Below are 142,541 nucleotides of genomic sequence, written 5' to 3'. Positions count from 1 at the left end.
GACCATAGAACTCTTTGAGATTCCCTAAATATTAACCAAAGGCAAAGGACAGGGTTGAAAAAATGTGAGATACACACATACATACACACACCCATACACACATATTTATATATCCCTGAAATCCCATTGGACATTATAATAATAATAATAATATTATAATTACTATTATGTTTTGAAAATGGAAGTCTCATGAAGAATTTAGATGTTCTTCTGACTATCCTTATTATATTCTGAATTCCCATCCTCTTCTTGAAAGCCTTCAATGGATCTGGTTTCTTTATTATGAAACATTTCTCACTGAAGACGATAGGCACTTTGAGGATTGGGACTTAACCCATCTTAATTCTTACTCTATCTCCAGGGGGGGAAATACTGTACATTCAATAAGTATTTCTTAAGTGAGTGAGCACATATGAAACAAATGTTTCCTGAATTAAAAACAAAATTTTTAAATTATTCTTTATAAAAGTAGCTGATTTTCTACAATTTCTTCTCCTTGCAACAAAATAAATACATGTAATGGAGAGAAATGTTACTCAAAGTATTTTAAATGATCGAATTACTGCTCTTTGATTCCTACATGTGACAAATCACCATCTAAATCTTCTGAGACAAACTAATTTTTATGTAATTCTATTTAATATTATCTCCAGATAAAGATAACTACATAATTATCTTTCAAAATAAAGATAAAAACATACAAAAATATAATTTCATGCAATACATTTTAAGTATTCCCATTTAAATTCATAAAGAAAAAAATATTTTGTTTGACAATGATTTTTGCTCAAAATATGACCCTCATAATTTAATTAAACAGGCACTTGTTCTTAATTTTAGGACCTAACAAGAACTGTAACACTACCAGCTATGCAACAAAATTAATTGAATACAACTCTTCTAACAGCACTGGAAGGCAATGAAGAAAGCTCAGAGAGAAGTTCAAATGCTAGTAAGTGGTAGAGCAGGATGAAAACCTGGTTCTTCTAAGTTGGAGTCTAGCATCCTCCCATTCTCCTAGTATTCATTTAAAACATGTAAAGCATACAAGAGCATATTTATTACCTTATGCACCAATATCCAAGAAATGTGTGTTAAATATAGATATCAAATAAAAGGTGGTCACAGAAACATCTGCCAAAATAAAATTTTTTTAAAAAAAGCTTTATTTTTATGGCATGTGAAAGGATGAAACCAGGAGATCACAACTAACAGAAGATAACAATTATGGTTTTGTTACACATCATAAAGTGAAATGCACATCTACCTTTCAGACACCATAAAAGAAAACTGAGAACTTATCACATGAAAAAGAGGAAGGGGGAAGCCTGAATGAGAAACCTGAAGGTACTCATGGAGTATATGTTCTTGCACATTAAACACCTCTTTACGGAGTTTGATGAGGTTCAATCTCAACCAATTTATCTTTAAATTTTTCTTTGAAAGAAATGTTTGTTGACCTGTATACAAAAGACCTTTCCAATAAAAAGAGGAATATTTATAAGATAAAATTAAGATCTATTTCCATTTCTTCAACAAAAAAATGAATGCCTAAACTTGAGTTTAGCAATCAAGTCACAAGCCCAATCTTATTATTTACAAGGAGATCAGTAAGGACCCCTGATAACTGCATTTGACCATCTTTCATTAATTTTAATAATCTGAAGTAATATTAAATTGTAGAAAGATAATTTAAGATGGTGGAGCATGAAGAAAAGCAAACAAGATATAGTCACCCAGCTTCAAGAATCAAGTAACCTGAAGTACAATGATGTTATTACCTGAAACTCAAGGTAAACGTTAATGATTCAAACATAGGGGGTGGGTCTCAGATTAATAAAATTGTGCTTCTGCCAAAAGGGAGTAAAGGTTATCACAGCTTCTCTAAACAAATTCTAAAGCCCACGCATGGTAACCTTTGAAATTTAACAGAGCATCACCAGAGTTGCCCTGATTGGATTACCTTACATGCCACTGGTCACAGAACTTTGAACAGATCATTTTTGTGTGGAAATTGGTAGATATTGTATCTCTTTAAGTTAAACAAGACCTTGGACATACACACATGCTGCTTAAGAGGTGTTGTCCCCTGAAATAGTACATTTCACGAGTTAGGAATATAGTGGAAAAGTACAGACTAAAACTTCTAATTCTCATGTTGAAAAAGTACTCAGATTTCCCATCTTTTCTGTCACCTACATTTCATATGAAAAGACACCTCTGCCTTGCTGATTTATTCTTCTTTTTATTTCATAAGTCTACATCTTGACATGTAAAACCCACTTATGTTCAACCAACAGAAAGATATGACCTTGCTATGAGGGCATTTATCACCACTCATTATCAACAAGCAATCAAGCATAGCACTTGTCAGATCACAATGAGACACATCAGGATGCTTCTCTATAAGCTAAGAGGAAAAAGGTTTCAAGAATTTGCCAATGAACACAGTATGCTAGTTTTAAGGGCTACATCCAGAATACTGGGCATGAGGTGCTAATATTCTGGAGGCAGGCTTCAACACTGGGGTGTCCTTAATTTATTCATTTAACATATATAGATACTCACTATACTTTTTCTTTATACATCATCTCAGACACTGTCCTGGGGAGCACAGGCACACAAAAAGATGAATGATACCTGTTCCTAACCTAAAGGCACTGACAGCCTAGCGGGAGATAGACATATAATTAGAATATAAGGTAGTGAAGTGAGATCATAATGTATATATGATGCATACAGGTAAGATAATAAAATTGCATACAAAGAAAATCAACTCTGCTGGGTGGTTATAAGAAGGCTTTGCAGAATAGAAACCACTAAACAATATGTTTATGAAGAATGAAAAAAAAAACACCTTCCTCAAAATAAATGGAGGAGAAAAGAACCTTATTTTGTAAGAAATGTGTCTATCAGCTCAACTGCTCTTAAAGCAAATGGGTCCATGTTTAAGTGACAGCACTTAAATTTAATATTCCACATCCTCTGCAAATAAAATCGGTGCTACCCAAATAGCCAACAAATACTCAGCTAAAATAAAATAAAATAAAATTCATGGAGAATGCTATGATTTGACTGTGATTTCTCACCTCCAAAATTCATATTGAAATTTTATTAACAATGTAATGATACGGAGAAGGGATGGATTCTTTAAGAGGTGTTTAGGTCATAGGGACTGTCCTCATAAATGGATTAATGCTGTTCTCTGGCACTGGATTATTTACCACAAGTGTGGGCTGCTAAGACCATCCCTCCTGCTTTGTCTCTTCTCACGTTCATCTGCCCATAATGTTATAACACAGAACAAAGCCCACACCAGATGCAGATGTCCAATTTTGGATTTTCAGTCTCTAGAACTATGAGCCAAAATAAACCTCCATCATTTCTGTTTTATTTGTTCTAATTAGTTATACATGGCAGTAGAATGCATTTTGATTCATTGTACACAAATGGAGCACAAATTTTCATTTCTTTGGTGATGTAGAGTCACACCACTCATGCAATCATACATGTACCTAGGGTAATGATGACCTTCTCATTTCACCATCTCTCCTAACCATACCTCCTGTGCTTCCCTCACTCCCCTTTGCCCAATCCAAAGTTCCTCCATTCTTTCCCTACCCACCCCCACAATGGATCAGCATCTTCTTATCAGAGAAAACATTTGGCCATGGGTTTTTTTGGATTGAATTATTTCACTTAGCATGATGTTCTCCAACTCCATCCATTTACCTGAAAATGCCATAATTTTATTCTCTTTTAATGCTAAGTAATATTCCATTGTGTATATATACCACAGTTTCTTTATCCATTTATCCATTGAAGGGCACCTATGTTGGCTCTACAGTTTAGTTATTGTGAATTGTGTTGCTATAAACATTGATGTGGCTGTGTCACTATAGTATGCTGATTTTAAGTCCTTTGATTATAGCCCGAGGAGTGAGATAGCTGGGTCAAATGGTGACTTTAATCCTAGTTTTCTAAGAAATCCCCACACTGCTTTCCAGATTGGTTGCACCAAACAGCAGTCCCACCAACAATGTTTAAGTGTGCCTTTTTCCCCACATCCTCGCCATCACTTATTGTTGCTTGTATTCTTGATAACTGCCATTTTGACTAGAATGAGGTGAACTCTTAGAATAGTTTTGATTTGCTTATCTCTAACTAGAGGTGTTGAACATTTTTTCATATATTTGTTGATAGATTCTTCTGAGAAGTTTCTGTTCATTTCCTTAGCCAATTTATTGATTGAATTATTTGTTTGGGGGGTGTTAAGCTTTTTGAGTTCTTTATATATCCTGGAGATTAGTGTTTGCAATGGTTAATTTGAATTGTCAACTTGATTGGATTAAGAGATGCCAAGGATTACAACACTTATGGGTATGTCAATGAGGGTGTGTCTAGGAATGATTGTCATGTATGATAGCCAACTGAAGTGGAGACCCTCCCTAATTGTGGGAAGCACTGTCCAATAGGATGATGGCTTGGATGGAATAAAAATTGGAAGAATAAGAAAGCAGTAGCAAATACCAGCCTGATTCTTCTTGAACAGGTTCTTGATTCCTGCTGTAATCATCTGAGGATATTGGACTCTCCCTTCTTCATTATTCCAAATCAGACTCTGCCAGTGATTCCCCAGAAGCCTTCCTCAGACTAGAGTAGCACTGTTGATTCCTCTTGTTCTGGCTTCAGCTTCTTGGACTGTGCAGCTACTGTTTCTTCCAGCTCTCCAGCCTGCAGATGGCCATTGTAGACTATCCAACTTCTGGTTGCATAAGTCAACTTAATAAATCCCCTTTATATAATTATATTTCCTGTTGATTCTTTTCCTGTAGAGAACTCTGACAAATAAAGTGCTCCATCTGATGTGCATGTGGTAAAGATTTTCTCCCACTCTATAGGATCTTTATTCGCATTATTGATTATTTTCTTTGCTGAGAAGAAGCTTTTTAATTGGAATCCATCCCATTCATTGATTCTTGTTTTTACTTCTTACACTTTAGGAGTCTTGTTAAGTAGCTTAGCACCTAATCCATCCAACATGATGCAAATTTAGGCCTACTCTTTCTTCTATTAGGTGCAAAGTCTCTAATTCCTAGGTCCTTTATCTACTTGGAGTTGAGTTTTGTGCATGGTGAGAGATAGGAGTTTAGTTTCATTTTGCTGCACATGCATTTCCAGTTCTCCCAGCACCATTTGTTGAACAGGCTATTTTTTCTCCATTGTATGTTTTTGGTGCCTTTGTCTAGTATGAGATAACTATATTTATGTGGGATGGTCTCTGTGTCTTCTATTCTGTACCATTGGTCTACCTTTCTATTTTGGTGCCAATACCATGCCATTTTTGTTACTGTAGCTCTATAGCATAGTTTAAGTTCTGGTATTGTGATGCCTCCTGCTTCACTCTTCCTGCTAAGAATTGTTTCAGCTCTTCTTGGTCTCTTATTTTTCCAAATGAATTTCGTGATTGCTTTTTCTACTTCTAAGGGGAATGTTGCTGGGATTTTAATTGGAATTGCATTAAATCTATATAGTGCTTTTGGTAGTATGGCCATTTTGATAACATTAATTCTTCCTATCCAAGAATATGAAAGACTTTTTTCATCTTCTAAACTCTTCTTCAGTTTATTTCTTAAGCACTATGTAGTTTTTCATTGTAGAGGTCTTTCATCTCTTATGTTAAATTGATTCACAAGTATTTTATTTTTTAGGGAGGCTACTGTGTACTGGGTAGTTTTCCTAATTTCTCTTTCAGAGGATTAATCACTGATGTATAGAGATTCGTTTGATTTATAGTTGTTGATTATATATCCTGCTATTTTGCTAAATTTGTTTATTAGTTCTCAACGTTTTCTGGAGGAATTTTTTGAATCCTCTAAATATAGAGTCATGTCTTTGGCAAATAGTGATAGTTTGAGTTCTTCTTTTCTCCTTGCCACAATAGAAAAGTATCAGATTACATATAGGGGAAAACAATTCAGATCTCAACAGATTATTCAACCCAAACCCTCAAAGTTAGGAGATTGTGGAACAACATATACCAAGCTCTGAAAGAAAATGGATGCCAACCAAGAAAAAACTGAGCTTTAGATTTGATGTCGAGATAAAAACCTTCCATGATAAACAAAGGTTAAAAGAATTTACAATGAGAAACCTGCATGACAGACATTCTTGGCAAAATATTTCATGAGGAGAAAATGAAAATCAGCAAAATGGGAGTTCATAACCCACTTGAATCAAAGTGTGAAATATGATATATCAAGAACTATGTAATGTTTTGAACAACCGACAATAAAAATTAAAAAAAAAATTAGCAAAGGGAGAAACTATGCTAAAGGAAAAGCCAATCAAAGGAGAAATCATGTCAAGTTAAAAAATAAAAATAAACCAAAATAACCAAGAATACAAACCATAATGGCCCAAATTCATCAATCAAAAGACATAGGCAGATTGGATTTTTAAAAAGACCCAAAAATATGCTTCCTTTAAGAGACTCATCTCATAGGAAAAGATATCCATAGACTGAAGGTAAAAGAATGGGGAAAAAAAATAAAACTATCACATGAACAGTATAAACTAGCAGGGGTTTTCAGCCTCATATCAGATAAAGTGGACTCCAAGGCAGAGTTAGTCAGAAGGGATAAAGAAGGACATTTCATACTGCTTAAGGGAATCATACATCAAGAAGACATACCAATCATAAATATTTATGCCCCAAACAATGGAGCATCTATGTATATCAAACAAACCCTTCTCAATTTCAAGAATCAAATAGACCGAAACACAATAATACTGGGTGACTTTAACATACATCTATCACTATTGGATAGATCTTCCAAACAAAAACTAAACAAAGAAATTATAGAACTCAATAATACAATCAGTAATTTAGACTTAGCAGACATATGGAGAATATTTCATCCATCAATGAGCAAATACCTTTTTTCTCAGCAATACATGAATCTTTCTCTAAAATAGACCACATGGTATGCCACAAAGAGAGATAGAAATATTACCCTGTAATCTATCAGACCACCATGAAATGAAATTAGAAATCAATGATAAAATAAAAAAATAAATAGAAGTTACTCCAACACCTGGAGACTAAATAGTATGCTATTGATGATGCATGAATAACAAAAGATATCAGGGAGGAGTTAAAAAAAATTCTTAAAGGTAAATGAGAACAGCAATACAACATCAAAATTTCTGGGACACTATAAAGTGCTAAGAGGAAAGTTCATTGCATTAAACTCACTCATTAAAAGAATAAAAATTCAACAAATAAATGACCTGATATTACATCTCAAAACCCTAGAAAAAGAAGAAAAAGTCAACACCAAAAGTAGTAGAAGACAGGAAATAATTAAAATCACAGCCGAAATCAAGGAAATTGAAACAAAAGAAACAATTGAAAAAAATTGACAAAACAAGAAGCTGGTTCTTTGAAAAAAATAAATAAAATTGATAAACCTTAGCTACCCTACAAAAAGGAGAGAGAAAACTCAAATTACTAAAATTCGTGATGAAACAGAAAATATCATGACAAACACAATTAAAATAAAAATGTAATTAGAAACTATTTTGAAAATTTATACTCCAATAAAATAAAAAAATCTTGAAGACACTGACATATTTCTAAAGATATATGATTCATCCAAAGTGAATCAGGAGGACATACACAACTTAAACAGATCAATTTCAAACAATGAAATAGAATATGCCATCAAAAGCGTATCAACCAAGAAAAGCCTGGGACCAGAGAGATTCTCAGCCAATTTCTACAAGACCTTCAAAGAAGAATTAATACCAATACTCCTCCAATTATTCCATGAAATAGAAAAGCTGCTTTCTCTTCAAGAGAATGAACCTATATGATCTTGAGTTACAGATACTTAAAAATAATGCTAAAATATCTTATTATGATATCATAAAATCTATTTGCTTTGCTTTATCATATTCTGCATTGAAATGAAGATGTTCTTAAACTTCTGATTGTGTAATTATGTTCTATTGGATTTTCTTAAAACATCATAGGCTTATTTTTATTGGAAAAAAAATGCAACCTCTTGTTTAATTAAAGCCACACAATTATATTTCAAAGGCAATTTTAATCATTTAATTAAACAAATGAAATCAATTGCCTATAAATAGTGACAATATTGTTCATAATATTAGTAATATTACTGGGCTATAGATCACTATTATTTGTTTTGGAGTGAAAATACTAAAGGGAAAATTAACAGCCATGATGAATTCTAAGAAAACCCATTTATCCCCTCCTTACTAAAAATTTTAACACATTTGTGTTTAACATTTTTGTTCCAGGTTGTTCTTCAACTAAGCTAAAAGTAGGGGGAGTCCAGAGTAAATATAAATATTAACACTACATAAATTGCCTTATTCCAAGCACAGGGATAACTCCATAGCCAGCAATAGTGACAATTCAAGTGAGTCACCATTATCACTGTTTCATTTCCTAAACTTCCTACTCAATAAAAAGCAAAGATATGATATAAAATCTGAGGTCTGAGGTCTAACTTAAACATACATTTGGTAGAGGTCAGGTTGTATGACCACTCCATGATGTAAGAGGTCCTTCCCTCTACACCTCAATCTTAACACATTTGCAGAGATATTCCAGTTTTTTACTGTGATGAAAAATGTTTTAAAAGCATTTTAAACTGCATGTCATTAGGTAGATCATGGATCATCCAGTTCCCTACAGAACCTCACTCCCATCAGTCCTACCCAGTCCTAACTCACACATTCCTGTCTCACCACTTCCCATCATTTCTCTGAAACTGCATTCAAGTCACTATTCAATCCCAATGAGAAAGAATTTGCTATGTATTCCATGCATATAAAAGGACATAGTCAATAACATTTGATTAGCTTATTTCATGTTGATCTCAGTGAAATCATGGTTTTTTTCCATGTTTTTTATTGGTGCATCATAGTTGGACTTAATGGTGGATTTATTCTTACATATTCATAAATGAACACAATAAAGCAATGTAATTTGGCCAATATTCTCCAATATTGAAATCATACTATTTTTGTTCCCCATATTCTTGGTGAAAAAAAATTGTTCACTTTTTTATTTTCTTACAACTGTTTATATCTTTTATCTTTTTGATTCTTTCAATCTCTTGTACTTATTCTCTCTCTCTCTCTCTCAGTTCTATTTCCTTGTAGTAATATATTAAGGAATAGATCTACTTCAAACACAAGCTATCCTTCACATTATTCCCACACACACTTTTCTCAAATATGATATGTGTTTGTTATCTTTCACTCACAAACTCATAATGACTCCTGACAGCTTTCTTTACAGCAGGTGTTCATGGAAGAGACAATACCCAACACCTGAATCAGAGAGGTGTCTGCAGGTGAGCTGGACAGCACCTGTGCTCTCAAACCACAGGACTCAGAGACATTGCAAAGTGGACAGAGTCCCATGGGGAGTTCCATTGATTTTATTTGACCAGAGATACCAGTTAAAGACTCAAATAGACCACAACACAATAATACTAGGTGACTTTAACATACCTCTATCACCATTGGATAGATCTTCCAAACAAAAACTACCTCTTCAAGAAAACAGGCTCTGGCTCCTGCACTTTGCAACGTTTCTCCACCATATTAGAGAAATTTGTAAACAAAGACTGCAGCCCCTCATAGGTGACTCCAAGCTTGAGCTTTACCAAGTAGACAAGAAACCTCTGGCCCAAAGAAATCAAATAGAATTAATTAACAATTTCTTCCTGACACTCCTCTTTTCCGGAATGCTTGTTGGAGAATTCATGTCTTGGCCATATCAATTCTTGAGTAAATGTAATGAGCTAAAATATTCCATTTTTGAAAAGATCTTCTGAAACTTTCCCATTAAAATTATACTATAGACTCTTTGGAGGGTCATGGAATTATAAGCAAAATAGTATAAAAAATGAACAGAGCTATAAAATAAATGACTACACTTGATTTTTCTTTTCTGGGATATGATATGCATTTGTTAACTTCCTTCCACTCAAAAATTTATAATGGCTCTCCATTGCCTATAAAATAAAATCCTAACTGCAAATAATGTGATTGACTCTGTGTTTAGTATAGAAAGAGAACTAAAGTAGAAATGAGAGTCTTTTATAATCTGAATCATTCAGCTAACATAAGTGACAAATACTTGTTCTTTTAAAGAAGTGAAAGGCCAACAAATTGGTAAAATATAAGGTGCCAAAGAAGGTTGTATAACATTGATGTTTAATATTTATCAATGAGAAGAGTAATCAAAATCAAGGCAAGGAGGTACAGAGAAGAGATATGAAATAGGCTTGGTATACAAAAGCTGGAGATGCAACCATGTTAATGGACCAAAGCAGGTAAACTTAAGGAAAAGAGACAGCATGAACTAGATGAAGGTAAAGAATCAACATCCACAGAGATTGGGTGAAGATACAGTGATCTGCAAGGATATCTTTCTAAAGGGAGGGAGAAGAGAACTTTTGAATGAGAGAATACAATTATTTCTGAAACAAATGTGGGGTGTTAAATCTAATTTACTAAAACCAGGAAGAAGAAGGAAGAGGAAAATAAATATATGTAGACATGAAAATACATATTTACAGAGGATAATTTTTGAAATAGTTTTCATTTTTACCTCCTTATATATTATCTTCTATGTATTCAATGCTTTGGGGAAAATTAAAATGTTATAGCAGGAATGAAAAGAGAAAGAAATGCTACTATCCATCTGCCATTATAGAGTTTTCAGGATGCAAAAATCTTGAGACCTTTTTTTTGATAGAAGAGAAATATTTTACACTTTAATCTTGTTCATCTACATATCAAAAGCAAAAGCTGAATGGTCTCAATCTTTTTTTTTTAATGTCATTTTATAGGCTGTGGCCAGAACTCTGAATGTAAATAAGGGACATTCCATTCTACCTAAAAATAAAATGGAGAGACTTTCCAGAGGAAGAATAAGGAAAGCAAAAGAGACATTCAAAAAGAATGACAACAGAAAGAATATTTCACTCTGAGACCTATTATCCCTTAAAAGGGAAGTAAAATGAGGGAAATTTAGATAGATTTAGGAGAAAGCCAAAAGCAACTTTGCACCACTTCTCTTCTTATTTGGAAATTTTAGAACAATTCTCTCACAAAATAACTGCCTGGGCCAACCCAGGTAGGCTCTTAGAGAGTGGATATAAATATAATTACATAGTGACAAGAGGGTTCTTAAAAGATCTTTATCACTGTGCCTTGACGAGTTATAATCACATGCCCTGTGAATGGATGAGAAGCATATGCACTAAGATCATACGCCAGCTCATGGGTCTGAAGTTGGGGTAGGACAGCCCTATTTGGTGAATTTATCTGCCATGCTTTGTGAGGACAGCCAAATACAGTCCTCACCAAAGCTTCATCTTAGGTAAAGTTGAATCCTGGCATATTTCAGCTACAAAGAGTTTGAAATATCTACACAAGATAGTTCACTGTGTGGATAGTACACTATAGAATCCTGTGCAATAAGAGAATTAGATTTAAACATAGTGGAGAAAAGATGAAAAGTACTCTATAGTAGTAAAACATAGAACCATATATACTTGGCAGTATGGGAAGTTAAATCTTAATCATCCCTTTAGGTGAGCCCCAAATTAGAAAGGAAATAAAGTCCTGAAAAAATGACCATCATTCTGGTATCAGGCTGTCCTTGTGATAACACTATCTTTGGACAAGAACATGGTGTTCTGGAAAGGTCTCAGGCAGACTAGCCTATGTCATTAGATGGCAACAGTCTCTTTGGCAGCAGTTTATCACTAGGTCGAATGTCACATGGAAAAAACATCTAGAACATTCACATTGTGTCTTCTCCCAGAAAATCCCCCCACACATGTTTGTCTACTCTGTTCTCTCCTATAAAACTTTACCAAATCCTAATGAGAACTTATTGGCTCTGGACATAAAATAATAACCACAGGAGTTAGAGGTCACATATCACCTATTGCAGGTAACATTCACGGGTAACTGAGGTTCACTCCACAGGAGTTGCTGCAGTCACTGGAGCAAGAGGAAGTAGGGGCACCCCTACCCCCACTCCTTCCCTTCCACTCCCTCATGTGCTCTCAACTAGGGCTACTGGATGGCTCAGGAAGGTGAGACTGCCACCTCTGCCAGGCTTTCCTTTCTCATATCCTTCCTGCTCTCCTTCCTTTTAAGCAGATCAGGATTTCCTTTGTAGGTCACCTTGACTCTGTTTATTATGATGAGAGATTCCAAACAGGTGAGTAAGGATCAGTGGTATAACTCAAGGGCATTATCACCGTTCCATTTACATAGGATAAACTGAAATTCAGTTTGAATGACATAACCAAAGCTGCAGGGATTAGAACCTTGGCTTTCCTGACACCATGTGCTCATGGAGGAGACAGTTCCCAATACCTGAATCAGAGAGGTGCCTGCAGGTGAGCTAGACAGCACCTGTGCTCTCAAACACAGGTCTCAGAGACATTGCACAGAGGAGGCAGAGTCCCATGGGGAGTTCTATTTGACCAGAGATACCAGTTAAATCTTAGTGGAAAAGAAATAGAACTACCTCTTCCAGAAAACAGGCTTCTGGCTCCTGCACTTTGCAGCATTTCTCTGCCATATCAGAGAAGTTTGTTAACAAAGTCTGCAGCTCCTCCTGGGTGAGTCTGAAGGATTAGGGAAATAAACATCCCCCAAGACTGCCCCAGGGAAAACAGGAGGGCAGTGTAGCCCAGAGGAGGGAGAAAAAGTAATGCAAACATTAACCCTTCCCAATAACAAAGAATCCGGAAGGGACTGAGCCTGAGGCCATGGACTTTCACCCTTTTCCATAGCCAGTGAGTCCTTCTTGGAGAAAAGCAAACAGTGAAGCTCCAGCTAACAATGGATCCCAGAGGAGGAAGATAAACAGTAAACACCTGCTGGGTTCTGAGCTTTTGGCTCTTCCCAGTAACAAGAAGTTTCAGATGTTTCACAACTTTTTTCCTGATTGGCCAAACCAACAATCTCCAATGATTAATTCACCCTCATTGTAACCTATAAAACTCAGAGCCCCTCTGTAACCATAGGCCATTTTCCACCCAGAAAATGAGCCCCTCCAATGCCTGACTGTGTTTACAGAATCCAGGCTTAAGCTTCACCAAATTAACAAGAAACCTATGACCTAAAGAAATCAAACAGAAATAATTCACAATTTCTTCCTGACACTCCTCTTTGCCAAAATGCTTGTTGGAAAATCACATGTCTTGGCCATCTCAATACTTGAGGAAATGTAAAGAGCTAAAATATTCTATTTTTGAAAATTTTCCACTAAATTTCTAGGATGGACTCTTTGGAGGGTAGTGGAACTACAAGCAAAATGGTATAAAAAATGAACAGAGCTATAAAATAAATGATTTTTTAACAGTGGTCCACTTGATGCTTTGAATATACCCTTTGCTGCTCGCTCACTGCAACTTATTTTTAAAATGGACATGTTTCTTTCTCTTGCTGTCTCCCTGCTCCTCCCTAATTTCTCCCCCTCCCAAATCTCAGGGGAAACAGGATGACCTTTCTTCCCCATCCTAGGCACAGTAATCTGTCCCTGAGTACACACATACCCAAGGAACAAAGTAATCCAGACTTTGTGGATGGATGACATCTGAAGATCTCAGAAATGACTAGCTCCCAAATTAACAAGTGAATTACAACTGCAGACAGAGAACACATGGAATGTAGCCTTTGAGTCACCTCTTTAAAAGCCCTGTGTTCCTGCTGATGGGCAGAATCACAGTCTTTGGGACAAGAGTCCCCTGGGTTTCTCCTTTGCTAGCAAAGCAATAAACCATCTTTGTCTTTTTCTCAAAAACCATGTCCTTGTTATTGCATTGGCATGGGGGACAATAGCAAGCTTTTGGCAACAAGGACACTTGATTTTTCCAGAAAATTTATCTCCAAAACGACTCCAATCTCCCTTCTTCAGTAAAGATATAATTTCCACTATTTTTGATAAAGATATTATGTAAATAAATTTTAAAATGGGTTTATTTCTTAGCATTTAAAATATCATTTTAAAGAATGAGAGTAAAGGGGCTGGGATTGTGGCTCAGTGGTAGAGCGCTCGCCCAGCACATGCGAGGCCCTGAGTTCGATCCCCAGCACCACATAAAAATAAAATAAAGATATTGTGTACAACTACAACTAAAAAATATTAAAAAAAATAATGAGAGTAAAATTCTTTTGGACCCCTTCTTTTTTCAATCATTAAGTGAAATACTCAAGATGAATATTCTTGTCATTCTCTTAAGAAAATCCAATTCATTGAGAACCTGTCCATGAGCGTTTTACTAGTTGCCCTACCTCACGTTTCCAAATCACTGTCTGCTAAGCACTCCAAGTGTCTAGCAGAGGAAAAGACAAAACGGGATTTTGTTATAAACAGTGGTAATAAATACGCACTGGTGTTTTTCTGAACAGGAGAGAGTAGACAATTTGGTAGAAGGAACACCAAAAGCACATAACTTATTACAGTAAACCTCTCCTGGTTGCATAGGGTGCCCCCTGGCTGAAAAGAACAGGCATAGAAGAACACCTCTGAAAGTCCTCATTCTGAGCCTGACACCAGTCCATACCAGAGGTAAAGAAACCTTGAGAGGAGGGCAACACACACATTTCATCAGCTTTCAAATACTTGCAGCAGAGCCTTCTGAAGGCAAAGTTTGCTTTACACAATGGTCCACAGCAGGGTTGATGGTTCAATTTTCATTTATTCCATATAATTCTCCAAGATCTAAATCTGCCTGGACCAATGAGAATTGGAACTCAGATGTGATTTTAAATATTAAATGGAGTTTTGAAAAGTATGATTAGATGAATAGTTATAAGCTTCATGATCACTGTGAACTTCACTCAGAAGACACAGGATCTCAAAACACTGTATTATGCCAAAAGGAAGGTGAAGCTTGGGGTCCTAAGTGACATTATGACAAATATTCAAAAGATAGCAATTGGAATGCATACAGATCAATTTCTTGGTAACATACACACAAACTTTTAGTTGTAAGCAGAGAACTGCAGTCAACAAGCAGAAAGTAGTGAGCAAACACTGTGTTTCTTGGGTATGTTTCCCTGCTGGGTATTTTCCTCCCCAGGCTTAAAAGGATTGGGCTGGAAGTAGCACATGTCTTTCTGAACTCTTCCTCTTAGAGCAAAAGGAAGAATTTGTATTGGTACTTAAAATTATAAGGTTTCCTGCGTCATTATAAAAAAATATTGTAATTCCTAGGACATTTACCATAACAAATCATTTCTCATATAAATAAGAAATAAGCAAGATAATTTAGATAATCTTTGAAAAATATTTAAGTCATTCTCTTTTGCTTCTTAGGGTCTTCACACAGTAAGCCAAAAGAAGGACTTGACATTACTTGCTCAACAATGTTGAAAACAAGGAAGAGAAGAAAGTAGATAGAGTGGAAATACTTTTTTGGTTTTTTGAATCTCTTTTATTTATTTATTTTTTGTTAGAGCTTTATGATTCTACACAATAGTTGATTTCATCCTGATAAATTCATAAGTGCCCCTGGGTTTAATCCCTGATACCAAAAAAAATAAATAAATAAATAAATAAATAAAAAGAAAGAAAGAAAAAAATTTTATTCATTTATTTTCATTCGAGCTTTATGATTCTACACAGTAGTTGAATTCATCCTGATAAACTCATACATGCACAGGAATCAATTTCAGATGTTCGGGCCATGCTCACCAAATTATCAACACAGACAAACTCCTTACTTAGTGTACGGCAGGTAGTCAAAGCTGTCACCATTTCCTTGCCAAGAGAGATCAGTTCTTCAGTGGAGAGCTGGGGGGCTATCTTTGTAAACTTGATAAGGGAGCTGAGAGAACATTCATTTGGTTCTGAACATAAGTAGGTTCCTATCGACCGTGGAATAGCTATTGAAACCCAGACCCTTCAAGGTAAGTCAAAATAAGTACAATGTGCTCCCTGCTCTCAGAAAATGGTAGAGAAATGTCTCCTCACTCTCCATCTTCCTCAACCTTGCCTCCTATGTCTCTGCATTTTTGCTGCCTTTCTCATTTCATGGTTACCTCAGAAGCTCTTAGATTTGCCTGTCCTTTCTTCCCTGTGGAGCTCCTTGGCTTGAAAGTGAAAATCCTTCTACAAATCCTTTGTGTAGTTAGTAAGTGTTAAAGGGAGAAATTGATAGACACATGTTGGCAGTGAGATGAAGGAAAATAAGATCTTTAATGGTCTGGGTTTGAATTCTCAGCTAACAGCAAGATGGCAGAAAAAACTGTAAAGTCATATTTTTAAAACCATATTTTAACCTGATGTGGTGACACATGCCTGTAATCCCAGAGGTTCAGGAGGCTGAGACAGGAATATCATGAGTTCAAAGCCAGTCTCAGCAAAAGTGAGAAGCTAAGCAACTCAGTGAGACCCTAATAAAATACAAAATAAGGCTGAGGATGTGGCTTTTTGGTTGTGTGCCTCTGAGTTCAATCCCAGATACCAAATAAATAAATAGATATATAAATAAATAAAGATTAAACCATGTTTTGAAGATGTTCACTATCAACAAACACTGCACTACATGGTAACTAAGAAAATAGGAATTAACTGCATATTACTCATGAATGCTCACAAGAGCACTGAGAGAATAATTATTACACTATTAAGCAGTTCCAGAGTTATTTCTATAAATTCAGTTAAGAGAGGCTCAAATCCTGGGCAAACCATCTCTTTCTTAGGAAACAATAATGACCTTTAGTTTGCTCATCCTACTCCCAAACAAGGCAAAATTCAGGGATCCTGTTTTGGGAGTAGGAAAGCCAACTTCAAACAGAAATTCAAGCATCAGAGAACCAGTTTATCCATAATCCTGGATCTTTTCCCATTTCTAACCTCATTTCTGACATAAGATTTAATGTGACATTTTAATGTACATTGTTGGAATTTTTGTTTTTATTCTTTCCCAGAGTTTGTGAACTGCCTTAATTAAGGCTGACTTTTATTTTTTATGTCTGAGGAATTTTTTTTATTTTGCCTGGTCACTAATGTTAGCACACTTGTATAAGGAACTTACTGGTATTTGAAGTCATCCTCCCCCAAATTTTGCAACTGTTGCCTTCTTATTGGACAATTCTGAGGCTCTTCTCAATTGTCTCATTGTATTTGTCTTCCTTAAAATTAAGAACAATCACAGTTACAAACATTTTATCTAAGATTCAATCTTAAACTCTTTGTCAGCTTGACCAATAGCTTCTCTATTTATAGAACGTTTTCATACTCTCCTTATTATATGTTACTCACTAAATTGACAGCAATTTTTAAATGTGTGTAAGAATTTGAATTTTTCAATTATTGGTGTATTTTTTGCAAAAATTTGAAAGTCCAAAATTTTTATTATCTTCTACAGTTTTTGGAGCTTTAAGAGTTTTAAAGTGCAATTCAAATTTTATGTTGACAATGACTATATTCCATTTTCAATTCAAATGGCTACTGTAGTTGTTATCTGCATTTTTAAGTAAAGGAAACTGCCTTGTGAATTTAAGTGACTTACTTGGAATGACTCAACAAGTAAGTATTACTGCAGATCATTTAAATCGGTATTTCTCTTTATCTTTTTTTCATAATTTAGATTTGTAACTTAGGGACCTCCAATGGTCATCTTCAAATATTTTATGGACTCTATCTCACATGGCATAAAATTGGACATCTACCAAGTGAACACCAGAAGGAACTACATATCCATGTATGAATGCCATGGGACAAATTCTGTTTCCCTTTAAACAGAGAATTTTCTAGCACCATGCTTCATTAAGAATCAGGAGCACATTCTGAATGGAGAAAAATTGAAGGCATTCCCTCTAAAATCTGGAACAAGACAGGGATGCCCTCTCTCACCACTTCTGTTCAACATAGTTCTCAAAACACTGGCCAGAGCAATTAGACAGATGAAAGAAATTAAAGGCGTAAAAATAGGAAAAGAAGAACTTAAATTATTACTATTTGCAGCTGACATGATTCTATACCTAGCAGACCCAAAAGGGTCTACAAAGAAACTATTAGAGCTAATAAATGAATTCAGCAAAGTGGCAGGATATAAAATCAACACGCATAAATCAAAGGCATTCCTGTATATCAGTGACAAATCCTCTGAAATGGAAATGAGGACAACCACTCCATTCACAATATCCTCAAAAAAAAAATAAATAAAATACTTGGGAATCAACCTAACAAAAGAGGTGAAAGACTTATACAATGAAAACTACAGAACCCTAAAGAGAGAAATAGAAGAAGATCTTAGAAAATGGAAAAATATACCCTGTTCATGGATAGGCAGAACCAACATCATCAAAATGGCGATATTACCAAAAGTTCTCTATAGGTTTAATGCAATGCCAATCAAAATCCCAATGGCATTTCTTGTAGAAATAGATAAAGCAATCATGAAATTCATATGGAAAAATAAAAGACCCAGAATAGCAAAAACAACTCTAAGCAGGAAGTGTGAATCAGGCGGTATAGCGATACCAGACTTCAAACTATACTACAGAGCAATACTAACAAAAACAGCATGGTACTGGTACCAAAACAGGTGGTTGGACCAATGGTACAGAATAGAGGACACAGAAACCAATCCACAAAATTACAACTATCTTATATTTGATAAAGGGGCTAAAAGCATGCAATGGAGGAAGGATAGCATCTTCAACAAATGGTGCTGGGAAAACTGGAAATCCATATGCAACAAAATGAATCTGAATCCCTTTCTCTCGCCATGCACAAAAGTTAATTCAAAATGGATCAAGGAGCTTGATATCAAATCAGAGACACGGCATCTGATAGAAGAAAAAGTTGGCTATGATCTACATACTGTGGGGTCGGGCTCCAAATTCCTCAATAGGACACCCATAGCACAAGAGTTAATAACTAGAATCAACAAATGGGACTTACTCAAACTAAAAAGTTTTTTCTCAGCAAAAGAAACAATAAGACAGGTAAATAGGGAGCCTACATCCTGGGAACAAATCTTTACTCCTCACACTTCAGATAGAGCCCTAATATCCAGAGTATACAAAGAACTCAAAAAATTAAACAATAAGATAACAAATAACCCAATCAACAAATGGGCCAAGGACCTGAACAGACACTTCTCAGAGGAGGACATACAGTCAATCAACAAGTACATGAAAAAATGTTCACCATCTCTAGCAGTCAGAGAAATGTAAATCAAAACCACCCTAAGATACCATCTCACTCCAGTAAGATTGGCAGCCATTATGAAGTCAAACAACAACAAGTGCTGGCGAGGATGTAGGGAAAAGGGTACACCTGTACATTTCTGGTGGGACTGCAAATTGGTGCGGCCAATTTGGAAAGCAGTATGGAGATTTCTTGGAAAGCTGGGAATGGAACCACCATTTGACCCAGGTATTCCCCTTCTCGGTCTATTCCCTAAAGACCTAAAAAGAGCATACTACAGGGACACTGCTACATCGATGTCCATAGCAGCACAATTCACAATAGCAAGACTGTGGAACAAACCTAGATGCCCTTCAATAGATGAATGGATAAAAAAAAGTGTGGCATTTATACACAGTGGAGTATTACTCTGCATTAAAAAGTGACAAAATCATAGAATTTGCAGGGAAATGGATGCATTAGAGCAGATTATGCTAAGTGAAGCTAGCCAATCCCTAAAAAACAAATGCCAAATGTCTTCTTTGATATAAGGAGAGTAACTAAGAACAGAGTAGGGAGGAAGAGCATGAGAAGAAGATTAACATTAAACAGGGATGAGAGGTGGGAGGGAAAGGGAGAGAGAAGGGAAATTGCATGGAAATGGAAGGAGACCCTCAGGGTTATACAAAATTACATACAAGAGGAAGTGAGGGGAAAGGGAAAAAAAACAAGGGGGAGAAATGAATTACAGTAGATGGGGTAGAGAGAGAAGATGGGAGGGGAGGAGGGGAGGGGGGATAGTAGAGGATAGGAAAGGCAGCAGAATACAACAGACACTAGTGTGGCAATATGTAAATCAGTGGATGTATAACCGATGTGATTCTGCAAGCTGTATACAGGGTAAAAATGGGAGTTCAAAACCCACTTGAATCAAAGTGTGAAATATGATATGTCAAGAACTATGTAATGTTTTGAACAACCAACAATAAAAATTTAAAAAAAAAGAATCAGGAGCAGACTGTATTTATATATATATATATATATATATATTATAAATATATATATATATTTCCCTAACAAGGGAAATTGACAGGGCAGGAATTAAAAAACTCAAGTTTTCTTGCTTCTTTGCTCAAATTTGAGCCAGTAAACTAACAATTATAAGTAAAAGAAGAATTTTAAATAAAGCAAATGTGACACATATCTAAGGAATGAGAAATTTTAGAACATCAAATACTTAGTTTCTATAATATATAAGGATTACATTAGAGTTAATATGAAAAAAATCTAATTTCAGTAGCAAAATGCATAATAGACACAAATAAATTTTTCACAGGTTAATGAAATTTAAAACATCAAATAAATGTTTGCTTAAAACATAACCATTATTTTTTACATATAAATCTCTCTCAATTGTTTTTTTTTTTTTCCAGATGGGATCAAACTTAGGACCTAGGACATTTTATGCAAGAAAGTAACTTGGCAATTTGTGTCAAGTATTCTTTAAAAGTACATATATTATTTGGAGTCATTGAAATTTTTGTTAAATGATGCTTTAATATTATCCTATTATGGTCACAAATGTAGTAATTTAAAATGATAGAAATCTACTCTGTTTCAGGAGTATATTGGACATAGTATTTCCCCTCATAATCTATCCTAAGAAAATTCATAAAAAAATTAATAAAAATGAATGATATGAGATACTTATCTGTGAGTCACTTACAAAATCAAAGACAAAATCAAAACAAAAAATCAAAATAAAAAACAACCTAACTTCCACAATGACCAATACCAAATAGGAAAGCAGTTAAATTAACTAAATCATTATGATGGGAAACCATTATTTAAAATGATATTTATTTTGAAGCTGGTTTAATGACATGGAAAGTTGAAATGGGGACAGTCAAGGATCAGATTCTCCCTAGAGCCTCAGAGGGGACAAGGTCCTTCCAATACATTGATTTAGCCCTGTAAGACAATTTTAGACTCCTGGTCTCCTCAAACAGAGTAGATTTCTGTCATTTTAAGTCCCTACGTTTGTGACCATGATAGGACAATAATAAAGCATCATTTAACAAAAATTTCTATGACTCCAAATAAATTGCAGGACCAAATGTTTCCTAAAAAGAATTATTCCAATCTTGTTTTTAAAAACGCATGCACACACATGCATATGTGCGTACACACACACACACACACACACACACACAAATATGCCTATATGCACAGAAAAGATGAAAGTAAATGTTAATTATACCTATTTCTTGGTGATAGAATCAGAAAGTTTCTTTTTCTTTTTTTACTTTTTTCTTTCTAAATTTTACTACTTTCCTAGTCATCTATAATAATCATTTATTACTTTCAAAATTATACCAAAATCCAATAGGATTCAATAAAATAGAGCATGGAAATAGAAAATGTTAAATGGAAAGAGTTTTTTGGATTACTGCTGGATAGGTACTTCAAAACATTATGCATAAACCAAATTGATAATGTGGGTTTTGCCAGTGATCATCCTCACTGAATCTAAAATAGACTCAGGACAATCAATCACATTTTACAGGCCTAAAGTAGAGTAAAAATTAAATATCAGTTTTGAAGTGTTTTATTCATTTATTTGTTTATTGAAAATTTTCTAAACCTGTGACAATGGAACCTACCGCCTGAGGGTAACAGTTTGGAGGATTTTCTTTGTTGCAGCAATCTACGGGGAGATCCTCATAGTCTAGCAATTCTTAGAAGGTCTGATGCAGAGAGATCTGTGTGTCTCCTTGTGTATTCACGTAGAAATCTGAGATGTGTAAAATATTTTGTATATTAAAACTTACAGAAAAACATCTAGCCTCACTTTCTTTTAGGCTACTCACATCTAATCTTGAGTCCACTTTCAATTGCTAAGTTCCTCCTCTGGTTTCATAAATTCTCATCTATGTTAAGTTTTAGGCTTTTTTTTTTAACTTGAGTGGATAGAATTATTAGAGTTACTTAGAGTTAATTATTAGAATAATGCAACTCATCAAGTATCAGAAATAGTATATGATGCAACTAGTATTTTATCAGTTACAAACTGTTGGAAAATACATTCAGACTTCCAACTTGGGATGGGGGCAATGCGGCTTTCTTTTCACTCCCAGTGCAGCCTTCCTGAGAGAAGAGAAGCAGCCTCTCCCATTACTACCTGTTATTTGCCACACTACTAGCACCTAGTGCTATCAGAACTAAAAGAACATTTTTTGCACTATTTCAATTAAACATCTGTCTCTTCCCATCTCACACTCCCTGTAGATGAAACCGTCCTGGAGGAAGACACCTCATAGTCTTTAAATGATATTTCATTACTATTAACTTCATATGAATATTCTCATGTGAATGTTATATATGATGAAATTTGAAGCACAGAACATTTAATCTGTCCTACTGACTCAAACAGAATTCAATTTAGTCCATGCTAACCTTCCCCCTAACAGCTGGGTAACTTCTTAGGTCAGAACTCCTGGGGTCTAATCTTAAATCTGCCATTTGTAGGTGTGAATTTTAAGTCCCTTAACTTCTTTGTTAAGCTCATCTGAAAAATTGGGGGGAACTGTACTTATTTTAAGTGATGTGGTAAGATTAAAAAGGACAATCTGAACAAAATATTTAGTTCATTGCCTGGCACATATCAAGTACTCAATATATGTTAGCCATCATTATAATAAGACAACTAACTTATGTGAAAACTCTATAGTTTAAAGCTGTGATTTTTTTTTTGAAATTGCATATATCTAGTGAATTACAACTTTCCTTATCCTTTCACACAGATTATCCTACATAGAACAAATTTTATAAGGTTTCCTTCTGTTTGCCTTATAAATTTCAGTAGATAGTTATATTACTCAGCAAAACAGTTGTCTAGGTCAGTGTCTCTTTCTTGACAAACAATTTCATTGTCAGTAAATTTTGCTTCTCTTAGAGATAAATCCTGTGGTCTATCATCTTTACTTGAGTTAATTATGTATGCTTCACGCTCTGGCATTTTCTTTTCACAGCCTTCTTTGATCTTGCTGGAGATGGATTCTTGTTTTGAACAAAAATAACTTTATTCTCAAATTTTCAGGGCTGGGGTTTTCTTTATTTTCTTTCATTCTTTATTTTAGTTTTCGGCGGACACAACATCTTTGTTTGTATGTGGTGCTGAGGAGCGAACCCGGGCCGCACGCATGTCAGGCGAGCACGCTACCGCTTGAGCCACATCCCCAGCCCTGGGTTTTTCTTTATAATGGAATGATTGCATAGAAAATTAATCATAAACATGATATCTAGTATCATTTCATCAGCTAATTTTGTAGATGGAGTTCATTTAAATTTTCTATTCCTCTCATATATTAGCATCTTATATTCCAAATGTTGATGCTTTTCCTTGAGAGTACACCTGTGCTTTCAATGGTGGCCATCAAGGACATGTCAATGTAATGACTATTATCTTGGTTTCTCTTGTGGCCTGAAACTTCTTGGCAAAGTACATAACAAATTTCAATAAATATTTGATAAATGAATGAAAGAATAGAAAATAAATAAACCACTATACCAATTACCATGGTGAAAATTTCTCAGATATAAAAAGCTACCCTACTCATAGTATCATTTTCTCATCTCTACTATAAATTTGAAGTCATTCAAATTATCAAAAATGTACAAAATTTCATTACTTACTCTGTCTTCTATCCCTATCCTTCATCCCAATTCTGAAATCTATATAAAGTAGAGAGAGTTGGGGAGACAGTGAGGTTATTTTACTTGAACATTAGTTGGATAATCTAATGTAAAAATTCTCACTAAATATTTGAAAACTGAATTCAACAACACATTAAAATGTTGACATATGTCAAGTTGGTGTCATTCCATGGATGCAAAGATGGTTTAACAAATGCAAGTTAATAAATGTAATAAAACACATAAATAGAATTGAGAACAAAAATCAAATGATTCTCTGCCGCAGTCTGGCTGGGCACAAAATCATGAGCCACTCAAGCAGGAACAAACTTTATTTCTGAAACTCCCGCCAATGCCACACACGCTCCCGGGAAATATGCCGAACCACACATGCAGCATTCTCCCGGGCCACACTACACCAACAGGAAATCCCTCCTCTGGAATTCCCTCCTACCGCACTTCCCCAACCAATGGGAACTCTCCAGGAGTCCCTCTAGAGCTCCAAAGTAGCAGGCCGAGGCAGACAGCAAGGCTCTAATATCCAATTGAATGCAGATCTTAACATAATCATATCATCTCAATGGCTTGCTGGCGTCACCTTTCAACCAAAAATGCCATGCATCATTTCTACTTGGCTATGGCTCTCAGCATCTCCCCCCTTCTGTTTAATTAAGCAACAAGCAATGTGGCTTAGGGACCGTGCCTGTTAGGTTGTCCAATACAACATATGGTCCTTACCCGTCATTGGATGAGCTGACTTCTAGGAGTCAGCCTCCTGTCTTAGGTTGGTATCACTGCAATTGGATCATACCCGTCACTGACTACCGGTCCAGCATACAGCCATACTTGTGGATAGGCCTATGCACCAGTGGTGGGGTGAGGTTCTTTGCCTCACCTCTGTTGGCCCCCAAATTTGGCCTTGGTGCCAGTGGGGGGCTGAGGTTCTTTGCCTCACCTCTGTTGGCCCCCAAATTTTAGACCATCACTAGTAGAAGGGAGGAGGATACAGAAATGCCACAACACCAAGCCAATTGACGGCTCCTTTGGAAAAATTGTATCACTGGTGACACCATCAGCAAAGATACGCCAGCACTATCACAATTCGCTGCACCAACAGATAGTTCACAATGCATACAAGTGATACATAGTCCAGGCAAGTTCGGCAAGCAGTTCAAAGCGGAGGAATCTATCAATATGTCCATTTCCTCTCAAAATAAATCGACTTCTTTATTGAGCATTACTTGTTGAGTTATTATTCATTGATGCATCAGTTTATACAGCTTACTGTGATCGCTATCGAAGAAGCTATAGTTTGGTTTTATCTTCGTCTTCACCGGCACTGGGATGAAGGTGGGAATTCTGACAATGATGGCTAAAAAAAAATTATGTAACATTCCAACAGTCACTAAGAAAACAATTTTGTGAACAATTTACATTATTATGAACAGAATTATTAAATATAATGAAAAGGAAAGGTGAAAGCAAACAAACAGATCTGTTAACCTCCTTATTTATACACATATTAAAACAATCCTCAACAGCTGTTTACCCAATTTAAATTAAACCATTAAAATCACGTGAATAAAAAAAATTTGGATCCATTTTTTTCATGAGCGCTCCTCATATATGATATATGGACATATGCACACACAGACATACAACACAAAACACAAGTGTGCACACATAACATACAACACATAAGACAATAGTAAAGCCCTTGTAGCTTACACAGGTGAAATCTCCATTGCAATGTTTAAAAAGTCCACAGTCAAAAAATAAAACTAATCAGAAAAACATTAACCTAGATCTGTATGAGCTCAAAAAATAAAATATAACTTTATGATGTGGGAAAAGGCAATAATAAAATAGATATTGAAAAAAGCATCCTGGTTAATTGCTGTTGCAGATGTAAGAATAGCCAAGCTGGAGCTCTGGATATCAGCTGTTACGGATTTGAGTCAAATCATCTTCTTTTTGGTCTGTAGAAATCACTTTGGTTAATTTCTCTGGAATCCAAATCGGCTGCTGTTCTCCCTGTGGAAACACACAAACAGAACCCCGACTCCAGACAATCACTGGGTCAGGACCTTTCCATTGTCCTGTTAGAATATCCTTCCAAAGTACCTTAGGCTTATGTACATTTTTTGGATACATATGTCTTTCCGCAGCACTAAGTCCTGATGAATCCAAATTTAAAAAGTTTAGAGTAAAAAGGGTTATTTTAAGTTTATCTTTGGGGGATATATATCCCTTTCCAATTCCCTCTTTTTGCTTTAGTAAGTACATTTTAATAGTTTGATGAGCTCTTTCAACTATGCCTTGTCCCTGTGGATTGTATGGAATTCCTGTTATGTGAGTAATGCCAAATGATGAGCAAACTTGTTTAAAAGAGGTAGAGGTATAGCCAGGACCATTATCTGTTTTTAACTGTTTTGGAACGCCCACAGTGGCAAAATTTTGTAAGCAATGAGCTATAATATCTTTAGTTTTTTCTCCAGCATGAAGGTAGCCCATCAAAAATCCGGAAGAAGTATCAACTGTAACATGCAAATATTTTAATTTTCCAAATTCTGGCAAGTGTGTGACGTCCATCTGCCAAATATGGTTAGGTATCAATCCTCTAGGATTGACTCCAAGATTAACTTGTGGTAAAAAGGTCACACAATTTTGACATTGTTTTATTATATGTCTGGCTTCTTCCTTAGTTATTTTAAAACACTTTTGTAAAGTATTACCATTGACATGGAACCTTTTATGAAAATTTATAGCACCTTCTATTGTGGAGAAAATATGTATGTCATGTGTAGATTTATCTGATAATTCATTGCCCAAACTAAGGGCTCCAGGAAATCCTGTATGTGCCCTGATGTGTCCTATAGAGAATGGATCTTTTCTGTCCCAGATTAGACTTTGTATAGTGGAAAACAAAGAGAAAACAGTAGAGGAAGGGGAAATCCTACCAGCATCTTCAAGGGATATTATAGCATTAACTACATACTGACTATCAGAAAATAAATTAAATACAGAATCTTTAAACATCACAAAAGCTTGTAATACTGCATTAAGCTCTACCTTTTGAGCTGATTGTTTGGGTACTAAAAATGTAAAAGTTTGATCAGGTGTAACTATTGCTGCTGTACCACTATTTCAGTGAATATATTTGGAGCATTCATGATGGAGGTTTTTCTTGTCATTTTTGGAAAAACTACAGGATGCTTAGACCAAAAAGACAACAAAGGATTAGATGGTAAGTGATTATCAAATGAAACATTAGATTTACACATGATTATTGCCCAAGTATTTAACTCATTAGCTAACTCATCAATTTGATCCATAGTATATGGAGTAATAACTTTATTGGGAGAAATTCCAAACACTCCCTTTGCTGCTTTTATTCCTTTGAGTATTAATTGTCCTATAGCCTCAGGATACCTAGTAAGAATAGTGTTAGGAGAATAAGATAAATGTATCCACAATAATGGACCTTCTTGCAAAAATACTCCTATAGGAATATTTTTTGTTAGTAGTACAATAAATCATAAAGGCAAACTTATATCAATTCTATCCAAATGCATATTTTCCATATATGTTTCAATAATTTTTAATGCTTTTCTTGCTTCAGGCATTAACATGCAGGGTGAATTTGGATCTGATGGACCTTTTAGGATATCAAATAAAGGTCTCAACTCTCCTGTTGGTATGCCTAGATAAGGCCTTATCCAATTTATGTCTCCCAATAACTTTTGAAAGTCGTTAAGTGATTTGAGTTGATCTACTCGTATTTGAATTTTTGATGGACAGACCATGGTTGAGGATAATAGAAGTCCTAAATAATTAATTGGAAGATTTAATTGTACTTTATCTATTGCTATCTCTAGATTATAATTTTTTAATAAATTTGTAAGTGTGGCATAACATTCTAGCAATGTGTTTTTATCTTTATGTGCCAATAATACATCATCCATATAGTGAAATACTTGTAGTTCAGGATTTTGATTTCTAAGTGGCTGGATTGTTTTGTTAACATAAATTTGACACATTGTTGGGCTGTTAGCCATCCCTTGAGGGAGTACTTTCCATTCATATCTCTGATCAGGACCTTCATGATTCAGTGCAGGGATAGTAAATCCAAAACGTGGACTATCCTCAGGATGAATTGGAATTAAAAAAAGAAAACAATCTTTAATATCTATAGCTAAAACATACCAGGTTTTTGGCAAAGCAGAAAATTGGGGAATCCCCAATTGAGCAGGTCCCATAATAACCATCTCATTATTAATGGCTCTTAAATCTTGCAATAATCTCATTTACCAGATTTCTTTTTAATGACAAAAATGGGAGTATTATGGGGAGATATGGAAGGTTGTATATGTCCCTCCTCAAATTGTTGTTTGACCAGGTCATGGGCTACTTGTATCTTTCTTTAGTCAGGGGCCACTGAGGAACCCATACTGGTCTTTCTGATTTCTAAGTAATTTTTATTGTCTCAGTGGCCCCTTGTGAAAATCCAATCCATGTCTATTTATTCCTTGATCTATTTGAATTGGTGCTGCTATACCTTGTTCTTGTTCTCCTAATCTTTTTTCTTTCCTAAAACCTTGTCTAGCCCTAGTAGTGGGCGCGTTAGGATTGATGTTATTGTTAATGTCAAACCTAATTGATCTAGGACACCTCATCTCTACATAATTTAATATATGTATTTAAATCTTCATGTCTCCATGGTCTAATGACCTCTCTGCAGGAACGATTTGCTTGGTCATAAGCCAGTTGTTTTATTAATGGCATTGCTTGTTCTGTATCCTCCAAAATTCTGGCAGCTGTTTGAATAAGCCTATCTACAAATTCAGCATAAGGTTCATTAGCTCTCTGTATTACCTTAGATAATTGACCTTGTAAATCTCCATGTCCTTGTAAAGTCTTCCATGCCCTAACTGCATCTGCAGCAATTTGTGCATATATAGCAGGATCATATTCAATTTGTTGCTGTTGACCCTCATAAGGTCCTTTTCCTAACAACATATCTAGATTTCTTTGAGGGTAACTGGCTGCTGCATTTCACCTAGCTGTCTCCATGCAAAATTCCTTATTGGCAACCTTCCATAACAAATACTGTCCTCCATTTAGCACAGATTTACACATGTTAGCCCAATCTGCTGGCATCATGTCCAAGTTGGTAATGGATTCGACCATGCTTACAGTGAAGGGTGCTTGGGGACCATAGGTTGTTACAGCCTCCTTTAATTGCTTCACTGTTTTGAAATCTAAAGCATGGTGAATTTGTTGCCCTCCTGCCTGCTCAAGTACAGGGCATGCTAATCTTTGAGGTCCTGCCTCAGGATTCCATCTATCAACTACGGGGGTTGAGGGCCACTCAGCTGTCTCCATAGATGGAGCTGTTGGTTGAATTACGTCCTCTGGTGATAGAACGGAATTAGTAGCAGCCTCCTATTGTAGCTTCCCCCCTGATAGCTGTTTCTCCTCTAAGCTTTCTTCCTTTAAATTTTCTTCCTCTATCTGACTAGCTCGAGAGACCTTCTCTTTTGCTTGATCTAACATGTTTTCTACTATAGTCTGGACCTCTAACAATTTACTTAACACTCTTTCGGTTTGTTTTTTACTAATTTCTAATCTACTAAAAGATAACACAACCCAACAAAATAACACAAAACAAAACAAAAACAGAATGAAACAAAAACGGAACAAAAAATTGTTGTATCAATTTTCTTTTCCTCAGGGCCGAACAACTTCAAACCTTGAGCCAACCATTTTTCCCAGTTTGCCTGAGAAAGTTCTAGGGAAAGGCAGCTTGAAACAAAAACAAAATAAATCAAAACAAGAACACATTGTTTTTTGAAATGGTCACCCATTCTCTTGCCTTCCCTCAGGGGCGAGCAATTTTACTTACCTCCGAGCTTCAGGCGTTCCCCGCACGGGCCACCAAATGCCGCAGTCTGGCTGGGCACAAAATCAGGAGCCACTCAAGTAGGAGCAAACTTTATTTCTGAAACTCCCACCAATGCCACACACGCTCCCGGGAAATATGCCAAACCACACACGCGGCATTCTCCCGGGCCACACTACACCAACAGGAAATCCCTCCTCCGGAATTCCCTCCTACTGCACTTCCCCAACCAATGGGAACTCTCCGGGAGTCCCAGTAGAGCTCCAAAGTAGCAGGCCTAGGCGGACAGCAGGGCTCTAATATCCAATTGAATGCAGATCTTAACATAATCATATCATCTCAATGGCTTGCTGGTGTCATCTTTCAACCAAAAATGCCATGCATCATTCCTACTTGGCTATGGCTCTCAGCAATTCTCTTCATAGATTTAGAAAAAAAACTTCAATGAAATTCAACACCCCTTCATGATAAAAGCCCTGAAGAAACTAGGGACACAAGCATCTCATCTCAATATCATAAAGGCTATGCATGACAAACTCAAAGCCAGCGTCATACTGAATGAGTTAAATCTGAACGAGTTTCCTCTACAATCATTCTCCCTACTCCTCAGCAATATAGTACTTGAAATTTTACCTGGAGGAATTAGGTAAGAGGAAGAAATTTAAAAAATAGAAAAAAGGAAGAACTAAAGTATACCTATTTGCTGCTGACATGATCCTAAACTTAGAAGATCCTAAAGACCCTTCTAGAAGATTTTTAGATCTGATAAACAAATTCAACAAGGTAGCAGGATACAAAAATCAAATGATAATAGCTTTTCTATATATCAATAATGAGCCTATTGAGGAAGAAATCAGGAAAACAATTTCATTCACAGTAACTAAAATACATACATACCTACCTAGGAATAAACCTAACCAAGGAATTGAAAGACCTCTACAATAACAATTACAAAACACCAGAAAAAAAAAAGAAAGAAATTTTAAAAAAAAGACTAGAAAATGGAAAGGGCTCCTATGTTCATGGATAAGCAGAATTAATATTGGACATATTACTTATATGTCCATATATTAAAGTGGACATATTACTAAAGGCAATCTTCAGATCCATTGTGGTCTGCCTCAAAATATCAAAAACTTTCTACACAGAACTAAAGAAACAATCCCAAAATTCATGTAGAAAAACAAAGACCCACAATATCCAAAGAACTCATGAGCAAAAAGAGCCATACCAAAGATATCACAACACCCAATTTCAAAATATACTACAGAGCTATAGTGACAAAAGGAGCATGATATTGCCATAAAAAAATCTAGACAGATAAGGTAGAATAAAGTTGGAATTAAACCCATGCAGCTATAGTCATTTGATTCTGGACAAAAGCACCAAAACATAAAATTGAAGAAAAGTCAGCTTCTTTGTCAAATGATGCTGGCAAACTGGATATCCATATCTAGATCTTACACTGTACTAAAGTCAATTCAATCTAAGTATGAGACCTGAAACCTTGAAAACTGCTAGAACAAAACACAGGGAAACAATTCAAGATATAAACAAAGACAATGATTTCATAAACATGGCTCCTATTACTCAGGAAGAATTGATAAATGGGAATAAATTAAAAACTTCTGCACCACAAAAGAAAAAACTGATGGAGTGAAGAGAGAGCCTATAGAATGGGAGAAAAATCTTTGCCTCTTGTTCTGACAGGATTAATATTCAGAATATATAAAGTAGTCAAAAAACTTAACACCAAAATAATAATAATAACACACCATACAGTAAATGAGCAAATGAACTGAATGGATACGTCTCCAAAAAGTATGAATGGCCAATAAGTTAAAATACAAGTCACAGTTACATTAAGATTCCATCTTATTCCAATCAGACTGACTATCATCAATAATACAAAAAGCAAGAAATTCTGATAATGATGTGGAAGAAACACTAACATACTAATGTAAATGAGGACAGTCCCATGAAAATCAGTACAGAGTTTCCTCAAAAAAAAAAAAAAAAAAAAAACTACAAATAGAACTACTATATGATTCAGCTATCCTACCCCTGGTAGTTATCTGAAAAAACTGAAGTCAGCATATTTTACAAATATGTTTGTACCCGTGTTAATTGTGACACAGTTCACAATAGCCAAGTTGCAGAATCAGCCCAGATGCTCATCAACAGATGATTGGATTAAAAAGTATGGTACACAATGGAGTATTATTCGGACATTGGTTTAGTTGGCTTTTTCACTGCTGTGACTAAAAACCTGACCAGCACAATTGTAAAGGAGAAAGTTTATTTTCAGGGTTTCAGAGGTCTCAATGCATAGACAGCAGTGTCCATTCCTCAGGGCTCCTGGTGAGGCAGGACATCACATTTTGATCAGAAAGCAGAGAGAGAACCCCACCTGCCAGATACAATGGGATGAAGTTAGGGGTTGAGGTTAGAGGTGAGATGGGGGTTGGCACCTTTTTTCTAACAAGACACATATTCAGATCTCAGCTGAGACCATCAGTGTCTTAGGCGCACCATCATTATTCTCTGACAATCTACTTCTATTTTCAATTAACAACAATAGAGTTCCTCTTATTTCTCTATAAAGGTGTTTAAAAAGAAGGTCATTTGAAATACAATAGAATACATTAGTTTTAATTCCAAACTTCACAGAAATTTTCAATTATGTCCTAATTCAGTACCTCAGATTTAACATTATGAATCCCACATTTCCATTAGCAATCAAACACCAAAAAAAATAAACATGAGTGAGACTCCTTTAACTGCAAAACTGTAGGAAATAAGACAATTCTTGGGAAAGTCTGCTGTCCACTGCTTAAAACACAGGGTATTTCTCAATACTGTAAAATTCATGCTATTTCATTTATATGCTCCTTATTAGAGTCTAAAACATTTTAACTAAAATTTACACTGATAAAGCCAAATTTCCCTGAAGCAATCCGTATATTTTTAATGAAATTGTATTATCTTTGAGTTCATGAAAAAATCAAAACATGCCAATAATATGTTTGCCAATATATTATCTTATAAAAAACACTTTGATGGTTACCAGATGGTGAGGGGCAGTGGTACTGTTGCTCAAAGGACACAAAATTACAGTTCAAAAGAAGAGTAAGTTCAAGAGATCTAATACATATCATGGAGACTATTGTTAATAACAGCATATTAAACACTTGAAATTTTCCAAGAAAGTAGATTTAAAATGTTTTTACCACAGAAAAGATGTGCATAAGGAAATGCATATGCTAACAGCTTAATACATTACACAATGTATACCTATATCAAAATGTACCATATACTATAAATGCACAGATTCTTACTTGTCAATTGGAAGGTAGGTAGGAAGAACACAGGGAAAACAATTGAAAACATCTATACAGAAAATGATTTTTTATAAGGACCCCAAAACAGAGATAACAAAAGCAATTTTAGAGAAATAGAATTTCATCACACTAAAAAGCTTCTGCACAGCAAAGGAGTCAACCTTAAGAAAGAACAAAATATTTACAAACTATTTATCTGGGAAAGGGTTGGCATTCTGAATATAAAAGGAACTTAAAAACTTCAAGAGAAATAGCAGATATTTCAATTCAAAAATAGGCAAATGATCTGAATAGACATCCCTCAAAAAAAGAAATACAAATGACCAGCTTATAAGAAAAAGGGTTAACATCACTAGCTGTCAGGGGAATTCAAGTCAAAACCACAAAGAGGTTACTTACTGCACTCAGAACAGCTAGGATTAAAAAAAAGTAAAAAAAAACAAATGCTGGTGAGGATGCAGAGAAAAGGGAACTCTATACACTTCTGCTGAAAATGTAAATTAGTACAATTGTTATGGAGAACACTTTTCCCTCAAAAAATACCAATAGATGTATGTTCCAGCTTTGCCCTTCTGGGTCTATATCCAAAGGAAATGAAATCAGCATATGAAAGAGATACCTGCACACCTGCATTTACTGCAACACTTCACAATAGCCAGGGTGTGGAATCAACCTAAGTGCCACTGGCAGATTAAAAAAAAAGTGTGTTCTTTATACCCAAAGGAATACTATTCAGCCATAAAATATTTGTGGTAAAATGGCTGAAACTGGAGAATATAATGTTAAGTGAGTGAAATGTTTTCTTTCATGTATGGTACCTTGAAAAGTTTATTTTGAAGTAGGCAAGAGTAGAATAGCAATTACTAGAGACTAGAACTTCATAAGGCAGTGGAGGTTGGATAATGGCTACCAAAATATAGTTAGGTAAGAAGAACAACTTCTAGTGTTCTTCAGTCCATTAAGGTAACTATAGTTCATAAGAACCTATATATATTTTATGAAGAACTAGAAAAGCTTGAAGAGATCTAAACAAAGAAATGATAAAAACATGGAAAGGCTAATTGCAAATTTGATCAGTTTGCATTTATATGTCTATTGAAATATCACACTGTATCTAAAAAGCATGTACAACTTTACATGTAAATTAGAAATAGAAAATTTTAAATGAGTGCCACAAATCCCATTTTTACTTACTTTTGGGGAATATTTACCTGGCAACGGATGCACTGCAAAACATCCCCTTCACAACATCCGTCATACATGGAAGAAACATCTTCTAGAAGGGAAGTAAGCTCCTTAAATTCAATCTTGGGGAAATTTTGATTGAATACAGCAATATTTCTAGAAAGAGAATTGATAAACCACTGAAATAATTTGAACAACCATAAAACAATAGTGAGTTCTTTATTAATACAACATAAACAGCTCCAAAGCCACTGGTATCACACTGACTTTGCCCAGATGTCCTCATCAAGCAGCTGATGGCATATTGCTCCATCTGTACGATCATTTTTAAAAATCCTAGGTTGGGGGGGCTGGGGTTGTAGCTCAGTGGCAAAGTGCTTGCCTCACATATGTGAGGTACTGGGTTGGATCCTCAGCACCACATAAAAATAAGCAAACAAACTAATAAAGACAAAAAAAGAAAGAAAACTTAAAAAAAAAAGTCCTAGGCTGGATCCAAGGAAATAAAAGACCCAAAAGAGATGTTTCCTTCCATAATCCCAGTAGGGCACAAGGCATAAGGGCCTCCACTTCCTGCTGTGAGCCCACAGGAGACATAGATAATCCACAAACTGACCAAAATACATCTCAGAAGTGCCTCCTTTCTCCTTGACAGCTTCCCTCCTCCCAAGTTTTATCTCATCCTGTTTGACTGACCTGGTTCTGAGCCAGCCATGCTCACCCACCTCAAAACCTCTGGGAAACTAGGAGGAATACAAATGAAAAGGATCAATTATTTAACCAAAATGGGATGCAGACAAGAAAATTCAAGTATAGACAAGATAGATAATGTAGAACTCATACAGAGCTTAACATTTTGGGTCCAAATATCAAAAAGGCACCACAGTTTGTCATGGGAAGACATTGCTTTTAAATATTGTGTGACAGGTGCTGCCTGAAGGAGAAAGAGGAAATTCTGTTGAAAACAAAACCAAAATCTCCCTACTCTCTTATTTTTAAACTACATCTCCATCATTAGAGAGTTTGTTCACAGAAGAAAATCTATGGAATTTTTGTTTTGGCACATTTGCATATGGAAAGAGCTATGCATTTGTGGTACACTCTGAAGGTTAGGCTGGTGTCTCTGATGGCTGAACTGACTGAGATGTGTGGTGCTCACCTGGTTGGGCAGTATGCTGTGAGCTTGGCCATCTCTACTGCGATGGCTCCAGTGTCAAACAGGAAGTGTCAAAGAGGGTTTGTCCAGGATAGAAGATAAACAGTTCCCTTCACCCTGATATTCACTCACTAGCGTTTTCCTCCAACTTTAAAAGAAAATAAAGCCAGAAAACAAGACCCTGGAAATTTGTGACTCTCTGACAAGGGTCTTGGGTAAAGAGAATGGGTTTAAATCAGTGAGTGTACATGATACTATCTTGGTATATGAGAATGTGGTAAATAACTCATTTGCTATAAAATAATTATAACTTTAAGTAAGGGTCTAGAGCCATGGAGTGGGATGATTCCTTATCCTTTAACAAAAAAATGCAATACCCACCTTTGCTTGAAAGGAGTTGGGTTTTTGTTGTTCTTCACAGCATATTTTTGCCACTTCTTCAAAGAGAGCAGCAAGAGTTAAAAGTGTAGGGCCAAAGGCAAAGTGGTTCCCTCTGGCAACTTCATGCATGTAGCTATGAAAAAGTTCAAACTATTTCTTAAAACAGAGAAGGAGGGGTGGAGGTATAACTCAGTAATAGAGCACTTGCCTCACATGGGCAAGGCCCTGAGTTGCATTCCTAGCCCTAAGGAAGGAAGGTGAGAATGAAAGAAGGAAGAGAGGGAGAGAGGGAGGGAGAGAGGGAGGGAGGAAAGAAGGGAATCAAGGTGAGAAGAATGGGAGAAGGAAAAGGGAAGAAGCAGAAAAGAAATGGTAGATCAGAGAAGGGAAGGGAGAGAAAACGGAAAGAAGAGAACAGGGCAAGAAAAACAAGTTTTAAAAAATGAAGATAAAAGAAAGGTTTCCATTATAGAAAATTTTATACCACAAGTATCTCTGACATCACTAACTCCAAATTAAGATTGATAATTGCAGTTCTAATCTAGCACACCCATCTATGAATGATCTCTTTCTCTACCCTTGATGCTGGGTATCAGATCTCCCTTCCATATTCAAAGAACAGCTACCTATACACACCCCATCTGAAATTCAAGGATAATTATTACTTATATTCAAATACATTTGTGATACTTTGCAAAGCACACTAGCTTTCCAGAAAGGGCCTGGGCTTCTGCAAATACTGAACTATTAAAAATAGCTTTTTAGCCAAACAGCCAATAATTTCATATCTTCCTAAGGCAAGAGCTGAAACTTCACCTTGGGAAAAAATACATCATTTCCTCACTGTTTTCCTAGCAGTTTGACTCGGGGCATATACCTCTGTTCTAGGGCTTTTCTCATCAGAAGATACACAGCACTTATGTAAAGGTCTTAAAAGTGGACCACATCTTATTCATAGCTATGTCCTCAACAGATCCTGACACATGGTACACATTGGTTCAATCAATCAATGAACCCAGTCATGTACTTTGGAGTTAAGAGTTGGATTTAGCCTAAGAATAATGCTTTGATTAAATCACTTATCTAGCAAGATTAAACTTACTGCTTTAGAAAAGATTCTCTTTTATTTTTATAAGCCTGGCATTTCTCCTCAGGATTCAGAGTAGGGAAAGGAGGCAGAAATCCTATATCAGCTTTCTTGTTATAGAAGAAACAGAGTCTTCTTTCAAAGTCCACTTGACTGCAGCAGTGTGAAAAAATTATACTTTTGTGGAAACACCTCCATAGCATATATTCTTTCCTGTAATACATTAATCTGGACAACAGAAAAAAAAGGGTAACTTTTTGTCATGGTAAAACTGTTCTATCTTCTGAGATGAAACAAGGGATACAACAAAGGTTCAGTGCTATCTTATGGAAAAGGATTGCAATTTCCCCACTATTGCCAGCAGAGCATCTTGATCCACACCCTTGACAACCATTCCACACATTGAGAAACTAACTGTCTTTATCCCACCACAAGACCCTTAATCTGTTACACTTTCTTGGCTACCTACATTTTCTTTCATCATGACTTCTCTCCTCATCTCCTGAGGTAACAAGGTCAGTGTGTTAGTTTATCAGCAAAGGGCTTAGAAATGGTGTTCAGTAGTTTCTAGAGATGCAGATAGGGACTCTGGAGGAGGGCTCAAATGCATGTTCAGGCTCTTCTGCTGCTTGTATACATGTGGCATACTGCATACATAAGGCATAGGCCAACATATTGCAAATATACCCAAGTCCTTCTGTATATCATAAAAAGAAGTGCATCTCACCTGATGAACGTGCCTTATCCCAAATATTGAAACTAGAAGAAATAAAAATGATGCACACATGGCATCTTTCAATGATTCTAATACAGAAACTTTCTGAGTGTTGGCAAATAATCTTGTGTATTTAAGAATTGCAAGGGATTTACTTACAGCTATTTCTGCATACTCTAGAAGTGTCTTGTGAGCCAAACATTTATCCCTATATTCTATCACGTATTTCATCAGAATTTCCATTTCATCAAAAGTTGCTTCCTGAACATTCTGAGCAAAGGCAATGATGGTGCTGCAACAGTGGACATGGAGAATCAGTGATCATCTGCAGAATTTCCACTAACAAAAATCAGAGGAACATGCATTTGTTCCATAGACTCATGAGATTAAATATGAAGGCTATAAATTTTATATTTTGTTAACAATTCAATTGCCTGACAACCTGAATATTATAATTAATGCTGTATTTATTTTTCTATTACATTTTAGTTTAAATCAATTATCTTTGAGAAGCACAAACATTTCTAGAATGAAGCAGAGAAGATTACAAAAATATCATCATCAAAAAGAATCTAGCATAGCACAACTCACATGGATCCCATGTTCTCTTCTATAAATTTCTGGGTAACTATGAAGTTGTCTGAAAAATAAAGATATTTAGGTTATTAAAAATTCTGGTATTTTAACATTTTCCTAATGAATAACTATATGTGGCATTTAAGTGTGCAAAGTGTAAAGTAAAATATTATGATAGAAATTACCTTGACATTTAATGAGAAAGATAGGAATAAAATGAACCAAATAGGAGATCTTAAGCCCAGATGATTGTGTGCTCAGGAAATATTTACTAAATTGAACTGATTGAATTAATCTCAAACTGATAGGATTTATATTTGCCATTGATGGCTCCCCCAATACTAATGTGAAATACAAACACCATGTCCATGCTAAACATCCGTCACTTGTGACTAGAAAAGTGATGTGAAGATTAACTGGAAAGTGATATAATTCCAGGAGTTGATAAGAGAGACCTCAGCATGCTGAGGGCAACGTAGTTTATAGTACTAGTCAGACATAGATATTTAAGTGATCTCCAGACTCACCTAAAATCGCTGATTCTCTCCCAGTGAACATCAGTGTACATCAGAAGACATTTCTGGTTTTCCACATAGACTACATTTATGGAGTTCTTACTTTTGTGAAGTCGGACACTATGAGGTCATCAACATTGACCAAGAAAGACATGACATGGAACTCCTAAGCACCCTCATGGTGGAATCAGCTTGTGCCTACGACTATTATCCCATTTAGAATGTGGTTACATATTTCACAGGGATGCATTGTGATCCCTGGATGAGGAACCAGAAAAGGATTTACAGGAGTGGCACATGAGTTGCATATGAAAAAATGTAAAATATTCAACTAACATAAAAACAAGGAGCCCTGACTTTCAGTATAGAGGAAGTGATGTGATTAAAGCACAAAGATGATAAATCTTAAGATATATTTGGAGAGAGCCAATTGATTTTGATGAAAAGGTAGATCATAAATAAAGGGCCTGGGTTCAGATTATGGGACTCTTGCATACAAAATTGAGTAGTTGGGCCCTCAATTAGCAGCCATTAAATACATTTACCCAGGGTAGTAATATGATCAATTTTATCCACTAAGAAATACTAATCAGGTAGTGATATATTTCAGTACTGGGACTTCCACAGTGCCTAACACACAGAAACTGATAAGAACTATTTGTCAAATAGATGGATAGAATAAGAAGGCCCTTGGGAGATTTTTGCAATTGTCCTATTGAGAAATCAGCAGGAGCTTAATTTGGGTAGGAGTAATGGAAAGATATTAGACCAAAATCAATAGGATTTTGAAACAGGTTGTTATAAGGGGATAGGAGACGGAGAACTGAAGAACATAATTTTCATCAAGCTCTACGATTAGACTCACTAGCAGGCTCTTTGGAATATGTGAATTTGGATAAAATACAATACACACTTTGAGGACCACTGGGACTCTTAGGGCACTTTAGGGAAAGTTACAAAAAATGCAACCTCCAGGACAGAGGATTTACAACAAGACTCTGTCAGTTGTCCCTTTGGACATAAAAAATAGAAAAGTTGCCCCTTCCTCCAAGTTGATGCTGCTGAGGGAAGTTTTAGGGGGAATATAGAGTTGAGGAGGGACCTCATACCCTGAAATTGTTCACCATTAGTTGGGAGATATGTTATATATAATAAAAGATTTCCCCAAAAAATCTCAACGCATATCGGTTCTTTTAATATTACCATCAACTCTATACATTTTCAAGAAATATTAATATTTTGAAATCCACATTTTATCTATAAGCAACATTGTCTATCTTGCCATAGGTTGCTGACCATTTTCAGAGTATGAAAATTCTCTCTACCTATAGATTAGGTCATATAATCAACAAAATACAAATTTTGAAAAAGGTAGCTTTAGATAATTGATTTATAAATATAGACGAGGGAGGAGAAAAAAAACACTTAAAATTTTTAAAAAATGTTTAAAAGGAGTAACTACAACTAATTTTGTCATTCCCTACTGATATTTAGTATATGTCTTACCTACATCCCAAGGCTCTGGGATTCAATCAAAAACAGTAAGAAAAATTAAACCTGAAAGTTTTAATTGCTTTATTTTTTTAAAAGAAATCACCTTCACAAAAGAAAGTCCTGTGCTGAAAAAGCCATTTTATATTATTCTTTCACACAATTAGTTAAAAAGTAACCTGTTTAATCTATTTATGAAATACTGCGTATTTGATTTTTAGTTGATCACACAGCAGAATTTCTTGCTAACTATTAACTAGGGAAAAATGCCTCTGTGTTTCCCTGGGAAAATCTATCATGATAGAAAAAGTGTCCAGAAGCTAAGTATGCACATACCTAATCAATTAGACAACCAAAAGAGGGAAAAAAAAAACCTTGAAATACTGAAAATATTAAAAGAAAAAGAATTAAAATAGAAAATTCACCAAAAGAAAAACTAGTGTAAAGACATAAAGTTTCACTGGTAATCAAAGAAATTTAAACTATAAAATATTAAATTTTATATATCTCATAGAATTAGAATAATAAAAATATCTAATTCTGGAAACACATATCAAAATAAGTTTTCATATATTCAAAGATTTTGGAAAATAAGATTATAATAAGAATTAATAGTCTTAAAAATATACATGTCATTTGAACCAATTACCTAGATTCTGGAAATCTGTATCAAGGACATGATTCCATATATAGAAACATTTTTCAATACAGGCTCTTAGCTCTGGCTTACAATACATAGTCTTTATTGTGTTGAGGGATATTCCTTTCTATACGTAATTTACTAAAACTTTTTATCACAAATGGAGGTTGAATTTTGTCAATTTTTTTCTGCTTTCATTGAGATGACCATACGGGTTTTTTCCTCTGTTCCATAATGTAGTGTATAATAGTTATCGATTTACTTATGTTTGGCCATTTTTTTCATCCCAATGATAAAACCCACCTGATGTTAATAAATTAAACTTTTAATGTTGAATTCAATTTGCTGAGGACTATTTTCAGAATTTTTTTTTTTTTTTTGCTTCATTGGTTATCAGAGATATTGGACTACAATTTTCTTTTCTTGTAATGTCCTTATCAGGCTTTGGTTGTCAGGGTGATGCAAGTCTCATAAAATAACTTTGAAAGTGTTCCCTCTTCTTTGACTTTTTTGAAAGATGTTGAGAATGATTTACATTAGTTCTTTAAATGTTTGGTATATTTCAGCTATGAAGCCATTTAAGTTCAATTGATTTAAAGTGTAATTTTGCTGAAAGTGGAAAATTGAAGTTTCTTCTATTACAACATTGCAATTTATCTCTCCCTATATATCTGTTAATTTTTCTTTATATAGTTAGGTCTTCCTATTGGAGGTTCATAGACATTTATAGTCAGTATGTCTTCTTGATGAATTGCCCCATTGTCATTAATAATAGCATTCTTTATTTTTCAGTTTTTGACACAAAGTCTATTTTGCTTAATGTAAGTACAGTTACCTCTGCTGTCTTTTGGTTTCCCCTTGCTTGGCATATCTTCTTCATTTCTTCACTTTCAGACTATGTGTGTTCTTAGAAGTGAGGTGAATGTCATGTAGACAGCATAGAGTTGAGTCTTTTTAAAAAATCCATTCAGTCAGTCTATACCTTTAGATGGAAGAAATTAATCTTTTACATTTAAAGTAATTATTTAAAGGTAAGGATTTACTATTGCAATTTTGTTAATTTTTTTTCTGGTACTTTGTCCCTTTCTTCCTATCTTCCATTGTCCTCTGTGGTTTGGTAGTTTTTTGTAATAAGGTGCTTTGAATTCTTTCTTCTCATCTCTTGTATACCTACTAAAAGTTTCTGCTTTGTGATTATCATTAGACTTACCTAAAATATGACTATATATTCATTTTAGCAGTGATTTGTATATTTTTGTATGTTTTTATGTTACTAATTAACTTTTTTTTTCTTTCAGCTTGAACAACTTTAACATTTCCTGTAAGGCTAATCTAGTGGTGATGAACTCCCTCAACTTTTGTTTGAGTGAGTCTAATTTCTTCCTCATTTCTGAAGAATAGATTTTTTAAATGATTTTAGTTGGTAGTTTTATCTCTAGGTACTTTGTATTTTCCCATTATCTCATAGCCAATAAAATTTTTTCCCTGAGAAATCTACCAATAGTAGTATTGAGGCTCCTTTGTATGTGATATGCTTCATTTCTCATGATACTTTCAGAGTCACTTGTCTTTGATCTTTGTCTTTGAATATAATGTGAACTCCTCTTTGTATTGAATTTGATTGGAGCCTCTGAGCGTCCTGTTCCTGAAAGTTGTCATCTTTTCCAGATTTAGAAAGTTTTCAGCCATTATTCTTTTTAAAATATGCTTTGCAGCCCTTTTTCACTCTCTTATACTTCTTAAATTTATGCAAATGCAGTTATTTTGGGGGTGTCCAATAATTTTAAACCTTTTTATTCTTATTTCTTTTTCTCTACCTGATAATCACAAATGTCCTGGATTGAGTTCACTGATTCTTTTCTCTGCTTCATCACATCTGCTAATAAAGATTTCTGTTGAATTTTTCAGTTCTATTGTACTCTTCACCTCAGATAGATTTTTTATTGTTTCTGTTTTTATGTCAAACTTCTTGATTTTTTACTGTATTGTTTTCCAAACCTTAATTTTCTATGCTTTTTTTTTCTTTTTTATTTATACATGACAGCAGAATGCATTACAATTCTTATTACACATATAGAGCACAATTTTTCATATCTCTGGTTGTATACAAAGTATATTCACACCAATTCATGTCTTCATACATGTACTTTGGATAATAATGATAATCACATTCCACTATCATTAATAACCCCATGCCCCTCCCTTCCCCTCCAACCCCTCTGCCCTATCTAGAGTTCGTCTATTCCTCCCATGCTCCTACTCCCTATTCCACTATGAATCCACCTCCTTAAATCAAAGAAAACATTCGGCATTTGATTTTTTGGGATTGGCTAACTTTACTTAGCATTATCTTCACTAATTCCATCCATTTACCTGAAAATGCCATGATTTTATTCTCTTTTATTAATAAGTTATATTCCATTGTGTAAATATGTAACATTTTTCATCCATTCATCTATTGAAGAGTATCTAGATTGGTTCCACAGTTTAGCTATTGTGATATGTTCTGCTGTAAACATTGATGTGGCTGTGTCTCAGTAGTATGCTGTTTTTAAGTCCTTTGGGAGGTGAGGGATAGCTGGGTCAAATGGTGGTTCCATTCCCAATTTTCCAAGAAATCTCCATACTGTTTTCATATTGGCTGCACCAATTTGCAGTCCCACCAGCAATGTATGAGTGTACCTTTTCCCCCACATCCTCACCAACACTTATTGTTGTTTGTATGCATAATAGCTGCCATTCTGACTGGAGTGAGATGAAATCTTAGAGTGGTTTTGATTTGCATTTCTCTAATTGCTAGTGATGATGAACATTTTTTCATGTATTCGTTGATTGATTGAATATCATCTTCTGAGAAGTGTCTCTTCAGGCCCTTGGCCTATTTATTGATTGGGTTATTTGGGAATTTTTTTTTGATGTCTAGCTTTTTGAGTTCTTTATATACCCTAGAGATTAGTGCTCTATCTGATGTGTGAGGGGTAAAGATTTGCTCCCAAGATGTAGGCTCTTTATTCACCTCACAGATTGTTTCTTTTGCTAAGAAGAAACTTTTTAGTTTGAGTCAATTCCATTTATTGATTCTTGATTTTAATTCTTACGCCAAAGTAGTCTTATTAAGGAAGTTGGGGCCTTATCCCACATGATGGAGATTAGAGCCTACTTTTTCTTCTATTAGACACAGAGTCTCTGGTTATATTTCTAAGTCCTTGATCCATTTTGAATTGAGTTTTGTGCATAGTGAGAGATAGGTGTTTAATTTCACTTTGTTGCATATGGATTTCCAGTTTTCCCAGCACCATTTGTTGAAGAGGCTCTTTTCTCCAATGCATGTTCTTGACACCTTTGTCTAATATAAGATAATTGTAGTTTTGTAGGTTAGTCTCTGTGTCCTCTATTCTGTAACATTGGTCTACCAGTCTGTTTTGGTGCCAATACCATGCTGTTTTTATTACTATTGTTCTGTAGTTTAAGGTCTGGTATTGTGATGCCACCTGCTTCACTAGTCCTGCTAAGGATTGCTTTAGCTATTCTGGGTCTCTTATTTTTCCAATGACTTTCATGATTGCCTTTTCTATTTCTATGAGGAATGTCATTGGAATTTTGATAGGAATTGCATTAAATCTGTGTAGTGCTTTTGGAAGTATGGTCATTTTAATAATATTAATTCTGCCTACCCAAGAACAAGATAGATCTTTCCATCTTCTAAGATCTTCTTTGATTTCTTTCTTTAAGGTTCTATAATTTTCATTATATAGATCTTTCACCTCTTTTGTTAAGTTGATTCCCCCCACTTTTTTTGAGGCTATTGAAAATGGGATAGTTTTCCTCATTTCCCTTTCTGAGGATTTGTCACTGATATACAGAAATGCCTTTGATTTATAGTTGTTGATTTTATACCCTGCTACTTTTCTGAATTCATTCACTAGTTCTAGAAGTTTTCTGGTGGAACTTTTAGGGTCTTCCAGGTATAGAATTATATCATCAGCAAATAGTGCCAATTTGAGTTCTTCTTTTCCTATGTGTATCCCTTTAATTTCTTTTGACTGTCTAATTGCTCTGGCCAATGTTTCAAGAACTATGTTAAATAGTAGTGGTGAAAGAGGACATCCCTATCTTATTCCAGTTTTTAGAGGGAATGCCTTCAACTTTTCTCAGTTTAGAATGATGTTGGCCTGGGGCTTAGCATAGATAGCCTTTATGATGTTGAAATATGTTCCTATTATCCCTAGTGTTTCTAGTGTTTTAAACATAAAGGCGTGCAGCATTTTGTCAAATGCTTTTTCTGCATATACTGAGATGATCGTATGATTCTTATCTTTAAGTCTATTGATGTGATGAATTACATTTTATTGATTTTTGTATGTTGAACCAAACTTGCATCCCTGAGATGAATCCCACTAGATCATGGTGCATGATCTTTCTGATATGTTTTTGTATTCTATTTGCCAGAATTTTATTGAGAATTTTTACATCTATGTTCATTAGAGATATTGGTCTGAAGTTTTTTTTTTTTTTTTAATATGTCTTTGCCTGGTTTTGGAGTCAGAGTGATATTGGCCTCATAGAATGAGTTTGGAAGTGCTGCCTCTTTTTCTATTTCCTGAAATAAATTGGAGAGTATTGGTATTAGTTCTTCTTTAAAGGTCTTATAGAACTCGGCTGTGTATCCATCAGGTCCTGGACTTTTCTTGGTTGGTAGACTTTTGAGATGTAGTATTAAGTCATTTATTTGTTGACTTTTTCTCCTTTAAGGAAAGAACTCCATGAAATGAACTTTCTTCTTAGAACTGTTATTTCATAGTGTTCCAGAGATTTCAATGTGTTGTATCTGTGTTCTCATTCACCTCTAATTTTTTTTTAATCTCCTCCTTGATGTCTTCTATAACCCATTGTTAATTCAATATCATATTATTTAGTCTCCAGGTGTTGGAGTGGATTTTATTTCTTATTTTATCAATGATTTCTAAAAATTTCATTCCATTATGATCTGATAGATTTCAGGGTAGTATCTCTACTTTTTTGTATTTGCTAAGAGTTGCTTTATGGCATAGTATATGATCTATTTTAGAGAAGGATCCAAGTGCTGCTGAGAAGAAAGTATATTGTCTCATGGAAGAATGGAATATTCTATATATGTCAGCTAAGCCTAAGTTTTTGATGGTATTATTGAGTTCTATAGTTTCTTTGTTCAGCTTTTGATTGGAAGATCTGTCTAGTGATGAAGGAGGTGTGTTAAACTCATCTAAAATTATTGTGTTCTGATCTATTTGACTCTTGAACTTGAGAAGAGTTTGTTTGATGAACATAGCTGCTCCATTGTTTGGGGCATATATATTTATAATTGTTAAGTCTTGTTGGTGTATGGTTTTCTTGAGCAGTATGTAGTGTCCTTCTTTATCTTTTTTGATTGACTTTAGTTTGAGTGGTATACTTTATTTGATATGAGGATGGAAACCCCTACTTGGTTCCACAGTCTATGTGCGTGGTATGATTTTTTCCCAACCCTTCACTTTCAGTCTGTGGATGTCTTTTTCTATGTGTTGAGTCTATTGGACACAGCATATTGTTGGGTCATTTTTTTATCCAGATTGCTGGTCTATATGTCTTTTGGTGATTTTATGCCATTAACATTCAGGGCTATTATTGAGACATGATTTGTATTCCCAGCCATTTTTATTTATTTTTTTTGTATTTAATGTGACTTGATTTCTCCTCTGATTAGATTTTCATTTAGTGTAATCCCTCCCTCTTCTGATTTTCATCATTGTTTTTCATTTCTTCTTCTTGGAATATTTTGCTGAGAATGTTCTGTAGTGCAGGATTTCTAGCTATAAATTCTTTTAATTTTTGTTTATCATGGAAGGTTTTTATTTCATCATCAAATCTAAAGCTTAGTTTTGCTGGATGTAAGATTCTTGGTTGGCATCCATTTTCTTTCAGAGCTTGGTATATGTTGTTTCATGATCTCTTGGCTTTGAGGGTCTGGATTGAAAAATCTGCTGAGATACAAATTGGTCTGCTCCTACATGTGACCTGATTCTTCTCTCTTGTGGCTTTTTAGATTTTATCCTTTCTCTGTATGCTAGGCATTTTCATTATAATGTGCCTTGGTGTTCTCTATTAGAGCTATTTTAATCTCTTTGGGCAAAGTTATAATTCCCTGATTCATATTCTCTCTCTCTCTCTCTCTCTCTCTCTCTCTCTCTCTCTCTCTCTCTCTCGGCTTTTGTTTGTGGGTTTACCAGGGATTGAACTCAGGGGCACTCAACCACTGAGCCATGTCTCCAGCCCTATTTTGTATTTTATTTATTTAGAGACAGAGTCTCACTGAGTTATTTAGCACCTCTTTTTTGCTGAGACTGGCTTTGAACTTAGATCCTCCTGCCTCAGCTTTCTAATCTGCTGGGATTACAGATGTGTACCACCACACAAGTCTTTCTTCTCCTTCCTTCTTCTCCTTCCTGCACTTTTCACAGTCAGAATTGGTCTCACTCCCCTTTGATTCCCTCAACAATTTGTTGTCTGCTTCACTAGGGTCTTTATAATACTAGTGTCATTTGATTTTTTGTCCGTGCATTTGAAAAAGCAGCCAACTCTTCCAGACGTTATAGGTGTTCTTCACTACTATTATCTGGGATTCTGGATGGGCTAGTTGGTAATTATCATAGGCAAGCAGACTTTGCTGTTGGGATCTTTAGCCAGGCTAGTCCATTGTCTTTGCTCTGAGAGCATGTGGGGTTACTGGATAGGCTCCACTATCTAATGAGACCACTGGCTAGACTCTGCAATGAGGCAGAGCTACTGGCTGGGCACTGCAATTGTCTCTTTTTAGGCAGAGATGCAGGCTGCATTCATTAGTCAGGTAGTATTGCTGTATTTGGACAGGGTCACAGTCTGGGCTCCAATGGTACAGCTGTTGCTTGGGACAAAGAGGAACAGAAATTATGCTCAATGGGTATGTATAGTTGAGGCTTGTCTCTGCATGAGAAGAGCTTTAGGGTGGGTATGCTTATATGAGGATGGAATGAATACATGTTTGGACTCCCATACTGGGTGGAGGCAGCCTCTGTGCTCTGAAGAAATGCACAGAGAGCCTCAGGTTGGTTCTGAGACTGGGAAGAATGACTGTCTAAACATTCAAGCCAGGTATAATTTTTCACTGTGTTTCTGGGAGCAGTCAGCTCAGTTTAATGGATAAGCTGTTCTCTGATCACCATTGCTAGAAGAAAACACAGAACTACTACCAAGATCTTCATGCTCACCCTGTAGCCCGGCTCCCTTTCATTGTTTCTACCTGATTGCAGACAATCTAGCCATGTTTTGATTTTTATTATGCCCCATGAGGCAAGACAGGAGTAGCCTGTTGGAAATATCCCACAATGCTGGGTAAACTAGATGTATACTTCCACTTCTCTTTTCCCAGTGTTGTAACTGTGGACCCAGGAAAATCCTCTCTGTGTGGCACCATGCCAACATTAGGGGGGGCAATGTGGTCAAAATGAGACTTTCCTCTTATCATTCCAATGTGTTTCCTGATTTGGTTTTCATTCTGTTGTCCACCTTTTAAAATACCCTTTTGTTTCTTCTCTGATTCACGAGTTGTTTAGAAGTACGTTGTTCAGTTCATTGGGGAATTTCCAGATAGTACTATTAAAGATTGTTAATTTAATTCCATATTATTAAGCAATTCTCTGTCATCTCCCTTAACCCTTTGAAAGCAGCATCATTGAGAGTAGATAAATTGCTTATATGATAATCTACCAAAGAAGAGGTGGAGAGAGCTAATTTTTTAAGAGTGGCTAGTTTTCATTCACTAATTTGCATCACCTTGTTGCCTCAGAATTTTAGCTCTATTCTTAATATTGTCCTGTGGATACCAGAAAATTTGAGCACTTCTGATTTCTATTTCATAGGGTCAATGAGACAAGTGACAGTCTTCTCTGCAATTTCGTGTACAGGCAAAAGCACAAGTTAAATCATTCCCAACAAACTGTCTTTTAAACCAGCTACCCTTGACTGCCGCTACTCCCAGTCCCCATTCCACATGGGGCACACCAGTCCCTGAGCATCTTTAACTTCCTCCATTCCTCATGTTCTGTCATGCTCAGTCCCTTTAACCATGATTTCCATTTTTATGAAATGGTCTTCTCCTTTACTTGAACTGCTGAATCTTCTAAGTCTCTCCTTAATTGACTGTGGCACTTTCTGCAGTCAGAATTGGTCTCACTCACCCTTTGATTCCCTCAACAATTTGTTGTCTGCTCCACTAGGGGCATAATCTTGTAGTATCGCTATTCACTTGCTTCCTTCTCTACTGAAACAACTGGGGACAGTGACTATACTCAAAACAGGGCTGCCACCTAGTGTGTGCTCAGTAAACCCTTGTGGAATAAAAAGATTGATATAAATATTAATTCCATTCAATCCAGACATCTACAGCACAGTGAACACATTTTTACAATGACAGTGAGTAGAGAAGTGAACAAGATTGAGGAAAGATTGAGATGTTAAATTTTCATGGATCCTATAAAAGCACAATAATTTCTTTTATTGCCTCCAGATTATCCATTCTGATGTTTAGTGGTCATTTAAGAAACAATGTGCCCTGGAAGCACCAAAGAGTGTTTCAGAATTTCTCAAGTCACCAAGCTAACCTAGCCTCCAGTGTTGTAGCCATCCGAGATGGCTTTAATCTACAGCAACCAGTCCTCAGAGATTTATTTATTTGTTTATTTATTGGTTGTAATTGGACACAATACCTTAATTTTATTTATTTGTATGTGGTACTGAAGATCAGCCTCACATGTGCTAGGCAAGCGCTCTACCTCTGAGCCACAACCCCAGCCCCCTCAGTGATTTTTTTTTTAACAGAATATTTCAGACAATGATGTATAAAACTAAAGAAATATCTGTAAATATTCACGAATAATCAGACTAAAAAAACAGAAATATCTGAGGATACTTTATTTGTTAGAGATATCTCACATAAAATTCTTCATCATTTTATTAATTTATAAGTTTTGTCATTGTAATTTAAAAAAAAAAAAATCACACCAAACAATGACGACTCACGTCTTCTTCTCCTCCCTCTGAAACACACACAAAAATATATATTAAGTACTAATTAAATGAACAGGCGTAGAAGGCAATGGGCTCTATTACCTTATGTCAGGGAAACAGCACATGAGGAAGCCTTCAGATGGCATTCTCTGAGGGCTTCGAAGTACACTAATTTTTTTTTTTTTAATTTAGCTGAATCACTAATTTACCATTTTAGGCATAATTTTGTTCCAGTGTATTTTTTTATGTAATCTTCTAAAATTGAATTACATTTATTTTTAAGGCATTTCCTAGCATCTCTCTCACTATGAATGGATATTTGGGTAGAATCAAGATTATATTTAGCCTCATCTGTATTCATTGTTAACTGAAGGAATTTAAACTCCCAAAGCAGCACGAGTTTTTTTTTTTTTTTTTTTTTTTTAAGAGAGAGAGAGAATGAATTTTAATATTTATTTTTTGGTTTTCGGCGGACACAACATCTTGTTTGTATGTGGAGCTGAGGATCGAACCCGGGCCGCACGCAGGCCAGGCGAGCGCGCTACCACTTGAGCCACATCCCCAGCCCACGAGTTCTTGAAATCAGTTTGGGACCCTGAAAATTAATTAAAACGATCAGAAAAAGGAATGGGTGATTGTGCCAGTCCTACAGGTCACTCTGTAGATTCTGGAGTGAATTCACATGTTTGTATATTAGTCAATTGAGAAATTAAGGAGTTAAACTCTAAGGTCAACAAGCTGGGACAGTAGAAGCCAGAGAGGGAAAAAAAAAATGTGTAGTCAACTACAAATTCAGCTAAAATTACTAAGCAGTTGGTTTAAGACAATTCTTAGTAACTGCTCTGTTGGTATACAAAGGCATGCTCCTTAATGAGTTCAAAACACTTTTTAAATTCTCTCAATATCCTGTTTGCGCAATTAATTTGTTAAATCTTTTTAATCCCTTTAACAAGATGGATAAATTTTAGGCCAAAAAAACATTTAAATTATCATCAATTACTTAGAGAGTCACTTACTAGTTTTCTCTACTAGGAAATAAATCAAAATTGCCAATTTACCATATAAAATTAGAATCCTTCCTAGTATTCCTAATATTTTAGTGGAAAAAAATGTGATTTAAAAAAAAAAAAGTCATGAAATTCTTCAATCTATTTCTAAATAATTTTTAAATGTCTCCCATTATTCTAAAGTTATCCAACGATAGATTATTCTTCTCCTTTTTTCACCACAGAAAACTCCACACCAAGGTTTGCATGTGAAAATGAGCTGCCTCACCTCTTCTGCAAAGCAGACTTCCTGCTCCTGGCCCTGGCAGCATGTCTCCAAAAGGCCAGAGAAATCTGCAATGACAGCCTCAAGCTGTTCCTCTGTTATTTGTGGCTTTTGCTTCACAAGGTTAATGAGAAACCTATGGATTTAAACAACACAAAATAAGAGAGAAGTCTGTTATACACTGGTATTCTTCTAAAGCTTCCTCCTAGAGAATTGTCAAAGCTCTAGTTACCCTCAGCCCAAACCACCAGTCCATCAAACCTTCTCCAGTCTTAGCGCACACACCTGTCTAAAGCGCTCTCATCAGAAAGACTGAGGCTGGTCCCATGCCAACTTTCCACTGGTCTGGACTTTTGTAGAATATAGATCAAACACTATTTTATAATTCTGTCATACTTCTATGTAATGAATGAAGTGTGGTCTTTTTCTTACTTGCCTAGATTATCCTTTGCTGTTCTCTCCTCTAAAGTGTGTCTTATCCATACTCAAAGGCCCAGATTTCCAGACCCTGACACCCACCACGATCACACCTTTAATTAGCACCGGTAGCACCAATTACCCCTGTACTACTCATTTAGCAATGCTTTCCCACTGGAATTGTTGATAGGCCTGATTCTGGACTCTCATGGAGGAATGCTTATCTTACTCACTGTTCAGCAGGGAAATCCTAACATAGAACGCTTCGTATTAGGACAAAGTCCTGTCAGAACACTGGCAAGCTCAATTTCCTTGCTTCTTTGACAGGAACTTATTCCCCTGTTAGTACAAGGTCAGCCTGTATGGCAGGTTCTGAACTCCTGGTGTCTGGACTCCTGAAATATGATATGTTGTGTATCACCTCTGGCCTATGATGGATGTTATATGTAAATTGGCATACACCCACTATAAAAGCTATTTTTGCTGCACAATAAAGCAGACAGAAGTTCTCTGAAACTGTTTTGGGAGGTGTTTCTCCTTGCCCTCAAGCTTCCCCACAGGAAGGGCAGGCCCCTCAGCAGGAATTAGTGTTGCCTGGAGCAATTAGGAGAGCAGGCAAGAGAAGACAATGTTATTCTGCCTTAAAACATGCCTCAGACTGTGATGGAGAAAAAGGGGAAGAACAGGTTTTCCAATGAAGGAAGACTCTACAAAGCAAGTGAGTTTTAACATGCATGGGTGTTTGGAGAACGTGTAAGTTCCACTATCTTGCATTACCGTCATCATTGCAGAATGGCTCCTACAATTAATGCAATGTGTACTTCATTTCTGAACACCCATGCCACAAGGTTGAATCAAATATGATTATTCTCTGTAAAACATACTGTAAAAACAGACTCAATTATGTGCCTCCTGTGCTTGCAATAGAAGTAACTACACTCACTGCAAAGATACACTTTAATCTCCCTAAATAGATTGTTCATTTTCCCTTAGCCCCAAAATGCATTAAAACAGAGACAATTTTTCTGAACAGGAGATTGTCTGCCCTAGTGAATTTTTCCTGACTAAACTTCCAATGAGTCTATGAGAACAGAACTATTTTGAAAGAATAAGTGTTTGGGGGATAATATGTTGCACTACTCAGCCCAGGAGTTGTAGGTATGCAAGATACAACTTTCAACTGCTACTTGGTATTGCTGATCTCCTCCATACTAGCAAAAGACAATTTCTTACTCTTGTTTCATTGCTTGCAGTGCTACACCCTGAGGTGGGAACGTATGATGGAAGATGAATTTATCAGCAGAGAATGATGGAGGAACATAGATCTCATCTATCACCAAGCTGCTGAAATGTGGCCTATGAAGAATTGCAATACTGACCAACACCAAGTTGAATCAAATATGATTATTCTCTATAAAACATACTGTAAAAACAGACTCAATTATGTGCCTCAAGTGCTTGCAATGGAAGTAACTACACTCACTGCAAAGATACGCTTTAATCTCCCTAAATAGATTGTTCATTTTCGCTTAGCCCCCAAAATGCACTCAAACAATAATTAAAACCGAGACATGGCCTATGTTGGCATATGAAGAATTGCAGCACTGGCCAACACCAGATTTCACGGGAATCACTTCCTGCCTGATATACAACTGCCCAATAATAAGGTCAGCCTGGTTAGAAAAAGGAGAAAACAAGGAGATGGGACATTAGTCACAAAGTTAGTTCAGATTTTTTAAAAACTCTTGCAATCATTTTTAATGTCCAGCAACTTACAATTAATATTGAAGGAAATTTTGCTGTGTGTATAGGATCATGTGTTGCCATATCATAAGTTCAGTGTTTACCCATTTTGGAGTGATAAATCTTACCTTTTAGTGACAGATGTTACCTTATTGATGTTGAAGACAGTCCTTCAGCTATTTGATACCAGCTATTTGAAACCCTTCCAAATACCTAATTCTAAAGGGAGAAAAAAATATCTTTTCCCTGATTCATGAAAATCAGTACATGGTTGTTTCCTGTGTATGTCTAGTTGAGCCTTACTTTCAAGATACAGTGGATCACTTTCTGAAGATAAGAATTGTGCAAACTGAGCTCTCTCACATCTATATATCCACACATACACACAGCTAACACAAAAGAAATAGGGTCAATATTCATGTGCCATGAAGGCTTTCCTAATGTGGAATCCTCCTGCTTTCTTCTTAAATGCATAGGAAAAACTTTCAATAAGTGTTAACATGCTTTGTGTGTATACTACATTTCAGCTTAATGCTGTATGAGTTACTGAGATTACCTAGTTTAAGAAAGCTGTCCTAAATAGTTGGTACAATTTTTATTCTCAAATATCAGATGAAAAAGCTGAAGCTTAGTGACATACATATTTTCTCCAGTGTAACAATAAGTGGTGAAATGGGCTGGACATACAGGAAGACAGCCCCACAACCTCCACTCCTTAATCATTACACCACCTGGCATCCCTATAGCTTCTCAGTGAAGAATCCAATCATTGATTAAGGTAACAATCACAGGAAACTCTCCTTTTGTTCCTAACCTTTGGTGACATGAAAACCAATTAACAAATAATTCCCCATGATCAAAAAGAAGAGCAAGATAAAACTGATATAAATTGTGTTCACAATTCTGACATAAAGGGAAAATAATTTTAAGCACTTCAATCTATAATTATTTGTATGACATGAGTGACAAGAAAGTAAATATTATTGCTGTTAGTAAATGGAAAGTCATTTTACTCTTTAGAAGATGAGATTTATTTACACTGTTCTATACTTTATATCCGGTCAAAAGGAACAAATTGCCCTGATATCATTATAATGATAAGATTGTTCTACAATAGGCAAAAATATAAGAATGGCTCAAGTCACATGACACATTTTAGTCTATTGAGGGTACAGCTTTTTCTTTCTTTTGCAACATTAAAATAAGCATTTGATGAGCAAAAAGAGGAAATATGAGGTTAGTATTCCATCTTTCCTGTACAGAAAGCTTGCCCAGACATTGTGCAGTAGCCTGGCTGCATTTCCACCAGCTCTTCTGGAAGGACTAGAGTCCTGGCCATAGGCCAACCATTTGGAGCTGGGTTCTCACACTGCCTCCAGCTGCACCTCACTGAAGGAGCTTGCTAAAGCTGTCTGCATGCTGGTTTCTCCCATTTCCCCTACATGGGAATTAGAAGGCCACTTCAAGTCAAGCAGCAGAAACCAGATAAAAACTAAAGAAAACATCACTGCTCCCTCACCACAAGCCAGTTGCTTGTCCTGGCTGAATTGGCAACACGTGGCTGCCATGGTGGCCATTTTCCTGATGAAGGCCATCAGCTCAGCCAAGGTCAGCTGAGGCACTTTCTTCACATAAGCAATGAGAAACTTGAAAGAAGCATTTTTCATCAAGTCCTACTGAGTTCCTCATGAATTTCTGGATTCCTTGCTCCTCTCAAAGACACTAATCTGGTATCAGAAGATTCAGTATTTGGACTGACCTCTGAGGATGATTTAAAAATAAACTTAGGTTAACTATCAAAATAATGTAGCCTTCACAGCCTATCACCACAGTTAAACCTCAGAGGAAGAACAGAAATGTGTTGTCTTTTCGAGTCCTGCTCAGTCTTTCAAGGCAGTAGCTCTGTACATAGCAACCTATGCCCAAATTATACTTTTTCTAAAACCCTTCTTGGGAACTGAGATTAACTTTATGTTTGTGGTCTTATCTTTGATGCCAAGCATCTGGAATCATTGCAATGAGTGGATGGAAATATTAAAAATATAAATCGTCCAGAGATCCCACACTTTATTGTCCCCTTGGGCTCTCTCCCGATTTGGAGAGATTGAAACAAATATGTTAAGTGCTTGATTCATTTGAGCTGAGGCCAAGTAGGGGTTGCATAGGGATGAGGGATGTAATGGTGGGTGTGCAGAACATAACAGGAAGAGAAGGGACTTTTTTTTTTTTTCAACTTGAGCAAGCATCAGACTTAAAATGAAACTATAGAGGACTATTTGTTAAGAACGAGTTGTGAAATAGTAAGCACAGAATGAAACCAAGCCTGTAAAAATTTAAAAAAAAATACAAACTATTATGACTATAAATGACTATGCAAACTCCTAGTCAAAATTGTGGTATAAGTAATTACCTTCAGGAACAGGGAAAAGAGGCTTAGTGTTGAGTACAACACCTTAACTTCTTTACAAGAAACTTTAAAGATGCTTGTACTTCATCAGTTCAACACATTTTAACCAATACTGGATATAAGTTCCTCCAGATCACCCAACCCTCTCTTCCATTAATGCTTCTACAAATTTCTAACACATTTCATGTATTGTCATCCTAAACTGTCATTAAATTTCTCCAAGAATGACTTGGAGAATTTTAAACCTAAATTTTAATTAGTCACCTTAAAAGTCATCTCTCTTTTGTCTCTCACTAGTTCTCGGAGAGTCCCAGTAGGAGGAAGAGACAGGCTGTAAATGCCCTATCCCTGCAACAGGTGTTATTGTTTCATAATGTTAAAAGGCTATTTTGAATATTTATAACCCATAATTCAGATGAGAATTAACTTTTCTTTTTATGAAGTAGCCTCTAAGGAACTAGAAGGCCTCTGCTGAAGTGGGGTGAGAGACAGAAAATTGAAACTTTCACAGATCCACAGAATTTTCAAGGATGGAAACACACTTTTGGAAAATAACAGTCCTGGACCACAATATTCGATTCTTTTCATTTTTTATTAATTACAACATAGAGCAAAGAGGTCAAACGTTTGAAAAAAAGTTGTGTTTCTTAGAGTGTTGATTTTACATCAGCAGAAAAGACAAACAGATGGATAAAGTCTTAGTCTCTTTCTCTTCTCTGGACAGGCTGAAAAACAAAAAGAGAAAAATAGAAGAGCTGTTTGTAAAACGTCATATATTTTTCCAATCTGTTACAACTAATGCTAAATTGCTTCGATTTTCTTTCTGAAATTTCCACCAGCAGAAACAATTTAAACCTTCCAAAGCTTAGCTGGGTTCCCCTTTTGCTGGGCAAGGGCACAGGACACACCAACATGTTGTGAAGTCCCCTCTTCATCAATGGTTCCACCAGACTCAAGTCAGAGGCCTCTATCACCACTCCTCAGGGCTATCTAGCACCTACTCTTACTTAAGTCATACCTAAACAAAAAAAATATCTGCTCAAATTTGGAAACCTAGGAAGACATTTTTTCCACTTAGGGCTGAAACACATCACATTTGGGAATGACCAAATTTTTGGAGATACAAAATGGCTATTCTTTGTTTGGATGCACAAGTAGTATTATATGGTCAAATAACCTGGTTTTACCAATACTTTATTTCATTGCTATTCTATTTTTTAAATTCTGTTCCAAAAAATAGTCAAACATGTTTATGCTCAAATGTCTATATTTTAAAGTGGACCTTTGGTCATAAGAAGAAAAAATTCTATTATATTAAATTCTATTATATTAGCATGTTGACACGTTAATAATTTAGGAGCGTGTTAATCATTCTACACTGGAAGTTAATGTAAGATAGATTGCTTATTAAATTATTAGGTTTAACCATGTGAAACCATTGATATTCAACTGTTTTTAACCTGCAAAATGTTCTTTCATATGGTTCTAACACTAGAGTCTCTGCTGGTGAGGCATCACTGAGAGGACTCTGCACACAGGTCACATATGTCAGAAGAGGACAATGGTTAACTCAATTCCTGCTGGAATTTTGAAATATGACTCCAACTCTTACTAGCTTGGTTGCCCCTTAGGTAAATATATTATATAACCCATGCCTTTATGTGACCATTTATTCATCTACAAAATGAGAATAATAAGAGTACCCAACTCAGATATTTTTTAAATAATTATATAAGTTAATATATACAAAGAGCTAAAAGTAGTGGTTGGTACTTATCTATATGACTGTTGACAAATGTTCAGTCATCTTTGCTTTTTTTAATAATAACAATTATAATTACTTTTTTAAAAATACAAAGTATATAGTTACCTGAGATCCTTGTGATTGTAATGTTTTTATGCTAAGGCCGCTTGACTTGCAGCAACCAATTTGGGGCCCTGAATACAAAGAAATGACAGACATTGGGAAAATATTAGCATTACCATAGAATACAAAAATTAGCAGGTTATACAAAAAATAGGTGATATACAGTGATTGTACCTGCACCACCCCCTTTAATTCACATTAAACTACCAGGATCTCTACAAGGAAGTTCACCAACAATCACCCTACCCAAGAAAATAAAAATATATATCTATTGTCAGGGTATAGGGGTGACTATTAAATGATTTAGATATTTAAATGTCCATTCCCACCTGAACTAACTTATAAAATTCAGTCAAATGAGAAGATAGCAATTTGGGGGAAAATGTTTAAATTAATGCTTTGCTTTACTGACCAAAACATTTTAGGCCTTATAAATATGTCTATCTATTCATACCAATTACAAATTTGGAACAGAAGAGAAAATTTAATAGTATGCCACAGTGCAGCAGGAGATAAAACCAAGAACAACTAAACTCATTTTGTAAGACAATTGTTCATAGAATAAGATCTTTGCTCCACGCATCTTTCAAAACCTAAATCCCTAACCTCTGACCTGACAAAATGCACAAAAATGAAAGTTGGAAATATTAAAATGAAAGCAGCTCCAGCACCTCCTCGGAGAAGCAGGCCTCCTTGTCGTCAGCCTTGCAGCACTTTTCTAGAAAAGCTACGAAATCCCCCATCACAGTTTTCAGTTGATCCATTGTTGCTGTGGGCTTGTGTTTCACCAGCTCAGCAAGTGCTCTGCATTTGAACAGAAAATGAAAGACACAGCAAGAACAACTTAAGAATATAAGAAATATGAAGGATATAAGAATGGCACTTAACATTATAAACCTTGCAGGGCACTGTGGCACACACCTGTAATCCCAGCAGCTCAGGAGGTTGAGGCAGGAGGATCACAAAATCAAAGCCAGCCTCACCAACTTGGGGGAGGCACTTAGCAACTCAGCGAGACCATGTCTCTAAATAAAACATAAAATAGAGCTGGGGATGTGGCTCAGTGGCTAAGCACCCCTGGTTCAATCCTCAGTACCAAAAAAAAGAAAGAAAAGAAAAAGCATTAAATCTTGGAGCCAGGCAGCTCTGGGTTTGAGGTCATGTATGCCATTCTAACCTCATGTGACATTAATAAATCCACTTCACTAGGGTTGGTGAGAGGATCAAATAAGATAATCAATGCAAATCACTCAGTGTTTTACAGAGTTTCAGTAGATTGCCAGAAAACGTATGTCATAGCATTCAGATATTATTCAGATGTACGAGCTATGCTTCATTGACTTTATAGCTCTTGAAGGGTTTAAAATGACCTCTAAATTTTTAATGACCTTGAACTTCATTGAAAAATCTTCTTCTTTAAGAATCTTTAAAGTTGGTCTGTCACTTTTGCCCTATTCAAATTTAATTAAGGGGAGGTTATAGGAGTTAAGACTTCCAAACAAGTGGAAGGTGGTGTTTCCCTTTCATTGACAAATAAAAAGACAACAGTGCCCCAATGTGTAGTGTGGGAATAATAGGTTTTATAATATAAGTTTTAAGTCTCTATCATGACTATGGGTGACCAGAGATGACAGCAACTTTCTGTTGCTAAAGTTCATGCTATTCTCATCCTTTCTGACAGCATTGAGGAGTTAAGCCTCAAAACTCACATTTCTAGATGTTTTCTATTCAATTGTCATTCTCAAACGTCACATCTCAGGGTTTTCTCTCACCTGTGGGGTCACTCTAGAACAAACTTAAAGTACCATTCATGCCTAGAAATAAATTCCCCTATGATTTCTACAACTAGTTTTTTTCTAGCCACAAATTCATCAGTTAAATGTTAAGCCATTTCTACTCGACCTAGCCTATGATCTTATTCTACTGGGGTGTTCATCCACAATATCACTATGAATAGTTTTTGCCCTCCAAGGGAAAAAAAAGCCATTCATTTTATTCTTGACAATTTTATCAACTTAAAAAGGCCAATACTTAAGTACTTTCCTCCAAGGAATATAATCAGTACATGAGAGGGTTTACTCCTTTCAATTAACAGTTCTCTTTATCAAAACTATAAACATGTGATAATGAAATACTACTCACTTTTGTTTCTTGATTTGTTGCTCATTCTCTGGAAGTGTGCATATGTCTGCATGGAAGGTGAATGTATCAGCATGCAATTCTTTGGGAACATATGTGTCATCAACTGATAGAGCAGAAAAGCATGACAGCTTGTTCGCAAAGGACTCAGAGCAGCATTTGGTGATTCTCTCACTCACTGGATTCTTCTCATGCATCACACACTCTGAGTTCAGGATTGCAGTCAGCTGAAGAACAAGAAGGAGAGCAGAAACTCAAAAGAGGCAAAAGAGTCCACAAACACTCTTTTTTCCATGCACCCAAAGTTGTGACATATTAAACTAGGAACAATGAATCCAAAGTTTACTGAGGCAGCAAATGACTATCTTTGGAACTAAACATAAGGGACTCTTTAATATTGACTCTTTTAAAAGTAAGTCTAGATGTCTCAATATTCTTAATACTTGAGAAGATGATTCACAAAAATAATTGAAAGTAATATGTCCTAACATATGTGTTAGAATGAGAAAGAAGTAGTCTTATATTGGCACATGAAACAGAGACCCCAAAAATGTAAATATTTAGGAAATTCCAAAACACTGAATATTCATGGATCCTTTTTAAAAGCAAGTTATAACTTTGAGATCTTATCTAAATTCTAACTTTGGCAGTCGAGATAATATAGGTGACCAAGTTCTGCACACACACAAAAATACATAGACATAGATATACCCATGCTAGTCATGTACACATGTTAGTAAATTCCTGCCTCTAAAAGTTAGCTTTGTCAATTTCATAAGATGAGAATTCAGTATTATAATTATTATATTTTAAAAGACTCACATAGCCTTCAATACAGGGCAGTCTGTGTGATTCAGAAAGCTTACAGCACTGGGTGGCCACTTTTCCTAATTTTCTTGAAGCCTCCACAAGAGTTGGAGTTGACATCTGGGGTGCTTTCTGAGTATAACGAATTACAAGTCTGTTGGGGGAAAAAAAAATTTCATGTGTGTTTAGCCAAACAAGAAACTGTCTTTTTATAATACAGTATATCAAGCAGAGAAAATTCAAACAAAATTAAAATCAACTAATATGTTCTTGTTTGCCATTCATAGAATTATGTTTGTCTAAGTCAAGTGCAGTGATGCAGGACTCTAAACCCAGTTGCTCAGGAGGCTGAGCCAAAGTATTACAATTTTGAGGCCAGCTTCAGCAATTTAGTGAGAGCCTAAACAACTTAGCAAAACTCTATCTCAAAAAAAAATTTTAAAGAATTTTAAATTTTAAAAGAATTGCAGCTCAGTGGTAAATCTCCCCTGAGTTTAATACCCAGTACCTGCTACCAAAAATTATCTTCAACTTCAGAATGATGGCTTAATGTCAGAAAAAGACTTTGTCCTGTCCAAGAGATCATTAAACATGGCTTTGAATACCACCTGCACCATATAATCTCAGGAAGGTTAGCTACCTTATTATAATCCAGTGACATTAGTATACTTATTATTGCATCTTCGTTTCATTAAATACTTTTGAGAGTGTAACATAAATCAGGACTATGATGAATTTGAAAGATATAGGTGAAAAATGGGAGGAAATATCCCTGCCTCAATAGGTATGATGAAAGGATTAAATTGAAAGTGATAATATAGGCAATGAACAAGGCATGTTATCCAGCATGTAAGAATCACTTATAAAGAATCCCAATCACCATGTAAAGTCAATGTAAGACTGTAATCTACTTAATGGAAGAATCTATGTATTATTCACTATGTTTGCCCTGAGCTATAGTTTAAAAAAAGTGCTAACTATGTGTATAAACTGCACAATAAATTCCTACTGAACCATGTGTCCCTTCTTCTTTCTTGACTTTTCCTCCATACATAAGGGCCTATTAAATGGGGACATTACTTCAGCATGCACTTTTATCTCTATCTCTTCTAGGGAGGGAAATTCCACAGGAAAACAAGGTCATGACCATCAAAGTCTAATGTATCTTCTGAACATCCACTTTTCCCACCAATAGACCAAGAGGAATGCAATTTCCCATATTATCTAAGTCCATATCTTTGTCATGTTTTTGTGTTCAGCTTTTATATTACTTCTTGAACTACTGCTATTCAAGGCCTACTACTTCCTGCTCTGTAAAATGCTGGTAGGGTTCATTTACTCACAAACTATCCCTTAACCTCCAAGGAACATCCTCAGTTGATAAGCCAACATTTGGCACTAACCCTCCCAGCCTACATACTTCCAGTCTCAAAAGACCATTTTTTAAAACTGTACATAAGTAGAAGCCTCTGCATCCCATCGACTATATTTTCTCTGCTCTCCAGACTTTTTTGATAAACAGAGTTTAGAAAGATATGTGTATCTTTGCTATTAAAAGTAATATGCTAGGCAGCCTTTACATGAAGTATTAAATAATAGCAAATCAGTCAAGGAAAAAAGTCAGCGAATAAACAAAAATACTTACACATTTTGGAATTTATATTCCCCAAGTTGCTCATAGAGATCACAGTTTTGCTTGACTATATTCTGAGGCTCAGTCACAAGAGGCTCAAATTCCTCAAACTGAAACATAAAAGAATCCATTTATAGTATCCTTCTGAGGACCAGATACTGGTCACTTTTTACCCCTTCCTTCTTTCTTCCCAAAACCACATGAGTAGATGTTCAGTGCCACATCTGTCACATCACATTCAAATTGTTTCTCTTATTTGACAAGACTGTATAGTGCAAGAGTTTCTGGAGTTCAGTGGCTGGCTTTGGAGCCAGGCCACCTGACTCATTTTCCAGTGGTGCAGCTTTACTTACCAGTTCTGAGATTCAGAATCCTCATCTTCACAATAGAGGTAAAAATAGTGCTCACCACCCAGAATTGCTCTGGGAATCAACTAAGCTAATGACATTAAAATAGCACCTAGTACATAGTAAAAGGTCAATAAATGTTGGTCCTGAGTATTATTATTATTATTATTATTATTATTACTACTACTACTACTATTATTATTAGGCCATCTCTCCAGTTGGATCCTCAGCTCTCTGAGGAATGTTGCCCTCAGCATCAGTTGCAGGACGGTGCCTGGCATACAGCAGCTTCTTGGTAGAGGAAAGAAAGTCTTTCTCTGATTCTATAACAGTTTGGAAATCTTTAACATATAATAGTAGGCACCCTAAAATCCTCCAGAACAGGTGTATTCTAACTTATCATCTTGTAAAACATTTCCTAAACCTTCTCAAAAAGATTTTTAAATATTCTAAAGAAATAAGTTTCATAACCTCCCTTAAGATATTACCTCCAGTACTTGATAAATCTTGGGTCAGGTTAACTTTCTTCATATCTAAGTTACATCTCTTTTAATTGACATTTAAATTTACCTGATCTTATTTAGTTCTCAGGAATATGGAAAACAAAGAAATGATGGCCAAGATTTTGTGAAATTAGAGATTACTGTCTTCATATCTTTCTTTTCTAGACCAACTGTTCAAAATTTATTAACCATTCTATTTAAGGCTATTTCTTTCTAAAATGTTTAAGAGCACAGAACTGAATCCATCTCAAGGAAAGATCTAAAAATTGTACTGTGTATCATTTCAGTCTTGCATTTTTTTCTTTCTCATTGTTATAATCAGCAAAGAGCTGTATTCTTCTTTTCCTGTAGGACACCTACCACATTGCCATAGCATGCAGGAGGATCAGCTTCAGCACAGCACTTCTCCAGTTTGGCTTCATATGCCTTGGCAATTCTCAGCAGCAAGAGGGAACCATACTCAGGATGCCTTCTTGAATATTCATACAAAAACCTAAGTAAGAAGAACATAGATTTAGTTGAACCAATGAGAAAGAATATGTACTTAACTCACTCCAAGTGTAACTCAAATTCCCAAGGTCTGAATTTCACTAAACCCCATGCAGTGAAGCTTAGTGGCAAAGGACTTGGGGTTCTTCCTGTGCTCAATTTCTGGTTCTGCCGCTTATTTTACTCTATTACGTTTGGCACCTTATTAAAACTAAAGAGCTTTAGTTTCCTCCTCTGTAGATTGGGAATCATAATAATATTCATCTCATATGTTGGGTTATTAGAAATACATGAACAATGTGTGCAAAATATATACTCATACATCTTAAATATTTTATGAATCATATCTGTCACTTTTTTATAAATATGTAGTTTGATTTGGAGTATATCTCAAAAGTATTGTACTAGACAGAGATATGTTCTTAAAATTTTCTTTTTCCTCTTCATATGATTGAAATCTTTTATGATATTATTTAATGCAAAGGAAGCTATTGCAATCCAACAATAAAATTGTAAAGCTTGTCATCATTCTTATTGATCGTATATAATCATTTGTTATTTAACTGCCTTGCCATACTACTGAACTTTTAGCCTTTTCATCCAAGTATGAAACACTTAGTGTCAAATTCTATACTTTGTTTTATATATTTCCTGTCAACACAAAGATGCATAGATAGAGATAGATGTATTAAGATGATTGATAGGCAATATAAGTTCATATATATTTTAGATATTTAAGAAGTACCCTTTCAATGAATGATTGAACAAGTAAACATTATATACATAATTTGTATACATACAAATATTTCTAGAGATATTTCTAGAGATGTCCCTAAGGAGTAAGGAACATTGAGCTTTACCATGAATATATACTGAATGACAATGTTTGAAATTAATTAATTGTTTCAACCTTTAAAGACTGGGAGACGATGGATGAGTCAAAGAAGCATTCTTGGCAACATGGAAACTGCAGTAACTCCAAAGGAAAGCCTAGCATATCTTCCTAAATCATGAGCTTGTTAAATCAAATGCTAAAAAGGGTAATTCCTTATCTAACTTACGTGCCCAAGAAGATATCTTTTGCCTCAGCATAGTTTTTGCAAACATCCTTATCCTCAGCATAATCAGTTGTTAGTGCTGGTAAGTCAGCAGGCTTATCATCCTCTTCCAGATCAATGATGCAGTGGTATCTTTCCAACGGGGGCTTAGCACAACATTCTCCCACTTTCTTGGAGATTGTATCTTGATTATCACAAGCGTAATTGGAAAGGGTTATCTATGAGGAGGTCAACAATTGTTCAACATAAATTAGCATTGCTACACTTTCTCTTCAGATATTTGTGATTTTGCAGAACACATTCACTGTATTCCAAGGCCTTTCATTCACAACTACTGTGCCTTCTATGAACATATATCCTCTGTCAGTACTTCTGAGGCTCTAGGCTACTAAAACACACCTACTTGATCAAAATACACTAGTTAGGAACCAGTTATCATTTATTTGTTTATTATAATTAATTAATTAATCTCAGCTATTTATCAATTTTATATTTCCACTGTAGAGGTATGTAATTTTTTTAAATTAAAATTCAAGGCTATTTTTTTCAATACTTCCCTCAAAATAAATGCAGGCATTTTGAAACCAAATAACTAAGTAAAGCATGAAAAATTTTAACAAATGAGTCAAGATGACAGTCATGGGTTTTGCTTATATGTATAAAATATCTGTCTTAAATTTCCAGGAAGTGTCATGATAGCTCAGGATTCTGATATATGGTCATTATTTTTAATCTTTGAAGAAAGGGAGACAACACTACAAATTTGGGGAAAAAGATCATTTTGGGGAAAACACTTAATGAAAGGAGACAACATAGAGGGGGGGAAATGCATTCTTTCCAAAGATCTCTTGAGAAAAATGGCCCTTCTCCAACCCAACCTTGCCCCCACCCCAAATATATCAGTAACCAGCGTCTTCCTTCACCTTCAGCCTAGATTCTCAGAGTATGACCGAAAAAAGTTACAAATAGGTGAAAGAGTTTTTCAGGTCATTTAGTAATTAGGATAGTAAGGTTTACAAGAAAGTACCACAGAGAAGGGAAAACTGGAAGACAGAGCAAATGAAAGCAAAGAAGACTAAGTCACCCATTGCCAGTTGTTCCCAGTTATGCTAAGTACATGTATTCTAGCATTTTAAGCATATAAGCTACAAATGGAAAATATATGGCTCTTTACCCTGTCATGTATAGCTTCAAGCAGATCACCACTGCAGGATTCCTTGTTGATTTTAGTAAGATCTGTTGCCATCTTGGTAATTTCTGTAAATTCAGCTTGGGGAAATTTCTGGCTTAGACGAGATACTAACCTAAAAAAAAATGTCCGCCCATCAACATATTATAATCAGGCAATAACTGATGTTAAACTCCTATGAAAATTCCATTTATAACAAGGAAATTCAAGACAGACACATAGAAATTTTTCTCAATTCATTAATTATTTTAATGCTAGAGCTGAACCAAATGGTGTTCTTTTTTTTTTTTTCTTGTTTTCTTAAAATTATCCATTGTAAGAGTGTGGGTTGGATGGAAAGCTGATAATTCATAAAATTAGCAATCAAAGAGGAATGTTGAAAGGGCCAACAGTGTGAGGGGCATCAGGTATGGAGCCCCAATCTGTCTTCCTGATCTGACTTCATATCTTCATAACAGTGAGACCTAGGCAAGTTACTTCTCTGAACTTTAGCCTTCTCAGTGTCACAACATCATGCTAAATGGAAGGACTATTTTGAAGATTAAATTAGATAATCTAGGAAGTATCACACAAACTCCAGTTACTCTTTTTTCCTTCATTAAAACCCATTTTTCCTGACTACTAAAATTCTTCAAGAAAATTAATTTCATAACATCTACATACTGATGGAGTTTTTATTAAGCATACTTTTACCAAGAAATTGATCCAGCACAGCCTCTAAGCTCTCTGACAAGATATAAAAGACTAATATCATCATTCTTTCCAAAATCATTTCCATGCTGTCTAAATCCAGAAATAGAGACTTCTTTCCCAGAACCAACCATTGCCTGTGTAATGTGCATTGGTTCATGGTAAGGGTATTTTGTTTATCAATTTGGTTGTATTTTGTGGTCTGGGTGGTAGGAATGAAAAGCAAAGATAGTTCAATTGACAGTTTCTAGAGAGCATGCATAATGTCTATTATCTTAATTTTATCTCCTGTTATATAGATTCATTGTTGACTGACAAGTGAGGAGTTAGAGAGGCAGGTAATATTTTTCTTAGTCAAATACTGAAGGATGTTCCCAGAATCAATAAATAGTATAAAAACAGAGGCCAAGGCAAAAATACGAGATTAAGAGCAGAGTTGAAGCTAAGTAAAAATTATGAGTACTAATTTGGCTTACTTCATGACTGAATTTAATTATAGGACACAACAAGACAAGTAGATGCTTTCAGATTATTGTGGGAAAGGATAAAATTAAATTAAAGATCCTGACTATAGCTCTATAAAAATAATACACCATTAGAGTATGTTTCCTAGTCTTCATAAAAAAATAGAATCCATATGTCTTCTTTAGGACAAAAATGATAATGTCTTCTTAATTCTTTAACAACTTAGAAAAATAAGACAAAAATAATGTCAAGTTGTTCCTTATGTTCTGATTTTCACCTCGAAGAAATTTTACCTTTTAGACACAATGACAACAAACTATATTTGTAAACACTGGGAGAAATGACACATAAATGTATACTTTTGTCAATGGAACCATTATCACTTTTACATTTTTATAAAGATAAAAAATTGTAATAAAAATATTTACCATGCTTTGAAACCTCTTTCTCCATATTTCTCAATAACGCTACACTTGAATCTATCTTTGGCAGAAGAAAGCATTGTTGTCTTCCTCAAATTCTCAATCTAAAGAAAGAAAGAAATTTGAACAAAATGAAGAAAAGAAAACTTCTATACAAAACACAACTTCAAAAACTCAGATGAGACTATGCCACATTCAATCTAAATTCCCAAGTACTCCCTTTGGGAAATAATCATTTTGCTATGTAAGAGGAAAAATTATTCTGGTCATAGTGGAAGCCTCTATGTAGTTAAAACCAGCTAGGACACATTGCCAAAGAAAAGGCTTCTGAAAGAAAAAGTATATGCTAATATCCCAGGAACATATAACCTAGCTGAGTTCTGCATTTTGTGCATAATCCATTTAAGTCCCTCCTCTGATAACATCAAGAAACTCCCCGGAGAACACAAGGAGGTACACAATAAATACTTACGGAAGAAATAAATGATCTCTTGCTTCTAGTTGCAGTAAAATTCTCTACTTTGAATTCCTTATCCATCAAAAAGTCTCATGAAAAATAAAACAAAAACTGTGGGCCCTTGCTTGACAAATACTTCCCTATAGAGAGAATCACCATAGAGAGGGGCAGGACATTTAACTATGTGCACAGTGATTCCCTCCATCAGATCAGCACTTCTAAATCTCAGAAGGAGGAAGGAAGAATAGGAGAGGCCTTCAAAAAGAATAAAACTTCTTTGGAAGACATAAAAGTAAAGCTTTTTGGAACATGTAGGGAAGTGTGTTTAGAAGAATAAGGTTTCCTAAACCTAACCACAAGATGTTTAAAATCTGACATTGCACTATGGATTGGTTCTTTTTGGGAAATACCTTTGGTGTCAGGCATTCTGCTTTATCCGCAGCTTGGCAGCATTCTGTCACAAAGCCTTTATACTTTTCAGCCAAGTCAATGATTTTCTGGGCACATAAGTAAGGATTTCTCCTGGCAACTTCATATACAAAGCTAATTTTAAAAGAAGATAACAAGAATTCATTTTTCCATACCACACAATATTACAGAAACAATTACAATCAACATTCTCCCAAGAGCCTCCAAAAGCCAAAGACATGTAATTTACCACTGAAGCTCAATTTGCATATGATGGCCTTGTCTTTGTCATTCTTTAAGTCAGTGAAAAGAAAGGATGAATCTGTGATGTACATGTATGTGGATCACATAATAAATGGTTAAACTGGGGTGATCTAATATTGCTGACTAAATCAATCCTGAGAGAGTATATATTTTTTCAGAATGTTTTAAAACATGTCTCTTTCAAATTTTCATATAGATCATACCTGTTTCAAGATCAAAGAATTTTGATTATATTTTTTGTTGTCCAGAATTTTGTGATGTGAAGTATTACTTCTTTAAAACTCAACATGAGAACAAAACTTCCAAGTCTTAATGTTGGAAATGGCTTGTGGTATGGTACTTTTATAATGAGTATTGACTTACTCCTTAATTTTTAATTTTGAAACATAGATTACTTACTGTCCCAAAGCCTTCAGGTCATTTTCTTCAAAGGAGGTGCACAAAGCATCAGGATGTTTTAAATCAAGTGCAGGGATGTTAGGCATGTCTTCTTTGTGCTTTACGAGGCATTGAAATCTCTCAAGGTCTTGTTTATCACAGCAGTCAGCCATATCACCATAGGTATCACGAAGAGTCGCAATTGAGCATGTTTTATCTCCAAAGATAGTATCCTAAATGGAAGAGAGCAACCTACACATTACTGGGAAGGTCTTTATTTTCTTTATTACAAAAAAAAAAACAGCATAAATATTTAACAAACTGTTAAAGCTTGGTGAAGAAATCATCTACATTGCACATATGTATGATTTATCTTATATTGAAACATCCCAGGGAACCCCATGAATATGTTTTATGTATGAGTCAAAGCATAAATTTAAATATGAAAAAAAAATCTTAATGAAATACAAAATTTTAAACCCATCAAAAAAAGGAAATTGTATAAGAATTCACTTCCCCCATTAAATTTCCTTGATTTGGCTACTTCTGTGAAATTGTCATAACAATCAACTGCCACAATATTACTTACGATGAATAAAACTTAAGGACAAAAAGAGAGTTGTTGGCTCTAAGGAATGTTACCTTTCTCTGCTTCTTACCTATCACTAGGGAAACTAGCCTGCAGTGCAGCGGGTGAATTCATCTTAGACAGAGGAAATACTCAGATACTTTCTCATTTAATCTGCTTCTTTTTGAGAGACTCAATTTTTTAGTAGATACCATATACAAATCTACCACACATTATTACTGCATTAAAATATAGAATTTTTTATTCTAGAAATATTTCTCTCAAATTATTTCACTCATTCAATAAATCCTTTTTTTCCTCATTCATTGTTATTATATAAGTAATTCTAACCATATAGAAAATTCACTGGTCTTGACAGAATTTATTATTTTTTTAAATGCACTTTAAAAAATTCATATGTAGAACCATAAAATTGGGGGAAGTTAAAGTACTTATTCGCAGCAATGAGAGTTGTGTCCAGAGATAAACAAGAAGAGGAAAGGGTCCAAAGACAATATGGACCTTGACCCTGGAGAGGCATATATAGATTGAGTGGTGAAAGAAACATAGGCCTCTTATTTTAAAGATGTATTTAGAAATAGCAAACGTTCAAGCTCTTCAAAAGGATTGAGTGCCTTGTTTTTTTATTTTATGTAAAAAAAATTAATAACCCTAAAATGATGAATAAATAACTATAACTATTATTTTGCCCATAGCATAGAAATCAGTTGGTGCTTTCTGGAAGTAAAAATCATGCTATTACCTCAAAGAGATATTAGACTCTTGTATTCAGTCAGGCATTATTTACATTATTTAGTCAAGATATGAGAATAACTGAAGTGTCCATCAACAGATAATAAATGGATAAAGAAAAATGTGGATGCATAAAGAAAATGTAATATCAATATACAAGGGAATGTCATTCATCCTTTAAAAGAAGGAAATTCTACAATTGGCACTAATGCAGATGATCTTTGAGAGCATTGTGCTAAGTGCAATAAACCAATCACAGACAAAGATGGATGATTCCGTTAATATCTCATTGCTGCGAATAAGTATTTTAATTTCCCCCAATTTTATAGTTCTACATATGAATTTTTTAAAGTGCATTTAAAAAAAATAATAAATTCTAAAATAGTCAAATTCACAGAATCAAAGAATAAAAAGATGGCTGCCGGGAGCTAGGAAAAGGAGGAAATGGGGAGTGACTAATGAAATGGCATAAAATTTTACTTAAGCAAGATGAATAAACTGTGACAATCTGCTGCATAATATTGTACCTATAATCACGAATAACGTATTTCACACATAAACTTTTAAAAGGATAGAATTCCTGTCAAGTGTTCTAACCACAATAAAATAAAGTTAATAAATACACAAAGATACATTATCTCTATTAGCCTCTATGAAAAGAAACCAAACTTCTTGAAAAGAGATGGTTACAAATTGCCATTTAAATACACGGTGACTGTCACGTGTGTTCTCAATGAAAAAAAAATCTTGTTAAAACTGGGCATACCCACAACATCTCTGTCCCTGAATAAACAGTGAATGACTTATCCGTCCATATGAAACTTTTGAGTGTAGCTTACAAATTGTCACTTAATAGTAATGTTTTAAAAGAATTTTTTCTTTGAAATATTCATAATAACTTAAAGGAAAAGAAAGAATCCTCAAAATCAGAACTTACAAGTGGTTTGTTACAATCTGCTCCTGTATTATCAGCAACACATGCTTTTGCCAAGTCAGTCACTTGTGTTGTAAATTTTGCAAGGTCATCATATTCGGTCTTCTGGAGATACTGAGAAAAGGTCACCAGTACCCTGAAACAAAAAAATACAGAAACATGTAGCACAAAAAAACTTTAACATAAAACAGGTTGGTTGATTTACTAGAGAGCAAATCACTTATGTGTCTTTAATCTATGTTTTCTATATCTTTCTTATAATTATCCAGAAAGCCTATTCATATGAGGTATTATCTAAGGCCTAATCAAGTACATGTGGCTTCCTAGGTAGGCAGGATAGTATTTCAGCCATGTCCAAATTTGTATGGGTTCATGTCAGTAGAGGCAGACACACAGGGCAAACTAGAAAACTGTATACCAAATAGATTTAATTGTTGAGACTGGGCTTTGCATAAATCCTTTGAGTTACTTAAAATGAAAATAAAAACACATCATTATTCAGGCTATAGGATTGTAATGACCTTTAAAAAATAGACTATTTTCTCAATTTTTTAAAAAAAATATTAAAATGTTCCAAGAAACCACAGAAGAATTTGCTATGTAAAGGGAAGTTAGTAAGTGAGCTGCCAAAGGAACCATGTATTAGTCTTTCCACCATTGTTCCAGAGTTTCTGGGTAGTAAGAGAAGTCCAGATTTTAACTGTTCAATACAGTAGCCATTAGACATATGTGACTATATACTTGAATTGTTTAAATTTAATTAATATTCTATTTAAATTTAAATAAATCAAAATGTACCTACTTAAATGCAATTTAACTAAACTTTAATACAATTTGACATTTTATTCCTCCATTGCACTGGCCATATTTAAAGTACTCAACAGCCCCGTGTGGCCAGTGGCTACCATATTACATAACACTGATACAGAATATTTTCATCAGTACAGAAAATTGTAAGGGGCAACAATGCTCTGAAATCTGGACCATGATGACAGGAAAATGTAAGACATTTAGAGTAATAATCAATGTAATCAGAAACATTAAATTTGACTCTTCCATATTTTAACTTACAGGCCTTTGAACTCTTGCTCTCCGAATTCCTTATATCGTTTAATAATCTCACTTTCATCTAAGGAAAAGGAGAAGAAACAAAACAACATGTATTTAAATACTGAAGAAAATAATTAATTATATGCTATGTTCTATATTTCTTTTCATTTAACTTAGGTTGTTTATTTGCTTCAAAATATTGGATTCTTATTCTTACAGAAAGTCTTAGGATGGTGAACTATGTCTTCTGCACTTAAAGAAGATATTATTCGATCACAAAGAATATTATTTTTAATATCATTAAATAATTATAACTTTATATTCTAGTTATATAAAATCTAATGCTCTTATAGTACCTATGAACAGCAACTGAGAAGTAAATACAAGTGGAAATCCTATTTTTATTATTAATAACACAAGAGTTTTTCTATTCTAAATAAAGCAAGGTGCATTAGGTAGGCCTTAGAAATTGTTGTGAATTCTATCTTCTCTGTTCTATGAAGTGTAAGTCACTCTGCCTGGCATTTCTTCATTAGAGAAAAGAAATTACATTCACTAAATAATTCTCACCATGTTGTTTCTTCTTAACTATATTAATTAAATAACCACATAAGCATTCACAAAAACAAAAAATCATCACATTCTAGATATAAATCCTAAAGGAAAACTTAATTCTTTAAATACACAGGGGTTTACTGAAACTTTTACTAGGAAAAAAAAAAGTTGTACAAAGGAAAAACAGAATTCTTACCTGCTTCTCGACGAAACACACCCCTGGAATAAGCAGAGCTGAAGAGAAAGAGAAGGGAAATAAAGGTTACCCACTTCATTGTGCCAAAGGCTTGTGGGTTGATAGAAAAGGTAGAATGAATGCAGGGAAATTAGCCCTAATATACTTCTTTAACCAATAATTGTAGATTATTAACTAGACTCATCTTTGTATTTCATTGGCTCCCAACTGATTACAAAGTCATAAGATTCTTGCCAAAAAAAATGTTTGACTAGATTCCTTGCATATGTTTGCCATCTGGAACTGTTTTCTCCACAACACTTTGTCAATTTATCAAAGTTATGTAAAACATCTTATCAAATTTTATATAACAGTTTAAACGATTTGTACCTATTATTCAATACCATGTTCTTTATCTGCTATTTCTCATTTGAATATTTTGGTTTGTGATATTTGCAAAAGTACAACTAACCCATTGCTGCTGCTTGGAATTGAGTTAAGATCCAAACTGCATCTACTATTAATTCCAAGTATGCTTTTTACTAAAGGTAATGAGAAATTTACACAAAGAGACATCTCATGGGGGTTCTACTTTTTTTTTTAAACTATCAGAAAAAGTCTGACTTTTGCCTCAAACACAAACTAGGAGAAAAGCATAGCAACAATGACAACTAAAATAGATATTAGCAAGTCCCATGATTCCATCCTCGCTATGGCCTAAGTAACAAGCCAGTTATTTAACTAAATAATTGAGTCAGTCAAAATGCCCCATAACACATACAGGTACAGAAACTAATAAATACTCAAGAGAAGTATTATAATGAAATATATTTTCTATGACCTTATTTTAAATGATTTCACACAGAAAAGCCTAGAATAGATGAAGAGACATAGGAGTTTTTATTGTTGTTTTTATTTTGTTTATTGGTTTGTTTTTGTTTTTGTATTCAGTGACTCAAAGGAGTACTTTTGACATTTGTATTTCACCACTATGTTATACTTTATATTTTTGGAGGTAAACTTTTGTTTTCATTTTCTTCTTCCTTAACTAATCACAAATGGTAGAACTGATTTCCAAGAATGAGTCAGAATGTTTAGTTCGTTTTGAATTTCTTTGATTTATATAGCCTAACTAATAATTACATTGACAAGCATTCTTGATTTACATCTAGAACATTCAGACTTACCCAGAATGTTCCTGTATGGCAGAGACATATATCTAGTGATATAAAAAGCTGTGCTGACTTCATACAAAACTATCAAGTCATACCCTGTGGTAACAATTAAATTCCTTTATTTTATGTTTATATACAACATTTAAAACCAGTTTTGCTGTTATGACAATACCATTACTTCATTTACACATATGCACATTTGTTAGCAAAATAAAATAAATAGAATTATCTAATGACAAATTTCTACATTTAAATAGCTTTTAAAATGCACACTTTTAAGCATAAACTTTAAGAAGTCTCTGGATTCTCATACTAGGTAATTTTTAAATCCACTCCGAAGAGCATACCTCACAAGCCAATTTATTTTGTGTTCTCCAGGAATGGCGTTATTACTATGTTATAGAGAAAACCAAAGCAGCTATGATCTCCAGTTTTCATATTACAATTAAGTATACACACTATTTTTACTCAACTAAATTAGAGAATAATTTTTTAAGGAAAATTGGCAGTTGACCTGTTCAGAAATCATCCTTTTTATATTTTATACTGCACTATAATGCATTTTCTGTATCTGCAAGTATACAAGATCCACCTGAGCAATGGAAATTGAGGTCCTTTGGTAGGCACACCCCTGAATCTAGACTTGTTACTGGACAGAGTTCCTGCTTCCAAAGCCTCCCCACCAGGAAACCCAAATGCCTCCAGTTTACCCTGTCTTGGATTTCCTCTGTTTCCTTTTGAAATAATTTTTCTGTTAGGAGGAAAATATCAGTGGCAGTGGTAGACTTTCTACTCTATTTTTCAGCTATTGTCAGTTTCTTCATTTGTTTGGTAAAATTTTATCCATGTGTGGAAGAAAAATGAAATACATTTCAAATCTGTAGCCTAAGCTTATCAATAGTTGCCCACAGTCAAAACTGCACCTGGTCAGGTTTCAGTGCACTGTGGCCTTGTCCTTTCGTTTTCCTGCCCTTTCTTCCTTTGTATCCCTGTGACACACTTCAGGAGTAGCTTTTTTTTTTTTTATAATCATTTACACTAATGTTAGGAAACTTGACCACAGAAAGGGCCTACAGAAAGGAGACAACTCATTGAGAGGAGGCAAGTGCTGGGTCAGTGCTATCATTTTGCTACAGCAAAAGTTGTGATAGAAAAAAACACTTCATTCAAGAATGAGAAAGCAATTTTTGTTGTTGTTGCTATTTTGACCAGAAAAAAATAAAATGAAGTCAAAGTTGATCAAGAAATATTACAAAGGTGTATTACAGAAAATAATCTGCTGTTCTAACTTTGTCCCTTCACTGTTGCATAATTGTGAATGGTCAAAAACTCTATGTTTACACTTATTGTGTCTAGTTCTTACCAAGAGAAGTGTTACATGACTTCAGAGTACATCCATGCAGAGTCAGTTATTTGAATTATTTTGACATTTATTAACTTTGCTAGGAAAAAAAGTGTAAAAAATTTTTAAAAAAACATATTCAAGTGATCAATGAAAACCCTATGTATGTTTGAGTAAAACTGCTGGTTGAAAGAGTTGCCACCTAATAATGGTTATTTTGGGTGAGAGAGCTCACACTGTCACACTTCTTAATCCCCTGTTGTTTTGCTACCCAAATCTAAATACATATTCTTGGTGATAGTTGCTCATTTAGTAAAAGATAATTTTTACCTACAGAATTGTATTTTGAAAACAATTACTTTTCACAATTTTATATTCATTTAAACAAATCTTTGCAATAAAGCACTGTTGTCTAGGTGTTTACACGAGCACACACACACACGCACACACACAATCACCATCTTTGGCTAGTGTAATGGTTTGATGTGAGATGCCCCTAAAAGCTCACATGTGAAACAATGCAAGAAGGTTCTGAGGAGAAATGATTGGGTTGTGAGAACCTTAACCCTATTAGTGAATTAATCCCCTGATAAGAATTAACTGAGTAGTAGGATGTGACTGGCGAAGGTGGGAATTGGTGGCATGGCCTTGGGTATATAATTGTATCTGGAAAGTGAATTACTGCCCCCCTCACTTTTTTGATCACCATATGAGCTGCTTCCCTCTGTCATTGTCTTTCACCATGATGTATAGCCTTTCCTTGAGCCTAAGGAATGAACTGAGATAAAACTGTAAACCTCCAAATAAATTTCTTCCTCTAAAGTTGTTCTGGTTGGTTCTTTTAGTCACAGTAGTGAAAAAGCTGACTAAAAAAGAAATTGGTACTAAGAGTGGGGTTGTTGCTGTGACGTATCTAATAATATGGTTCATAAGTTTTGGAGCTTTTTGGAATTGGTGGGAGGAATTTTGAGATGCTTAGCAATGAAAGCTGGAAATACTTTAGATTGTTGTAAGTGGAGCTTAATGACCAATTCTGGGGGAGCTCAGAAGACCGGAATGCCAAAAGGACCATAGACAGTGAGGGCAGGAATCAATAGGGTTCAGAGAAGAAGAATTCTATTGGAATTTGGAATAGAGGCCATTCATGTTATGTTCTGGCTCAGAAGTAGTCTGCATTTTGCCCATGACTTTCTGTGGAGCTAATTTTAAATGTGATGGACTTCTTAATCTGGTGGAAGAAATATTCAGGTAGCATAGCATTCAGGCAGTTGTGTGGATATTGCTGCCAGTTTTTAGCCAAGTTTATTGTGATAATCAGGAACAAACAGCAGAGCAGAAAGATTTGAAAAACTTGGACTTGAAAGGTGAGAGTAAAACTGGGACTAATGAAGTTGCAGTTGTTAAAGACATTACTGCCGCTAAAGACTTTGCTCAAAGACAATAGGAAAGATGGCTTGAGGGCATCTCAGGAATTAGCAAGATCATATCCAGCTCAGACTTAAGTAAATAAAAGTAAAAATTCTCTTGAGAAGAGACCAGTGAGGCATCCTTCTTGCAGAAGGAGAGCTTCGGAAGTTTTTTAACATGGTCAGCCACCCACATACTCAAAAGCTGCTGCAGCCAAGGTCCCTGGAGGTTTGACTATTGCTCAAGATGACAGTAGAACTTGGTGTCAACCACATGGTGCTGGTTCTGCAGTAATGCAGGATGCTGAAGTTAGGGGATCATGAAGGTTTCCAGCAAGATTTCAAATGAAGACCTTGGAAGTCAGGTTAAGTGCAGCAGAGTCAGAGCCCTGGAGGCACTCCCTGAGAATGCAAGGTGTGGAGATTTGAGGAGGAAAATGAAGCTGTATTGGAGACCCCCAAGATTAAGAAATGCCAGTAATGTGTGACATCAGCCTAGGAAAGCTGCAGGAATTGAGCTGAGACAAGCAAAAGAAAGGCCACTTGGGCTGCAACCAACAAGGACTCAGGGATGGAGTTACAGAAAGTGAAAACCTCTCTCTCTTCTCTTTGAAGAAGACATCATGCCATGTGCTCCAGATGTAGAACACAGAACTATAGGATTTGTTTGCCCAGTTGGATTTTGGTCTTACTTTGGTCCCATCCCTTTTTTCTATGCCCCTATGTTTGTGAATGGAAATGTTTGCTCTGTACCTTTATATATTGGATACTTGTAAAATGCTTTCAATTTTACAGGAGCTCACAATGCAAGATTGCTTTGAGCCTCAGAGAAGACTTGGACTTGAACTTTGAGCTATTTCAGAACTGTTGAGACTATAGAGACTCTTGGAAATGAACAAAATGTATTTTACATTATGAGATGGTTGTGAGCTTTAGAGGACCCAGGGTGGAATGTTATAGTTTGGATGTGAGGTATCCCCCAAAATCTCACATGTGAGACAATGCAAGAAAGTTCAGAGGAGAAATTTTTGGGTTGTGAGAGTCTTAACCCAATCCATAAATTAATCCCCTGGTAGGGATTAACTGAGTGGTAACTGAAGTAGTAGATTGTAGCCAGAGGAAGTAGGCATTGGGGGCAGGGCTTTGGGGTATATATTTGTATCTGGAAAGTGAAAACCTCTCTCTCTTCTTTCTGATCACCCTTTGAGTTGCTTCCCTTTGCCATAATCTTCCACCATGATGTTCAGCCTCACCTCGAGCTCCGAGAAATAGAGTTGGCTGTCTATGAACTGAGACTTCTGAAATCATAAGTCTTCAAATAAACTTTTCCTCCCTAAAGTTGTTCTGGTTGGGTCTTTTAGTCACAGCAGCAAAAACACTGTCTAAAACAGCTTGTCCTCTCTCTTAATTCCTTTTCCCCAAAGCTCCCTTGGTGTAAGGGTCCTGTTTTCTGCCCTTTCTCATTTTAGATTGAGTCTCTGGAATTTTTGTTTATTTCCACTCATATTTCCTAACCATTTACTTCAAATTTCTTGATTATTTACTTGATAGTTTCAGTTAGTTCAGTGTAATTTTCTAGCTTCAGGCATGGACATGTAAATCTATGTACATTTCTATGCCATATGAATAAAATTGGATTAAATTACACTTATGGAGCCTTCTACCTTGAATATTTCATGATTCTATACTTCTGATGATGGTCTCATCAAATGAAAAAACATCCTATCTTTTAGGAAAAAATGTAACACATTAGGGAATTGGAACTCAAATTTGAGAGCTTGTCCATTCCTAAGCTAAACAGGTGCTTGGCAGGCATTTTTTTCTATAGAGCTCAGCTTAACATTTTTAAGAAATTAAAAAAGGCAAACTTTCTAAACTACATTAATGAGACTTTCCCTTACCTTTTAATCAAATTTTTCTGAAAGAAAAATATACTAATGTCTATAATCTGTTTATTCATTCTTGAAATATTCACAACAAATAGAATATATAAACATAAACAGAAATTAATATTAGTAACTCCACTCATAGTGATAGCTAAGATGGAAATCAAGCAGAAATGAATGCACTATTGAGAGTCTTTTCACATTCCATGCTTTTTCCAAATACAATGCAAGAGACTAACTAAAAGAAGTTAAAAAATGTAACTTGTACAAAGTTAACTTGTACAAAGATTGTATTGTTATAATGTTCCTTTGTTGAAATTTTAGTGGCTCAGATTCAGACTATTTTCATTACAGGGTAAAATTTTCTCCTCAGTATCTTCTAAAGTTTTAGAAATTGTTAGGTATCTTGTGATCTTCTAGTGCTAGTTCTTAGCTAAATCCTTCCCAACCTGCTACCCAACTGAAGCTGGGAATTTAAGTCCTGGAATTCTCATAGCTTTTCAAGAGCTGTATGTGGGCTAACATTAAAAAATGGATGATTTGATCTAAAAGTTAAACCATGAAACATTTTAAAAATAGATCATATAAATAATTGGCCTATATGTTTTTAATAGGGAGAAAAATTATTCTCTAGCTAAATTATAGTAAACAACCTGATGTAAATGGTTTAAAGTGATTTTAATATATTACTATAGGATATATAAGTTTTGAATTCTTCAAATTAGTTTTTAATTATATAAACATTAGAAAAAAACTTTCTATTAGAACAATATATGTGGGTTTGAAGGTATTTTGCAAAAATAGTTCACTTAATAATAAAAACTGTCAGAAGTACACATTCAAATAGAATAAAGAATGAATTTCAGTAACAGGATGGTGCTGTCCTTTCAAAATCAGAAACAGCTTCTGATTTATAGTTGTGACATGGCAAGTATATTTAGCATTAATAGCTTCAACAAGTAGTTTAAAATATATATAATTACTATTTGAATACAATTTAAATTTTTATTTATACAATTTATTTGTTCATGCATTAAAATTGTATAAATTAGTCTTTCTGCAGTTAACATCTTAAAAGCAAATGATGGTATTGATTGGTGCAAATTTCTTTTTGCAGCTATATGGAATATTGGAGGGGAAAGTACATCAGGAATGATAGTATCTAAAGCAAACACTGTCTTCGCATCACAGCAAAATTTTTGGATTATTGCCTTAAAGATTATTTAATACAACTTGACTCATGCAACATGGAGATATATTCAGATCTACATGTGCAAGTCTGCAGTGGAAACTGACACTGAACTGAATTTAACTACAGAGTAAATAATTGAGAAATGTGAAGTAAACGGTTAGGTAACTATTTATTTAAGAACCACAGTGTTCTTGTTGACAAGGCAGAAGGCACTAAGTAATGTTTCATACTTTCAGTTGTATCTCTTATTCTAATTCAGGTTCAAAATTTACTGAGTGTCCCCTATATGCCAAGCAAGCATTTACTAAACTCTGAGGATACAAAAGATTAATAAGGCACAGCCCCTGATTTCAAGAAGCTCACAGTTCAACAAACATTGGAAGATAATTATAGTGCAACATTATAAGTTACTATGCATGTAGAATACAAGTTAGGACTTGGAGAAAGGCAATCTTGTGCATAAATGAGATCTGTGGACTTTAACCTCTTTAGCTACCTATGCAATTAAACAGACTATTAAATTTCAAATTTGTCACTGAGCTCATTTTAACTTGTGAAAGAACTTTGCCTGCAGAAATGGAATGAGTTGGCAGAGTACTGAGGGAGGTAAGGAAAATCAAGATGTGCAATTTCTGTTTTACAAAAGATTAAAGCAAACTGGAAAGATGGCAGATTAGCAGAAAGAGGCAATGCTCACAACTCCATGACTCAGACTTAAACAGCAGGGAAATTACTTATACAGGAGGCGAAAGGGAAAAAAAAAAAACTCCCTTGATACTCAATGTCTGACAGAAAACCTTGAACATTGGAAAAGTTGGGGTACCCCAGACAAGGCTAAGGAACTGAATTGGAGCTGAACTCCAGGCAGGAGCTGGAGGTGAAGAAAAAAAGAAAACTGCAAGTTCTGAAAAGGTCTATAAATCCTGGAATATCATGGTGTGGGGAACCCTGGAATCAGGGCAGGCCACCCTGGGCAGAGCCAGAGGCTATTTGTCCAAATAAACTGGTACTCAAATGACATAGCCAGCCAGACCAGCACAGGAAGCATAGACTTAAATACCTCCATGTAAAAGCAGCACAAACTCAGACCAGGTGCTTGGATCCTCAAAATCCCAGCACATGAATCCAGCAGATGCCAACTGTGAGATGCAAAGTGAGCCTAGCAAATCAGCAGAGTCTGCATGGAGATCATATTGCCTCGGGGCATTACATATTAGAGAGGCCAGAGAAAGTCCATGCCCCCTTCTCTACTCCATTGAATGGGCAGTGAGAAAGACCAGCAGCTGGGAGAAACTGAAGGGGGCTGAATGACTGATTTCAGTTCCTAAACCACAACCCCCACCCTCACCCCCTACCCCCACCATCCTTGAGAATCCAAAAATACAAAAACAGTCAGTATCCCAGAAACACAGAACTGCTGAAGGACCAACTGCCTCTTTCCATGGGCAGTGCCCTGTGCAGAGCACTGAATACAGTCCTAGAAGCAAGTTGATTCATTAAACACCTGAAAAACCTCTCATAAAAAACAGCTGGGGAAATAGCAAATCCCCACCCTGGGGAGCTTCACTTGCAGTTAACAGATCTCAAAGACAACACTCAAGGAGTCAAGCTGCCAGAATCTTCCACAGCTCCTCAGCCCATCATACTGAGAAGGGATGCTTAGAAACTGAAAGGCACTTTAGCACAGACAGTGGGCCAAGAAAATTTTTTTCATTGACTATTTTGCTACTTCAATTTTCCTTTCGTCACATTTTGAATTGTTTTTGAAGTTTACTGATTGACAAATGATTGTACATATACAATTTGTACATATACAATTTGTTTCTGTTGTATTTTTAGCTTTTAACATTTCTTTAAGATAGCTTTTTTTTCTTATTTCATGCTCTTTATATTTTTAAAGTTTTTTATTTTTAATTTTTCTTTATTTTTTGGAAGACTAGGTCATGGATTAGTATATGTTGGATTGACTCCCTATTGACTCTTTCATTATTCTGTTTTGTTTATTTATACTTTATTTATACTTCCCTATTTTTAACAGCCAAACTACTATTTTTCCCTCACTTTTCCTTTAATTCTTTTACTTCTATTTTATCTTTAATTATTGTTTTCTTGTTGTTGTTGTTGCTGTTGTTTTAGTTTTTTATCTCACCTCTTAATAATACATCCTGTAGCATCTACATAGACCCCACTCCCCTCTTGAATCTATAAACCCTTTTCTACTGTCCCATCTCTTCTTCTTTTTCTCTTAAAGAACTCTATCTTTAACTGATACTTATACATACTTACATATCCTTTTTTATTCTTTTTCTTTCTACCATTTTATTTGAATGCAGTTATTTTTCATGGATCAATATTTCAAAGACTAAAATGTTTGATTAGAATGTATCATTTTTGTTTTTGTAAACTTTATTTCTTTTCTGTATACTTCATTTTTTTCTTTTAATTTTTATTTTTTTTCTATTTTTTTATTTTTATTTTATTTTCATTATAATTTTTCCTCTTACTTATCAATTTCCTTTCACTCTCTTTCTCTCTTCCACTAATAGCCAAGCTCTAATGTACTCTTTTCCACTGATTATTTAACTTTCTACCTCAATGTTTCCTCCTCCACTTTTATAATTTTCACATCCTACATCACTTCTATTATACCCCTGTCATCACATGAAATTGTAAATTCTTATGTGAACTTACTGATTTACTCGTGGGCAATAAATGATCGTATCATTTCTCAGTATTGTAACAACCAGCATTGTAGAGTTCATTGCAAGAGCTCCTTGGTTTAATGCTGTAATTGTTTGGGTCAGTATTGTTACTATCTCCTGTTAAACCGTGAGCTACTGGACACCTTCAGGAACATTATAGTACCACAAGGAAAAAACCTAATGTCTCAAAATCAACTGTTAGATGGTTATACATAAAAACAACATTAAAAAAAAGCAAGGGAACCATTTGCCTGAAATAAACAAAATATGTCAAAAAGAGAATCCATCAACACCACAGTGGAAGAAATGTCAGAGAAGAAATTTAGAATGTACAGAGTTAAACTGATATGTGTGGTAAAGGTTGATGTAAGGGAAAAGTTACAGGTAGAAAAAGATCACTTCAATAAAGAGATAGAGATTAAAAAAAATTAAACAAAACAAATCGAGGGAATGTAGGAATCAATAAATCAAATAAAAAAATTTATTGAAAGTATCATCAACAGACTAGACCAACTAGAAGACAGAGTCACAAGCAATGAAGACAAAATATATAATATTGAAAATAAAGCTGGGTATGCAGAAAAAATGTTAAGAGACTATGAACAGACTTCCAGGAAATATGGGATTACATGAAAAAAAAATTAAGATTTATCAGGATAGATGAAGGCTAGCAGATACAAACCAAAGGAATGCACAATCTTTTCAATGAAATAATGTCTGAAAATTTCCCAAACCTTAAGAATGAACTGAAAAATCAAATACAGGAAACGTATAGGACCCCAAATATAAAACATGACAACAGGTCCACACCAAGGCATATTATTATGAAGATATCTAACATACAGATTAAGGATTGAATTCTAAGGGTTGCCAGAGGGAAAAAAATCAAGTAACATTTAGAGGGAAACTAATTCAGATCTCAGCTGAATTGTCAACTCAGACCTTTAAAGCTAGGAGGTCTTGGAATAACATGTACCAAACTCTGAAAGTATATGGATTCCAGCCAAAAATACTATACCCTCCAAAACTAAGCTTTATATTGAGGATGAAATAAAAACCTTCCATGATAAACAAAAAAAATTCACAACCAAAAAGCCTGCACCACAAAACATTTGCAACCAAATATTTCTTGAAGAAGAAATATAAAATTAAAATGAAATCCAGCAAAGGGGGAAACTACACTAGAAGTACAGTCCATCAAAAAAGAAGCTATTTCAAATTAAAAACTGGAAAGAATTCAAAATGACAGGGAATAAGAATCACTTCTCAATAATAATATTGAATGTATACAGTCTAAACTCATCAATTAAAAGACCTAGATTGGCAGATTGAACTAAAAGTCAAGACCACAAGACCCAACAATATGCTGCCTCCAAGAGACTCCCCTCATAGGAAAAGACATCCACAGACTGAAGATAAAAGGATAGCAAAATATGTACCATTCACATAGACCTAGCAAGCAAGCAGGGGTTTCTAACCTCATATCTGATAAAGTGTACTTCAAGTCAAAATTAATCAGAATGGACAAAGAAGGCTATTTCACATGCCTAAGAAAACTATACTTCAACAAGACATAACAATCTTAAATATTTAGGCCCCAAACCAATGGTGTACATACGTACATCAAACCAATCTTTCATAATCTCAAGAATCAAATAGATCACAACACAATAATACTGCATTACTTCAACATTCCTCTCTCACCAATGGATGGATCTTCAAATCAAAAACTAAAGAAAGAAGCCTTAGACCTAAAAAAATACAATTAATAATTTAGTTTTGACAGACATATGTAGAATATTTTATCCATCAACAAATCGATACACTTTCTTTTCAGTAGCACATGGAACATCCTCTAAAATAGAGCACATTGAGTCCACAAAGCAACTCTTAGCAAATACAAAAAAAATAGAGATAATACCTTGCATTCTATCAGATCATAATGGAATGAAATTAGAAATTAGTAATATAATTAAAAAATAGAAGCAACTCTAACTCCTAGAGATGAAATAATACACTACTGAATGAACAATGGGTAGCTGAAGAAATCAGGGATGAAATAAAAAAATATTTAGAGGTAAATGAGAATAGTAAACCAACATACCAAAATCCATGAGATTCTATGAAGGCAGTTCTAAGAGGAAAGTTCACTGCATTGAGCTCATTTATTAAAAGAACAGAAAATCACCAAAAAAAAAAAAATCTAACTTTACGTCTCAAAACCCTAGAAAGAGAAAAACAAACAAGCACCAAAAGCAGTAGAAGATACAAAACAATAAAAATCAGAGCCAAATATAATGAAAGTGAAACCAAAAAATAAAAATAAAAAACTCAAAGAAAAAAAAGTTAGGTTTTTGAAAAAATAAACAATATTGATAAAACTTTAGCCAAGCTAACAAAGAAAAAGAGAAAAGCCCAAATTATTAAATCCTGATGAGAATGGAATTATGATCATGGACACTGAAATAAATGAAGAAAAACTGAAAACATTCTCTGTCCAAAACTGGAACGAATCAAAGAGGCCCTCTTTTACTACTCCTATTCAACATAGCCCTCAAAACCCTAGCCAGAGTAATCTGAAAACAGAAAGTAAATAAAGGGACACAAATAGGAAAAGAAGAGCTCAAGCAATCCCTATTTTCCAATGACATTATTCTACATTTAGAATAACCCCCCCCCCAAAAAAAAAAATCTACTAGAAAGCTTCTAGAGCTTCTAGAACAAATTCAGCAAAGTAGCAGGATATAAAATTAACAAACATGATTTAATTGCATTTCAATACACCAAGGATACACCAGCTGAAAGAGAAATTAGAAAACTACCCATTCACAATAGCCTCAAAGACAATAAAATATTTGGTCATCAACATAACACAATAGATGAAAGACCTCTATAATCAGAACTACAGAACACTAGAGAAAGAAATTGAAGAAGACCTTAGAAAATAGAATGATCTCCCATATTTCTGGATAGGCAGAAGTAATATCATAAAAACGGCCATACTTACCAAAATCACTATACAGATTTAATGCAATTCCTATAAAGATACAAATGATGTTCTTCACATAAATAGAAAAAGCAATCATTAAATTCATTTGGAAAAATAAGAGACCCAGAATAACCAAAGCAATCCTCGCCACAAAAAGTGGTGCAGGAGGCATCACAATATCAGACTTTAAATTATACTACAGAGCTATAATAACAAAAACAGCATGGTACTGGCACCAACACAGATTGAAGACCAGTGGATCAGAATGGAAGACACAGAGACACACCCACATAAATACAGTTATGCTATCCCAGACAAAGGCATCATAAAAATACATTGGAGAAAAGATAGACTCTTCAACAAATGGTGCAGGGAAACCTGGAAATCCATGTGTAATAGAATGAAATTGAACCCCTATAACTCACCCTACACAAAACTCAACTCTAAGTGGATCAAGGACCTAGACATTATACCAGAAACGCTGCACTTCCTAGAAGGAAAAGTAAGCCCAACTGTCCAACATGTCAGCTTGGAAACTGAATTCCTCAACAAGACTAAAGCACAGGAACTAAAATCAAGAATCAATAAATGGGATGGTATCAAGCTGAAAATCTTCTTCTCAGCAAAGGAAGAATAAAAAATGTGAACAGAGATTCTATAGAATGTGAGAAAATCTTTCCCACCAGTACCTCAGATAAGTAAGGCATTAATTTCCAGGATATTCAAAGAACTCAAAAAACTTAACACCAGAGGAATAAATCACCCAATCAACAAATGTGCAAAGGAACTGAACAAACACTTCACAGAAGAAGAAATATGAATGTCAACAAATATATGAAAAAAAAAATTACAACATTTCTAAACAATTAGAGAAATGCAAATTGAAACTACACTGAGATTCCATCTCACTCCAGTTAGAATGGCAATTGTAAAGACTACAAGTAACAATAAATGGTGCAAGAATGTGGGAGAAATTTACACTCATACATTGCTAATGGGACTGCAAACTGGTGCAACCACTATGGAAATCAGTATGGAGATTCCTTAGAAAACTTGAAATAGAACCACCATTTGACCCAGTTATCCCACTTCTCAGTCTATACCCAAAGGACTTAAAATCAGCATACTCCAGTGATGCAGCTACATCAATGTTTATAGTATCTAAACTCACAATAGCCAAGCTATGGAAACAACCAAGGTATCCTTCAATGGATGAATAGATAAAGAAAATGTGGTATATATGCACAATGGAATATTACTCAGCCATAAAGAAGAATGAAATAATGGCATTTGCCAGTAAATGGATGAAACTGGAGAATATCATGCTAAGTGAAATTAGTTGATCACAAAAAAAAAACCAAAGGCCAAATGTTCTCTCTGATTCATGGATAGTAACCCAAAACAAGGGAGGTTGGGGTAGGAAATAATAATAGGAATCCATTGGATTAGACAAAGGGGGAAAAAAAGGATGGGATTGGGTGGGTAACAGGAATAGTAAAATGAATTGGTCATAACTTTCCTAGCCTTAACTCCATATCATCTACAACCACATAGTGGGATCCTAAGTAGAATAAGTTATATCCTATATATGTATAATTTGCAAAATACATTCTAGTGTCAATATTTAAAAAGGAAATGGGCTTCAACATTGAGAAGGATGGAAGGGAACTCCCTGCAGGGATTTTAAGAAATAAAGAAAAGCATTCTGAAAAGAAAAGCAGAACTTGCAATTATTTGGGTTTCCAGCCAAAGCTAAGTATGATGATGTGGTCATTTTAATATTATAAGTCCCTCCACCACCACAAAATAATATTCTTATAGAAAACTACAAAAGCTTCAAAGGGAAATAGATTATCTAAGATGATTGACAAAGTCTGTAGACAACATGATTATTTAAGGATGAAACACTCTTCCTGATTCAGGCAGTATTTTTTTTTTATCAATAGCATGCACCTGCAACTCTGAAAGGGCCTTCAGGGAGATGTGGTTTTGAGCTGAGAATATTAAATGCATGAATAATGAGAGGGAAAAAATAGTCTTCTGGGCAGAAGGAACAGCATGTGCAAATGCTTGAGGAAATTAGTTAATAAATAAATAAATGTGAGTAAGGAACTGAGAAAGTCTACATTCCAAGTTGTAGGGAAGTATAGTGTGAGAAGGGAAAGAAGAGTACTCGGAGGTGGCTTTGTAGGTCATCTTAGCTACAGTAAGTATTTGAGTTTTTACTCAAAAGCAATGATATGATGTTGAATGAATTTATTATCTTAATGATGTCATCTGATTTATGCTTCAGAAGTTCACCCTGGTTGCCATGTGGGGAACAGCATGAAGAGGGCAAGAGTGTATACAGGAAGACCAGTCAGGGAACAAATGCAACAATCCCTTGAAACAGGATGAGATCTTGAATTGCATCAATGGTGGAGAAATGGAGAGAAGGAAAAGTATTAGAGAGATTTAGGAGGAGTACCTAAGCAAGAGAGTCCTCTTTCTGAAAGTTAATGCTTAGAAGACCTCTCATGACCTTCTCCATCTCTATTCTGCCCCATGGAACAAAAAGTTTACAAAACCAAGGCTATGTGAGCACCAAAGTCTGCCTTCCTTCTCTTCTAGACCATGATTGGGCACACTGATTCTGGGTTTCCCTATCCAAATAGCCATGAGTCTCTTCTAGAGCCTGAGAGGGCTTCTGACCTGCACAAATCCCACCGTGAGCAAAGAATATCACTGACGTGTTTACCACCAGGCCTGAGGAGTGGCCAGGAGGCAGCTATTCACAGGGGCAAGGGTGGAGCTGGGAAAGGAGAAGTGAAGTTTCCACACAATGCATGAGGGAGCCAAGGATGGGCAGAGCAGAGATGTGGGCCAGGGCTGCAGCCTGATTGTCCCCAGCACAAAACTCCAAGTGTGACGATTTAGACCTTTTGCCTTGTATAATGCAATAATTTTAATACAACAAAATAGTCTAGCAAGTGTCAGTCTTCCTATAGAAAAATCTTTGGTAGGATTGGACATGCTGAGTTTTAGGAGTTTTTTATTTTTTTATTTTTTTAAGAAACATCAAGTAGGTAGTATAGATAAAAGGATCTAGAGACAAGCCTAACCTTGGAACATTATTTGTGAACCTTCAAGAGGGGCAAGATTGAGATAGCCGAGGGAGTAAGGAAAGTGAAACAGGGAGAGCCCCATGATGGAGTACTGAGAAAGATCAAAGAGTCAAGATCAGGCAGCTGTCAGAGGGGTGGTAGGTCAAGGCAGTGTTTCACTAAGGAGCACAGGGAAGAGAATGTTTGAGAAGAAATAATTCAAGAGTTACAAATACTACCAGCAAGGATTGCAGATGACAATTGAAAAACCATCTATTGCATGAAGGTGACTGAGATCCCTAATACAGCTATTTTGGTAGGATGATCCAAAACCCAGACTGGAGTGGATACAGAAAGACTGAAAGTGAAAATAAGAAACTGACATAGATAACTCTCCCAAGAAATTTGAATGTGAAGGTGGGCAGCTGAAAAGGGATGAGGGGAAATGAAAGATTTTTGCTTGAGAGCATACAGAAATCCAAAAGAAGAGTTCCACTGAGATTCAGGTATTAAACATAGAAAATAGAAGAGATAGTGTGGATGAAAGGATAAGCTCAAAAGCACAAATGAAGCTGAGCAGAGGAGCAGCTTACCTAGCAAAACTGAAGGGAAGCAGGATTGAATGGATGTAGATACAGTTACATTTGTTCATTTAGAATCAAAATCCATCTGTAACCCCTACAGTGCTTTGTCTTTGAAGTAGGGGCACCTAAGAATGAAGAGGCTGGAGCTGAATACTACAGGGAAATGGAGAAGCATGAGGCAGTCAGAGTGAATGAGAGAGAGTCCTGAGTGGAGAGATTGATTGCTTTGGGCTACGTTGAAAAGTAAGAAAAATCTATAACCCTAACCCTAACCTCAAAGGCCTGTCTTGGTCTCCCCCACCCCCAGGACATATCTCTTAGGGGCACCAAGTCCTGTACTATTACCCAGCCTGTCATTCCCATGTGCCTTTTCTCTAATGCATACCGCATGACAGAAATTCCCATTTCTTAATTTGCTGGCAAAATCAGACAGGTGATGAAGAGCAACAATTTATTAAACAAGCTTCACAAAACCTGACTGTCTCTCCCTACCTCAAAACCATATATATTCACGATTTTCTATTTCCACTCCCAAACTGCACCTAACCTTCCTAGAAGTAGAGGAATTTTAGAAAGGGCTGCTACAGTCTCTGTGAGCTCCTAATGGAGGGCATCTCAGTGAGGTGACAAAGTGGAGAGAAGAAACTAAAGCAGTAGTTCTGTGCTGCTTCAGATCTTATCACACTGGTCCTAGCGCATTGGGACAGAAGATTAACTAACTTTTGTAAATAGCCATTACAGCCTGAACTTTGGTGTGCAAACTTTGGAATGTATGTTTGTTTGGTTGTTCAGAAATTCCTTCCTGTCTTTCATTGAGGTTGATAGATTAATGTTTCCTTACAAGTGAAATGCTTCATTTTGTGTCCTACATCCCCAGCATAAAATCCTTGAAAGCACAATCCATGTCTCATGCTCACTATATCTAACAGTCTAGGGCATATCTTGAATCAAGAGCTATTTAAAACTTTCATTGATTGTTAATTTAATTTGACTGATAAAGGAACAACCTCACACAGTTGGCAAGGGGTCCTGAGCAACTGATGAGTCCTCCCACATTATTCTTTTTTCACAAGAATGCCATGAATATTAGCATAGTTAGATAAACTGGAGGTAAACAGGTTAGCAGAAGCTGTCTTGTTTTCACCATGGCCAACTGAAGAGGCTAAAACACTCTAGCATTAGATATACTGGGGTCTCTTTAAACAGGTTTATGATCTATCCAATTGGCCCAGTATATACATGTATTGCAAGAATATTGGTCAACACTTACTTATAAATGAGCCTGATGACCGGCACTTCTTTGCCATCCCCACCCAAATCTAAGTCCCAACCTAATGGTAATTCCCACATACATTCTTTTGTATTCTGTTACCTTAGTAAGCAAAAGGGACTCTAAAGAAAGTCAAACATGAAAATCTTTCCAGTAACTCAACCATCCTGCAAAACAAGGGCCTTTGTTGTAGAGAAACTTGTTCATAGCCACTCACCATGGTTCTTGATGGTTCCTGAAAGTCAAATTGAAATGTCAGCCACAACAACCTAATCCATCCTTATAGAGGTTACTCTTCAGCTCATTCTCATTATGACTTAAAAATGAGAATAATCCTGGGAAATATCAAATATAAAATGTGTTTGTAAGAAAAGGAAGGGCAGATATTGGTGACATTCTTTCACTCAAAAGAACAAATCTGGTTTGGTCAGATGTTAACACAGATCCCCTTCTTGTTAAACCAAACATGTAATAAGTGATATATATAGTGAGGGGAATGTGTTTCTCTTCAGAAGCAGGCATGATCTCACTCATATGTGGAATCTAAAAAATTGGTCTCATAGAAGTTGAGAGTAGAATGGTGGTTATAAGGGGATGGAGAGTGTAGACGGAAGTGAGGGGTGGAGAGAGATTGATCAATGTATGCAGTTAGGAGCAAGAAGCGCTGGTGTGCTATGACATAACAGGATTACCTCAGATAACAATAATGTTCTGGGCATTTTAAAAAGTCAAAAGAAAAAATTTAAAAGTTTTCACCTCAAAGAAATGATAAATGTTTGAGGATGTGTGTGTGTGTGTGTGTGTTTAACCAGATTTAAACATTACACCATGTATACCTGTATCACTACATCATATGACACCCCATTAATAACCATAACTTTTATTTTTATTTATCAGTTAAAAATAAATTTAATTTGAATTCTTATATGTATCCATGACCCCCATTTCAAATTTTAGATATTCTCACAATAGATCCAAGATGGAACCTACTATTTCATATTAATTTACTATTTTAAGAAAAATAATATATATGTGATATACATATACTCCACAAAGCTACACCTTTGTATATATTTCCTGTTTATTCACTGAGTTCATTGAAATGTGTGTTTATTGTGTGCTATATTTCCCACTCTCTTCAGTGTCTGTTCTAGGTACCATCTGAGATATTATTATGTATTTGTTAAGAGGACAGACTTGGAAATAGATTCCCAAATTCAAATACCAACTCTACTACTTATTTGTTGCATGGAATTAAGTAAGTTACTTCAACACTGTGATCCTTGAATTTTTCTCCTGATAATTAAGGATAATATTTATTAATAGGATAGCTATAAAAAACTAAATTAGTTAATACATGTCAATATAAACAGTACCTGGCTTCCCTAAATATTACCCAAAGGCAAAAGGCAGCACTAAACAAACATGTGATATAAATATAGATATAGATATATAGATAAAGATATAGATATATCTCCCTGAAATCCCATTGTACATTATAAAAATATTTGCTATTATATTTTGAAAATAGAGGTCTCATGAAGAATTCAGATATCTTTTGACTATCCTGATTATTATATTCTGAATTCTGAATTCCCATCCTCCTCTTGAAAGCCTTCAGTGGACCTTGTTCCTTTATTATAAAACATTTCTCACTGAAGACCATAGGTTATTAACCAATTTTAATTCTTATTTTATCTCCATTGGGTAAAATACTGCACATTAAATAAGTATTATTGAAATGAGTGCACCAAGTGTTCCCAAAATCAAAAACAAAAATTTTTTATACTATTTTTTAGAAAAGTAGCTGATTTTCTACTGTTCATTCTCCTTGCAACAAAAGAAATGCATTTAATAGAAGTTTTACTCACAGTATTTTAAATGATCAAATTACTGCTTTCGAAAATGGTTTGATTCCTATATGTGGCAAATAACCATCCAAATATTCTGAGACAAACTGATTTTTTAATGTAATTCTATTCTATTCAATATTATCTTCAGATAAAGATAGTTGCATAATTATCTTTCAAAATAAAGATAAAAGCATCTGTGAATATGACTTAATGTTATACATTTTAAGTCTTCCCATTTAAATTCACAAATAAAAAATATCTTTTGTTTGACAATGATTTTTGCTCAAAATATGACCCTCATAATTTAATTAAACAGGCAATAGTCCTTAATTTAAGGACCTAACAAGAACTGTAACACTACCAGCTATGCAAAAAATTACTTGTACAACATAGAATACAACTCTTCTAACAGCACTGGAAGGCAATGAGGAAAGCACAGACAGAAGAGTAAACTTGCCCAAAGTTCAAATTCTAGTAAGTGATAGAGCAGGATGAAAACCTGGTTCTTCTATATTGGAATCTAGCATCCTCCCATTCTCCTAGTATTCATTTAAAATATGTAAAGCATACAAGAGCAGATTTATTACTTTCTGCACCAATATCCAAGAAATGTGTGTCAAATATAGATGTCAAATAAAAGGTTGTCACAGCAACATCTGCCAAAATAAAACAAGCTTTATTTTAATGGCATGTGAAAGGATGAAACTGGGAGATCACAACTAACAGAAGATAACAACTGTGGTTTTGTTACACATCATAAAGTGAAATGCACATCTGCCTTTCAGACACCACAAAAGAAAACTGAGAACTTATCACATGAAAAACAGGAAGGGGGAAGCCTGAATGAGAAACCTGAAGGTACTCATGGAATATAGGTTCTTGCACATTAAACACTACTGAGTTTGATGAGGTTCTATCTCAACCAATTTATCTTTAAATTTTTTTTGAAAGAAATGTTTGTTGACCTGTATAAAAAGACCTTTACAATAAAAAGTGGAATATTTATAAGATAAAATTAAGATCTATTTCCATATTTCTTCAACAAAGCAATGAATGCCTAAACTTGAGTTTAACAATGGAGTCATGAACCCAATCCTACTATTTACAAGAATATCAAGAAGGATCCCTAATAACTGTATTCAGCCATCTTTCATTAATTTTAATAATTGAATTAATACTAAATTATAGAAAGACAATTTAAGATGGTGGAGCATGAAGAAAAGCAAAAAAGATATAGTCATCCAGCTTCAAGAATCAAGTAACCTGAAGTAGAATAATGTGATTACCTGAAACTCAAGGTAAACGTTAATGATTAGGGTTGATGAGGTGGGTCTCAGATTAATAAAATTGTGCTTCTGCTAAAAGGGAGTAAAGGTTATCACAGCTTCTCTAAACAAATTCTAAACCCACGCATGGTAACCTTTGAAATTTAACAGAGCATCACCAGAGTTGCCCTGATTGGATTGCCTTACATGCCACTGGTCACAGAACTTTGTACCAGACATTTTTGTGTGGAAACTTGTAGATATTGCATCTCTTTAAGTTAAACAAACCCTTGGACATACACACATGCTGTTTAAAGGGTGTCGTCCCCTGAAACAGTAAATTTATAATCCTCATGCTGAAAAAATATTTCCTATCTCTTCTGTCACTTACATTTCATATAAAAAGAACTTCTACCTTTCTGCTTTATTCTTCAAAAGAATAATCCTGTATGATCTTGTGTTACAGCTACTTGAAAATAATGTTAAAATATCTTATGATATCATAATCTTCAACTGCTTTGCTTTATAATATTCTGTGTTGAAGTGCAAAGGTGTTCTTAAATTTCTGATAGGGTAATTCTGTTCTTCTCTTGGATTTTCTTATAACATTATATGCTTATTTTTATAGGGAAAAATGCAACCTCTTGACCAATTAAAGCCACACAATTATATACCAAAGGCACTTGCAATCATTTAATTAAATAAATTGAGTTAATTGCCTATAAATATTGACAACAGTATTCATAATATTAACAATATTAATTGGCTGTGGTCACTACTATTTATTTTTCAGTGAAAGTAAACAACCACGGAAAATTCTAAAAATACCCAGTTATCCCCTCTTCACTAAGAATTCAACATATTTGTTTTTAACAAAATTTTTGTTCTGTGTTGTTCTCCTACTTCAGGCTAGGCTAAAGGTAGGGGGAGTTCAGAGTAAACATAAGAATTAAGACTGTAAAAAATGCCTTATTCCAAGCACTATAGCCAGAGATAGTGACAACTCAAGTGAGTCACTGTTATCACTCTTTCGTGTCCTAAACTACTAACTCAATAGAAAGGAAAGATATGATGTAAAACCTGAGGTCTGAGTTCTAACCCAAACATCCATTTGATAGAGGTCAGGTTATATGACCACTCCATAATGCAAGAGGTCCTTCCCTCTACAACTCAATCTAACATTTGCATTTTTAAATCTCGTTGATCAGTTACATAGATATTCCAGTTGTTACCTTGGTGGTTAAAAATGTTTTATAAGCTTTTAATCTGCATGTCATTAGGTAGATCATGGACCATTCAGATCACCACAGAACCTCACTCCCTTCAGTCCTACCCTGACACGTTTCTGTCACACCACTCCCCCTCATTGCTCTGAAACTGCATTCAAGTCACTATTCAATCCCAAAGAGAAAGAACTGGCTACATGTTCCATGCATATGAAAGGACACAGTCAATGGCATTTGATTAGCCTCTCTGATGTTGACCTCAGTGAAATCATATTCTTTTTCCCCCTATTTTTTATTGGTGCATCATAGTTGGACATAATGGAAAAAAAAATTGTTCACTTTTTTTATTCACTGACAACTCTTTGTATCTTTTATCTTTTTATGTTTCTTTGTTCCCTAAATATCAGTCAATGAGTCATAATTAATTTTTAATTCTTTCAATCTATTTGTACTTCATCTCAGTCTATTTCATTGTAGTGATATATTAAGGAATAGATCTACTTCAAACAAAAGCTATTTTGCACATTATTCCCACAAATTATTTTCTAGAATATGATATGCATTTGTTATCTTTCTTTCACTCAAAATCTTATAATGACTCCTGACAGCTGTCCTTACACCATGTGCTCATGGAGGAGACAGTACCCAACACCTGAATCAGAGAGAGATCTGCAGGTGAGCTAGACAGCACGTGTGCTCTCAAACACAGGTCTCAGAGACAATGCACAGTGGACACAGAGTCCCATAAGGAGTTCCATTTGATTTTATTTGACCAGAGATACCAGTGGCACATCAGTGGAAAAGAAATATAATTACCTCTTCAAGTGAAGCCTAGGGTCCTAAGTGACATGATGACAAAAATCCGACTCCTGCATTTGGCAACATTTCTTTGCCATATTAGAGAGATTCGTAAACAAAGGCTGCAGCTACTCACAGGTGAGTCCAGACTTGAGCCCAAAGAAATTAAACAGAATTAATTTACAATTTCTTCCTGACACTCCTCTTTTCCAAAATGCTTGTTGGAGAATTGCATATCTTGGGCGTCTCAATATTAAATAAATGTAAAGAGCTAAAATATTCCATTTTAGAAAAGATCTTCTGAAACTTTACCATTAAAATTACAGGATGGACTCTTGGAGGGTTGTGGATCTACAAGTAAAATGGTATAAAATATGAACAGAACTGTAAAATAAATTGCTCTACTTGATTTTTCCAGGACATTATTTCCAAAACAATTCCAATCTCCCTTCTTCAAGAACAATACTGTTTGTACTACATTTGATACAGATATTGTGTAAATAATTTTAAAAACAGGTCTTATTTCTTAGCATCTAAAGTATCACATCTAAAGGAATGAAAGTAAAATTCTTTAGGACCCCTTCTTTTTTCAATCATTAAGTGAAATACTCAAGATGAATATTCTTGTCATTCTATTAAGAAAACCCAATTCATTGAGAACCTGTCCATGGGCATTTTGCTAGTTGCCCTACCTCACGTTTCCAAATCACAGTCTGCTAAGCACTCCAAGTGTCTAGCAGAGGAAAAGACAAAACGGGATTTTGTTATAAACAGTGGCAATAAATACGCACTGATGTTTTTCTGAATAGTACAGAGTAGACAGTTTGGTGGAAGGAACACCAAAAGCACATAACCCATGTCATTAGGTTACAATAAACCTCTCTTGGTTGCATGGTGTGCCCCCTGGCTGAAAAGAGCAGGCATAGAAGAATAACTTTGTATCTGTCTTTCTCTGAAGGTCCTCATTCTGAGCCTGACACCAGTCCACACAAAAGGTAAAGAAATCTTGAGAGGAGGGCAGCACATACATTTCATCAGCTTTCAAATCCTTGAAGCAAAGCCTTCTGAAGGCAAAGTTTGTTTTTCAACAGTGGTCCACAGCAGGGTTGATGGTTCAATTTTCATTTATTCCACGTAATTCTCCAATATCTAAATCTGCCTGTACCGATGGGAATTGGAACTCAGATGTGATTTTAAATATTAAATGGAGTTTTGAAAAGTATGATTAGATGAATAGTTATAAGCTCCATGATCACTGTGAACTTCACTCAGAAGACACAGGATCTCAAAACACTATATTATGCCCAAAGGAAAGTGAAGCCTAGGGTCCTAAGTGACATGATGACAAAAATTCAAAGTATAGAAATTGGAATGCATACAGATCAATTTCTTGGTAACGTACACACAAATTTTTAGTTGTAAGCAGAGAACTGCAGTCAACAAACAGAAAGTGGTGAGCAAACACTGTGTTTCTTGGGTATGTTTCCCTGCTGGGTATTTTCCTCCCCAGGCTTAAAAGGATTGGGCTGGAAGTGGGATCTCTTTCTGAACTCTTCCTCTTAAGAGCAAAAGGAAGAATTTGTATCAGGACTTAAAATTATAAGGTTTCCTGCATGATTCTGAAACAATATTGTGATTCCTATATCATTTACCATAACAAATCATTTCTCATATAAATAAGGAATGAGCAAGATAATTTAGAAAATCCTTGACAAATATTTAAGACATTCTCTTTTCCATCTTAGGGTCTTCATACAGTAAACCAAAAGGAGGACTTGACATTACTTGCTCAACAACGTTGAAAACAAGGAAGAGAGGACAGTAGATAATCAATAGTAATTGGTGAGTGGAAATACTTTTTCTTCATTTTCCTTTTTAAATTTTGTTTTATTTATTTATGTTTTAGTCTAGCTTTTTGATTCTACACAGTAGTTGGGTTCATCCTGATAAACTCATACATGCACAGGAATCAATTTCAGATGTATGGGCCATGCTCACCATATTATCAACACAGGCAAACTCCTCACTTAGTGTACAGCAGGTAGTCAAAGCTGTCACCATTTCCTTGCCAAGAGAGATTAGTTCTTCAGTGAAGAGCTGAGGGGCTATCTTTGTGAGCTTGATAAAGGAGCTGAGAGAACATAATTTGGTTCTGAACGTAAGTAGGTTCCCATTGTCTATGGAATAACTATTGAAACCCAGACCCTTCAAGTAAGTCAAAATAAGTACAATGTGCTCCCTGCTCTCAGAAAATGGTAGAGAAATGTCTCCTCACTCTCCATCTTCCTCTACCCTGCCTCCTATATCTCTACATTTTTGCTCCCTTTCTCATTTCATGGTCATCTCAGAAGCTCTTAGAAGCTCTTAGATTTTTTTCTTGTCTCCACTGTGGAGCTCCATGGCAGCAAACACCTTGGCTTATAAGTGAAAATCCTGCTTGAAATCATTTGTGTAGTCAATAAGTATTAAAGGGAGAAATTGATAGACACATGTTGGGAGTGAGATGAAGGAAAATAAGATCTTTAATGGTCTGGGTTTGAATTCTCAGCTAACAGCAAGATGGCAGAAATAGTAAAGTCATATTTTTTAAACCATGTTTTAGTTGAGCACGGTCATGTAGACCTGTAATCCCAGAGGATCAGAAGGCTTAGACAGGAGGATCGTGAGTTCAAAGCCAGCCTCAGCAAAACAAGGTGCTAAGCAACTCAGTGACATCCTGTCTCTAAATAAAATACAAAATAGGGCTGGGGATGTGGTTGTTTCGTTGAGTGCCTCTGAGTTCAGTCCCCCATACCAAATAAATAAATAAATAAATAGAAACATGTTTTGTTTTGAAGATGTTCGCTATCAATAAACACTGTATTAGCATAACTAATAAAATTGGAATTAACTGTATATTATTCATGATTGCTCACAGAGCACTGAAAGAATAATTATTACAGTGTTAAGCAAATCCAGAGTTATTTCTATAAACTTAGTTAAGATAGGCTCAAATCCTGGGCAAACCATCTCTTTCTCAGAAAATGATAATGACCTTTAGTATGTTCCATCCTATTCCCAAACAAGGCAAAATCCAGGGACCCTGATTTGGGAATGGGAAAGTCAACTTCAAACAGCAATTAAAGATCAGAGAACCAATTTGTGCCATTTGTCCAGAATCCTGGATCTTTTCCCAATTCTAACCTCATTTCTTTTTTTTTTATTGGTTGTTCAAAACATTACAAAGCTCATGATATATCATCTTTCATACATTTGACTCAATTGGGTTATGAACTCCCATTTTTACCCCAAATACAAATTGCAGAATCACATCGGTTACACACTCAAATTTTTACATAATGGCATATTAGTGACTGTTGTATTCTGCTACTTTTCCTATCCCCTACTATCCCCCCTCCCCTCCCCTCCCATCTTCCCTCTCTACCTCATCTGCTGTTGTTCAATTCTCTCCCTTGTTTCCCCCCCCTTTCCCCTCACAACCTCTTATATGTAATTTTGTGTAACATTGAGGGTCTCCTACCATTTCCATATGCTTTCCCTTCTCTCTCCCTTTCTCTCCCCCACTTGTCTTTGTTTAATGTTAATCTTTTCCTCATGCTCTTCCTCCCTGTTCTGTTCTTAGTTGCTCTCTTTATATCAAAGAAGATATTTGGCATTTGTTTTTTAAGGATTGGCTAGCTTCACTTAGCATAATCTGCTCTAATGCCATCCATTTCCCTGCAAATTCTATGATTTTGTCATTTTTTAGTGCTGCGTAATACTCCATTGTGTATAGATGCCACATTTTTTTTATCCATTCATCTATTGAAGGGCATCTAGGTTGGTTCCACAGTCTAGCTATTGTGAATTGTGCCGCTATGATCATTGATGTGGCAGTATCCCTATAGTACGTTCTTTTAAGATCCTCAGGGAATAGTCCGAGAAGGGCGATAGCTGGGTCAAATGGTGGATCCATTCCCAGCTTTCCCAGGAATCTCCATACTGCTTTCCAAATTGGCCTCACCAATTTGTAGACCCACCAGCAATGTACAAGTGTACCCTTTTCCCCACATCCTCGCCAGCACTTGTTGTTGTTTGACTTCATAATGGCTGCCAATCTTACTGGAGTGAGATGGTATCTTAGGGTGGTTTTGATTTGCATTTCTCTGGCAGCTAGAGATGGTGAGCATTTTTTCATGTACTTGTTGATTGATTGTATGTCCTCCTCTGTGAAGTGTCTGTTCAGGTCCTTGGCCCATTTGTTGATTGGGTTATTTGTTATCTTATTGTTTAATTTTTTGAGTTTCTTGTATATTCTGGATATTAGGGCTCTGTCTGAAGTGTGAGGAGTAAAGATTTGTTCCCAGGATGTAGGCTCTCTATTTACCTCTCTTATTGTTTCTCTTGCTGAGAAAAAACTTTTTAGTTTAAGTAAGTCCCATTTGTTTATTCTAGTTATTAACTCTTGTGCTATGGGCATCCTATTAAGGAATTTGGAGCCTGACCCCACAGTATGTAGATCGTAGCCAACTTTTTCTTCTATCGGACGCAGTGTCTCTGATTTGATATCTAGCTCCTTGATCCATTTTGAGTTAACTTTTGTGCATGGCGAGAGAAAGGGATTCAGTTTCATTTTGTTGCATATGGATTTCCAATTTTCCCAGCACCATTTGTTGAAGATGCTATCCTTCCTCCATTGCATGTTTTTAGCCCCTTTATCAAATATAAGAAAGTTGTAATTTTGTGGATTGGTTTCTGTGTCCTCTATTCTGTACCATTGTTCCACCTGCCTGTTTTGGTACCAGTACCATGCTGTTTTTGTTACTATTGCTTTTTAGTACAGTTTGAACTCTGGTATCACTATACCTCCAGATTCACACTTCTTGCTTAGAATTGCTTTTACTATTCTGGGTCTTTTGTTTTTCCATATGAATTTCATGATTGCTTTATCTATTTCTACAAGAAATGCCGTTGGGATTTTGATTGGCATTGCATTAAACCTATAAAGAACTTTGGGTAATATCGCCATTTTGATGATGTTGGTTCTACCTATCCATGAACAGGGTACATTTTTCCATCTTCTAAGATCTTCTTCTATCTCTCTCTTTAGGGTTCTGTAGTTTTCATTATATAAATCGTTCACCTCTTTTGTTAGGTTGATTCCCAAGTATCTTATTTTCTTTGAGGATATTGTGAATGGAGTGGTTTTCCTCATTTCCATTTCATAAGTTTTGTTGCTGATATACAGGAATGCCTTTGATTTATGCATGTTGATTTTATATCCTGCCACTTTGCTGAATTCATTTATTAACTCTAGCAGTTTCTTTGTAGACCCTTTTGGGTCTGTTAAATATATTATCATGTCATCCGCAAATAGTGATAATTTAAGTTCTTCTTTTCCTATTTTTATGCCTTTAATTTCTTTTGTCTGTCTAATTGCTCTGGCTAGTATTTCAAGAACTAAATTGAATAGAAGTGGTGATAGAGGGCATCCCTGTCTTGTTCCAGATTTTAGAGGGAATGCCTTCAGTTTTTCTCCATTTAGGATGATCCTAGCCTGAGGTTTAGCATATATAGCTTTTACAATGTTGAGGTAAGTTCCTGTTATCCCTAATTTTTCTAGTGTTTTGAACATAAAGGGATGCTGTACTTTGTCGAATGCTTTTTCTGCATCTATCGAGATGATCATATGGTTCTTGTCTTTAAGTCTATTGATGTGGTGAATAGCATTTATTGATTTCCGTATATTGAACCAGCCTTGCATCCCAGGGATGAATCCTACTTGATCATGGTGCACAATTTTTTTGATATGCTTTTGTATTCGATTCGCCAGGATTTTATTGAGAATTTTTGCATCCAAGTTCATTAGAGATATTGGTCTGTAGTTTTCTTTCTCTGAAGTGTCTTTATCTGGTTTCAGGATCAGGGTGATGTTGGCCTCATAGAATGAATTTGGAAGAGCTCCTTCTTTTTCTGTTTCTTGAAATAGCTTGAAAAGTATTGGTATTAATTCTTCTTTGAAGGTTTTGTAGAACTCCGCTGTATACCCATCCGGTCCAGGGCTTTTTCTGGTTGGTAGTCTTTTGATGGCTTCTTCTATTTCTTCCTTTGTTATTGGTCTGTTTAAATTGTGTGTGTCTTCCTGACTCAATCTGGGCAGATTGTATGACTTAAGAAATTTATTGATATCTTCACTATCTTCTATTTTATTGGAATATAGGGTTTCAAAATACTTTCTAATTATCTTCTGTATTTCTGTAGTGTCTGTTGTGATATTGCCTTTTTCATCCCATAGGTTAGTAATAATTTGAGTTCTCTCTCTTCTTCTCTTCGTTAGCATGGCTAAGGGCCTGTTGATCTTATTTATTTTTTTCAAAGAACCAACTTTTAGTTTTATCAATTTTTTCAATGGTTTTTTTTGTTTCAATTTCATTGATTTCTGCTCTAATTTTAATTATTTCTTGTCTTCTACTACATTTGCTGTTGTTTTGCTCTTCCTTTTTTAGGTTTTTGAGGTGTAGTGTGAGTTCATTTATTTGTTGTTTTTTTCTTTTTTTGAGGAAAGAACTCCAAGAAATGAATTTCCCTCTTAAAACTGCTTTCATTGTGTCCCATAGATTCCGGTATGTTGTGTCTGTATTGTCATTTGTCTCTAAGAATTTTTTTATCTCCTCCTTTATGTCTTTTGTAACCCATTGATCATTCAGTAGCATATTGTTCATTTTCCATGTGATATAGGATTTTTCCTTCCTTCTTTTATCATTGATTTCCAGTTTCATTCCATTATGATCAGATATGGTGCATGGTATTATCTCCATGCCTTTATATTTACTAAGAGTTGCCCTATGGCATAATATATGGTCTATCTTTGAGTAGGATCCATGTGCTGCTGAGAAGAACGTGTTACCACTTGATGATGGTTGATATAGTCTATATATGTCGGTTAAGTCTAGGTTATTGATTGTGCTGTTGAGTTCTATAGTTTCTTTATTCAGCTTTTGTCTGGAGGATCTGTCTAATGGCGAGAGCGGTGTGTTGAAGTCACCCATAATTATTGTGTTGTAGTCTATTTGACTCTTGAACTTGAGGAGAGTTTGTTTTATGAACGTTGCAGCTCCATTGTTTGGTGCATACAAATTGATAAGTGTTATGTCTTGTTGGTGGATGGTTCCTTTTAACAGTATATAGTGTCCTTCTTTATCCCTTTTGATTAACTTAGGTTTGAAGTTGATTTTATTCGATATGAGTATGGCCACTCCTGCTTGCTTCCGAGGGCCATGTGAGTGGTATGATTTTTCCCACCCTTTTAACCTTCAGCCTGTGTATGTCTTTTCCTATCATATGAGTCTCCTGAAGGCAGCATATTGTTGGATTTGTTTTTTTGATCCAGGTTACTAGCCCATGTCTCTTGATTGGTGAGTTTAGTCCATTAACATTTAAGGTTACAATTGAAATATGATTTGTACTTCCAGTCATGTTTATTAATTTATTTATTTTAGTTTGGCTAGTTTTTACTTTTTGGTTATTTTCCTCCCCCTTTACTGAGATACCTCCTGCTGTTAGTTTTGGGCACTATTTTTCAATTCCTCTTCTTGTAGTATTTTGCTCAAAATGCTTTGCAGTGCTGGTTTTCTGGCTGTGAATTCTTTTAGCTTTTGTTTATCGTGAAAGATTTTAATTTCATTGTCAAATCTGAAGCTTAATTTTGCTGGATACAGTATTCTTGGTTGGAATCCATTATTTTTCAGCGTTTGAAATACATTGTTCCAGGATCTTCTCGCTTTCAAAGTCTGTGATGAAAAATCAGTTGTTAACCTAATTGGTTTACCCTTGAATGTAATCTGCCTCCTTTCTCTCGTAGCTTTTAATATTCTCTCCTTGTTCTGTATGTTGGCTATCTTCATAATTATATGTCTTGGAGTTGGTCTATTACGGTTTTGAATGTTTGGGGTCCTGTAGGCTTCCAGGATTTGGCAATCCATTCCATCTTTCATCTCTGGGAAGTTTTCTAGAATTATTTCATTTAATATGTTGTCCATTCCTTTGGTTTGAATCTCTATGCCTTCTTCTATCCCGATGACTCTCAGATTTGGTTTTTTTATGACATCCCATATCTCTTGAATAGATTGCTCGTGGGATTTAAGCATCTTTTCTGTGTTGACTATATTCTTTTCAAGTTGATAAACTTTGTCTTCATTATCTGATGTTCTGACTTCTACTTGATCTAGTCTATTTGTAATATTCTCGTTTGAGTTTTTAATTTGGTTTATAGTTTCCTGCATTTCCAGGATTACTGTTTGATTTTTTTTTAAGATCTCTATCTCCTGGTAAAGCTCGTTCTTTGCCATTTGAATTTGTTTGTTTAATTCATTTTCAAAATATACTTTTATTGCTTGGACTTGCTGCCTCATGTCTTCTCTAATATTCCTTTCCATCTGAGTTAAGTATGCCTTGAGTTCTTTCCCTATCCCTGTTTCTGATGCTTCTAGGTCCTCCTGTAGAATTAAGTTGTCCTGCATTGTTTGTACTCCTTTTTTCCCTTGTTTTTTCATGATGTTCACATTACTTTCCAGCTCTATTTGATTGCTGTGTTTCTGCTCTCTTCTATAGATTTGTTTTGGTTTTGTATATCTCTGTTGTCTCTCCTTTGTGTTGGTAGACTATGCCTGCTAAAGTGGATTCCGCTGGGAAGGAATTCCGACGGCCGAGTTCCAGTGACGTCACCTCTCTGCTATGGCTGGCCCAAGGCTCCTTGCCGGGGTGTCCGAATGGGGAGGTGGGACTGGACTGTCTCTGGTTGGTTTCAGCTCCCAGTCGCTGGCGGGCAGGCGGTCTCCAGCCGCCCAGTCGCGCGAGCAGGTGGGCTGTAACCGGTGGTCAGTCGATCTCTAGCCGCCCAGTCGCGCGGTCGGTCGCTGGCAGTCGGGCGTTCTCTAGCCACCCAGTCACGCGGGCAGCGGGTGGACTGTTGCCGGTGGGCGTGCGGTCTCCAGCCTCCCAGTCGCGAGGGCCTGGCCTCTAGTCCCTTGGTTTCTCCTGTTAGTCCTGGTTTCTCTTGCTAGACCAGATTTCCCCTGAGTGATGCCTCTCGGCAGTTCAAACTGTACTCTGGGCCTGCCGTTTGTTGGGTGTGGAGGGTGTCTATTGGGAACCTCGGCACTCTATTGTTTTGATTTTTTCCGCTTGCCCCTCCCCCAGCTCTGGCTAGACAGGTTTCGTTTTCGCCGCTAATGGGAGGGGAGTTGAAGGTCAGGTGTCTCTAGTTTTCCCCGCGTCTTTATGCAGGCTTGCTCTGATAATCCCACCCCCAGAAAGCCTAGGTGAGATTTTATGCAAATTCTCCGCTGTATGGGAGATGAGCTGAGTAACACACACCTGTTTTATTGTTGCAATCTGTCGGAGAGTGGCGGTGGTTACTTCAGCTCTCCAAGATGGTGGCCGCTGGTTTTCTTGGTGGAGTTTCCGTTGTGGGGGATAGAACTGTACCACTTCCTTCCCCGTCTGAAATCCCGAACTCAGCCCGGGGGTCAGTGGGGGCTCAGCCAGAAGGATTCCAGAGAATCCGCAGCAACGTTTCTCCCTGCTTGCTGGTCACTTCTCGGTGGTGCCCCACCGTCTGTAGCCGCGGGGCGGGCTGCGCGGATCAGTCAGTCCGGATCTCCGGTGGGAACCCCGGCACTCTATTCTAACCTCATTTCTGATAGAAGATTTAATGTAACAATTCAATGTGCATTGTCGGTTTTTGTGTTTTTATTATTTCCCAGAGTTTGTGAACTGCAAAACAAAGACTGACTTTTATTTTTTTACTTCTTAGGAATTTTTTATTTTGCCCTGGTCACCAATTTGCACTAATTTTCAGTCCCAACAAGTATTAGCACAGTTGTGTAAGCAACCTACTGGTATTTCAAGCCATCCTTCCCCAAATTCTGCAACTGTTCACATTCTTGTTGGACCATCCAGAGGCTTTTCTCAGTTGTATCATTGAATTTGTCTTCCTGAAAATTAAGAATAATCACAGGTAGAAACATTTATCTAAGATTCGGTCATAAACTCTATGTCAACTTGTCCAATACTGTCTCTATTTATAGAACATTTTCAGACTCTCCTTATTATATGTTACTCAATAAGTTGAGAGCACAACTTACGTGTATGTGTAAGAATTTGAATTTTTCTATTAAAGATGTATTTTTTGCTGAAATTTGAAAATACAAAATTTTTGGAGCTTTAAAGAGTTTCAAAGTACGATTCAAATTTTATGTTGACAATGACTATATTTCATTCTCATTCAAATGGCCAGGGTAGTTGTTATCTGCATTTTTTATTAATTAATTTATTTATATAAATTAGGTATATATGACAGTAGAATGCATTTTGATTCATCATACACAATTACAGCACACTTTTTCATTTCTCTGGTTGTCATGATATAGCGTAACACCATATGTGTAGTCATACACCTAGAGTAATGATGTCCATCTCATTGCACCATCCTTCCTGACCCCAAGCCTCCTCCCTATCCCTCTCTCCCCTTTGCCCAATCAAAGTTCCTCCATTTTTTCCATGCCCCTCCTTACCCATTATGGATCAGCATCCACTTACCTGAGAGAATATTTGGCCTTTGTTTTGGGGGATTGGCTTACTTTAGTTAGCAGGATATTCTCCAACTCCATTCATTTTCCTGAAAATTTCATAATTTTATTCTCTTTTAATACTGAGCAATATTCCATTGTGTTATATGCCACAGTTTCTTTATCCATTTATCTATTTAAGGGCATCTAATTTGGTTCTGAAGATAAGTAGGTTCCCATTGTCTATGGAATAACTATTGAAACCCAGTTTAGCTATTGTGAATTGAGCTGCTATAAACATTATGTGGCTGCATTACTATGGTATGCTGATTTTAAGTTGTTTGGGTATAGATGGAGGAGAGGGAAAGCTGGATCAAATGATTGCTCCATTCTAAGTTTTCCAAGGAATCTCCATACTGCTTTCCCAGTTGATTACACCAATTTTCAGTCCCACCAGCAATGTTTGAGTGTGCCTTGAATTTTTAAGTAAATGAAACTGGAATTGTAAAATTAAGTGACTTACTTGGAATGACCCAACAAGTAAGTATTACTGCAGAACATTTTAAATTGTGTTTATCTATCTTTTTTTTCATCATTTAGATTTGGGACGTAGGGGCCTCCAATAGTCATCTTCAAATATATTTTAGACGATCAGTCACATGGCATAAAATTGGACTTCTAACAAGTGACCACCAGAAAGAACTACGTACCAGTGTATAAATGCTATGGGACAAATTGTGTTTCCCTTTATAAAAAGACTTTTCTAGCACCATGATTCATTAAAAATCAGGAGCAGACTGCCTTGTTAGGAAAAGTGACAGGGCAGGAATTTAAAAACTCAAGTTTTCTTACTTCATTGCTCAAATTTGAACCAGTAAACTAACAATTATAGCAAGTAAAAGAAAAATTTTAAATAAAGCAAAATTAGCACATATCAAAGGAATGAGAAATTTTGGAATGTCAAATACTTAATTTCTATAATATATAAGGATTGCATCAGAGTTAATATGAAAAACATTTTAATTTCAGTAGGAAAATGGGTAACAGACATGAACTAATTTTTCACAGGAAATTCATAAACAATAGCTAAAATCATATGGGAAAAGTTTAATGAAATTTAAAATATCAAATAAATGTTGACTTAAAACACAACCATTTTTTTTTTACATATATATTTCTCTCAATTTTTTTGGCGGGGGATGGGGATCAAACTTACAACCTAGCACATTTTCAGCAGATGCTCTACAACTGAGCTACATACCTGGCCCTAATTTTTTTATTCTAATTTGCTATATGTGACAGCAGAATGGATTACAAATCATATTACACACATAGAGCACAATTTTTCATATCTCTGGTTGTATACAAAGTATATTCACTCCATTTGGGTCTTCAAACATGTACTTTGGATGATAATGTCCACCTCATTCCTCCATCATTTCTAACCTCATCTAGAGTTTGTCTATTCTTCCCTTGCTCCCCCTCCCTTCCCCACTAAAAAATCAGCCTCCTTATATCAGAGAAAACGTTCAGCATTTGTTTTTTTTGGAATTGGCTAACTTCACTTAGCATTATCTTCTCTAGCTCCATCGGTTTACATGCAATGCCATGATTTTATTCTCTTTTATTGCTGAGTAATATTCCATTGTGTGTGTGTGTGTGTGTGTGTGTGTGTGTATATATATATATATATCATATTTTTTTATCCATTCCTCTACTGAAGGGCATCTAGGTTGGTTCCACAATTTAGTTATTGTGAATTGTACTGCTGTCAACATTGATGTGCTCAGCCATATTTTTTATGTGTAAATCTAACAAAGCTAATAATCATGTCCAATGTTGGTAAATATGAAATTGAAATGAGTATACTCATACATTGCTATGTACACTGACAAAACATCTCTAGAAAATAACTTGACAATTTGTGTCAAATGTTATTTAAAAGTCCATATATTTAAACCCAATAATTTCTCCTCTAATAATCTATCCTAAGAAAACTCATAAAAACTCATAAAAAAATGAAATGAGATACTTACGTTCGAATCACTTATAAAATGAAAAATAACCTAATTAAACATCCACAATTCCCCACACAAATAAGAAATCAGTAAAATTAGTTAAATCATTATGATGGGAAAACGTTATTTAAAATGATGTAGGGCTGGGGCTGTAGATCAGTGGTAGAGCCCTTGCCTCACATGCGTGAGGCACTGGGTTCGATCCTCAGCACCCATAAAAATAAATAAATAAATTAATTAATTAAAGATACTGTGTCCATCTACAACTAAAATCATAAAATAAAATGATATATATGTTGAAGTTTGTTTAATGACATGTAAGGTTGGAACTGGGACAGTCAAGGATCAGATTCTCCCTAGAGCCTCAGAAGGAACACAGTCCTTCTAATACCTTGATCTTAGCCCTATAAGACTCATTTCAGACTCCTGGCCCCTGAAACAGAGTAGATTTCTGTTGTTTTAAGTTACTATGTTTGTGACCATAATGGAATGATAATATAGCATCATTTATAACAAAAATTTCTATGACTCCAAATAAATTGAAGGTCCAAATGTTTCCTATAAAGGAATTATTCTAATCTTGTTTTTAAGCAGGCACATACACACACACACACATACACACACAAATATGCCTATATGCACAGAAAAGATTAAAAGAAATGATAGTTATAGCTATTTCTTGGCAATAGAATCAAAGGTTTCTTTTTTTACTTTTTTCTTTGTAACTTTACTACTTTTTCTAGCCATCTATAATAATCATTTATTACTTTTATAATCATACCAAAATCCAATAAAACAGAGCATAGAAATAAAAGTGAAAATAAAAAATGTTAACTGGAAAGAGTTTTTTGGATTACAACTGGACTAGTACTTCAAAGCATTTGCATAAACCAAATTGATGATGTGGGTTTTGCCAGTGATCATCTTCATTGAATCTAAAATATACTCAGGTCAATCAATCACATTTTACTGTCCTAAACTGGATTAAAAATTAATATCAATTTTGAAGTGTTATATTCATTTATTTATTTTAGATTTTTCTGAACCTGCAACAATGGAACCTACCGCCTGACAGTAGCAGTTAGAGAGTTTCTTTGTAGCAGCAACCTTCCCACAGATCCTCATATACTCTAGCAACTCTTAGAAGGTCTGGTATAGACAAATCTGGGTGTCTCCTTGTGTATTCATGAAAAAAATCTGAGTTATATAAAATATTTTGTATATTAAAATCTACAAAAAAAAAAAAACAGCCTCACTTTCTTTTAGGCTACTCACATCTAATACTGAGTCTGCTTTCAATTGCTAAGCTCCTCCTCTGGTTTGATAAATTCTCATCAATGTTATGTTTTAGACTTTTTTTTTTTTTTGAGTGGATAGAATTATAGAATTACTTGGAGTTAATTATTAGAATAATGCAACTCATCAAGAAATAGTACATGATGCAACTAGTATTTTAGCAATTACAGAAATAGTATCAGAAATAGTACATGATGCAACTAGTATTTTAGCAATTACACACTGAGATGAATTCTGTTGGAAAATACATTCAGACTTCCAACTTGGGATGGGGGGCAGTATGGCTTTCTTTTCACTCCCAGTGCAGCCTTCCTGAGAGAAGAGAAGCAGCCTCTCCCATTACTACCTGTTACTTGCCACACTACCTAGCACCTAGTGCTATCAGAACTAAAAGAGCATTTTTTGTACTATTTCAGTTGTGCATCTGTCTCTTCCCATTTCACACTCCCTGTAGATGAAATCGTCCTGGAGGAAGACACCCCATAGTCTTTAGATGATATTTCATAACTAATAACTTCAAACGAATATTCTTATGTGAACTTTATATGTGATGAAAATTAAAGCACAAAACATTAACCTGTCCTAGTGACTCAATCAGAATTCAATTTAGTCCATGCTAACCTTCCCCTTAACAGCTGTGGGGCAGCATTGCATGGCAGTTAACTTCTTAGGCCAGACCTCCTGGTGTCAAGTCAAATTGAAGAAAAGCCAACCTTTTTAACAAATGGTGCTGGGAAACTGCATATCCATATATAGAAGATCTTACCTCTACTAAAGTCAATTCAATCTAAGACCTGAAACCTTGAAAACCAGTAGAACAAAATGCCGGGAAACACTTCAAGATGTAAGCACAGGTTGATTTCATAAACCAGTCTCCTATAACTCAGGAAATAATGACAAGAATTGATAAATAGGATGTCATCAAATTAAATACTTCTGCACCACAAAGGAAACAACTGATGGAGTGAAGAGAGAGCCTGAAGAATGAGAGAAAAATCTTTGCCTGCTACTGTTCTGATAGAATAAATATTCAGAATATATAAAGAAGCCAAAAGAACTTAACATCAAAAATAACAATAATAATAAGAAGAAGAAATCATTCAGTAAATAGGCAAATGAACTGAACAGATACTTCTCCAAAAAGTATGAATTGTCAATAATTTAAAATGAAAATCACAGTTACATTGAGATTCCATCTTATTCCAATCAAACTGGCTATCATCAAGAACACAAAAGCAAGAAATTCTGGCAATGATGAGTAAGAAACACTTAATACTAATGTAAATGACGACAGCCACCATGAAAATCAGTACAGAGTTTCCTAAAAAAAACTACAAATAGAACTACCATATGATTCAGGGTATTTATCTGAAAGAATTAAAGTCAGCATATTTTACAAGTACCTTCATACTCATGTTAATTGTGACAGTTCACAATAGCCAAGTTGCAGAATCAGCTTAGATGCTCATCAACAGATGACTGGAGAAAGAAAGAAAGAAAAGAAAGAGAGAGAGAGAAAGAAAGAAAGAAAGAGGGGGGGGGGGCATTATACACAAGGGAGTATTATTTGGCCATTGTTTTAGTCAGCGAAGGAGTCTTGCTTCATCATGTCTTGTGATCAGCAGATTGATTAACATCTTGGCACCATCTCAGGTGCTGTGTGGGACCACAAGCAGAGCAAGAGGAGAGGTGCACTTACATCACGCAGCCCAATCAGCATGCAATGTCAAACCTGTCCCCTCATATGGTTACGATGTGCATAACTCACACACACAGCCCATGGATGTCTCATGACAGGAAGCAGCTCACATTTTGGTCAGGAAGCAGACAGAGAAACTCCACTTGCCAGATACAAAATATATACCCCAAAGTCACACCTCTAATTCCTACCTCCTCTCCAGCCACACCCTACCTTCCTTCAGTGACCACTCAGTTAAGCCCTACCATGGGATTGATTCACTGATTGGGTTAAGACTCTCAAAACCCAATCATTGCTCCTCTGAACCTTTTCTTTTTTTTTTTAAGAGAGATAGAGAGACAGAGAGAGAGAATTTTTTAATATTTATTTTTTAGTTATTGGCGGACACAACATCTTTGTTTGTATGTGGTGCTAAGGATCGAACGCGGACCGCACGCATGCCAGGCGAGCGTGCTACCGCTTTAGCCACATCCCCAGCCCTCGGAACCTTCTTGAATTGTCTCACACACAGGATTTTGGGGGACTCTTCAATTCTAAACCATAACAGCAATAAAGAAGAATAAATTTATGTCATTTGCAGGTAACTGGATGGAACTGATGATCATCATGTTAAGTGAAATAAATCAGACTTAGAAAGATAAGTATTACATGTTTTCTCTCATATGTGGAAGCTAAAGGAAGGAAAACAAACCAACCAAAAAGGACATTATAAATGTAGAAGGGAGACTACTGGAGAAGAGGAAGGGGATAGGGGAGGAGAGGGGAGGCTAAGAGAAGGAAATGGGGAGTGAAATTGATCAAATCAGATTCATGTTTGAATGTATAAAATGAAACCCACTGTGCTGTACAGTTAATATGCACCACAAAAGAAAAAAAAAAAAAAACATCTGGCCCCTAATCCTCTCCAGACTCTCCAGAATGAGGCTGTACATTCTTCTTACTCTGATCCAGGCTCACTGTTTCAGGTATCCCTGCCTCTACTCAAATTATTCCCACTGCCTGGAATCTTTTGGTGAACACTAAGAGTGAGGAATGGGATGATGTCTGGGGTTGAGGTTAGAAATGGAATGGAGATTGGCACCACGTTTCTGACAAAACACACAGGACTAGTGCACCAGTTCACACATTCAGATCTCAGCTGAGGCCATCAGTGTCCCAGGAACAGCATCATTATTCTCTGAGAATCTACTTCTGTTTTCAATTAACAACAATTGAATTCCTTTTATGTCTCTATAAAGACATTAAAGAGAGGCTCATTTGAAATCCAGTACAATATCTTAGTTTTAGTTCTAAGCTTCACAGAAATTTTTAATTATGTCCTAATTCAATACTTGCAACTTAACATATAAATCCCACATTTGCATAAGCAACAAAACAACCACAAATATAAACATGAGTAAGATTCCTTTCACTGCAATACTGTTGGAAATAAGATGACTCTTAGGAACCTCTGCTGTCTACTGCTTAAAATGAGAGGGATATTTCTCAATACCCTAAAATACATCATATTTAATTACTATGTTATCCTCACTGAGTCTAAAACATTTAAACTAAAATTCACTATGATAAAGCCTAATTGTACTGAAGCAGAATATTTCAGGATATTTTTAATGAAACCATATTTTCTTTGAGTTCATGAACAATTTAAAACATGCCAACAATATGCTTACCAATATATAGTCTTAAAAAATTACTTTAATGATTACCAGATGTTGGAGAACAGGAATATTGAAGATATGTCACTCAAAGGACACAAAATTTCAGTTAATCAGGAGGAATAAGTTCAAGAGATCTATTGTATATCATGGTGACTATGGCTAATAACAATATATTTTACACTTAACATTTGCTAAGAAAGTAAATTTAAAGTGTTTTGATAATAGAAAAGAATATAAGAAAATACATATGCTAAAAGCTTTATTTACATTACACAATATATATGTATATCAAAATGTACCATATACCATAAATGCACACATTTTTACTTGTCAATTGGAAGGGAGGGAGGGAGGGAGGGAGGGAAGGAAGGAAGAAGAAGAGAAAAAAGGAAGGGAGGGAGGGAGGGAGGGAAGGAAGGAAGAAGAAGAGAAAAAAGGAAGGGAGGGAGGGAGGGAGCGAAGAAGGAATTGGTAAACAGATAGATAAATAGAGGCATCACAATACCTGACTTCAAAATGTACTACAGAGCTATAGTAACTGGAACAGCATAGCAATGGTATACAAACTGACATGCTAACCAGTAGAACAGAATAGAGAGTCCAGAAATAAATCCACACATCTACAAAAAACTGATTCTCCACAAAGGTATGAGAAACATAATGGGAAAGGGGCATCCCCTTCAATAAATGTTGCTAGGTAAAACAAATATCCATATACAGAAACATGAAACTTGACTTCTATCTCTAATCATATACAAAAATCAACTCAAAAAATAGATCAAAGACCTAAATCTAAGAACTGAAAATTTGAAACTCCTTAAAGAAAATAGAGAAAGCAATTCAAAATTTCTTACAGGAAATGATTTTTTTATAAGGACCCCAGAACACATACCAAAAAAAAAAAAATAGAGAAACAGAATTACATCAAACTAGAAGCTTCTGCATAGCAAAGAAGTCAACCTAAAGAATGGGAGAAAATATTCACAAACTATTCATTTGAGAAAGGTTTGGCATTCTGAATACAAAAGGAACTAAAAATTTCAACAATAGAAAAAGCAGATAATCCAATTTAAATATATGCAGATGATCTGAATAGACAGTTTTCAAAAGAAGAAAATGTAAAGCTTATAAGTAAAAGGTCTTAACATCACTAGCTGTCAAGAAAATTCAAATCAAAACCAAAATGTCATGTTACCTTACTACAGTCAGAACACCTATGTTCAAAAAACGCAAAAAATAACAAATGCTGGTGAGGATGCAGAGAAAAGGAAATACACATAATACACTTTAGGTGAAAATATAAATTAGTATGGTCATCATGGAGAACATTATGGTGAAGTTCCTCAAAAACTACAAATAGACATATGATCCAGCTTTGCCCTTCTGGGTCTATATCCAAAGGAAATGAAATCAGCATATCAAAGAGATACCTGCATATCTGCATTTACTGCAACACTTTTCACAATAGCCAGGGTGCGGAAACAACCTAAGAGTCCACTGACAGATGATAGATTTTAAAAAATATGTGGTCTCTATACCCAAAGGAATACTATTCAGCCATAAAATATTTGTGGTAAAATGGATGAAACTGGAAGATATAATGTTAAGTGAGTGAAATGTTTTATTTCATGTATGGTACCTTGAAAAGTTTATCTTGAAGTAGAAGAGAGTAGAATAGCAATTAGAGACTAGAGCTGCATAAGGCATTAGAGGTTGGATAATGGCTACAAAAATATAGTTATGTAAGAAGAACAATTTCTAGTGTTCTGCAGTCCATTAGGGTAACTATAGTTCATAATAACCTATATATATATATATATATATATATATATATATATATATATGAGAAGAACTGGAAGAGCTTGAAGAGATTTAAACAAAGAAATGATAAGGACATGGAAATGCTAATTGAAAATTTGATTAGTATGCATTTATATATCTATTGAAATATCACACTTTATCTAAAAAGTATGTACAACTTTACATGTTTAATTAGAAATAGAAAATTTTAAATGAATACCACAAATCACATTTTTACTTACTTTGGGAGAATATTTACCTGGCAACGGATGCCCTACAAAACATCCCCTTCACAGCATCCATCATACATGGAAGAAACATCTTCTAGAAGGGAAGTAAGCTCCTTAAATTCAATCTTGGGGAATTTTTGACTGAATACAGCAATATTTCTAGAAAGAGAATTGATAAACCACTGAAATAATTTGAACAAACATAAAACAATAGCGAGTTCTTTGTTAATACAACATAAACAGCTCCAAAGCCACTGGTATCACACTGACTTTGCCCAGATGTCCTCATCAAGCAGCTGATGGCATATTGCACCATCTGTACTTTAAAAAATCCTGGCTGGATCCAAGCAAATAAAAGACCCAAGAGAGGTGTTTCCTTCCATAATCCCAGTAGGGCACAAGGCATAAGGGCCTCCACTTCCTGCTGTGAGCCCACAGGAGACATAGATAATCCACAAACTGACCAAAATACATCTCAGAAGTGCCTCCTTTCTCCTTGACAGCTTCCCTCTTCCCAAGTTTTATCTCATCCTGTTCGACTGACCTGGTTCTGAGCCAGCCATGCTCACCCACCTCAAAACCTCTGGGAAACTAGGAGGAATACAAATGAAAAGGATCAATTATTTAACCAAAATGGGATGCAGACAAGAAAATTGAAGTATAGACAAGATAGATAATGTAGAACTCATACAGAGCTTAACATTTTGGGTCCAAATATCAAAAAAGCACCACAGTTTTTCATGGGAAGACAATGCTTTTAAATATTGTGTGACAGGTGCTGCTTACAGGAGAAAGAGGAAATTCTGTTGAAAACAAAACCAAAATCTCCCTACTCTCTTATTTTTAAACTACATCTCCATCATTACAGAGTTGTTCACAGAAGAAAATCTATGGAATTTTTGTTTTGGCACATTTGCATATGGAAAGAGCTATGCATTTGTGGTACACTCTGAAGGTTAGGCTGGTGTCTCTGATGGCTAAACTGACTGGGATGTGTGGTGCTCACCTGGTTGGGCAGTATGCTGTGAGCTTGGCCATCTCTACTTCGATGGCTCCAGTGCCAAAGAGAAAATGTCAAAGAGGGTTTGTCCAGGATAGAAGATAAACAGTTCCCTTCACCCTGATATTCACTCACTAGCGTTTTTCTCCAACTTGAAAAGAAAAAAAAAGCCAGAAAACAAGACCCTGGAAATTCGTGACTCTCTGACAAGGGTCTTGGGTAACGAGAATGGGTTTAAATCGGTGAGTGTACCACAGTAATATCTTGGTATATGGGAATATGGTAAATAAGTCATTTGCTATAAAATAATTATAGTTTTAAGTAAGTGTCCAGAGCCATGGAGTGGGATGATTCCTTATCCTTTAACAAAAAAATGTAATACCCACCTTTGCTTGAAAGCAGTTGGCTTTCTGTTTTTGCTACTTCCTCAAAGCGAGCAGCAACAGTTAAAAGTGTAGGCCCAAAGGCAAAGGGGTTCCTTCTGGCAACTTTATGCATATAGCTATAAAGAAGTTAAAAATATTTCTCAAAGCAGAGAAGAAGGGGTGGGGGTATAGCTCAGTAGTAGAGCACTTGCCTCACATGGGCAAGGCCCTGAGTTGCATCCCCAGCACTAAGGAAGGAAGGTGATAATGAAGAAAGGGAGTGAAAGAAGGAGAAGGGAGGCAAGGGGATAGGAAGAATGGGAAAAGGTAAAGGGAAGAAGCAGGAAAGGAATGGTAGATCAGAGAAGGGAAGGGAGGGAAAATGAAAAGGAAAGAAAGTGAAGGTAAGCCACGCGCAATGGTGCATACCAGTAATCCCAGCAGCTCAGGAGGCTCAGGCAGGAGGATTGTGAGTTCAAAGCCAGCCTCAGCAAAAGCGAGGTGCTAAGCAACTCAGTGAGACCCTGTCTCTAAATAAAATACAAAATAGGGTTGGGGATGTAGCTCAGTGGTAGAGTGCCTCTGAGTTCCATTCCCAGTACCACCACCACCACCACCCCGCAAAAATAAAGAAGGTAAAAGAAAGGTCTCTATTATAGAAAATTTTATACGAGGCAACATTATACATTCCTCAGTAACATCCTTCAAAGTCCATATCCCTGACATTGCTAACTCTAAATTAAAATTGATAATTGCAGCTCTAATCCAGCACACTCATCTACGAATAATCTCTTTCTCTACCCTTGATGCCTGGTGGGTAGCAGATCTCCCTTCCATATTCAAAGAATAGCAACCAATATACACCCCATTCGAGATTCAAGGATAATTTTTACTTTTATTCAAATAAATATGTGACAGGTTTCAAAGCACACTATCTTTCCATACAAAGCCTGTGCTTCTACAAATACTGAACTATTAAAAATAGCTTGTTAGCTAAACAGCCAATAATTTCATGTCTTCCCAAGGTAAGAGCTGAAACTTCAAGGGAGGGGGTATGGGGGTAGGCAAGATGGTGGAATGAGCTGGACATCATTACACTAGTTGCATGTACGATTGCACAAGTAGTACGACTCTACATCATGTACAACCAGAGAGATAAAATGTTGTGCTCCATTTGTGTACAATGAATCGAAATGCATTTTGTTGTCATGTATAATTAATTAAAATAAATTTATTTTAAAAAAGAGCTGAAACTTCACCTTGGGAAAATATGTCATTTCCTCACTAGTTTCCTAGCAATTTGACACTGGTCACATACCTCTCTTCTAGGGCTTCTCTCATCAGAAGATACACAGCAGTAATGTAAAGATCTTAAAGGTGGACCACATCTTAGTCATAACCATATCCTAAACAGAACCTGACATATGATAACACATTGGTTCACTCAATCAATCAATGAGCCCTGTCATGTTCTTTTGAGGTAAGTATTTGATTTAGCCTAATAATAATGCTTTGATTAAATCATTTATCTACCAAGATTAAATTTAGTGATTTAGAAAAGATTCTCTTTTATTTTTATAAGCCTGGCATTTCTCTTCAAGATCCAGAGTAAGGAAAGGGGCAGAAATCCTACATCAGCTTTCTTTATACAGAAATAGAGTCTTCTTTCAAAGTCCACTTTTTTTTTAACTGCAGCACTTTGAAAAATTATACTTTTGTGGCAACACCTCCAAAGTACATATCCTTCCCTGTAACACATTCATCTGGACAACAGAGAAGAAAAGGACATTTTTAGTCATGGTTAATCTGTTCTATCTTATGAAAAGAAACAATAAACACAACAAATGATCAGTGCTATCTTGTGGAAAAAGGATTGCAATTTCCCACTATTCCCAGTAGAGCATCTTCACCTACACCCTTGACAACCATCCCATGAGTTGGTAAGCTGTCTTTATCCCACCACAAGCCCCCTGAACCTGCTACTCTTTATTTACTACCTATATTTCCCTTGCATCATGGCTTTTCTCCTGATCTCCCAAGGAAACAAGGTCAGTGTATCAGCAGAGGACTTGGAAATAGTTTTCAGTAGTTTCTAGAGATGCAGATGGTGATTCTGTATATATAAGACATATGCAAACAAATTCCAAGTATATAACTAAGTCCTTCTGTATATAATAAAAATAAGTGCATCTCACCTGATAAACAAGCCCTATCCGAAATACTAAAACTAGATGAAATAAAAATGGTGCACAAAGGGTATCTTTCTTTTCATTATTGCAATCCAGAAACTTTCTCATTGTTGGCAAATAATCTCCTATATATAAGAAATGCAAGTGATTTACTTAAAGCTATTTCAGCACACTCTAGAAGGGTCTGCTGAGCAAAACATTTATCCCTGTATTCTATCATGTATTTCACTAGAATTTCCATTTCATTAAAGGTTTCTTCCTGAACATACTGAGCAAAGTGATAATGGTGCTGCAACAGTCCATGTGCAGAATCAGTGATCATCTGCAGAATTTCCACTAACAAAAACTCAGAGGAATGTCCACTTGTTCTATAGCCTCAGGAGATTAAGTATGGAGTCTATAAATTTTATATTTTCTTAACAATTCAATTGCATAGGCTGAATTTTATAATTAATGTTGTTGTATTTACTTTTCTATATGACTTCAGTTTAAATTATCTTTAAAAGCACTAAAATTTCTGGAATGATCACATAAGATTACAAAACTATCATCATGAAAAAGAATCTAGCACAACTCACAGGGATTCCTGTGTTCTCTTTTATAAATTTCTGGGTAATATGAAGTTGTCTGGAAAGTAAAGATATTTAGGTTATTAAATATTCTGGTGTTTTAACATTTTTCTAATGAAAAACTACATGACACTTAAGCCTACAAAGTGTAAAGTAAAATATTATGATAGAAAGTATCTTGACATTTAATGAGAAAGATAGGAGTCAGATGAACCAAATAGGAAATCTTTTAAAAAATATTTATTTTTTAGTTGAGTTGGACACAACATCTTTATTTTATTTATTTCTTTTTATGTGGTACTGAGGATCAAACCCAGGACCTCGCACTTGCTAGGTGAACGCTCCATCACTGAGCCACACCTCAGCCCCCAAATAGGAGATCTTAATCCTAGCTAATTGTGTGCTCGGGATGTTTACTAAATTGAACTGATTGAATTAATCTCAAACTGATAGGATTTTAGATTTGCCATTGATGGCTCCCCAATAACTAATGTGAAATACAAACACCATGTCCATGCCAAATGTCTGTCACTTATGACTAGAGAAGTGATATGAAGACTAACTGGTAAGTGATATAATTCCAGAACAGGAGTTGATAAGAGAGGTCTCAGCATGCTGAGGGGAGTGTAGTTTATAGTACTACTCAGACATAGATATTTAAGTGATCTCCAGACTCACCTCAAATCATAAAATCATAGATTCTCTCCCAATGAGCATAAGTGTATCAGAAGACACTTATGTTTTCCACATAGAATATGTTTATGAAGTCCTTACGTTTTATCAAGCTGGACACTATGAGGCCATCAACAACGATCAAGAAAGATATGTCTCCTGGAGATGGCATTCTTAAGCACCCTCATAGTGAAATCAGCTTGTGCCTATGACTATTATCCCATTTAGGATGTGGTTACATATTTCACAGGGATGCTTTGTGATCCCTGGGTGAGGAACCAGAAAAGGATTTACAGGAGTGGCACATGAGTTGCATATGAAAAAATGTAAAAGATTCAACTAACATGAAAATAAGGAGCCCTGCCTTTCAGTGTGGAGAGAGTGATGTGATTAAAACACAAAGATGATAAATTTTAAGATATATTTGGGGAAAGCCAAATCATTTTGATGAGAAGGTAGGTCATAAAGAAAGGCAATAGGACCTCTTTAAGATAAAAAGGGCCTGGGTTCAGATTATGGGACTCTTGCATATAAAATTGAGGAGTTAGGGCTTCAATTGAAAGCCATTGAATATGTTTATACAGGATAGTAATATGATGATAGCTATCTACTAAGAAATACCAATCGGGTAGTGATATATTTTATATAGTGGGACTTCCGCAGTGCCTAACACACAGAAACTGATAAGAACTATTAGTCAAATAGATGGATAGAAGAAGAAGCACATTAGGAGATTTTTGTAATTGACCTATTGAGAAATCATCAGGACCTTACTTTGGGCAGGAGTAATAGAAAAGAAATGGAAAACACAAACACAAAAGACATTAGACAGAAATCAACAGGATTTTGAAACAGATTGTTACAAAGGGAAAGGAGAGGGAGAACTGAAGAACAATCACTTTCATCAAGCCCTGTGACTAGGACACTTAGGACATTTTTGTGCAAGTTACAAAAAGGTACAACTTCCAGGTCAGAGGGTTTACAAGACCAGTTTACAAGTTCAATTTTTCCTTTTTGGACATAAAAAAATAGAAAAATTGAGGCTTCCTCCAGGTTGACACTGCTTAGGGCAGTTTTTGGAGAGAATGTATAAAATGTACAGTTGAGGGAGAGATCAGGGTCCTTTATACCCTAAAGTTGTTCACCATCTGTTCTTCTAATATTACCATCAACTGTATACATTTTCAAGAAGTGTTAATATTTTGAAATTCAAATTGTATCTATAAGCAACACCATCTTTCTTGCCACAGGTTGCTGACCATTTTCAGAGTGTGAAAACTGTCTCTGCCTACAGGTTTGGTCATATAATCAATAAAATACAAATTCTGAAGGAGGTAGCTTGAGATAACTGAAATTTAAATATAAATTAGAGAGAAGGAGAAAAAAAATATGTGAAGAATTAAATTTTAAGATGTGTTTAAAAAGAGAAACTATACTAATTTTGTCATTCCTTACTGATATTTAGTATATTTCTTACCTACATCCTGAGGCTCTGTGAGCAGGCTTAGGGATTCAGTCAAAAATAATAAGAAAAATATAAACCCTGGAAGTTTTCATTGTTTCATTTTTTTTAAAGAAATCACCTTCACAAAAGAAAGACATGTGGCTGAGGAATGCTGTTTTATATTATCTTTCACACCATGAGTTAAAAAGTAACCTGTTTAATCCATTTATGAAATACTGTGTATTTGATTTTTATTTGATCACACTGCAGAATTTCTTGTGAACTATTAACTAGGGGTAAAATGCCTCTGTGTTTCCCTGGAAAAATCTATTGAGTTAGAAAAAGGGTCTACAACTAAGCATGGACAATCAGACAACCATAAGAAAAAGAAAACCTTGAAATACTGAAAATTTTAAAGGAAAAAGAACTGAAAGATCCACAGATCCCAAACCCGGAACGAACCACACGAGACACTGGCTGCAAGAGCAAGAGGCAAGTTTATTGATACACAGGCGCCTGCGGGTGCTCAGCAACACCTCAGCCGGAGCTTCGGTGAACTGGCACACCGGGCTCTGGGGCACAGATCTTTTATATGGAGCAGGGGGTTAGTTTTCAGCTTAGCACAGCAGCAGCCTTTCTATTGGTTTCCCTGAATCCAGCAGCGGGGTCACCTGGGGGGTAAACTTGTTTTTTTTTTAACTTTTTGTTCTCAGAAAAACCATAAAATTGCACCCTGCTCTTTTTGGTTCCTGTTTTCTCCCTGTTTGCTCAAGTTTGGCCCTCCCGGGGTTATCTATATGGAACATCTTGTGGTTGCCATTGTGCAAGACTTAAAATGCTAGGTGCAACTAGTGGGGTTTTGACATGGGGGTTAGATAAGAAAGCTTCCTGCAGCTTCAAGGCACAGGGGTTGGATTTCCTAATGTGGGGCCTGGGTCCTTGAGGTCCTTCATTTCCCCCTTTTCTTTATCCGGGATATAATCCTATATCCATTGATCTACCTGCTCAGAGTCCGGCACTAGCTCAGCTGATGGCTCAGGGTGCTGTGGGAGTACTTGATATTGCTGCGCGAGGACCATAGTTTGGATTACAGACAGTTTTCCTTTTATAAATTGCATTAATTTGTTGAATATACAAGGTCCAAAGGTTAAAATTAACAGTAATATAATCAAGGGGCCAGCTACAGTAGATAATATAGTAGTTAGCCTAATTTTGAATAGGACCCCAGGGTCGTAGGCATTTTTGAAGTACATTTTTAGGCCCCATTGTTTTTTTTTTTTATCCATTCCTTTGATGCCTTGCCTGCCTGAGTAAAGGTAATGTTTAAGGGGTTGCAGGCAAACGCGGAGCATGGCCCTGCCCCGTACCATTTTAGGCTCCTACAGGAGTCGGAAGATAGTGGGGGCTCTTGTCCCTTTTTTTTTTTACTTGTATTAAATCCCCAGATGAACCTGGCTTCCATCATATATCCCTCGTAGTTTTATATCCCCAAGATTTACAATAGTAACTTTCATGTTGTCCACATTTTTGTACCTGTGACTGGGTTTTTTTCATCCCTAGGGCATATGTAGAAGGGTGTCTCCCTTAGAGCTGCTTTACACCCTGTGGGATGTTCTACGCAGGTGCAGCGTCCACTGTAGACGCATGCTTCTGCCTCACTGGGGTCATCAAAGTCCTTTGCCTTAGCCAGCAGGTAACAAAGATCAGGCCTTAGAGCAGGTTACCAAGCCCAAAGGGGGTATTTTGTGGATGTTTGGTTTTAAATTATATCTCCTGTCCCTGATAATATTTGCCATGTCTGGCTCACAGTTTGGTTAGCAACTGTTAGGGGAAATACAAAGCACAAAGCAAGGAAAATCAACAGCGTGTGAGTCTTATCTTTAGTGGATTTTGAGTGCGTTGCAACTTTCATTTTGGATCCGGAGAGGTGCCTGCGGACTCCTGTGGATGTGCAGCTTTCATGTGGGAGGCGTGGATCCAAGCGGTGATGCCGTCCACTTTGACTGCAGTGGGAGTGGTCAGCAGAATGGTGTAGGGTCCTTTCCACCGCGATTCGAGGTTCTTGCTCTGGTGCCTGCGTACCCAGACGGTGTCTCCAACTTTGAAGGGATGTGGCAGCAAGGGGGTTTTAAGTTCCTCTTTGTATGCTGCGGCTAGAGGCTTCCAGACCTCGTTCTGGACCAATTGCAAAGCATGCAAATGAGTCTGCATAGATGGGGTGAGGGAGGCATAGGTTTCAGTTTCATAAAAGTTAACAGCGGGAGGTGGGGCACCGTACAGGATTTCAAATGGGGTTAGTCCATGTGGGCCTGGGGTGTTTCGGGCCCGATACAAGGCTAAAGGTAGGAGTTGTACCCAGTCTTTAGTGCCAGTTTCAAGCGTTAATTTAGTTAAAGTCTCCTTGATGGTTCTATTTATCTTTTTTTATCTGTCCTGAACTTTGGGGTCTATAAGCACAATGTAATTTCCAATTAATTTCCAATGTATTGGCCACCATCTGACTTACCTGGGAGACGAAGGCAGGCTTATTAAATGTTTTTTTTTTTTTTTTTTTTTGGTCCTCATTATCAGGATCAAAGGGAGTAAACCCCCGATAAGCCTCTTTTAATCTCTCTAAGAAGGCTGTCAGAGTTTCCTCTGACCCCTGGATAGTCTGTCTTACCTGAGCCAAATTAGTGGGCCGTCGCCCTGCTCCATGGAGACCCGCTATGAGTAACTGGCAATAGAGACGTAGGTGGTTCCTACCTGCTTCAGTCACATAGTCCCAGTTTGGCCGGGTTAAAGGAAAAGCTTCGTTAATCAAATTTGCGAGTTGGGTGGGGCGCCCGTCGTCCCCTGGCACATTTTTGCGAGCTTCCAAGAGAACCTTTTGTTTCTTCTCTGTGTCTAATAGAGAAATTTTTAATTCTGCTACTTAGGGCTGGATAACCATATTAGCAAACATCAAGTCTACCTGCGTTGGCTAGAAATAAAAGCCTTAGACTAAAATTATTTTAGTAGTCCCTTTGACAGTTATCAGGCATTTCTGTCTAAGAATCTCTCTTGTAGCCTCCAGTCTACTTATTTATGGAAGTTACATTTAATTATTATTATTATTATTTAAGATGTCCAGGAACAGCTGTGCTTTGGCTTTTACTGTCTTTGCTAAGTGTTTAAGATGAAGCAAGTCAAACTGACTTTTATTTTTACCTATTGTTTACAGTCAGCTGAGTTATCCTGGGAGTCCTCGGGAACTTCATAGCAGCTTTTCAGTTCTGCTAGTGCCATTTGCGCTAGGATGGGTCCAGGCCTTGCTTGACCATATGGCTTCCCTCAGAAGCATCAGGGATGTCTCCCTTTTTTAATGATCCTCCTCTTTACAGCAAATGCACCGATTGGCTTCCTGTCCTCCACTGGTCTCATTAATCTCCTTGCTCAGGAGGTTATGTGGCCTAGAGTTGCTGAGCCCTTTGGAGAAGTTCCCTATTCCCTGATTTAGACTGACTCAGAGGGCAAGAGCCGAATATTGGTTTTCTTGGCCTTTTTAATTTAACTAATTTTAAAACTTGATCTTAAACATCCAGCAAATAAGTTAACAGCCTTATATTAAGAGCACTGGGCTTTAATGTTTATTTTTTTATACTGTAGGTGATAACTCCTTATCTTATGTTGGCCCAGGTTGTGTTCTTAAAGTAATACCTCTTTAAAATATTAATAGGCAATTTTTAAACCATCTATAAGTAAACTACAAAACAAAACTAACTAGGGTAAAAACATATTTAGCTTATATAATAGCTACCTTGAATTCTAGTAGGGTTATACATCATAATTTTCTGTTTGAGATCCTAGTAATCTTGGCACAAACCTATTTTTGGACACAACTTTAACTGTACTGAAATCTGGCTTACTTTTTTATAGCCATTTTCACATGTAGTGAGATGGGATAGAGCCTTATCTCAAGTAAGGCAGGGCTCTTTATAAATCTCAATTACTATAGTTCTGAAGCTGATCATTTTATAAAGTTTACATAAATTGTTGTTCAAGTTTACATGAACATTAGCTAACACAATATAATATCACACCTAAAACATGAATTAAAGGCTGAAAGCTTTTAACCTCTTATAGAAAAGTAGTGATGTACTTTTGTGTTTTGCAATAAAACCTTTACATTTTTTTTTAAATTATCATATAACTTTAGAATACCAGCTTGATATCATGTTCTTTTGAAGCTTTTACCTTACAGGCTTGTATACCTGGAAGATATGAACACATTAATAACACCATAATTATATAAACTTTTTTTTTGTTTACATTAAGTTATATTTTCAGGTTTAGATGTTGGAAATTATGATACAAATTTAAGAAGTAATTTTTAAAATTTAAAATTTTATATCTTTTTACATTAGAAAAACTTGTTCACATAAAACTGGAAATAGAATCTCTACCATCAGAAGAAATTTTTTTAGTACCTTTAAGCCACTTTGCTTGTTCTGAAGTTTCTAAAGTAGCATTGAGTTACATTAAATTTACTTACATATTACCATATATATCTGAAATTAAGCTTTGAAAATTTTTAAGACTATTGCTATTTAATTATCTAATGTAATTTTTATGAGCCAGACCAACGTTTTAATTTTTTAATTTTTTTTTTCAGGTTACCCAGTTCAAAATTGAAACTCTTTAATTTTTTTTTATTCCAAGTATTTAAGTTTTCTAGCATGAACTATCTGAAATCAAATTAAACAATTGCTTAAACCCAACTTTTAACTGCAAGATAGTGCAATGCTTTAGAACTATAGGTGTAAAATCAAGGGTCTCAGTGTGACTGGCTTTACTGCATTCAGTGTTCCTTCTTTTTAAGTAAATAGAGGTGGTGTAATCCTTAAGATGTAGATAAGGACCCAGGGAACTCCCCAGAGCTAAATGGCTCTAATCTTATCTTTTATCCATAGGATTAGTTCCTCCAGTTTGGTTTGACCTTAGGCATTAGGCATTTTTGTTTTTCTAACTTTTTAGTAGCCAGCTTCCAAAAAGTTTATCCTCTGCTTGCAGTTGTTTCGAGTGCTAGGCTTCCCCAAGAAAGCAGAGTGGGGACTCCTTAAAAGTCCCTTTGAGAGTGTCAAAATTTGTGACTGAAAATTTGGTTCTCATCTCTAAAGTACAGATATGAATCAGACAGGACATAAAACACAAAGAACGCTGCGCGGCTTCGGCACAAACCGAAAGAATCAGATGGCCTGGGAGAAACTGCTTCTCCGTCACCTACAAAAACGGTGTATCCCTCGGAAACACCGGGGGCCCCAAAGAAATGGACCCCTCTGATCCCTGGGACGTCTCCCAGGGTGGCAGGGGTGAAGTCCGAGTTCGTCAATTCCTTCCCCGTCTGCCTCAGAAACCTGAGTGATCACGGAACTGCTTCAGAATCAGAATACTAAGTGACTATGCATAGTCTTTCAGACGCCGCGCAAAACAGAAAACAGATAACCAACAGGACAACAGGTTAGACATAGACAGCTCGAGCCGGCCAGCTTACCTCCCAGTGATGTTGGGTGTCCTCCGGATAGGGATCGGGATCGGAACCGGGATCTTGGATCTCGGTGGAACCTCCAAAATGAAAGATCCACAGATCCCAAACCCGGAACGAACCACACGAGACACTGGCTGCAAGAGCAAGAGGCAAGTTTATTGATACACAGGCGCCTGCGGGTGCTCAGCAACACCTCAGCCGGAGCTTCGGTGAACTGGCACACCGGGCTCTGGGGCACAGATCTTTTATATGGAGCAGGGGGTTAGTTTTCAGCTTAGCACAGCAGCAGCCTTTCTATTGGTTTCCCTGAATCCAGCAGCGGGGTCACCTGGGGGGTAAACTTGTTTTTTTTTTAACTTTTTGTTCTCAGAAAAACCATAAAATTGCACCCTGCTCTTTTTGGTTCCTGTTTTCTCCCTGTTTGCTCAAGTTTGGCCCTCCCGGGGTTATCTATATGGAACATCTTGTGGTTGCCATTGTGCAAGACTTAAAATGCTAGGTGCAACTAGTGGGGTTTTGACATGGGGGTTAGATAAGAAAGCTTCCTGCAGCTTCAAGGCACAGGGGTTGGATTTCCTAATGTGGGGCCTGGGTCCTTGAGGTCCTTCAGAACTAGAATAGAGAATTTACCAAAAGAAATAAAAACTATGAAGACATTAAGTTCCACTGGTAATCAAAGAAATTTAACCTTTAAAATAGTAAATTTTATATAGCTCATAGAATTAAAACAATGAAAATATCTAATTCTGGAAACACAGAAAAACAAGTGCTCATATATTCAAAGCTTTTGGAAAATTAAGTAATAATGGGACTTAATAGTCTTAAAAATATTCATGTCATTTGAACCAATCACCCAGATTCTGGAAATCCATACCAATGACATGATTTCATATATAGAAACATTTTTCAATACAGGCTCTTAGCTCTGGCTTGTAATACATAGCCTTTACTGTGTTGAGGGACATTCCTTTCTATATCTAATTTACTAAAAGTTTTTATCATGAATGGAGGTTGAATTCTGTCAAATTTTTCTGCTTTCATTGAGATGACCATATGGGTTTTGTCCTCTATTCCATTTTTAGTGCAGCACAGTTATTGATTTGCTTATATTTGACCATTTTTTTCATCCCAATGATAAAACCCACATGATCTTAGTGAATTATCCTTTTAATGTGCTGTGAAATTCAATTTACTGAGGATTTTTTTTGAGAAGTTTTTGCATCTTTTGTCATCAGGAATATTGAACGACAATTTTCTTCTTTTGTAATGTCCTTGTTGGGGTTTGGTATCAAGATAATGCAAGTCTCATAAAATAACTTTGGAAGTGTTCCCTCCTCTTTGAGTTTTTTTGGAAGAGGTTGAGAATGACTTGACATTAGTTATTTAAAGTTTGGTAGATTTTAGCTTTGAAGGAATTCAATAGAATTTGCATTATGTTGCTCTTGAACGGACTGTTGTGTATATGCCTATTAGGTTTATTTGGTCTAAAGTGTAATTTTGCTGTAAGTGGAAAATTGAAGTTTCTACTATTACTGCATTGCAATTTATCTGTCCCTTTGGACCTGTTAACATTTTCTTATATAGTTAGGTTTTCCAGTTGGGGATGCATACACATTTATAATTTATATGTCTTCTTGACTAATTGCCCCATTATCATTAATAATGACATTCTTTGTTTATTTTTCAGTTTTTGATGTAAATATAGTTACCTCTGCTGACTTTTGGTTTCCATGTGCATGGAATAGTTTTTTCATTCCTTCACTTTCAGACTATGTCATTCCTTAGAAGTGAGGTGAATCTCATGTAGACAGCATAGAGTTGAGTCTTTATTTAAAAATCTATTACTCAGTCTATAGTTTTAGATTGAAGAATTTAATCTATTTGCATTCAAGGTAATTATTGAAAGGATGATTTACTATTGCAACTTTGTTAATTTTTTCTGGTTATTTTTATAGGTACTTTGTTCCTTTCTTCCTCTCTTGTTATCTTCCTCTGTGGTTTTCTGGTATTCAGTAATAATATGCTTTGAATTTTTTCTTTTTATGTCTTGTGTACCTACTAAAAGTTTCTGCTTTGTGATTATCATGAGGCTTATATAAAATATGGCTATACGTTCTCTTTTACCAGTGATTTATGTGTTTTTGTATGTTTTCATGATACTAGTCAGCATTTTTTTTCCTTCAACTTAAAGGACTTTAACATTTCCTGTGAGGCTTGTCTACAAAGATGATGAACTCCTTTGTTTGTCTAAGGGAATATTTATTTCTTCCTCATTTATGAAGAATAGCTTTTCTACGTGATTTTGTTGGTACTTTTCTCTCTCAGGACTTTGTATTATCCCATTATCTCACAGCCTATAAAATTTTTGCTGGGAAAGTCTCCTTTGAATGTTATATGCTTCATTTCTCTTGATACTTTCAGAATTATTTGTCTTTGATCTTCCATAGTTTGATTATAATGTGACTGCCTTTTGTGTTGAATTTGATCGGAGACCTCTGAGCATCCTATTCCTGAAGGTTGTCATCTTTTCCCAGATTTAGAAAGTTTTCAGGCATTACTTTTTAAAATATGCTTTGTGACCATTTTTCTCTCACATACTTCTTAAAATTATGCAAATGTAATTCTTTCGGTAATGTCTGTTAATTTTTACAGAACTTTTTATCCTTATTCCTTTTCCTCTAGCTGATAATTTTAAATGTCCTGTATTTCAGCTCATTCGTTCTTTATCCTGTTTGATCAAGTCTGCTAATAAATATTTCTATTGAATTTTTCAGTTCTGTTACACTCTTCACCTATTATATCTTGTTTATTGTTTCTGCTTCTGTGTCAAACTTCTTGATTTGTTACTATGGTTGTTTTCCAAACTTTGTATAATTTTCTATACACATTTTATTGTAGCTCACTGAACTTTTAAAAGATGATGATTCTGAATTCTTTGTCAGTCATTTCATATATCATCACCTATTCATTGTTCTTTATTAAAACTTTATTAATTTCTTTTGGTGATGTCATAATTCCCTGATTTTTAACAATCCTTGTGTTCTTTGATTTTTGTCTGTGCATTTAAAAAAGCAACCACCTCTTCCAGACTTTATAAATGTTCTTGGGCAGGGATACACCTTCACTACTTAGTCTTCTCTGGGATTCTGGATGAGCCAGTTGGTAATTATCATAGGCAGGCAGACTTTGCTGTTGGGTTCTTTAGCCAGGCTAGTCCATTGCCTTTGCTCTGAAAGCATGTGGGGCTACCGGATGGGCTCAACTCTTTGATGAGACCACTGGCTAGACTCTGAAATCAGGCACAGTTACTGGCTGGGTACTGCAATCAGGCAGAGATGCAGGCTGAATTCATTAGTCAGGTGGTATTGCTATTTGCATTCTGCATTTGGGCAAGGTCCCAGCATGGGTTCCAAAGCAACAGCTATTGCTTGAGACAAATGGGAACAGAAATTATGCTCAATGGGGATGCACAGTTGAGGCTTGCCTCTCTGCCTGGGAATAGCTTTGGTGGGTGGGCTTGGGTGAGGCTTGAACTCCCAGAGTGGGTGGGGGCAGTTGCTATGCTCTGCAGAAATGCACAGAGAGCTTTCATGTTGGTTCTGAGACTGGGAGGGATGGCTGTCTAAAGACTCAACCAGGTAGAACTTCTCACTATGTTTCTGGGAGCAGTCAGCTCAGCCTAAGGGATGAGCTGATCTCTGATCAACACCGCTGGAAAAAAAAACCACAAAGCTACCATCAAGATCTGCATGCTGACCCTGTGAGCCCTATTCCCTTTCTTTGTTTCTACCTGACTCCAGACAATCTAGTCATGTTTTGATCTTTATTGTGCCCCATGAGGCAAGATAGTTGTGTCCTACTAAGAAACATCCCACAATGCTGGGCAAACTAGATGTACACTTCAACTTCTCTTTTCCCAGTGTTGTGACTCTGGACCCAGGAGAATCCTCTCTGTGTGGCACCATGCCAACTTGGGGGATGCAGGCAATGTGTTCAAAATGAGACCTTCCTCTTACCATTCCAATGTGTTTCTTGGTTTTGTTTTGGTTCTGTTGTCCATGCAAGTATCTCACCCTCATTCTCAGTTTTGAGGTTTTCACATAAATGTGGTCTATGGATAGTTGCTAGTTGGACTTCTGATGGAGAGAGAGGAGGAGGACTGAATCCTGGCCCTTCCAATTCTGCCATCTTGTGCTGACGTCACTCCTTTTCCTATTTTTTTCTTTCACTGTATTGTTGTGGCTCCTCATGTGGATCCTAAACTTATCCATAGTTAATTTGTTCATGATAGATGACAAATTACTGGTCTTTGTGGAGAAGAGAATGGCTAAGTATATTACTCCGCCATCACACTGACATCACTCCTCTGAAAATTTATCTCAAACTTCAAATAATCTTATTTTAAGTATATTTCTTATGTTATTATTTTGAAACTATTCAATATCATGCATAATACTTAAAAGAAGGAATTAGGTTAATGTCTTAGGAATCATATTGTTTAGTGTATAAGAAAAGAAATAACAAATTTTCAGTTGAAACTATGCAACCCTCATGTTTAAATGAACCTTATAAAGCAGTTTTATTGAAGTATAATTGATGTGCAAAAAAACTGCCTATATTTAAAGTGTATATTTTTGATAAATTTTGACATATTGCAGCACCCATTAAATCAGCATCATAATCAACATGGTAAACATGTCCTTCACCTCCAAAAGTTTCCCTGAGGCCCTTTGTAAACCCCTCCTTCCAACCTCTTCCCACTCTTTCCCTTCTCAAGCAATTATTGAGATCTGACATCATAAAGAGTTTGCATTCTCAAAATATTCTTTTTGTAGATGGAATCATAGAACATGGACTTTTTTCAGGCTGTTTTTCATAACTAGAGAGATTCATTTATACTGTTAGATATATCAATAATTTAATTTTTATTATGAATAGTATTCCATTGTATGAATAAAATTGAAATGTGTTTGTTTATACACTTGCCTGTTGTACATCTTTATTGTTTCTAGTTGAGCTCACTACAAATAAATCAGCCATGAACATTTGTGTACATATCTTTGTATGAACATATATATTTCCTTTTCTTTGGGGTAATATTGAGAAATAGAGTAGCTAGATAATGTGATAGGCAATAATTTAAAATATTAATAAACTATTGAAGTATTTTTCAAATTAGATGAAGCATTTTACATTCTCATCAGCAATGTAGTTCCAATCTTTCAAATTTTCTTTGACAACTAGTGTTAGTATTTTAAATTATAGCCATTCCAATAAGCGTGTACTGATAACTTTGAATTAATGATTAATTATATTCAATATGTTTTCATGTATTTATTTGCCATTTTTGCTTATTTAACACATCTTTTTTTTAAATTTTAAGAGAGAGAGCAAATATTAGCACCAGAATCAGATATGGTAGGGATGGTGGAATTATCAGGCTGGGAATTTAAAACAACTATGACAAGATGTAAGGGTTCTCCTAGAATGCACACTTTGGGTTCAACCCACAGCATATTATTATTTTTTATATATTTTGGTATTGGGGATTGAACCAAGGATGCTTTACCACTGTGCTCCATCTCCAGCCTTCATCTTTTAAAAATTATTTAATTGTTCTTTTTAGTTATACATGACAGTAGAATATATTTAACATATCATACATACTTGGGGTATAACTTGCCATTTTTGTGGTTGTACATGATGTGGAGTTACACTGGAAATGCTCGTATATGAACATAGGAAAGTTATGTTGGATTCATTCTACTGTCTTTCCTATTCCCATCTCCCCCTTCATTCCCCTCATTCCTCTTTGTCTAATCTAGTGAACTTCTATCCTTCCCCTCACCCAAATTTATTGTGAATAGGCATCCACATATATATTTAACACATCTTCAGTGAAGTGTTTGCTCCAATTATTTTCCTCTTTTATAGTATTGCTTTTCTCTTTCAGTTTTGAGACACTGAAAAATTATTCTGGCTACAAGTAAGTTCCTTATCAAATATATGCTTTGCAAAGATTTTTCCCACTCTGTGGTTCATCTTTTTTTCTATTAATGGTGTTTTTCCTAGAGCAGTTTTTATTTTAGTTTAGTTTTTTAGGAAATATATTTCATCAATATATTCTTTTATAGACTATACTTTTATTGTCTCAGAAGGATTTGCTAACCTCAAAGTCCCACATAATGTCTCTTGAATTTTCTATAAATTTTATAGCTTTAGGTTTCACACTTGTGATCCATTTTAATTAATTTTACATGATGTAAGATATAGTTCTAAGTTCTTTTTTGATACAAATTTATAATTGCTCCATCAACATTTATTGGAAAGATGGAGGCCAACATCACTGATTTGAGATTTTCTTTGTTTTCTAATGTAGACATTTACTGATGTAAATTATTTCTCCTCCTCCTCCTCCTCCTCCTCCTCCTCCTTTTCTTCTTCTATATAAATTTCTTCTTCTTCTTCTCCTCCTCCTCCTCCTCCTCCTCCTCCTCCTCCTCCTTCTCCCCTCTCTTTGGTACCGGGGATTGAACTCAGGGGCACTTGGCCACTGATCCATGTCCCCAGCCCTCTTTTGTATTTTATTTAGCGACAGGGTCTCACTGAGTTGCTTAGCACCTCACTTTTGCTGAGGCTGGCTTTTAAGTTGTGATCCTTCAGCCTCAGCCTCCCAAGCCACTGGGATAAATTTTTTTTTGAGTACTGTCTTAGTGGCCTCTCATAAATTCTGATATGTTATGTTTCAATTTCATTCAGATCAAAATGTTTTTAAGTACCTTTTTGCTTTCTTCTCTGATTCACGAGTTGTTGAGAAGTGTGTTGTTCAGTTCATATATAATTGGAACTTTCTGGAGATATTATTATTAAAGATTGCAAATTTAATTCCATATTATCAAGTAATTCTCTGTTATCTTCCTTAATCTTTTTAAAGCAGCATCATTGAGAATAGACAAATTCTTTATGTGATAATTTACCAGGGAAGAGGTTGAGAGAGTTGTTTTTTGTTTGTTTGTTTGTTTTTTGTACTGGTATTTGAACTCAGGGACACTCGACCACTGAGCCCCAGCCCTACTTTGTATTTTATTTAGAAACAGTTCTCATTGAGTTGCTTAGGGCCTCACTGTTGCTAAGGCTGGCTTTGAAGAGAGAGCTAATTTTTTAAGAGTGGCTAGTTTCCAGTCACCAATTTGCATCACCTTGTTCCCTCAGAAGTTTAGCTTCCTTCTAGTATTATCCCATGGACACCAGAAAATTTAAGGACTTCTGGTTTCTATTACTTCTTGGCAATGAGACAAATGAGAGTCTTCTTTGCAATTTATTGTATAGGCAAAAGCACAAATTAAAATCATTCCCAGCCCACTGTCTTTTAAACCAGCTACCCTACACCACTGCTCCAAGACCACATTCCACATAGGCACACCAGTCCCTGAGCATCTTTAACTTCCTCCATCCTCATGTTCTGTCATGCCTAGTCCCTTGGCCATGGTTTCCATTTTTATGAAATGGTCTTCTCCTTTACTTGAACTGCTGAATCTTCTAAGTCTCTCCTTAATTGACTGTGGCACTTTCCGCAGTCAGAATTGGTCTCACTCACCCTTTCATTCCCTCAACAATTTGTTGTCTGCTCCACTAGGGGCATAATCTTGTGGTATCGCTATTCACTTGCTTCCTTCTCTACTAAAACAACTGGGGACAGTGACTATACCCAAAACAGGGCTGCCACCTAGTGTGTACTCAGTAAATCCTTGCAGAATAAAAAGATTGATATAAATATTAATTCCATTCAATACAGACATCTACATCACGGTGAACACAGTTTTACAATGCCAGTGAGTAGAGAAGTGAACAAGATTGAGGAAAGGTTGAGATGTTAAATTTTCATAGATCCTATAAAAGCACAATAATTTCTTTTCTTGCCTCCAGATTATCCATTCTGATGTTTAGTGGTCATTTAAGAAACAATGTGCCCTGGAAGCACCAAAGAGTGTTTCAGAATTTCTCAAGTCACCAAGCTAACCTAGCCTCCAGTGTTGTAGCCATCCGAGATGGCTTTAATCTACAGCAACCAGTCCTCAGAGATTTATTTATTTATTTATTTATTGGTTGTAGTTGGACACAATACCTTAATTTTATTTATTTGTATGTGGTGCTGAAGATCGGCCTCACATGTGCTAGGCAAGCGCTCTACCTCTGAGCCACAACCCCAGCCCCCTCAGTGATTTTTTTTTAACAGAATATTTCAGACAATGATATATAAAACAAAAGAAATATCTGTAAATATTTACAAATAATCAGACTAGAAAAACAGAAATATCTGAGGATACTTTATTTGTTAGAGATATCTCACATAAAACTCTTCATCATTTTATTAATTTATAAATTTTGTCAGTTGTAATTTAAAGAAAAAATCACACCAAACAATGATGACTCAGGTTGTCTTCTTCTCCTCCCTCTGAAACATACACAAAAATATATATTAAGTACTAATTAAATGAACAGGTGTAGAAGGCAATGGTCTCTATTACCTTATGTCAGGGAAACAGCACATGAGGAAGCCTTCAGGTGGCATTCTCTGAAGGCTGTGAAGTAAACTAATTTTTTTTTGTATTAGCTGAATCACTAATTTAACATTTTAGGCGTAAATTTGTCCCAGTGTATTTTTTTAAGTAAGCTTCTAAAATTAAATTACATTTATTTTTAAGGCACTTCCTAGCATCTCTCTCACATTGGGTGGATATTTGGGTAGAATCAACATTATACTTAGCCTTATCGTGATTCTTTGTTACCTGAAGGAATTTAAACTCCCAAAGCAGCACGAGTTTTTGAAATCAGTTTTTGACCCTGTAAATTAATAACAAATAAAAACAATCAGAAAAAGTAATGGATGACCATGACAGTCCTACGGGTCACTCTGTAGAATCTGGAGCGAATTCACAGGTATGTATATTAGTCAATTGAGAAATTAAGGAGTTAAAGAAATACAACTCTAAGGTCAACAAGCTGGGACAGTAGAAGCCAGAGAGGGAAAAAATGTGTAGTCAACTACAAATTCAGCTAAAATTACTAAGCAGTTGGTTTAAGACAATTCTTAGTGACTGCTCTGTTGTTATACAAAGGCATGCTCCTTAATGAGTTCAAAACACTTTTTAATTCTCTCAATATCCTGTTTGCGCAATTAATTTGTTAGATCTTTTAAATCCATTTAACAATATTGATAAATTTTAGGCCAAAAACCATTTAAATTATCATCAATTACTTACAGAGTCACTTACTAGTTTTTTCTACTAGGAAAACAATCAAAATTGCCAATTTGCCATATAAAATTAGAATTCTTCCTAATATTTTAGTGGGGAAAATGTGGTTATTTAAAAAAAAAAAAAAAACACGAAATTCTTCAATCTATCTCTATATGAAATTTAAATTATTTTAAAATTATTATTTTAAAATTATCCATTGATAGATTATTGTTTTCCCTTTTTCACCACAGAAAACTCCACACCAAGATTTGCATGTGAAAAATGAGCTGCCCTCACCTCTTCTGCAAAGCAGACTTCCTGCTCCTGGCCCTGGCAGCATGTCTCCAAAAGGCCAGAGAAATCTGCAATGATAGCCTCAAGCTGTTCCTCTGTTATTTGTGGCTTTTGCTTCACAAGGTTAATGAGAAACCTATGGATTTAAACAACACAAAATAAGAGAGAAGTCTGTTATACACTGGTATTCTTCTAAAGCTTCCTCCTAAAGAATTGTCAAAGCTCTAGTTACCCTCAGCCCAAACCACCAGTCCATCAAACCTTCTCCAGTCTTAGCGCACACACCTGTCTAAAGCGCTCTCATCAGAAAGACTGAGGCTGGTCCCATGCCAACTTTCCACTGGTCTGGACTTTTGTAGAATATAGATCAAACACTATTTTATAATTCTGTCATACTTCTATGTAGTGAAGTATGGTCTTTTTCTTACTTGCCTAGATTATCCTTTGCTGTTCTCTCCTCTAAAGTGTGTCTTATCCATACTCAAAGGCCCAGATTTCCAGACCCTGCCACCCACCATGATCACACCTTTACTTAGCACTGGTAGCACCAATTACCCCTGTACTACTCATTTAGCAATGCTTTCCCACTGGAATTAGTGTTGCCTGGGGCAACAGGGAGAGCAGGCCAGAGGAGGCAGCGTTATTCTTCCTTGAAACATGCCTCAGACTGTGATAAAGAAAAAGAGGAAGAACAGGTTTTCCAAAGAAGGAAGACCATTTACAAAGCAAGTGAGTTTTAACATGCATGGGTGTTTGGAGAACATAAATTCTACTGACTTGCATTACCATCACCATTGCAGAACGACTCCCACAATAAACTGCAATGTGTACTTCATTTCTGAACTCCCATGCCACAAGGTTGAATCAAATATGATTATTCTCTCTCTATAAAGCATACTGTAAAAACAGACTCAATTATGTGCCTCCTGTGCTTGTAATAGAAGTAACCACACTCGCCACAAAGATACACTTTAATCTCCCTAAATAGATTGTTCATTTTTCCTTAACCCCAAAATGTATTAAATCAATAATTAAAAAGAGACAATTTTTGAAAACAGGAAATTGTGTGCCCTAATGAATTTTTACAGACCTACTTTCCAATGAGTCTGTGAGAACAGAACTATTTTGAAAGATACCATAGGTGTTTGGGGGATAATATGTTTCACTAATCAGCCCAGGAGTTGGAGAAGTGCAAGAAAAAAGTCTCAACTGCTACTTGTTATTGCTGGTCTTCTCCATTCTAGCAAAAGACAATTTCTTACTCTTGCTTCATGGTTTGCAGTGCTACCCCCTGGGGTTGGCACAGATCCTTATGGAAGATGAATTTATCAGCAGAGAATGATGGAGGAACATAGGTCTCATCTATCACCAAGCTGCTGAAGCATGGCCTCCTGTTGGCATATGAAGAATTGCAGCAATGGCCAACACCAGGGTTCACAGGATTCACTTCATGCCTGATACACAAGTGTCCAATAATAAGGTCAGCCTGGTTAAAAGAAGGAGAAAGAAAAAAGCAAGGAGTTGGGACATTAGTCACAAAGTTGGTTCAGGTTTTCAGAAAACTTTTGTGATCATTTTTAATGTCCAGTAAATTATAATTAATATTGAAGGAAAAAATTGCTATGTGTGTAGAATCATGTGTTGCCATTTTATAAAACCAGTGCTCACCAATTTGTTGGGGATGAATCTTTGGTTTTAGTGACAGATGTTACCTTATTGATATTGAAGACAGTCTTTGAGCTATTTGATATCAGCTATTTGAAACACCTCTAAAGGGGGAAAAAGTCTCATCCCTGATCCTTGAAACATACATGTTTGTTTCCTGTGTATCTCTAGTTGAGCCTTACTTTCGAGATACAGAGGATCACTTTCTGAAGATAAGAATGGTGCAAACTGAGTTCTCTGCCATCTATATCCACACATACACACAGCTAACACAAAAGAAACAGGGCCAATACCCATGTACCATGAAGGTTTTTCTAATGTGGAATCTTGCTATTTTCCACACTTCATAGACATCTTAAATGCCTAGGAAAAACTTTCAATAAATGTCAACATGCTTTGTGTATACACTATGTTTCAGGTTAATGGGATAGGAGTTACTCAGATTACATAGTTTCAGAGAGCTGTCCTATGAAGATGGTACAATTTCATTCTAAAATGTCAGATGAAAAAGCTGAATCTTAGTGACATGAGTATAGTTTCCAGAATGACACAACTAGTAAGTGGTGAAATGGGCTGGGCGTGTAGGAAAGAAGCCCCAGAACCTCCACTCCCGGATTGTTACACCACCTGGCATCCCTGCAGCTTCTCAGGGAAAAATGTGATCACTGAGTAAGGTAACAATCGCAGGAAACTCTCCTTTTGCTCCTAATCTTTGGGGACATGAAAACCAATTAATAAATAACTCCCCATGGTCAAAAAGAAGAACAAGGAAAACCTGATATATAATTTTATTCACTATTGTGACATTAAGGGAAAAATAATTTTTAAAAATTCAGTCTGTAATCATATATGACATGAGTGACTAGAAAGTAAAGATTATTGCTGTTAATAACTGGAAAGTCATTTTTACTCGTCAGAATATGGGACTTATTTACATTATTCTATACCTTATATCCCGTCAAAGGGAACAAATTGCCCCTGGTATCATTATGATTATAAGATTGTTCTACAAAAGGCAAAAACCTAAGTATGGTTCAAGTCACATGGCAAATTTTAGTCTATTGAGGGTACAGCTTTTTCTTTCTTTTGTAAATTAAAGTAAGCATTTGATGAGCAAAAAGAGGAAATATGAGGTTAGTATTCCATCTTTCCTGCACAGAAAGCTTGCCCAGACATTGTGCAGTAGCCTGGCTGCATTTTCACCAGCCCTTCTAGAAGGACTGGAGTCCTGGCCACAGGCCTACCATTTGGAGCTGGGTTCTCACACGGTCGCCAATTGCACCTCACTGAAGGAGCTTGCTAAAGCTGTCTCCACGCTGGGTTCTCCCATTTCCCCTACATGGGAATTAGAAGGCCACTTCAAGTCAGGCAACAGAAACCAGATTAAAAACTTAAAGAAAACACTCACCGCTCCCTCACCACAAGCCAGTTGCTTGTCCTCGCTGAGTTGGCAACACGTGGCTGCCGTGTTGGCCATTTTCTTGGTGAGGGCCATCAGCTCAGCTGAGGTCAGTTGAGGCACTTTCTTCACATAAGAAACGAGAAACCTGAAAGAAGCATTTTTCACCAAGTCCTGGTGAGTCCATCATGAGTTTTTGGATTCCTTGCTCCTCTCAATGACCTACTTCTGACATCAGAAGATTCGGTATTTGGACTGACTTTGAAGATGCAGCTACTCTCAACATCACTCTCTCTGTACTATCCTCCTCCCAACATGTCGCCATTAAAAGGTAAAATCTGGGCAGAAGGCTGACTTTTATTCCCAACCTCAGCGTCCCACTGATTGTAACTGATTTGTGTGTGTGTGTGTGTGTGTGTGTGTGTGTGTGATTTTAACTGTGACAAACCATGGAAGAATGAATGTCTTTAAATATTTGCAAGGTTTGAGGAAGATAAAGCCAGTTTCACAGATCAGACTTCATAGGGTCCTAAAAGGGGAAATGGGGACGGCTACCATCTCTCGAGGGAAATGAGGTAAACAGATTTTACTGACTTCCATTAGAAATAGAAACTGAAATTAGAGTAGTCTTGCATCACTAAGTAATTTTAAATCACTGAAAATACTATTTACAAAAACGTACGCATTTTGTAAGTAATATTGTCCTAATTTCTGGAAGAGGCCACAGCTTCGCTTTGCCAGTGCTTGGCTCTCCTGGGTGTATTTCTGTAATTCTTCTTCCTGAAAATACAAACATTATTGGATACATTTTTCTCTCTTCCTGGACTCTCTATATAACTGTATATAAAATTGATCAATATTTTATGCTATTATAATAGAAACCAGTCTTAGAGGTTTTTTTAAATATTAAAGGTAATAAAGTATAAATTTTAAGAATTAAAGGAAATGGACTTGGAGAGATATAGTTTAAAACTTTGTGAATCACAAAATTGATAGCAGAACTCCATCTCTGCATAAAAGTTACAGTTCTTTCTGTACAAAATTTCTGTCTTTCTGGATCTATCCAGAAATGAATATTATCTTTATTCTGTGTACCAAAGAATGTTTGGTTAACAATTTTATTCTTAAGTAAGGCACTATTTGCTGGCTATTAGTTAATAACAACTTAATGTCTATATTAATAGTTCATTGATATAACTAGCTAACTACTAGTCAATAACTAGAATATTTCAAAGAGTTTTTTCAGTGCTGGGATTTGAACCCAGGACCTGACTCAGGTACTCTACCACTAAACTTCATCCACAGCTTTTTTAAAATTTTATTTTCAGACAGGGTCTTGCTCAATTTCCCAGCCTGGCCTGTAACTTTCAATCCTCCTGCCTTAACCTCCCAAGTAGCTGGGATTACAGGTGTGCACCACATCCAGCAGATTTTTAATGGATACTCTCAATCCGTTTATATCAGGTTTTCTCTGAAATTATCAATCAACTTACCCCTTTATCCTGGCATTCAAGAGGTTTTTCAGACTGAGCACACTTCTCCAGTACCTCCTGGTATCCTTTAACAACTCTTAGAATTACTGGGACAGCAAGCTCAGGATGTCTTCTTGAATATTCATGAACAAAACTAAAATATGTGGGGAAAATATCATAAATCCTTGGAATTAAGACAAAATGAAGTCATTGCTTTCCTAATCACTCCTGTGTGATAGTGTCCATGGAAATTAAAAATCAGATAAATAAAGCTGGACATCATGATCTGAACACTGTGAATGACAATACTATGAATATAAACCATGTCCCTCAAGTTGTCCTGTAAAATGGTATTTTATTTTCTTTTGCAGCTCACGTTGGCTTTTCAATTGTGAATTTTTACCTTCATTCGTTGTGCCTGCTTTATGCTAACATTGCTTTAGGCAGAAAGGAGACAACACTGTGTAAGATAAAATGCTGGCCCTCTCCTGTGTTAGAGAGAGGCAGAATCAAGCAAACAGGAGGGAGGTCATCTATCTCAGGTAGTTATCCATCGATAAAGGGAAAGAAAGATGGAAGAGAGGAAAGGAGGTAACTCCCATAAGTGGAGAGGACACTAATTTAGCAAGGGGTCAAGAAAAGCTTCTCTGGGCAGTAATATCAGACAGAGACCTGGGTGAAGGAAGCAATACAAGTGCCCCGGGCAGGGGGGATCATTTCTGCTAAGATCCTTTTCACCTGAAGATATGCTTCTGTTAAGCAAACAATTAGCTTTAGAGATGTGTTGATGTGTAAACTTAAAGATAACTCTTGAGTTTACTAACTATACTCCCAGATTATAGGAATTGGTCATATTAAGTTCTTCCACCAATAAAATGTCAAGATGTGTCTCCCAATTCTGGTCTTAGTTCCAATTTTCATAATTTTATTTAGCAGGTCAAACAATGTGTGAATGTCTAATTTTAATGTAACAATAGTACAATATTTTCAGGGAATATTAGAAAGAAAATTGGGCCATTATTTTCATTATTGCATCAGAATCAGACTTTTAAATTTGGAAGAACCTTGAAGATCATTAAGTATAATGTCCTAAGAGTTGCACAAATGCAATCAATTCTTTAGTGTTTATAGACACATACAATAAGGGAAAATATATTTACCTGACTGCTTACTTCCCTAAAGGCAAATGTAATAAGAACACGGTCTGTGAATTCTATTACAACAAACTACCCTACTGCAGATGTATCTAAATGTGCCTTGATTTTCTAAAAATATACAACACATATTCAACAAATAACAAATAAACCTATCTATGGAGTTATATTTTTGGGAAAAGTTCTTTAAATATCCATGACAATAAAGCACATTTTTAACCATAAGTCATTCTCATTACAAAATATCTATACCTTATTCGACATTTCAATGTTGACCATTATTTGAGTAAACTATTATAATGACAATGATTCTTACTCCAAAGAAATTGATATTAAATAAAATACACTTTGTACGTAAGCCAGTTAATAACAGATGGTGAAAGCCTCACCTTTGTTAGATGCCTTTCCTTTTTCTCTAGTTATCTGCTTACATCTCTTTCAACTCAGAATATTCTAGCCAAACATCCTCACATATAAGTTTAAAAACCATCACTCTCCACTTCAACCACACAAAGCTGCCAGCCACTTAATGATCTCAACTTGTTGAGCACACATTTGCAGAGAGAGCGTGTTACCTTGCTAAGAAGATGTTTCTTTCAGC

General features: G+C 35.7%; 2 protein-coding genes, 1 long non-coding RNA gene and 1 pseudogene across 3 annotated transcripts in view; all 4 read right to left on the bottom strand.

Annotated features, from left to right (window-relative positions):
- Positions 1–47,761: 47,761 nt before the first annotated feature.
- LOC114104678 (afamin-like) lies at positions 47,762–116,470 on the bottom strand (annotated as a pseudogene).
- Positions 56,416–73,053, bottom strand: LOC114104686 (albumin-like). Its single transcript, XM_027950900.2, has 15 exons — positions 72,975–73,053; positions 72,245–72,302; positions 71,177–71,309; positions 68,940–69,151; positions 68,279–68,411; positions 67,418–67,515; positions 65,820–65,949; positions 64,649–64,863; positions 63,459–63,591; positions 62,261–62,358; positions 60,631–60,769; positions 59,812–60,035; positions 58,341–58,473; positions 57,673–57,740; positions 56,416–56,527 (listed from the first exon to the last, which is right to left on the bottom strand). Exons 1-14 carry the CDS (start codon positions 73,051–73,053, stop codon positions 57,699–57,701), a joined length of 1,827 nt encoding a protein of 608 aa, XP_027806701.1. The 3' UTR covers positions 56,416–56,527; positions 57,673–57,698.
- A 5,219-nt stretch (positions 116,471–121,689) lies between the features above and the next one.
- Positions 121,690–127,322, bottom strand: LOC139706411 (uncharacterized). Its single transcript, XR_011707975.1, has 2 exons — positions 126,724–127,322; positions 121,690–123,416 (listed from the first exon to the last, which is right to left on the bottom strand). It is a non-coding gene; the product is annotated as an uncharacterized lncRNA (long non-coding RNA).
- A 7,801-nt stretch (positions 127,323–135,123) lies between these two features.
- Positions 135,124–142,541, bottom strand: part of Afp (alpha fetoprotein) — an 18,456-nt gene continuing 11,038 nt past the window's right edge. Inside the window, exons 8-15 of the mRNA XM_027950901.2 lie at positions 142,516–142,541; positions 140,808–140,940; positions 139,997–140,094; positions 139,324–139,462; positions 137,513–137,736; positions 136,254–136,386; positions 135,507–135,561; positions 135,124–135,172 (exon numbers count right to left, since the gene is read on the bottom strand). The exon at positions 142,516–142,541 is cut by the window's right edge and continues 189 nt beyond it. Of these exons, the coding sequence (XP_027806702.2) occupies positions 135,517–135,561; positions 136,254–136,386; positions 137,513–137,736; positions 139,324–139,462; positions 139,997–140,094; positions 140,808–140,940; positions 142,516–142,541 (798 nt within the window). The 3' untranslated portion in view covers positions 135,124–135,172; positions 135,507–135,516. The remainder of the gene's footprint in view (positions 135,173–135,506; positions 135,562–136,253; positions 136,387–137,512; positions 137,737–139,323; positions 139,463–139,996; positions 140,095–140,807; positions 140,941–142,515) is intronic.

The sequence above is a fragment of the Marmota flaviventris genome, chromosome 7 (genome assembly GCF_047511675.1).
Source record: "Marmota flaviventris isolate mMarFla1 chromosome 7, mMarFla1.hap1, whole genome shotgun sequence".
Lineage (NCBI taxonomy): Eukaryota > Metazoa > Chordata > Mammalia > Rodentia > Sciuridae > Marmota > Marmota flaviventris.
The sequence above is the reverse complement of the archived record's forward strand: the minus strand, read 5'-3'. Positions and strand labels throughout refer to the sequence as shown.

Coding starts and splice junctions, on each gene's coding strand:
- LOC114104686 (XM_027950900.2), bottom strand. CDS start 73,053: ATGAAGTGGGTAACCTTTATTTCCCTTCTCTTTCTCTTCAGCTCTGCT. Junction 67,516..68,278: donor CAGAATGCCTGACACCAAAG/GTATTTCCCAAA, acceptor TTCTTTCTTTAG/ATTGAGAATTTGAGGAAGAC. Junction 65,950..67,417: donor GAAAGAGGTTTCAAAGCATG/GTAAATATTTTT, acceptor ATTTTTTTTTAG/GTTAGTATCTCGTCTAAGCC.